This window comes from Trematomus bernacchii, unplaced genomic scaffold, assembly GCF_902827165.1.
Source record: "Trematomus bernacchii unplaced genomic scaffold, fTreBer1.1, whole genome shotgun sequence".
NCBI lineage: Eukaryota > Metazoa > Chordata > Actinopteri > Perciformes > Nototheniidae > Trematomus > Trematomus bernacchii.
This window is the reverse complement of record NW_022987689.1, coordinates 9,211,539-9,355,717: the sequence shown is the minus strand read 5'-3', so window position 1 is coordinate 9,355,717 and position 144,179 is coordinate 9,211,539. Positions and strand designations below refer to the sequence as shown.

Sequence of the window (144,179 nt, the reverse complement as noted above, 5' to 3'; positions counted from 1 at the left end):
GGCAACTAAACTCACTCTAACTCCCTTATTACTTATCCTAGATGCACAACCAACCACTCTTTTTTGGTGTCCTGGAGACACTGAATCTACCGGTGCCCTCCTCAACACTCAGTGATAAACATTCGCGACGCTCTAAACGAAAGCGTACATCATCACATGTGGAGCTAAGAAGCTAAACACGTAAATATGGCTTACCTTGGTCAAAAGTGGTCTTCAATGGCATTAAAACGATAAAAAAACGATGCTGCAGTTAATCCATAGGTTCATCCTATGTGTCTGTGCCTTCTTTGAAATTATTTCTGATAATCCATAAGCAATACAACTGCGTTTTAGTTTCCAAACTCCAGAAGGAGACATTCCTCCAGTTTGGTTTCGTTTTCCACACGCGAAGCAACCACATTTTTTCTTTACAACGTGTCTGGGTGGGAGCCTCCCCCTTCGATTCTATTGGCTCTAACGGTCACAAGGGTATGTCAACCAACCAAATCGAGCAAGGGGGGCCAGAGATAGGTCAAATCCACCCAAATGACCCCAGATGGCCCAGTTTTTGGCTAAATCTCTCTAAAAAGGTCAAATTTCACTTGTTTTGCATCAATCTTGATACAGGGTACTTATTATATGTTGTACTTTGGATTCCTAAAGCGTTTAGTCGACTAACCCATCATCCAAGGGTAGTTTTCACTATCTGTAAAAAATAATTTTTGGACGGACACTATAATTTACAGTTTTTTACTATGTAAAATCTGAATTTTCTTTAAAATAAAAAACATTTATATTGATTCTGACACTTCTACATCCAACTCACAGGTTTATCATTACTTTGAGAACAAAGATTATTAATTTAACCCTTTTAGAAGGGAAGATACTGTATGGTCATTTGTTCTGGGAATGTCATTTTCGAGCCTGAGACCTGAAAAACAGGCTCAGAGTGGAACAGGTTAAAGGTGCTGTGCAGATTGATTGTTGATAGAAGGTTGTAACCCCCTCTAGCCACCAGGTGGTGCTGTATGTCAATGCGGTGAATAGTTTCTGGTTTTTAAAGAAGCAGCATGAACCAGCTGTTTGGTGTGTGCTGCCTCAGAAGTTCAGAACTAATGGGATACTCAAACACACTTTTTCCATTAAATTGAAAACTTTTACACTCAACCTGTTCTTATACAGAACATAAATAGCTTACCATCTCCTCTTTTGGATGTTAACCTTTTGAAGTAAATTGATAGTGTTTGAAGCAGTAGCTTGCTTGTAACCAATTGTTCTTAGGATAAATAGCTTATATGTCCTAATACAGTACATCAAATATATTTCCTACAACTCAAATATCAGGACATATTTTCTCAATCTCTGTATGACAAATACATACAAACAGGGAAAACCATTGTCCCCAGAAATTGTATAAATGGCGCCAAAACCAGTTGTGAAATCACTCTGGTTTTCTTTCTGCGGTAATCATATAATGTAAAACAAAATAGGATGCTGCTTTACTGCTGCTTTTTCCTGCTTTAGAAAAGCCCAAGACAACATAATACAGGCTCAATGCTTTTGTTACAGAGGGAGACATATTATTATTCTCATTGTACACTTATTCTTTCCTCATTTTGTATCATTGGCTTTGTTCAGATGACATGTAAAACACTAGCAAGCTGCCTTAAAGTTGCTAAATGTACACACAATTAGTTAATAACATTGAAACTGTGACTACAACATTGTTTTAAAATGCTCTGTACAATTAACAATCAAAATAAGCAACATTAAATAGCACAAAGGTTAACTTTGAGTGACTCTCATCCAACATAAAGGTTATTAGCTGCACATGGAATATCCCCCCCTCTCTTTTTTCATTTTTATTGACAAAAATAAGCAATAACATGAAATGAAAATAATAATACAAATAAAGGCCAGGATAAAAATGGGGGTGAAAAGTACACCACTGGTTATAAAGCCTTCTTTTCTTCATGGCGAAGAGTTGTAAAGAGCATCCAGAGCAGTTCTCTCACAGGATAGGCGACCACATCACCAGTTAGTCATTTTGTGCTTTTGCTGTGCTGCAGTGCAGAGTTGTGGGTCAGACACAGTTCAACTGGGCTGAAGCCTTATATTTTATGTAAAAGGGCTGACAACATTATTGCTTTTTCTCAACCCTCCATCACCTTAGCATCCTTCCCACTGCCTGCCTCACCCTTCCTCACCCATGCATTGCTCTCTTCATTTACCCCAACCCCCTTCCCCTCTAACCCAGACACCCCCTGTGCAGCCTCGGCCCAAATCCCCATCCAGCTTTAAAACTCTCTCTTCCAAATCTCCCTTCTCCCAGCGGTCTCCCTCCCTGCCACAAAAAGACTCCACATCCACCATTAATTTGAGATGTTCTAATGGCTTAATCATTTGTAACATTGTCTTTGTCAACAGTATTTCTAATTTCAAAAAATGACAAGCGATTGATATAGATTTTTAATTGTGTGTTGGTTGCTCTTGGCGGAATATTCCCATTGTGAGTGATGTGCGTTTGAATGTGTGTGTGTGTGTGTGGGTTGTGTACCAGTTTTAACATATCCAGTGTATCAGTGTGTCAATCCCTCAGCTAAGCCTCAGCTCTGCAGGGGTTCACTCCTTATTTAGGTCATCAGATGGTAAAAAGTGTTAAACTCCTCTTGATTGGTCCAGAATAAAAAAATAGTGATTTTAACTCCAACAACCAGATTGGCCTAAATCATGCAGGACACTCACTCACGTAAAGAGTTGGTGCCCATTATAACCACAATGTTTAAGTTAAGGGGTGAATACAGTTCTTGGCAGAACCATATTAATTAATATTTAACATATTACAATCAAAGAGAGCTTTCCCCACTTAACTTCTGTAATGGTGTCATTTAAATAACAGCTTGATGCCAAATGTCACCACAATTGGGCAAATATGTGAGCAATGTTGTAAAAATCAATATATGTGTCAAGAACCCTTACATTTAACTTTTGACACAACCATTAAATTGGTAACCAGTGGCCAAAACGGACTGTATATTAAGTCAAATAAAAAAGTAAACCTAGAAATGAAAGTAAAATGATGTAATTCCAAAATTATTCAAGTTTATGATTTCATAAGCTTTCAGCCTGAGTGGCACTGTTGCATCACATTTCTGATTTGTGATCCCTTCGTAATATGTGCCAACTCACCCCTTCACGGTGTAGTTGGTTTTCTATTGTTGACTCTCAAAAGTATTTGCTCCCAATCAGTGGTGAAAAGTAACTAAGGAGATTTACTCAAGTACTGTACTTAAGTACAATTTTGAGATACAGCACTTGTACTTTACTTGAATATTTCCATTTTATGATACTTTGTACTTCTACTCCACTACAATTCAGAGGTAAATTGTGTACTTTTACTCCACTACATTTATTTTGTACCTTTAGTTACTTTTCAGATTTGGAATAATGATGTGAAATATGATCAACACTTAAATAAGACTTAGTTACACCTAGAGTAAATTCACTATCTACCCTGCAGTATACAGAGTCATTAAAACTATAGCTGCACCTTTACCAGCTTTCATAAAAGCAACAATAATTACGATCAAAACATATAATATATATTATTCTGAAAAGGACCAATTTGCACAATAAGTACTTTTACTCGATTAAGTATATATTTTTGCTAATACTTGTTTACTTTAACTTGAGTAACATTTGGAATAGAGGTATTTTTCTTGTAACAGAGTACTCCTACACTCCGGTACTCGGAGTACAGGTTGTAAACACTATCCCCTCTGGATTGAACCTAATATAAATGTGCATTTTATTGCATTGCACAATGAATAATAACAATAGTGTTTTCAATAATTTTGACCATTTATTCTTTAGATGTTAATGTAAACAGAATAACATATGACATAACATTGATTTTAAAGTGTTGACACAGTTTCGTGATGACATTTTGATATTATGGGTCCAATGTTTGATGAGAGTTTCCATTAGTATCCATGAATCACATATATAAATCCAATATTAGATGTGTTTCCATTAACAGGGTGAAGAGGCCATCAAGCTGTATGAGAGATTGTTTTATGCATGTGCTATATGGAGCAGAGAGGATGACTCAAGGACAAACATACTGTATAAAGAAGGCCACCAAACAATGTTACCATCTGCAGTCTTATTACCACTGTTCAACCCGATCCAATTACTTTAAAAAGGAAAACAATTACATATGGAAACAATAATAGACAACCACCATTATAGACTACGTTACTAGTCGTGTGGTTGTGTGATTGGCAGACTGTTGGTCCACCACTTTGATCCAAACTGATATACCTCTAACAACTATATGTTGAATGATCATGAAATGATGCATATATAATATTCATGATCTCCAGAAGATGTATCCTACAGACTTCTCTGACCTTTCCTTCAGATATTTTTGTTTTGGAATGAAGTGTATCAACAACTTTTGGATAGATTGTACCAACATGTATATCTTGATTTCCCTCTTAGAAAATTACTAATATCCTATTTAAAGGAAGTGTCAAAATTGTTGCAGAACGTGAGCTTTAATTTATTAGTGACATGTTCTTTTTCTTTGGCAAATCCTGACACCTACATTAACCACAATGCAACTCAATGCTAACACTTTGGCCAGACACTCTGTTCAGGACTGGCTGATGTAGCCTAGATAGAGCGAGCCTCCAGCATACTTTTCTTCTGCCCACAACAGAGGCTGATTTAAGTGACATCACTTGAGGACATTTATCAGATTTGTTTATTTGTTATACCAGTGTGGAAGTGAATATAGCCATTACTGTCTGTAAAGAGTCAGTATAGGAAGACTAATTGATTGAATTCTCTACTTTTTCTTTCATTTAAAGAAGAAATCCAAGGGAGAATCTCTGGAAAGCCTTGGAGTGATAAGAGGAATGGAAAAGAGTAAGAAGCAGGGATGATACAGCATGAGAGGAGTGATGAAGAGGAGAGAGGATGCTGTGACAGATTGAGTTTGTGCCCGACAGGTAACAAGGATGCTGATGATAGAAAGAAATAGAGAGAGGGAGGGGGAGATGATGCAGGCAGGCAGAATATTAAATAACACTCTGTCAGACCAGGAGAGAAGGAAGGGTGGATCGGATGATAAAATGGGGAGAGGACAGGCAGTGACGCAGGATGTGAATGAAGGGAAAGCACTATGACTCCTCCTCTGCATGAACCTGATGAAGATGGCAGACTCGCTGCCACGCCCTCCAGTTTGAGTCATCCAGAGCTGCTGCATCTGCAGGCGTGTAGTAAAAAAACACCTCCACTTCAAGGAAAAACTGATGTGCATAAAAGTGCAGTTTTCAACAGGCCTAGGTTTTCTGACAAATCACAGTCCAGAGGTTTGACCTGAGTTAATGATGAGTCTTTATTTTTATCTGATCTGATAATCTGATATTTATAATTCCATCAAGGGGGTTTAAGAATGTTTACTCCTTCAGTAAGTTAAAATAACAATCAATTCTTTAATACAATATATTTTTGAGAAAACAAACTCAAACAATGTCTGATCAACGCTCCATCCAAAAAGATAAACAAAATGTGCTGCATTAGTATTTTAAAACCGAACAAGTCAATATTTGTTGATGGACAACGTTATTGATTATCACTGCGATGGATATTCATACAGTTACAGCTATTTCACTGCATGTGATGTTGTGCCTTCTGTACTGTTGACTGTATGCAATATTTGAGAGATTATAAACAAAACCACCAAATCAAATGGGAGCCATAATCCGAGATAATCCTATAGAAACTGCTGCCATACAAACAGCCAGTCAGTCATCTGGCTAGCTAGCTTCATCAGCCTGCAACTGATGGTCATTGAGTTTGCTCCATTAATACGCTAAGCATCAAACTGAACGTGGAAAGAGATACAACTGTTTGCAAATATGAGTTGTTATCACAAATGCATCCACAGAACATTTTAAGCTTGTTAGTCGCTTGTGCTGTTCTGTCGGTTTTTTGTAGTTACATTTATGTATTTTAAAGGCCTATTTAGGGATTGGCATTGCACATTTTCTACAGCTGTAGTATGTTACATTGGTTCATGCTATAAGCCCTATAAGTAGGTAATACAAAAATATATTTATTTAAAGGCAGTTGACCCGTCAATTGTATAATACATCTAAAGAGGAGTTTAGATTAAGTGTGTCCTTCAAATCTAAACTAGCGTTTGATTCATTTTGAAGAGTTATGATGTGGTTTTTGCCTTGCTCTTTGATCCAAATATATATTTTTCTATCAATAGTAGTCCACTGCGAACACTTTAGTTTAGTGTTTTAATTTAAGTGTCATTTTTGTTTTATGGTAATGAAACACTTGAACCAATTGTGATGATCATTTCCTGAATTAGTCTCCAGAACATTGCTCACAGATAACCATGTTCCATACTCCCCATGGCCTAAGTAATGTCAAGTTGCCCAAAATGAACTGCTTATCTATGAAGAAAATTATTAACGATTAGAGGTTTGCTACTTTCGTTTTTTTGCATATTTTTGTGTTAAATTAAAAAAATATTGTTTAACATTTTATATGTATTTGTCTGTCTTAATCTTTGAAGACCTTGAGCCAATGTTTGAAATTAGATGTTATTTCTGTGAATTACTGTAATGTGTTTTGCAAATCCATGAGCATATCCAACTAAAGTTTCACATTTACGGCAGCACATGAAGGCAGCAGCATCAGATTCAGATGAGAAGACCCTTTTGCTGTTCCCGGATATTGATTGGCTGAGCCGCTTGGCAGGGGCGGGACTTAATATCTGAGACCTGGCACCAGTCTGCTCTGCAAGCAGCGAAAGGTGGGGAGATTTTCACCTTCACACACTCTGACTGTCCCACACACACACACACACGCTCTGACAGTAACGGAACACATCAAAACGGTGAGTAGCAGATTTTTACAATTAGTTTATCTGATTTACGATGTGTCATTGCGTGATAAACGTTGTTTGCTTTGTACTGTATCCCTGTGCTGCGCCATCCTCTCGTGCATATCTGCATGAATGTTAAAATTCATAATTATACCGATATTTAGGTCTCGCCCTGCAGTGGCATGGATATGGGCCTATACTTAGCTTTTTATATGGCGGACATACAATTCGACATTGTGGTGCACGGTGTTTCCCATCACAATGGCTGAGGATAGTGGGCGTGTGAGGGGGATCTCTGCCTCTCATGCAGACTCCGCGGATTCATGTCTCTTTGTTATGGTGGTGCCGCAGTCGGGATGGTGCACCACCCCTCATGCTGAAAAATCACCAGACTATAGCACTTATATATATTCGTGTATTGTCGCGACACGAGCCCATAGTACTCCTCAGTAATCATTCATGAGTGTATAGTAGCCTCAATTCATCCAATGCTATTGTAGACTTTTAAAGACTGCCTATTAAATAGTCCCAAGTGGGACTCGTGTATCCTATAAACCATGCTTTTGGTGATATTTGTCTCTATAACATTTACTACAGGAGTATAGTTTTCTCAAAGGCAGCAGGTGCAGCTCCAGATCAGCCAAGGCCTTGTTATATAATGCCTATTTTCCGATGTTACAGAGTCTTCATGAAAAATCTGATGTTCTATAATGCCTAAGCCTATCGTACAATATTAGGCCTACCCATCCTCCCCACTCCCCACTCTACATACACATACATGGATAGAGACTCACACACTGCATCCTCTGTCTCTGAGTGGATTAGTACACATTGTTCCATCCATGCTAAGGTCTTTCTCTCTCTGGCTGTTTCTGTTTTTGGTAGCCTATTCAGTCTAACATGTCACATTTGAAATGTAATGTGTTGTGTTTGAAGAAAATAAATAAATGCATCGTACAGTCATGCATATTTGAGCTACCACAGTACAGACAAGGTGTAGCAATACGAGTTGAGTCGGAACATCCTCATTCCTTCTTTAAAATTCCCTTAAAGCAACATGATGTAGTGGTCGGAAATAGTGATTTAGCACCCCTACAGTTTGCAATTACATTATGTACTGCTATCTTCAAATGGACAGTTGTAGTGTTAAACATGCATTTGTTAGGATAACTCTAGGCTAAGTAGTGATCTGAATTAGCAAGTGGATAACTTTTGCAGATCCGCCAAACATAAAGCAAGGGCAACAACTAAGACATAGCAAGCTACTAATATGACTAAGATGCTATCCCTTCTTGCTAGCATTCCTCCTGAAAACCTCCTCATCCCAGCGGTCCAAAGCTTCTGTACTAGCATTAAAAACAACAACACTCCCCCTTTCTTCAAAATTCCCAGTCATGGCAGCATGGCTGACTGAGCTAACAGCATATTCGTTGACAGTGACAAATAGTAGCAGCAGTTAGAGGTTAGATTTTCTAAATCAACTAGTTAAGCTTTCTGACCCTAAATTAAACTTCATAAACCACCGTGACAAGGCAGGGTGTTTATTCCCTGAAGTCAACATGTCAAAGAGTACGGTATAAGGCAAAACAAGTAACCTAGTGTTGCTTTAAATAGAAGTGGCTCTAAAGTTTATGTAAACATCAGAGTGTCTTTTTTGTAACTGCTTATTACTAAATTGTACTCAAGCTACATGGCTGCACCATTGCAAAAAATGGACATTATGTGACCATCACATAAGCCTGACATGTTTGGTATCTGTAGCAACTTTGGGGTCTGGTCAAGAATTTGGCAACAATGGCAATAGGCCAAGTTACAATGTTTTGTGCTGATGGATCTATTTGGGGTTGACACGTTTTGCCTCTTGAGCTTTGCCTAACCATCGCCTTTTAAATGCGTGTCTGCTTCTGTCATTCTGTATGAGTGAAGGTGTGTTCAGACTGAACGTGAAGCAAATGTTAAGTCAAGGTGTAGATGTAAATGAATGTCAATGTACAGTCTAACTGCTGTCAGCTAAGAAATGTGTTAACTTTAGTATTATGTGCCCTCCTTCTGTGGCCACATTACTCCACTTGACAGACTAAACAAAAAATATAACTGCTTTGTGAAAAATAAGAGAGATCAAGGTAAGTTTTGAGATCAACTCAGAACGTAAAACTTATCAACTCTGGTTTTGTAGAGTTGATCATGGTAAACTGAGTCTCATATGATGTTAAGTGGCCAATGTGCTGTGGGAGAGGCTTTACTTGAACACCCATAACCCCTGGCATTTTCCATTCTAGGGGCTAATCATGACTGATCAACTAATGGGTTTGGGATATTGGATGAAGTCCTGTTTACAGTCAAATAAAGATTTGGAGGAACTCAGACCCATGGATCCTGCATCTGGTATACTTGAGTTTAGTAGAAAAAGACAGGCTCAATGGGCCAAAGTCTACAAGCAGGAAGCTAGATGGATTACCAGAGATGATCTAATGCATCGCCGTTGTGATTTCTGCATCAGAGATTGATGGGATTACATGCAATCCCTCTCAGATTACCAGCCAAGCAGGCAGAAAGTCAGGCTAGTGGTCATGCTACCAGGTATACACATTTTCAGTCAATTTGCCAGTAAGTCAGGGATTCAGAGTCATTTGGGTTTCTAATTAAACAAACCGTCAACCCAACTAGTCAAACATTCACTGTGATTTTACTATATAGCGTTGTCAGTTATAATAATCTAATTTAACTAGAAATGTGTATACTCTCCAGTAGGGTTGGGAACCGAAACTCGGTTCCAGATGAGAACCGATAAGAAAATGCCGGGTACCGGGTACCCATACAAAATACACAATTTTGGTTCTGCTTAACGGTTCCTAAACGCAGTAGACCCTGTATTCCACCGGGTCCGTCTGCGCCGCGGTGCCGCTGTGACCCGGTGGAATACAGGGTAAGGGCGGACTGGCCATCTGTGTGTTCTGGAGAATCACAGAATGGCCGGCCGTCAACGGGCCGTTGACGGCCGGCTCGGTTCGCTGACGGCCGGCACCGCCCTTCATTTTTTTAAACAGCATCATGTAAGTTGCGCTGACAGGCGACAGAGGTCCACAGTTTCCCCGCAGCGAGGCTCCCCCCGCCCTCCCGTAGACAGTTCATGAGCTCAGTCACTTCATAACACCAAAGATGGATCGCAGTAAACGCTCTAAAGTGAGGCTCCACTACACTAAAAAAGAAAAAGACAAGGCACAGTGTAATGCCTGTGGCAAGTTAATAGCTTGCCACAGGCATAGCTCAGTTAAAATAAAGCACAGCTATTGTGCAATACATTTGTATTGCATGTATATTTTTTATTTGTAAAAATGTCAGTTAAAGCTTAAAAGAATAAAGATATTTTTGTTATCTAAACGTTTGACCTCTTTCTTTTACAATTTTGGAATCGAAACGGGGAATCGATAAGAACCGGAATCGATAAGCAGAACCGGAATCGGAATCGGAATCGATACATTTCAAACGATACCCATCCCTACTCTCCAGTGATACAGTTAGTCAACAAGTCAGCCAAGCAGAGTCACTGCAGTAGTTATGTGATCTAATGGTGGTGTAGTCCCCGAGGCAATTTGTAAGCCATAATAGTGGCCTGTTAAGTGAAAGGTTACGTAACACCTTGGGGTAAAAAATGAAGATATCTCCCAGTTTTTCTGCCCAATACCAAGCCAGGCTATATGAAAGAGCCCAGTGACACGGATAGCACCCTCCATCCATAAAAATATATTCCCGCTAGTATCAAGCTGCAGCAGACATTACAAACCACAAACACCGGTAGCAACCTATCTGGTGACCATTAAGCTGCTAGTGGCTAAAGAAATCAATGCAACTTTGAATCTTCAATTTGAAAAGAATGGATGTTTATGTTCATGCATTTTTTACATCTTACTCTACAGATGTCTATTAAGTGCCTTTCAGCTTAAACTCTTTATTGTTCTTAACTACAGGATCCAATAGCAATGTAAACAGGAATTCCAAAACCTAGATGAATCGACATTTTAAATATGGGATGACACATACTGTATTGGGATGCTCATATGGTGACAATTTTCTCATGTTAGTAAGTGTCACAATATTGAATGAGAGGCAAACTGCAAATAGTGTCAATTAGGGATGTCCCGATCCGATCACGTGATCGGGGATCGGAGCCGATCACGTGATTTTCACGTGATCGGGGATCGGGAGAAAAAAATCGGGGATCGGATTTTTTTTTTTTTTTTTTTTTTTTTTTTATAAAATATTTTTATACATTTTATTTAATGTTACAAAACAAAAATGACCATGTTCACGTCTTAAAGTCATCCTGAGGCCTTAGTTTTGGGTTAAAATTACACAACATCATGTATGTGTTGCTTCTTTTGGGCTTGTTTTCATAGACCTGGTTGCTTATTTCTCTCAAATCTGGCAACAGAGTGGGCGCAGTGTCTAATAGTAGCAGTAAGCTAACAAGAGGCTATGTTCAGCTGGTGCCTCGGGAGTCGGGACAGAGAAAATGTCAGGAGTTTGGAAGTATTATAAAATTGAAAGCGAAGGCAGTGTAACAGCCAGATGCAATGTTTGCAAGGCGGAGGTTCCGCGTGGTGGAAAGAACAGAGCTACGTTCAACATGACCAATCTAATACAAACACCACCAACAACAACACGACGAGTACACAGCGGCCACTCAGGTAACGGCACTGAAACAACCGACACTTTCAGAGACTTTTAAAAGGAAAGAGAAACTACCCCAGAACAGTGAAAAGGCCAAAAAAATAACAGCCAAGATAGCTGAATTCATCGCGTTGGATGACCAGCCGTTATCTGTTACCTTTTTTTTCCTCTTAATGCATTGCATAAAGATCGGATCGGGAAAAATCGGTATCGGCAGATTGTCAAAATCAAATGATCGGAATCGGATCGGGAGCAAAAAAAGGTGATCGGGACATCCCTAGTGTCAATGCCAAAGTAATAGTCCCATCCCTGCCTTCTAATGAGAACTCATCAGGGCAGTCGGACATCTTTGAGTCTGTGAACATTGTTAAGTTAGACTCGCACTGTGCTGACAACACATATGGGTGAAATCTGTTACCAGATTGAATGTGCACTAGAAATGTGTATTAATTATTGATGACCATAGAGAATTATGTAAGCCATGAACTATCTATTAGTAGCCATTTGTATTGCTACAGTGGGATCTACAGGCCTGAAATATTTATTAAAATCATAATTCAAGAAAATTAAAGTAACATTTGGATACTCTGTTTGGGCATCATTCTGCAAACAGACCGTGATACTATCAACTAACTCAGAGGAGATTCTGTGTAGTGTATTCTCTTCCATAGATATATTTGAAGACCCTGCTATGTTTTTTACATGTTACTTGTTAGACGCTTTTATCCAAAGCGTCTTACATACTCAATACTGTGGACAATCCCCACAGGAGCAATTTGGGGTGAAGTGTCTTGCCCAGGGACACAACGACATGCTGACTGCAGTGGGGTTTGAACCTGTGACCCCCTGATCTGAACACCTACGCACTACCCACTGCACCACACGCCTCCTGTAGTATGTCCTACAGCAACAACTTGAACACACCCCTGCTTCAGTTGTGGTTACCATGGTGATCTTGCCTGGTTCAAAGTGAATGACCTTTGTGGAATTGAAAGGCCTGCCCAACAGTTCACTAATCTTGTTTGGTGAGACAAACCTTAGCGTTACCAGGAACCTCTTCACTCATTCAATCAAAGCTGCTTTTGAGACAGAGTTTTGCCATTCAACAGAAATGTGGGCTGTGGAATGTTCCCATTAAATCCAAAAAGATATGGTGAAGTCTTTTTTTATCGTATTGCACTGGTTGTCACCTACCATCTGACCCATCAAAGACAAAAAAGTCCTTCAGTTGGTATTCTTATTGATATTTAATAGTAATTTTCTGGAAAATACCAACAAACTATGAATGAATCATCCTGCACTCAGGGATCTAAAGAAGTCCAATGAAATGCTTCAAATACAAACACAAACAAAAACCAAGCATGCATGCATCTTCCCTACACCAGGGCTTCAACCTACACTTTGGTGGCTGTTTCATGGAGTCGTATGTATGCACATTCCCAGGAGTACAGACTTGAGTCATTAAGGTTGGATTAGCCAGATACTCATCCCAAGTAAAAGGAATTAATTTGTGCCACAATGACTTGCTAAAAATATGCATGAAAGTAGTTCAGAATACACTTATGCTATTAGCTTTTCTCAGCTTTTACATTTTTCTTTGCATTATGAATAAGATAAAATATATTTGTACAAGCAAGTAAAGACATGCCTACATTGCCAAATGTTTGAGATCATAACCAGGCTATCAGAAGCTCTTCCACAAAATACTCAATGCAATGACTATGATTAGGGTTGTCCGTCTTAGGGAATTGGACTTATAAGAACAGTAGGGTGCAATCTGTTTGACTGGTGACATATTAAAAAAATGAGAAGTTGCTAGAGAGTGGTTGTATAAATCCACAAGTATCCCTAGTATACATTATCAGAACTGATTCTTCATTATCAATCAACTTTTTGTTCTTGATCATTTGTATAGTTACAAAAGTAAGTAGGTTGTTGGTTTTTTTCTGGCACAAAAAGTTCTGGTTTCGCATTGGTTTCTATACCCCTTGCATGAAACTTATTAAAACAATAGCTACCAAACAAATACTGTGCTATACCATAATGTCTTTTAAAGAGCCCTTTGAATGACATGACCTGTACGTGACGCAGTAAACAGAGCAAAGAGTTCAGAGGAAACAACAAAGGTCATTCTCTCCTGCTGAGGAAAGCGAGATTCAGATCTGTTCTGACATCATATGGTACATCAGAGCTAGGGAGGATGGGACGGCTGTGTCTTTTGTTATTATCCTCTTCCAGCAAGCTTCCATCAGTGTGTGTTTGTGATTTGAAACTAGAAAAGGTCTTTTCTGTCCTGCTGATGGCAGAGATTCAGATCAGACCTGACATTAGACAGTACAGTACAGCGAGGATATGTACAAAATGTCCCCTTTAACCGACTGTCTGTAATGCATTACAACATGTCGGTTTGTATATTTCCAGGCACAGTTTACTGACACCTAGCAAAAGGATTCTGAGAACTGAAACGATTTAAAATGTTCCATCTACTGGAAAGAATAGATTTGGGCATTTTCTTGAGTTATATACTGTCATGCCAGCCTTTTAAGTACTTATTTTCCTGAAAAGTTGGGCAAAAGTTGCCCATTTATACAAATAATTGACTTAAATGTTGAGAAAACATGCTAGAACTACCACGTCTGACCAAATATGCTGTGTTACCTTTCAAATTGTAGGTCTTGCCCTCAGAAACTCTGAGCAAAGGACGTTGACTTGTTACATTTGATTTCCGAAGGACACATACAGCCCTTAGCCGCGTCCATCTGCTCCTTTTTGCTTTCTTTCCTGCTTCCTATGTTCATGCTGTCTCTCCTCCCACACTCTCCTTAACACAAATAAACTACACAAGTCATTTTTCTTTAAGACTGGTGCAGTCTAGGGTACTGGGAGAGTCTCTTTTTTGGTTATAAATATGTAAACGAACATATGGATGCACCTTTAAGTACAGTGTACACATTCGGTACTGTACTTATCTTTCAGCTTTAGAACAAATAAGAATCAAAGCTGTCAAAATAAACTCCGCCATGCCTTTTATCCATCCTTTACTTGGCTAAAAAGACAAGAAGTCAAGTGTTTTTAAGAAATTGATAAGGGTGCAACTACTTCCTGTATGTTCACAATACATTATTGCATTGGTACTGTAGAGCCTTTACTGTGAAATTGGAAGTGGTAATCATTGACATAAATAAGAATACATTTATTGATACTTTTTCTAGAAGTATATTTCTTGTTCTTGTTGGGATTTGTTTTGAAACATTGCACAATTAATTTTGTTAAAAGTTGATAAAGGGGAACTGTGCATGGCAGATGTGTGTTTTGAAAACTAGAAAAACCATTGAGTGTTTTTACAAAGAAACAAGTGTAAAAACAGTCAGAGGAAGAGTGAAGATGCAGTATTATTTATTACAGATCCTGTACTGTTCTCATTTGACTTCCATTCTTTGGTCTCCATTAGAGTTTTTTTCCTTTTCTTGATCACCTCTCACTTTAAAAACAGAGCACAGAGCCACATTTGACAGATTTGCACAGTAAGTCATCAGTCTTTTGAATAAGCTGACTATCTGCTCTCATGTTCTGACGCCATGTGTGAGTGTGTGTGCGTGTATGTTTGTTGTGTTGTGTGTGTGTGGATAGGTCGACACAGTGTGTTGTCAGCAGTAATCTAAACTGCTGCTCATCAGAGACACGCTGTTTTTGTGTGTGTGTGTGTGTGTGTCGGAGTTTGTGCTCATCAAGAAGCAGACAGCGAGGAGCTGCTGAGTCACCATGGCGACTGGCTGGGAAGCCATGACAGAATGTTGTTAACACATAAGATGCCGTGAGCCTTGGTTGTGCATTTCCTTATAATTCCCTTTTGTCCTAAATGTTTCGTCACAGTAGATGAGTATTTTCTCATGACATCATCCATAAAATATATTTATCTATACTTACTTCCTCCTACTATCATTATCATTTACTAGTTAAAGGAGAAAAGCAGGAGGCAATTTCTCCAGCATGTCTCTAGCTAGGATTTAAACAAATTCGACTGACATGATGGTCTCTTTAAGAGTTGACCGCTCTGCATGCTAATGGACTCTCAGACACATTTCAGCTGTCTAGATTCTAAGCTCCTAACTAAATTAGGCTACTCAATTATCCTTTTCGTCTGCCTGCCTTGTCATAGTAAACATTGACACTTAAAGGAAAAGATCCTCCCAACGGATGATGGCAAGTTCCCAAATTCTTAAACAATTCTATTAAAGCTACATTAGACAACTTTGCACAAGGACTAATACATATATAATATAAATATTAGAACTCGTATATAGCCAAGACATTAGACATTAGATTAAAATGTACATTGTTTCATTTAGTGAGGTTATGTTTGAATGGTGGTAAGATGTTCACATATTACCATTCATTTGAGGTCATGGTTCTGTCCATCGGACAAATGTAAGGGTCGGGTTATGCTTTTTTTAAACTACTTTGAGACGGGTTTTCCAACAACAATCGGATATCGTAGTGTTTGTAGATTTTCTGAATGGTTCTGAAAAGGCAGAATGAAAAGCTTGCTTTCATGAAGGGAGGGGGTAGTGATTTATTGCAGTTGTTTTTGTTGTTGATTAAATGAAAAACAGAGCAAAGAAAAAGAAGATTAAACCCTTGCACTTTTCTCTACTCCCCAACGCTGGTCAATCATGGCGTGACATGGATCGGAAAGGTTTATAAATAGACAAGACAAGCGGTGAGAATATACCAAAACAATTAGTTGAAAGGTGCTAAAATGTTCTGAAGTGCAGACTCAGAGGATAATTTATAGCTGCACTAAGAATGTTAACAACATCAGGTTGTGCATATAACCTGACCTCTTTAAGTGATACTGCTGTACGTGTCTACCTTCAAGCGATAACATATAAGAACAGGGGTTTTTATAGAAAAATATAGTTTGAGGTAGGGCTGCTCGATTATGGCAAAAATCATAATCTCGATTATTTGAGTCAATAATTGATATCACGATTATTAAAAACGATTATCCATTTATTTTGAAAACATCCATTTATTGAAAAAATTTGAACAGTATGTTTTTAACAGTTGATTACCCTGAACTTTAAGTATAATTCAACTGAAAAACCAATGAAGAAAATAATAAAAAAAAAAAAAAAAAAATAATCGTTTTATTTCGATTATGTTGTTTTCATAATCGTTGCAAGCCAAAATCGTAATTGCGATTAAAATACGATTAATTGAGCAGCCCTAGTATGAGGGCGCCAATGCCACTTCCGGCCCAAATTACGGCCCCGCCCACTATCCGACAAAAATAATGCATTAGAGCAAAGCAAAGAATAATAGTCTCTTCATGTCTTAAAGCTGCTGACTCATATATTGCACCTCCAACAACAAATAAATCCTGAGTTACGTGTTCTTTACTTCCTCTACAGAAAAAAGGACAGTAAAAGAAACAATCTAATTGAGAAATCACAGTTTAAGTAAGCCTGCTGCCTGCCTCTCTTCCACCGGCAGACCGACCGGACAGCGATGCCTATTTCTTCGGAGCTCCGTAAAAAAAAGAAGCTGTCTCTGCCGTCTGAAGGTCTACTTGACACAATTTTCATATTTTTTGAGTAATTATACCGTGTTTAACGAACAGAAATATTGTTTTCTGGCATCACTTTAACATTTGAAAGGGGAAGATCAGTATTTTGGTATGAGGCCGCACGCCGAAAGTAAGAGGCCGCAGCGCCCCTGTTACACGGTTTAGACAAAACCCTGTAAAAGGATATACAAATACTTTAAAATGCAGAGGTTATTCTATATTTTTTGTCAAGTTTTAGTGACATTCACATAAGTGTCAGGCAAAATTAGCTTATGTAAACTAACTTTAAAAACATGGACAATCTTTTAGCTTCTTAGGCACAGATCCGTCTATCCGATGTACAGTTAATTATCTGAAGAGGCAGGCTTTATGATACAGAGAATAAAGTGACTTTTGGTAAAGATACAGTTGGTTTAGAGCAGGGCTATTCAATTAGTTTGGAATGGGGGCCGGTTGATGAAAATGATCCAAAGCAAGGGGCCGGGAAAAAGATGGCTTGAAATATGAGCAATCATATTTAAGAGCTTCAGATACAGTAAATACTACAACAGCATAGTGGAGTGCATATATTGTGTTTAATTCAATCAAACAACATAGCCCCAAGGCCTTTATAGATCTAAATGGCAAGTTCAGAACTCAGTAGGCCTACATGTTTCATTTGATTTCATTTAGGTGAAATGATCTAATCATTCACGCAGAGATGCAATCAATGACAGGAGTTGTCACTACAGTATAGTAGGTGGGTTCGAAACCCGAGCCCGTCGAAGTTTTCAGGCATTGTCTACCCTTCTATCTCTCAATGTAACACCCTCTCTGGAATAAAGGCACTATGGCACAAAAAAAAAAAAAAAAAAAAAAAAAAAAATGGATGACTTTTTAACATTATACTCAAAGGGCCAGTAAATATCACCCCGGGGCCGGATTTGGCCCGCGGGCCGCCAATTGAATAGCCCTGGTTTAGAGCCTTATGAACATTCCTAGTTACAATTTGACTACCCTTTATTTTTGACTGTCACTGGTGATCCAAACCAAATTCCCGAACCAAATGTGGAGCGATCCTCTTCCTATTGATGACATATCTTTGGATGACATGACCACAAACCCACCCTGTTATTCTGTGCCTGCCACCCACTCTCTCTCTGGCTGTTCTCCTGTTTCGATGCCTCTCTATCTCTTTGACTGTTTGTGAATCCTCCAGTAGACTGAACAACAACACTGAAAGCTGCAGTGTTGACCACTTGCTGCTTCAGTGAATTCAGAGCTGCTGAGACTCAAAGTGCTGCAAAAGCAGTGATGAGCTTCACTGTTACTCAGGCCAAAGGGCTCTCTTGCACATACATTAATTATGATTATATTTAGCTGGGGAAAAGTATGCTACTTTACATTATAATATCCTTATAAAAATTAGCAAATGACAAAGATTCTATGTTGACTAATGCTAAAAAGAAATGATACATGATTTGGCCAACTAGCTAGAAATCAAATTGTATGTTGCGTCAAACATGTTCTCAAACTCACCAGAGATTGGATTTTTGGGTTTGATTCTGCCCCCACTGACCTCTCCAATCACTGTTACATCATTGGCACAGACTTACATATTGTACTGTGACTCATCACTGAGCTCAACTGACCCATGGATCAGCTTAAAAGCCAACTTGTATAATGCTGAGAGCAGCACAGCCTGAACCCTGACTTTGTACATACTTATACATACTTTCTTTGCTAATTCATGAATGATTATCTCTAGAAACATCCATCAGTGACAATGGAGGTCTATTAACTTGCTTAATGGCACCTTGAAAAAAGTTGGTAGTGTTGTTGTCTGGCGATGTATGATTATAGGGAAAATATAGTAAAGAAGAAAAAGAAAGCACTGCTTTAACTTCCAAGTTGTGCTGCATTCGTTCTGCTGTACAAGGTATGTCACAAGAACCGACACTTTGGTACCAATTCAAAGCCAAAATCCTGATGGTACTTGTTTTTTTCTACAGTACCGGTATCATGTACCAGGGAGCTAAAGACTACTTCCTCTCAATGCGTTTTAATCAGAAAGTATGCAGAAAACTCACTTTTTTCTCCCTGATATTTCGTACGTTGTTTACAACACAGGAGTAAGGAGTAAATATAGTAAACGTTAACTGTTAGCAGCTGGTAACGTTCAAACTGTATTAAGTTAAAATAGGTATGAGCTGCTTTCTCATGATATGTGGTAAAACGGATCTGCGCTGGTGTTGCCATTGTGTTTCTATTGATAGAACTCCAAAATTGTCGCAGAGGGTTGCACTCAATCATTTGAACTTTGACGTAGTTACCGCTGACCTTTCGATGCGCAACCAATCAGATAACCGCTGTATGTAGCGCCGCAAGCTAGCAGAGGATGTAACCATAGAAACAAAACATAACTGGCTGTTTTCACCGCAAGGCTCTGCGTTCAACCTCACGATGAGCTAAAAGCAAATCGTGTATCATTTGAATGCATTTTATGGGGGAAGGTAAAATATAAAGTTATCACAATGTGTTCACATTTAATCTTGTAATTGTTTAGTTTTTTGGATGAAAGTTAAATAAATACAGGTTTCGAAAGGGGATTATTCCTCCAAAATATAAACTAGAATTTACTGTGGAATCAAATTGGCCATCAAAATATCCAATATCACTAGTATTGGTTCGACCACATAATTTCAGGTATTGTGAAATCCCTATAATTTACTCTCCCATCATTTTGCTATGGCCAAGTATGTTTTGGTCTCTCTATTGCCACCGCTAGCTATTAAGAGGCGAGGGAGTACTTCCATGAGGATGAAGCAGAGCAAGTAGTTTGTGTTTTTGTAAAAACAGCTTTTTATAAATTCTGCCAGTTTTGGACAAAGTAATCACATAACGTTCCCTCTAGTGCTTCTCTCTGTAGCACAGTGACGGGGGGGATGATGGCGTTTAATTTAGGTCATGGTTCACACAAACCCACCCACACACACACACACACACAAATATCATCCGCCAAATCTCTCTTGTGTTGTCATGGTACAGTTATGTGTTTGATTTCATGCCAAACTGTGGCTGTTGCGTGAGAGCTGTCAGTGTTTGGGAGGATGAGATGATTATGTAGCAGAAGGCTGGGTTCAGAGAGGGATAGGTGGTGGATGCTGGAGCAGGGGATTGTGGGTGCAGAGATTGTATTAATCCCTCAGAGTGCAACAGCTGTCTCACCCAATATCCCATCATCATCGTCATCTCTCTCTTTTTCTCTCTTACACATACACATACACACACGCCACCATCACCTTCGCTTTACAACATAATGAATCTGTAAAAAGTTGACTAAAATTGCGTTTCATGTAAGAATATTGCAACAATCGAACAATCCAAAGCTTGAAGCGATTTCTTTAAAATTATACATTTTGGTCTAAAATATTTCTTTAAATGTTTATAGCCTATATGCGTATAGCCTTACTCACCTATACGATTTGAAGCTGCATTAATGGATCCCTATTGGACACGTGGGGCAGCAAAAAACCTGAAAAAAAAACATTGCCATATCATCCTATACAATTGATATGGCTGATGTGTCATTGCCACTCCAGCAGACGCAGCGAAACATTAGCATTTATTTGGAGTTACGTTTCTGGTGACATGGCAAAAGTCAGTTGGATAGGCCATCTCCTTTTAGCTCTGGTTTTGGTCTCCACCAACTCCTGAGGAAAATATCTAGCTTTTAAGCTGCTAAGTGCTCCATTTTAATCATAAGCTATTCTCTAACAGTCTATATCAAATTTTTAAGCATCAATTTTCTACAGAATTTCACTACGCAGAAAGGCATTGTAAAGTTGGTTAAGAAGTACTTTGTCATTGCAAATACCTGTCTGCGTGTTGAACGTGTTTCCAAAACCACAAATTGGATTCCAAAGTAGAGCAAAATGTTCTGTTGAATACTGACGAGTGCAGCTACAAACAGACATGCAAAACAAGATACAAAAAGATTGATTCCTTTCAAATACTTGCATTGCTCTTTGTTCTTTTCATGTAGGAATGGGGGTAATTAAGCCGACTGTAAGCACTGGAAGAAACATACAAATAAATCCCACATCTAAATTCAAGGTCAAACACAGGTTCCACATCAGTTCAAACGTAATTGTGTCAAAAAATACATTCATAATAATTCAAACTTTAAAAAAAATCCTATTGAAGTAATGAGAGCTACAATGGGTGAAAGAAAACAAAGAGCCCCAGCTTCAGGCCACTGAATATTCTGGCTTATGAAACCTCTCCAATGGAGCGATAAATATTGCAGAATAATACTCTAAGAGGGTAGTAGAGGTTGGGAAGCCTCTTTTTGGGATTGGTTCACTTCTGCACTGGAGTGAGTGTTGGAATTAATTATTGCATCGTGAGTCAGTGTGTGAGAGAAATTGTTGTGTGATTATAAGTCAAATGTGGAGAAGCATTTCATTTACCATAATGTGAAGGGAAATGTATTTGAGAGGCGACTCTGAGGCAGTAACATGAATTTTAGACAGTCATTCATAACTCCAAATGAGTAATAGAGAGAACTGACTAGGTAGTGGTAGGAACGCAAAGTGAAAGTCTGTGTGTAAGGAGGTGTCCGCTGTACGCTGTCCTTCCCCCCAAACAATGGCCTACAGTTCCATTCAAGGCCTGCTATAACTCTACTGTGTGTGTGTGTGTTTTGTGTGTGTGTTTTGTGTGTGTGTATGTGGTACAGTTGCATGATAAGACAATGATAGCTTGTTTGCTGGGAGCGTGGTTAGAGGGACAAACGGAAACAGGGACAGAGAGAAAGAGGAGTTTGTCCAGGGGTCATGCTGTCTAAGTGTTGGGACAGTTTTATGCATGTCACATTAAGCAGGTGAAATTAGTCCAAGCAATCCTCTTTGAGGTTTATTCTTAGGTTAAGTCATTGTTAAGTTATTTTCGATGTCTCTGTTTTTGAGTTCTCTAGATAAAGTTATGTTCTTTCCTCTTTTTATTTTACCCTTGGAAGCACTAAACACTACTAGAATGTAATGCAACGTGTGCAGGTTGACTCATTAGTTTTGCAGCAGTCAGTTACAGAGAGGAAAATAATTGAAATTTGAAGCATTTCATACTCAAAGAGGCCCTATTATTATAATCATTTTTCATCATTTCAAGTATTTTGTGCCTCTACTGTGAATGTTTACATGCTTTCATTTTCAAAAAGCTCTTTATCTTTCTCATACTGCCTGTGATGCAGCACCTCTTTTCACCCTCTGTCTTAAACCAGAGCCCAGTGTGCTCTGATTGGTTAGATGGCCAGTTCTGTTGTGATTGGTCAGCCTCTTAGGCGCTGTTTACACGAGAACGAAACGGGTTGTATCCGCTACTTTTAGAGTGGGAGAGGAACTCCCTCCGGAGGGAACTTTTGGATTTGAGCCTTTGCAGACCATTTACATGCACACAAACCGAAAGAACACACTACAGGAAAGGGACAACTCCAAAAAGCATATCAGGTACTCTTCAAACTAACTGCAGTCCATTTACTGACAAAAAGGTTTCAAATTAGCTGGATTCCTTTGGGCTTGTATCAATAAGCTGATTCAAGTTGAACTGGGGTCAGTCACCATGGTAACCTGCACAGCTAGCCTGCTCTGAAGAAGGGTCAGTTAACCAATACGTTGTTCAAACCCTGACGTGAATGTCCAGTATCTTACTTACTGAAATTATTATAAGAACTTCTATGCATTGCACTGAATGTCATTACAGACAAGATACTTGACAGTGGTTACCACAATATTAATAACGTCCACACTCTTATTCTAGGTTTTCTGCAAATGTATTGCAATTCCCGCTGGGCCTAAGCATCAGGGAATACAAAAAGGAAAACATGTTTAAGTTGTTTTCTATCCAAAATGTGTTACAAGTAGCAAACGTCTTCGAGAGTTAACTTTAACATGTTATCAAGTGTGCAGTAGGAAAGCAAGCTGGTGTGACATCAAATAGGAAATTAGTACTAAGGTTATTGCTGTGAACGTGGCAGTGGCAGTGCAGTGTGTTTAAGGTTTATTTGTACATGAAAAATGCTAAGCTAAGTCCATGTGTCTTGCTTGCCACCTTATGATAAAATGGAATCCCGGAAGCTACTGACCACTTTACCTCAAGCGTATGTAAGGAAGGCGGACCTTTTTAAGGTGGACCAGCTCATTTAAGTGACAAGCTGTTCTGAATTATAAAAGATTGTTTATATTTCCCCTCTAGTTTAGTAGCAGAATCAGCCGTACTGGCAACCGCTGGCAACACACGCTTGCAGAGTATGACGCTCATCAAAACACTGGCACCCATTGTTTCCTGTGTCGCTCCACACAATGGTGGCATCTTGATGCCTGACAGCGGCAAGTCAATGCGCGAGGACACATTACCATCTTGTTGCCAGGCGCTAACACTCCAGAATCCAGGCTGAAAAACAAGGTTAATGGGGAAAAAAAAATGCAGAGACTCGAGATAGACAAAGGATTTATGGTTTGCTTTTGCATTACTTATTTAGGGGCCATTTTTTATTTATCTTTGTATTGTGTTAAACAGCTGCTATAATATCAAGATGAGCGCCAAGACAGTAGAAAAGAACATCTACACTCAGTAGAATTTTGTTTTGCAGGTATATAAAGAGACTTTATGAGTCATCCTATCATAACAACCTAATGAGGCTGTCCAACAACATCATCTCTGACCCAAACCATGTTCTGAACAGCAAATCTGAACTGCAACCATCTTATCAAAGATACAGGGTCCCACGATTCAATAAAGTCAGGCTGAAGCACTCCTTTGTGCATCAGTCAATCTTAACAGTAAATACAGAGCTAAATGCACGCTAAAGGGTCTTTGAGCATGTTTCTATCAGTGATTTTTCATGTATTGTGTCTTGATATTTCTCCATGTTGATGTTGCAAATGGAGCTGCTGTGATGCAAGTCAACTTTCAGACTTGATCTGACCATTGAAGTTAGGGCTGTGCAATTAATCGTATTTTAATCGCAATTATGATTTTGGCCTGCCACAATTACGAAAAAAACATAATCAAAAAAAACAATTATTTTGCTTTGCTAGGTTGTGACAGTGCACTAGAACATATTTGATCTAATTAATTTTGGTCTCATTTATTTGTATTTATCATATTTATATATGTTTAGTAGCTTGTGGAAGTGCGCTCCAAAATATTTGTTGATCTTGTTTATTGGTATTTATTATTTTGATATTATTTATTTAAATGTATCATTTATTTATTTTTGTATTGGTTTTTCAGTTGAATTATACGTTCAGGGTAATCAACAGTTAAAAAGATACTGTTCAAATTATTATTTGTATTTGTTTTAAAGTTCAATAAATGGATTTTTTCAAAGTCAATGAATAATCGTATTTAATAATTGTGATATCAATTATTGACCCAAATAATCGTGATTATGATTTTTGCCATAATCGCACAGCCCTAATTGAAGTATTATCGTATCATATATCTTAGTAGCTTTAGTAAAGAGAGGTAGTTGGTTCAGCTTTTCTATTTTCATTGAAATAATGAATTAATTGAAATCCACAAAAGTTTCAATAGTTATTATCCCTTCGACTCTCCCTTAGATCGGTATTCCACAATCAAGCATGTACCTCTATTGAGAGAGAGGACATACTGTATGTAGAACAGCTAAAGCACAGTGTAAAGAAACGTATCACACACTTCAGTTTCTGTTATCATCCTGCATCTGCAATCTGTCTAGAAATAGTTTGCACTCTCACCTGAATCGACAAACTTGCAAAAGATGTAAGAGGTCAGTCGCATACTGTATGAATGATGATCATTGAAAGGAAGAGGGTTCAGTTTTATTTATGACAAACAGGAAATACGACTATAAAGACAGCAAAAAAGAGGCAGTCATAAACAAATAATAAATGTAATCACACCTCTCCTTTTTCTCTCCATAGTAACAGGACTATGGACCTGAGCCTGCGAGATGCTCTGGGTGGGGGTGGAGGTGGGGTCCCAGGTGGGGCCCCTGCTGAGGCCCTAATGAAGAGGGACTTTGTGGCTTCACTGGAGAAAGAGAGCTATGATGACAAGGTGGGAGAGACGGTCTCCAAGAGCGACTACCGACCCTTACTGGATGGAAAGGACACCAAGAGTGGTGAGTCGCTGTGAGCGTTTGAGCAAAGATGTGAAGAGGAAGTGATGCTTTTCATGGATGTGATGTTGATCCCTCTAGGGATGTCCTCTTTTCAGGAGGGAGTGAGAGTTGAGTTGGCTTGTGGGCATTTACAAGAGTCACTGGTTTTGAATTTAAGTCGTCTGGGTAAAATAAAACTGCATTGCACCGTTTGTGTCCTAAGCTCTCTTAAAGGATAAAACCATGTCTTATGAATTCAAAAATATAACTAATGTAATACACCTTAGTTATATTTTTTTATGATTCAAATTGAAGCAGCAGAGATCAATACATCCTGATCCTTTCGTCTATAGAAAGGTTCAACTGTCAAAACCCCATTACAGCACAATAACAAAATCTTTTCATTAAAAAGCTTGCTGTATAAAAGATATTGTGGTCTCCAAGGCTCAGCTGGGATAACCCTGATAACATCACTACAAACTCATATTGGTTATTTCTCAGACTCAAGAAAGTTTATCTAGAGCCATTCAAAGATTATCTCTTTCTTACATGTTGTATGCGAGTGTCCAGGAGTATTACACTTTTGGGGGAAGGTTATTAGTACCCTTACAGATTTAATAGGGTTAAGATTACCAATGGAACCTGCTGTACATCTTCTAAATGATGAATCTCACCTTTCCCTTACGGGGAAAACTCGCAAAATCTGGCTAACAGGCTTGACTGCAGCTAAAAAGATTATAGTCCAACGTTGGAAACCTCCTCACGATATTTCAAGTTCTCACTGGCTTCAGAGTTTTTTGAACATTTCTTACCTTGAACTGTCCTCTGCGAGAATCAACGATGCAAAACCTGATACAATTTGAATATGGACAGATCTGATATCTAACTTAAAGGAGCTCCTGAACAAATAAGAATGCTATCCCTGAGGGGATGTTGTTGCCCTGGTGGATGGTGGTTGGTGGAGGCGGGGTGTGCGATGGAGTGGGTGGGTGGGTGGGTGGGATGTACGATAGAGGGATGGGATTGAATTAATCCAAAATGTTGTGCAACCTGAATTGTCTTTTGTACTGTGTTGTAAATTGAAGATGTTGCAATAAAAAATGTATGATAAAATAAAATTAAAAAAAATAAAAATAAAATAAAAAATAAAATCACCAGTGGGGTCACTGCTGATGTATTTAATGTCGTAGAACAAAACGTGATCTGTCTCTTAAATTTGTGTCAACCACAGACCTTATTTCGAGCTATTTTCCAAAATCCTATGGAGAAATCCCGTTGACTCTGAGACGAGGGAACCGGACGTGGTAAAATGCTAACTCACTTCCGGGTTTTACTGTAGGACTCGTCACTGCACCACTCTATTGCTCGAGATGAGTCAACAGACTTCTCTTGAGGCTCTTTTTTTAAGGAATAAAGTAGTAATTTCATAGGTGTTTTACATTCTGTCTTATTTTCTGTCAGCAGCATTAGGGAAATATGTGTTTGTCAGAAGTGTAAAATGTGAAGGGTCATCTTACCAGTTTGACAGGAAGGTTATCATTGGCTCAGGGAGAATTTGGCAACATCTGATTGGTTTAGCTTGAAAGAGTAAACACCCATCAACTGATTAGATCAAAACAAGAGACAGATAATGAGTCGTTATTACTGAACTTTTACTAAGCTTCATTAGTTGCTTGTAAAAGTGCCTGACATGTTGTAGCTTTATAAAATAAGCTCTGTATAAACATTCTGACTTTTACAGATGAAGTGAACAAAAGATGGATGACTGGTAGAAATAAAGTGTAGAGCTGGGAGATTAGGAAAGAAGCAATAAGGATAAGAGACTACTGGAGGATTTGAGGAAAGGAGAGCAGTCCAGAGCTGGGGAGTTAAATAGAGCAGACACAAAAGCCCTGTAGAGACACAGAGACATGGATTAATATATAGAGGGGGGTTTGTTCAAACCTCAAGGGAGGGGGGTCATTTGTGCCAACAAGGAACAACACTAGTTTTTATTTTCTATTGAGAGAATGATGAAATGTAGTTGCTTTCTTTCCTCTGTGGGCTGGTACCCTTGAGTAAAGTCCCCTTTGAATTGCTTTATTCATTCAATGGCCAACTTTGTAAAATATTAAAACACGAAAGCAAGCTGGAGATGATAATAAATTAGTGTTTTTTGTCACATCTGAAAACGTATCTCCCTCTTAATAGTTGTAATAAGTGACTAGCAAACCTTTTAGCTTTGTGAGCTAACGTTAGCTCAGAAAAGCTATCAAACAGATGGTCAGCATTGGGATACTTCACTTTAGTAACCCCCTTCAATCATAGAGCCGTTGGTTGTAAGGAAATGAGCAAAATATGAGCATAACCTAGCAAAACTAATCGAATAATCTTGATTATCTTGTTTTCATCCTTTTTGGATGCCAAAATTGTACATGAAATTAAAATTCCATTTATTTCCCAGCCCTGCTTTGACCAAAGGACAGTTGTTATTGTTAACAATTGTACTAATGCAGTGATCATTTATTGATTCTGAGTTTAACACGCACTGCAATTCAATGGCTTTCTCCTCAGATGTTATACCATAGAAACAAGATTTGTTAATAATTAATGTTGTTTTCAACAACGTAGGGTACTGCATATTAAAACATGTAACATTTGTAGATCAAGTGATTTTAATACTAGTTATCAATAGCAGTCCGATGATAATAATGGACTTTTTTCTTCTGTTAGTATCACTGCACAAAATACAGACACTACAAGCTCCTTAGACTACTCTATGTATCAGGTGTGTGTGTGTGTGTGTGTGTGTGTGTGTGTGTGTGTGTGTGTGTGTGTGTGTGTGTGTGTGTGTGTGTGTGTGTGTGTGTGTGTGTGTGTGTGTGTGTGTGTGTGTGTGTGTGTGTGTGTGTGTGTGTGTGTGTGTGTGTGTGTGTGTGTGTGTGTGTGTGTGTGTGTGTGTGGTGTGTGTGTGTGTGTGTGTGTGTGTGGTGTGTGTGTGTGTGTGTGTGTGTGTGTGTGTGTGTGTGTGTGTGTGTGTGTGTGTGTGTGTGTGTGTGTGTGTGTGTGTGTGTGTGTGTGTGTGTGTGTGTGTGTGTGTGTGTGTGTGTGTGTGTGTGTGTGTGTGTGTGTGTGTGTGTGTGTGTGTGTGTGTGTGTGATATATATAAAGTGTAATTGCCTTGTCACTTGGGCCAACCCTGTCTAGACTTAAATTAACTGAGTGTCTCACTACGTCGCTATTTCTCAAGCTCTCTTTATTTCTCCTGCGTTTTTCTTGTGTTTTTCAGGCCTTATCTTGACTCATTATATCTTCATTGTTTTCACTTATTGCTTTTTATTTTGGTGCTTAATTTTTCCTCTGGTCTCACTTCTATTCGCTGATGTGGTCTTTCTATCTCTCTGTCATTGTTGCGCTGTGTCAGCCTGGAGACAGTGCTGTATAAGCATCATTACCATCAACACACACAAACACACACAATCAGCTCCCAGCCAGTGGCACAGTGTGGTACAATGAGTTTAATGTGAGACTGTATATAGCTGTTAGTTTTTAAATAACAACAGAGCTTAAGAGAACAACAGTTTGATAGCACTTCATCCAAAGACGTTACATGACATTTGATAAAGGGTGAGTAATACTCCTAAAGATGAAGAAACTTAACTTATGATTACAACTCTGAAGAAGCAGTTGTAAATTCAATTATTATAACTTTCCAGTATTTTGAAACATTAATGTGACATTAAAAGATGTCAAGTTGCTTATCAGAATTTCATGTATACATTACCAATTCCAGATTCATCATGGTAATAAATTGGCAGGGCTGGTTGCTGATTAGTTTGATATATTGCTGCTAAATGGAGGTGGCACATCGGCCAGAAGTGCGTGCATTATTTCTGAATCCTTTATGATAAACCACCAGCCTGTCGTATCCTCTCTCACATGCAATGTGTGACATACCCATGCCCAGCTGGTATGATGATGATCACCGTAAGCAGGCACACATCCTCTGGCTGTTTGTGCGTTTGTGTGACTATATAAAATACTGGTAACTATATTGGTCTTTAGGCTACATTTTGAAAGTGCCATATGGGTGTTAGAGACACTGTGTGTGGACAACAGATGTTTTACCACAGGGCGTCACAAATGTTTTCATATCATAGGCCGTCAATCAGATTCCTAATGCACCACAGACCCTCATGTCATAGGATATTAACCTTGATGTGGGACCCCTCAAGGATAAATTCTAGGCCCATTGGGTTTCTCATTATATATTGTCTCTGATGTCCTTGATCTTTTCAACTTTCTACTGATTGATAACCTTTGACTCTTTCTATTGGATGCTACACAAAGTTCAAAAGAGTCCCTCTGTGGTGCTCTTGATGGTCCTTGTTAATTTAGCCATGTCTGTCCTTGTCATAATGTCTTAAAGTAATGTCACTTGAGTCAGCGTTGGTTAGTGCTGAAGACTACAGCTTTGAGAGATGAAAAAAGACTGGAGGGTGTGTAGCTCGGTCCTCATCCCTGTCTCAGGCTAGAGGCTTAAGGCAACCATATTCATGAATAGCTTAATTCACCTGAATATCCAACCAGAGTGTCTGGAGTCATCGTGATATCATTGTGATAACCAATTCAAACCTGGAATAACCCTGATACCCAGATAATGGATTGCACAGCCGCGATATGTAACTCTGTCAGTAATCATCTGATACATGCTCAGATATTAAGTTGGTTAACTCAAGGATGCCTACTGTCCACTTTTAATGACTAATACATTGCACAAGCAACGAGGGATGGAACCCAATGCAGACAAACATGGCAACAGGGACATTTCAATGATTTATTGCCAAAGGAAAGGTATATAATTTATTTGAGAAATAAAGGCTTACAGGAGGCAGGTACTACCTCCGGGACTGGGTCAGAATAGGGTCCTGGAGGCTTGAACGAACAACAGTGCTACTTTGACGAAGGGAATGAGTGGAAATGCGCAGGTTATATACTGGAGGACTGGTCTCCTAAAAGTTACTTTCCCATAAAAAGACATGTCAAATACGTTTTGGAGGAACATATTCTCTCTGTAGAGGTGTGACAGAGGCAGGATTTGGCGGTGTGTAGGGACGGACAGGGTGACAATAATGTCTTATGAGTTCCATGAGAAATGTTATCTGTTAATATCAAATATTTTTGACATAATAACTTGCTAGATTGACATATTGACATATTCAGTCTGATGGTCAGGGTACATGTCAGAACCACTACCAATCAATGAGATCTATTGTTTGAGACAAGGGAGGATCACCCATCTCTATCACCCTTAGTTAAAAAGCTAAACCTCTGCTTTATTTTTTCATAAATCCCAGACACTCTTTTTATTTCTTTTTATTTTCACATCATCTGTCTTTCTATTTTGTGTTGTTTTTCTTATTCATGGTAATCTCCAACTGTCTTTCTTATTTTTTTCTACATATCTTGTCTTGTTACTTATTCATCTTTATCTTATTTATTCTGTAGTGTGAAGTGTTTTGCTTTTCCTTTCATTTTATTTTTTGACTTCATAAAGCTGACTTCTGCTATTTGAAATGAATGGAAAACCAACATCTCATCCATCCTCAATGTCAGTATTGGGCAAACCTTTAGTCCTGCCCATTTTGTATCCCTACGTACTTTATTGACCTTTGAAAAAAATCAAGCAGTTTCCTTTTCTAAGATTGAACCGGTCACATATATTTTTAAAAGGGTCATAAAGATCTGTTAATCCCCAGTTGTGTGACTATTCTCTATCATATGATATTCATTTTATTTGTTTAAGATGATTTTATAGGACAGTTTAGCCTCTTTTGGAGAACTAGATTTAAAAGGAGGAGATAGAAGAGATGATTTGATCTGTAAGCTCTACCAAGTGAGCTAAGCGGTGACCCCACAATTCTGTTCAACTAATACATTTTTACAAAACAGTTTTCAATAACATTGACTTTTTTGAATTTCTTAATCATTTTAAAGCAATATTTCATTATGTTTTACTTTTATCAGAGAGTGCAAATGAACTGTAATTACTTTCAGATATTTTACATCCACACAGTTTTCATGATAGGATTTATTATAACTTTAGACTGACCTTGGATGTAGGATCACCCAGGTTTAAGTCTAGTCAGAGTGAAAACAGCAGAATAAAGTTATACCGCAGTCTGCTAGTGTTTCACTCAAGCCGGGAAGGAACTGTGTTTGCTGAGGCATGAGAACACATCTCTGCAGTGTGTGTACTTTCACTGTACGTGTGTTTGAGCGAGGTACAGGGGAGAGAGAGGGGAGAGAGGGAAGAGGAGAGAGGGACCACTGCATTAATAAGTACTCTCTGTGTATATGTGTGTGTGTGCGTGTGTCTGGGGAATTGTTTTTTGCATTCTTGAGTGCATGGGTCTGCATTTGTATATCTCTGTGTGTGTGTGTGTGTGTGTGTGTGTGTGGGGGGGGGGGGGGGTGTGTGTGTGTGTGTGTGTGTGTGGGTGTGTGGGTGTGTGTGTGTGTGTTACGGTAAAAGACACTGCAGTCACATGTGACTGCAGCACAGTGGAACATCAATACCAGCAGCCTCACACACACACATGCTGTTCTGGTGAGGTCATCACACGCACACACCTTGGCTGTCACTGCCAATCATTTGGATGTGTGTGCTGAGTTCAGCAGATATGTTGAAGTGAATATGATGTAACTGAAGCTTTTACAGCACTTCTGGAACACTGACAGACACAGCATCTGTGTTGTGTGGAGCCTAAATGGTTTTAGCTTTAATTTATGAGTTGTAGTCTCGTTGTAATGCAACAGTTTGGGATGAAGAAGTGAAAGGACTGCTTATTAAAACTTGATTCATTCTTGCAATGTTGGCCCTGATTTCTTTCAGTTATAACATCGAAATCAGCTAATTGCAGCTGGATTATCAAATCATTTGATGTGACAGTAAAATAAAACAACCAAAGAGACTTGTGTCCTTTTGTGAAACCAAAATCACCGTTGAGTTATTTTTACATAAAGTTACTTGCATACTCCAAATGAAATGTTACTTTAATTTCTTTATGTTGCTTTCTTTATGTTGCTTTCTTACGTAACGTTCCATGCTTATAACTTGCTTACAACAAGTTACATTCTAACTTGATATGGAATATTACATTGTCAGTACAACTGCTAGGAACAACGGCAAAAACTACAAAACTAAGACCAAAGTCATAAAAAATGTTACTTCCTGTGGATCGTTTTAGCTATGTTGAGAGAGATGGTTCTGAATTTCTTTTTAAATGTGGGTATTTTAGTAAGCTAAAGCAGCATACACAGTTTTTTTTAAAGTAAAACACAGTGGAAAAAAACTGTACCCCAAAAATATCTACTTTTAAAGTGGACCTATCATGCTATTTTTAGGCAATAGCATAGGTCTCAGATATATAAAAATATATAAAAAACATGTCTATGAAGTGTTTTCCTCAAAATACCAAACAGATCACCCATTCTAGCCATGCCTCATATCCCTCTATTTCACTTCCTGTTTCAAAAGTGCTGATTTGGGGTATAAAGCTTTAAAAAAAAAAAGAGAGATTCTACCGGCAGATACTGCGGTGATGAAACGCCATATCATGGATTATCAAGGATTATTTCAGAAACAGTATGGAGCTCAAAGGCTTTCTCTCTTGCCGGTTATACCACAAGGTGAGTTCCTTTTTATTTCCTGCTTCTTCACACACATGCTCTCTCCAGTACAGGTTAGCTCTGAGTGTTAGCGATGCTAATGTAAACACCGACCATAGGGCCGTGGGTGTAAAGCCAGCCTACATTTCCGATATTACATCATATCGGACGCAAATCTGGATCAGTTCCGTTGTAGCCCCGTTTTTAGAGATTTGGGTACGGAGGAAAAAAGAGAGGGTTTTATTTTCTGACACTGCGTGAGTTCCCTGACACACCGGGGACACATATTTATGTATAAAAGACATCAAAAAGTGCATTTTGCATGATAGGTCCCCTTTAAACAAATTCTAGTGGAGATTTTTTGAAAATGAGGTTAACATTTGCATTACAATTAGATGAAAACCTGGCTGGTTTGGTAGAGTTAAGGAGAGTACCCGAGAGGTACCAGCAGTTCCACGGTCTGTTTGTCACAGTAACCGGATTTGCATCATGTTTTCATTGGCCATGGGATTGCACCATTATTGCACCACATCTGGAGTGTGTTGTTTTGCTGTTAATGGCTGTCATCACAACAGCAAAATCATCACCCAGAGGAGACAATAATCTTCCTGTTCCTCTGCCTCCCTCTGTTTCGGTTTCCGTGTATTTTATTTCCCCATCATTAAGTCATACTCTGATGTCATGCATCTCTCTTTTTTTCTCTTTTAGATCAGTAATCAGTTCTCCGTCAATCCATTCTGTTAAAGGTTGCTCCATTTTGTGTATCCCACCAACCATTTAAACAAAAATACAAGCAATTTATCTCCCATCCTCCTCCCCTCTGCCTCTTTCTTATACCTGTATGATTTCTTCTCTAAGTTGTATTCACCCTCCAAACAGTGTTCCAATGTTATGTGTTCAAACATTTGGTACAGTGGCCTAGGGAAACATCCACACTCGTTGATGAAGGCCCGGTCCCACCAGAAAGGGACACCACTTATGGCGCATTTCCACTGCAGGGCCATTACAGTTTAGTAGCTGGGGCAGTAACTATAGTAACGCAGTGTAGGCGGAGCCGCGACGTCATCTTCAATGCGAACCACAAAACCAACATCAGCCGTTAGCTGTTAGCACTCAGAGCTCACAGCTCCTCATATCTGTTCAGAAACTAGACAAAAGTTAAACAAGTACAAACCACAGACTGCCTGTGTCATGGTGAATACAGTCGCTGGTTTATTTATGTCTGTATAGGCCGTTGTTGTGAGTGTGGACGGTCGGAGCATACACTGCGTTAGCTTAGCCGATCTCCATTCAGAAAACACGCATTTTAAAAGGTTTTTCGCCTGCCATCTTGTCTGCAGACTTGTCAAAGCATTAATTCATGGTTTTTACTAACCGGTATCAGTATGTTGTTACTTCGGCATCATTTTGAAACGTGTATTACAATTAAATCACGGTTAAATATGTTCATTTTGTTGTAGTTGTAGCCCCCTTGCCAGCGATTCTCTCTCTAGTTTAGCATATTCAGCCCTGTTGTTGGCCCGGAAAGAACCTGGATTTTGGAGTGCCAGAAAACTGTGAAACAGTACCCGTTAGCCGGAACTACCCCTAGTGGAAACGCAACAAAAAACGGGCCGGGTTTGGCACGGCATGCTTAAACCGTGCTACGTGCTGCAGTGGAAATGCGCCATTAGTGCCCGCTGCCTTCCTCCTCCCTCCCTTCCCCCTCTCTCCCTCCCTCTAAGTGCTTGTCTTTTCCAGAGGTAGTGACAGCTGTGAGTGAGTATGTGATGCTGCAGTTTGACTTTCACCTACCCCTGTCCTTGGCTTGGAGAGATAGACTTAAGCATTAGCAACATACACATGCCAATATTAGCTGCATTAAACAGGGCAGGGAGCAGGGACAGGCCTGCGCATAGGGACAGGATTTCAGAGCGGTTTTACGTGTTGGGGATATATGTATAAACAAAGAGAAACAATATTAACAACTCAAAGGTTTTGTGTTTCCTAGGTCTCCTCTGGCCTGTAAAAACTCCTTTTGAGTTTTGATTTCTTCATAACAGACGTCATTTATCAGATTATGGAAAAACTGTGACCTGCGTTGCATTTTCAGCAGGCCTATTACACAAATTAGCTAAAGGATTTCTCTGCATTTACCTCAAAGCTCAAAACGGATGCGTCATTCATGGAGGCTAATGGGTTTACCGTTGCCTGGTGTACTGGAATAACCACCTCGTGGGTGTATGCATCAGCAAACGGTTCATTTGCAATTTACATCCATGACTTTCCAAAATGTCACTTTGTCCTATTATACATTTGACCTTTGACCCCAAGAAGGTAATCGATCAGCCTTGAGTTTTACCAAAATTAAAGATATTTCTTACAAGCTTTACGGACCCTTCAATAGGGATGGGTATCGTTTGGAATGTATCGATTCCGATTCCGATTCTGCTTATCGATTCCGGTTCTTATCGATTCCCCGTTTCAATTCCAAAATTGTAAAAGAAAGAGGTCAAACGTTTAGATAACAAAAATATCTTTATTCTTTCAAGCTTTAACTGACATTTTTATAAATACAAACAAATACACAATAGCTGTGCTTTATTTCAACTGAGGTAGCAGCAGGAAACCTACTGACATAAGTCATATAAGTCCTCCTGTTCGAGAAAAGAAAAAGTCAGTCCGAGCAACAATAAGGGCCAAATGGTTGAACTAAAGTGCATTCAGGACACAACACCTGGCTAACTCAACAGTTCTTGTTGAGAAAAATCAGCATATCAGCCTTTTCTGGTAGTATGCGTGATCTTTCTGGGCAAATTGTATCTCCAGCAGTGGAGAAAACCCTCTCACTAGGGGTTGAGGAAGCCTGCACACACAAATATGAAAAGGCCACCTCTGAGAGCAAAGGATAAGTGGTTATTTTGTTTGGCAGCAGGGTCATCAGATGTCATTGTAGGTGGCATGTCTTGGTACATCTTCAGCTCTCTGTCAGTCTGGTACTGCTGGGTGGACCCTCTTGCTGCTGCAGGGAGGTGGCTGCTCCTGCTCTTCCTCACTCTCCTCTCCATCTTCTTCCTCCTCATTCTCTCTTTGAGTGAGAGACTGCTGCTGTGTTACACCATCTTTTTCACCACGGTCCTGTTCTGTTGGCTGTTCAGACTCAGTCAGCTTTCTTACCATCACCTTCTTCTTGATCCGGTCCCAGAGAGTGCTGTCCTCCACATGGTGTTTGAAACGAGGGTCTAATGCAGTGGCCTCTTCAAGAGAGTTTCTGATGCCATCAGTTTGGTACCGCTTGGAAAGGTTTCCCCAGACAGCCTGCTTCAGGCTGGACACCAACACTGTGTCTCCCTCTTCATCAACAGTGAAATGCTTCTCAAGCTTTCGGAGAATTGGAAGGATGGCTCTTTTCAGAGGAAACACAGAGTGTGGATGTGTATAAGACTTTCATCAGATGGATGAATTCCTCTGCCCTTCTAAAATCGTCCTCTGTCAGTCGAGCAAGTCGGTCCCTCTCCATTGGCTTTCTCAGACGCTGATCGAGGCTGGCTGCTTGAATGGCAGGATCTTGCTCAAGGAATCGTTCCAACATCATGTAGAGGGAATTCCAACGAGTTCTCACATCAAGAATTAGAGAGTGTTTTGGCAGATCTATAACACAAACAAGAAAATCTGATTGAGAAATGTGATTATTTTTTGAACAGTTTTATTTCTATTCTACGTGTATGTGTATGTGCTTAAATGCATTTTAAATATGCATTGTTTGTGTTCGCTTTGTGACAGACAATAAAGTTATCTTGTCTCATGATGATGAATCATGATCATCTATATAAGAAGATTCCGTTTTTATAAGATCTATATAATAGGGCTGTGCAATTAATCGTATTTTAATCGCAATTACGATTTTGGCCTGCCACAATTACGAAAACAACATAATCGGAAAAAACAATTATTTTGCTTTGCTAGGTGGTGACAGTGCACTGCAACATATTTGATCAAATTTATTTTGGTCTAATTTATTTGTATTTATCATATTTACATATGTTTAGTAGCTTGTGGAAGTGCGCTCCAAAATATTTGTTGATCTTGTTTATTGGTATTTATTATTTTGATATTATTTATTTAAATGTAAATATAAATGTATAATTTATTTAATTTATTTTTGTATTGGTTTTTCAGTTGAATTATACGTTCAGGGTAATCAACAGTTAAAAAGATACTGTTCAAATTATTATTTGTATTTGTTTTAAAGTTCAATAAATGGATTTTTTCAAAGTCAATGAATAATCGTATTTAATAATCGTGATATCAATTATTGACCCAAATAATCGTGATTATGATTTTTGCCATAATCGCACAGCCCTACTATATAATGTTTCTTGCATTGTGTTAACAAATTAAGACCTTCAAAATGTACATAATGCACTAATGAGCTGTCGTATAGAATGGTTAAATGAATTAATCTGAGGGTTGCTTACTTAGGAGTTGTTGCTTTTCCCGGAGCACAGTCTTTCCCATGGATGAACGCTTCATCCAGACGACAACATCCCTGATCTTTGCTGTCCATTTTGTCACCGATGCCAGAGAACAGACACTTTGTGCCCCAAGATTGAGTGTGTGTGCAAAACAGCCTAGCTTTATGAAATGTAGCCTTTTTATGGCCACATCCATGTTCGCTGCATTATCAACCATGACAGCCGCTATTTTATTGATAATGCCAAATTCTTGCAGAATTTCTCCAATTTCTTCAGCCACCACTTGTCCTGTTTTGGCTGCAGATGGCTTTTGTTCTGAGAACTTTTTGTCTCATCTTTCCCTCAATGATATAGTGAGCTGTCACTGTAAGGTAATGGTCTTGTGAAATGCTTGTCCAGCCGTCGCTGGTTATGGCAACTTTGCTTACACCACTTAGCTTAAATACAATGTTTGATTTTTCCACCTTATACCAGGCAGGAATCAATTCATTGCTTAAGCTATCTCTGGAGGGAGGCGTGTACTTTGGATTTAGGGCCTTGGTCATTTCCCTGCAAAAAAATATTCAACATAAGTTTTATAACAGTACCTGGCTTTTACTACCCTACTATCGTCACACTTTTTTTTAACCTTGCCTACCTAAATGACGGAGCTTCGACAACCGAGAAGGGATGTAGCCCTTTGACAACAAATGCTGTTACCGCTCTGTGAAACTCCTCCGTTTTTTCTTTGGTCAGCTTTCCTTTTAATGCCAAAGAGAACGGTGTGTCGCGGCGAGCTGTACCTGGCACTTCTGGACATGCAAGTGGCGGGTCCGGGGTGCTAGTGCTGGCTATTGATGCCATACTCGGGCTCGGAGACCGCAAGCCACTAAAGACTACATTATTTTATCACGATGCCGTGCTGTCTTAAATGTTTGCTTAAATTTGAAGTGCAACCTGATGAACAAGCTATTAGCTTGCCACAGGCATTGCATTGTGCCTTGCCTTTCTCTTTTTGTGTTTAGTGGAGCCACACTTTTGAGCGTTTACCGCAATCCATCTTTGGTGTTATGAAGTGACTGAGCCGTGCATGCTGGGTATGTAAACAAATCAAATCACACGCTGCTGTTCCGTTGATGCGTGACGTCGTCATGTTACGACATGTCCTTACAGATAGCTACGTAGCCTTAGCCTACGTCCGTGCAGATATGTAGGCTTTCTAAAGGGTTAGTCTACCACGTTTAGGAACCGTTAAGCAGAACCGAAATTGTGTATTTTGTATGGGTACCTGGTACCGGGCATTTTCTTATCGGTTCTCATTTGGAACCGAGTTTCGATTCCCAAGCCTACCCTTCATTGTTTAAACTTTTGACCAAGAACTTCAAATCCTTGATTCCAAGTGTATGTTTGGGCCTTGACTTTTGACACCCAAAATGTAATCATCTCTGATACCCAGATATCCTGCAAATATCGTCGATCTGCAAGAGTCCAAGATAATCCTCTCCCACTCATGTTAACCTGCTGTTCACCTCAGTCCATCTCAATGAATGCCCATGCCGGCAGCCCATAATCCCTGCGCTTTATTTTTTCGGATTTTCTTCTCACTGTGATTAAACTACACCATGGTTCACTTGGAATCAAGCGGTCCTGAACCTGTTTATTTGGTTTGGACAGAGTGTTAACCTGTTATGCCCGATTGCCCCCGCCGGCGTTTTTAGCTAAACGAAACACAAGCACCAAGCCTCTGAATTAGCACTAAGCGAAAGAGTGCTAACGCACTTAGGTAAGGTAAGGTAAGTTTATTTATATAGCACATTTCAGATGCAGAGGCAATTCAAAGTGCTTTACATGATCATTAACACATAATAGTAAGACAACAGAGGAACACAATAAATAAACATAATGGAATAACAGATTCATAAAAATAATGCATTAATGAGATACAAAATAGTTTAAAAACAACATTGTAAATATGGTAGGTGCTAAAACAAGTTAAAAGTCTTCTGGGTAAGCAGCTCGACTTAACAGAACTCAGCGTTGGTGAAGACCTCAGGTTTTCTGGAAGTTTATTCCATTTGTGGGGAGCATAAAAACTAAAAGCAGCTTCGGCGTGTTTGGTTCTGAGCCGGGGAACAATGAGTAAGCCCGCCCCCGATGATCTCAGAGCTCTGGGAGGCTCGTAACAGGGCAGCATGTCGGACATATATTGGGGTCCCAAACCATTTAATGCTTTATAAGTTAGCAATATCATTTTAAAATCGATTCTGTAAGCTAGTAGCCAGTGCAGAGATCTGAGTACAGGGGTGATGTGTTCTACTCTTTTTATTTTGGTCAGGACTCTGGCAGGGGCGTTCTGGATTAGTTGTAGTTTTTTAACCAATTTTTTACAGAGACCTGTAAATACACTATTACAGTAATCAAGCCTGCTAAAAACAAATGCGTGAACTAGTTTTTCAAGGTCTTGTTGAGACATGAATGTTCTAATTCTGGCTATGTTTTTCAGGTGATAGTATGCTGATTTAGTAATTGTGTTGATGTGGGATTTGAAATTGAGGTCGGGGTCCAGAACTACGCCTTGATGTCTCTCCTTTTCCGATGTATTTAGCAGTAAGGCTTCTAGTTTAGCGCTTACTTCAGCCCGTTCCTCCCTTTTGGCACCAAAGATAATTGTCTCTGTTTTGTTGTTTTTTGTTTAATTGTAGGAAATTGTTGCTCATCCAGCTACTGATTTGTTCCATGCAGTTGGTGAGGGATTGTAGTGGTCCATAGTCACCAGGCTTTATTGTAATGTATAACTGAGTGTCATCCGCATAATTGTGGTACGACATTTAGTTTACTTTTAGGATCTGGGCTGGTGGAAGCATGTATATGTTGAATAGAATTGGACCAAGAATCGACCCTTGGGGAACTCCACAAGTCATTGCTGTTTTTTTTTTAACCAAGGAAGTGCTTTGCCAGATAAACCAACACAGTTTTCTAGTCTGTCCAGTAATATTTTGTGGTCCACTGTATCAAAGGCGGCACTGAGGTCCAGCAGTACCAAAATAGTGATTTGACCCTTGTCTGTGCTTAAATATATGTCGTTTAAGACCCTCATAAGTGCGGTCTCAGTGCTGTGATGGACTCTGAATCCAGACTGGAGAGCATCAAAGCAGTTATTTTGTGCCAAAAAAGAGTTGAGATGATGGAAAACAGCTTTTTCTATAATTTTACCCAAGAAGGGTAGGTTTGAAATTGGCCTATAATTCTGCATGATTGAGTTGTCTAGGTTTTTTTTATTTAAAAGAGGCTTGATTACTGCTGTTTTTAGTGCTTTTGGGAACTGTCCTGAGCTGAGGGAGGTATTGACTATCTATAGTAGCTCTGATGCCATGCAGTTAAAAACATGTTTCAGGAAGCTTGTGGGAATACTATCTAAGCAGCAGGAGGAAGCACTTAAATGCATCACAATGTTTTCAAGGGCATTATGGCTGATGGGATCAAATTGTGTCTTGTGGATTAAGTGTATTTTAAGAGGATAAATGGTTGCCATAGACCCCTTTCCCGAAATGGAGGCACTCACCGTTAATCTTATATTTTCATGCGGGGGTTTGATAGCCGGTCAACAGTTGAAAATAACGCACGTGTGTTATTGCTGTTTTTGCAGATTATATCAGAGAAAAAGGAACGTCTTGCGTTCCGTAGTTCGGGATTATAACTATGAAGACTGTCCTTAAATATCTCAAAATGAATGAGAAGATGTGACTTGCGCCACCTGCGTTCCGCTTTTCTACAATGTCTTTTTCGCAGCCTCACTAGCGTGGCATTTCTCCATGGTGCTTTATTACCAGAGGTGGGTTTTGCTTTAGCAGGGGCAAGAGCATCAATCAGACATGTAGTTTTTGATCTGAAATGATCCACCATATCATCAACACTGTTGGATGGAAGTCTGATAGTGGAAGAGAAAGCCTCAATAAACAACTTGTTTGTGTCTTCAGTTATGTGTCGTTTTGTGAGAATCTGTGTTTTCCCGTAGCAATGCTGATATTCATTTTGAAAAAGATGCAGGAGTGATCCGAGAGGCCAACATCAGTGACCATGAGGTTAGAAATATTGAGACCTTTGGTTATAACTAGGTCAAGAGTGTGGCCCAATTTGTGCACATAACTCACGGTAGCGATATTTTATACTTCATGCTATCTGCACAAACTAGATATCGTATGAAAGCTGAGATTCCACAGATTCCATTGGTATAAGTATCATCACTGTGCGACCAGAACACACAACTTTACTTTACTTAGCGAAAGCCAGGAAAGACAACACACAACTTCACTTTACAGGGCCAAAGCGGCAAATACGTCTTACCTTTGCTGTTTTCTGATCAAAAGTTATGGCCAAGGGCATTAAAACGCATAAAAACGCTGCTGAAGGTTAATCCAATGTCTCTGTGTCACTTTGAAATGTGTACTGATAATCCATCATAACATTTCTAGCAATAAACCTATTTTTCATTAGAGTGTAACAGAGCTTTCGGTTTTGGGCAAACTGCGTGCGCATCACTCTAACTCCTCAATGGTAATGTTTAGGTAGATTCAGGAACCCCCCTCGATTATATTGGCTCTAACGGTTCAAAAGAGGTATCAATCACCAAAATCGACCAATGGGTTCCAGAGATACGGCAAATACACCCAAATGTACCCAGAGGTGTTTTTTTTTCTTCTAAATCTCTCTAAAAAGGTCAAATCTCACTTGTTTTGCATCAATCTTGATACAGGGTACTTATTATATGTTATAATTTGGATTCCTAAAGGTTTTTGGCTACTATCCCATCATTCAAGGGTGGTTTTCACTATAAGTAATGGGTTTTCTTTGGATGGAAACTATAATTTTTTTTTTTTTTACTATGTTCAATCTGAATTTACTTTAAAATAAAAATAATCTATATTGATTCTGACTTTTCTACATCCAACTCACAGGTTTATCATTGCTTTGAGAAAAAAGATTATTAATTTACCCCTTTTTTAGAAGTGAAGATAATCTAGGAATGTCATTTTCGAGCCTGAGGCCTGAAAAAAAACAGGCTCCGGGCTTAACAGGTTAACTAACTGCACTCATAATGTGCCAACATAAAAACGCACCAGGGCTTAAACCAAAGCAGGGTTTCATTAAAACCCACCAAATGTTAGCTTGTAAACGCAGCCCTGGAATAAGATATGAGGACAACATTCAAAGTAGGCTCAATGGAAATATTTAAAAATGACCTTGTTGACCATCTGTAACTGACCCATATAATCGGTATCCAAATGTACTGAAATAGGTTTGCCTGAAGGCTGAATGCCTCCATCTAGAAAGCTGTTGCTGGGAGCTGGGGAGCAGCTGGGTTCAGCCTTGGGTCCCCGACAGTTTGGTGCGTCATCGCAAAGTGCACTTCAGCAAGCCCAAAACCACTTTGGAGGCACAGCACAGCACACAGCCCTGCATTCTGACCTCTGAGAAGAAAAGTTAGAGGCTATGTCAGCCCCCTTAAAGGGTCAATCCAACAATGCAGTTTTGCACTTCCATAAATGTCACTCAAACATTTGGGATAATTCAAGTGGTTTTAATTTGCTATCATAGATGAATATTCATCAGTCCAAGCATGTGTGGACCATTCTTAGATATCTCCTTAACCTGTTAAGCCCGAGAGACCCCGGTACCGGGGCACTGCCGCAACATCTTGCAGGAAACAGTGTCTGAGGGCATGTTCATTTAATAAACTATGAATGTTTTATATCCATGTAACGGGAAGAAACTCATCTAACTGATAATTTTTTTTTTTTTCAAAAGAAAACCCACAATGCTAACACTGAGCCTCTGAAGAGATTACTGCACCGAAAATCACTCACAAAACCTTATTATTTATCTTTTCTCCACATCCATGACATCGATTCACATTGTGTGGTGACACAGAATCGAAGGGTACCCTCATTATCACTGAATTATACGAAATTTCGACGTTATAAACAAAAACAGACATCAAAACAGGTGGCGCTAGGTAGCTAAAAATGCTAACATGCTTACCTTGGCTCTGTAGTCTCTCCAAAGTGGTCTTCAATGGCATTAAAACAATAAAAACGCTGCTGAAGTTAATCCATAGGCTAATCCAATGTGTCTGTGTCCCTTTGAAATTATTTCTGATATTCCATGAGCATTAAAACTGCTTTTCCGTTTCTAGATGTCAGAGCTAGAGATAGTTTCACTCTAATGCAAAATTACATGCGCAAAGCCCCCACCTTTTTGTTTCATAATGAGTGTGTGTGGGGGACTCCCCTTCGATTCTATTGGCTCTAACGGTCAGAAAGAGGTGTCAACCATCAAAATCGACAAAGGGGGGCCAGAGATATGAAGAAAAAAAACATTTCCACCCAAATCACCTCAGAGGTGGAGTGTTTTTGGCTAAACCTCTCTAAAAAGGTCAAATGTCACTTGTTTTGCATCAATCTTGATACAGGGTACTTATTATATGTTGTACTTTGGATTCCTAAAGCTTTTAGTCTACTAACCCATCATCCAAGGGTGGTTTTCACTATAAGTAAAAAAGAATTTTTGGACGGACACTATCATTTACAGTTTTTTACTATGTAAAATCTGAATTTTCTTTAAAATAAAAAACATCTATATTGATTCTGACTATTCTACATCCAACTCACAGGTTTATCATTTACTTTGAGAAAAAAGATTATTAATTTAACCCTTTTAGAAGGGAAGATATGGTCATTTGTTCTGGGAATGTCATTTTCGAGCCTGAGACCTGAAAAACAGGCTCAGGGCTTAACAGGTTAACAGTATTCAGATTAAATGTGCAGTCTCGTCAGGTTTTCCCTCCTGCGGAGTGTGTGTGAGAAAGCTCCCACAGGCAGTTTTAAGTGGAATGAATGAAGTGAGAAATGTGAATGGGCTGAAGCTGAATTAAAGCACAAGGGAATAGTTACAGTACAACAGACCTTGTAAGAAATGACATAATCACTGGCAAGTGAGGAGGTTAGACACATTACTATAAGAACACGTGTCATTGTTAAATATGGTGTTATTAGCTGAGTAGTAAAAAAATAATCCATTATAAAATATTTTGCTTAACTGACAATTCACTGACATGCCTTGCCAGTGAACACAATGTACTTATAGGTCTCCTATTATACTATTTTTCATCAATATATTATAGGTCTCGCATATACAAAGCATGCATTGTAGCATCCCATAAACCTCTCTGTTTCAGCCCTGTTTCAAAAGTGCTGATTCTCTGTCTGTTACTTTAGATGAAAATAGGGAGCCACTCCCCACCAGGTACGCGGGAAGTCAGTCAGAGCTGGGGGGGCGGGGGGCGGGGGGATTTCACACACGAAATGCAGCAGGTTTTTTTCTAATCAGAAGACGATTTATTGTTGATTGACGCAGCCGGGTAGCAATAACAATGCACTTGAACTTTATAGCGCGCACTGCGCACCGGATTGTATAACAATAACAGATGCAGAGTTAACAGAGATTAAACAGATTAAAACGGAATAGGCCTACATGAATAATCATAGGTTTCTAACAGTGACAATTTACCCATTTTACACAATTGCACACAGCGCTAAATAAACGTATTTATTTATTTTATTTAAGTGAACACAGAGCAACCATCCGAAAATATTAATAACGAGTAACTCTGAACTTCTCTCTCACTCTCTCTGACTCTCTCTGACTCTCTCTTTGCGCGCACACAGCATAGGCTACAGAACACCGAAGGTGGTCTTGCGCTCAGGGGTGGTGGAAATAAGTCACAGTCTGTGCAGTCATTTGTTCCTTAGCAACAGCTTGTGAGAGTAGCGCATTAATTGGTGTTCGTTCTAATGTTTGTTGTCTGCAGGGACTCCGAGTCGATAGGGTTTTTTGGTTGTTTGGCTTTGGGGCCATTCAAGAAATCTAATATTCGTTTTTGAGACATCAGGCACGTTCACACCGGAGTACTTTTACCCGTACTTTTCCCGTTTAGTTCCGTTAGTGCCTGGAATTTTGCGTTCACACCAAAAAGAGTACTTAGTTCAGAGAACTTTTACCCCCATTTTTAGTGCCTGCTAGAGAGGTGGTACTATCCTGGGGAGAAAAAAGTACCAATTTCGATTGGCTGGGCGATTGCAAACCACGCCCCGTAAAACTCTGAAAGGTTTTGTGAAGCTGCTGGGACTCCCAGCAGCTTCTACTGAAGCCAGTCCTCAACCCCGGGGACTTCCGGCCGGGAACTTCGGGTGGCAGTATACGCCGTGAAGTGGTTTGCGGCCTGCCAGTAAACCCAAAGCAGAAGAAGAAGAAGTGACGCCAGCGGCTTCATTTGCGTAATCTTCCCTCAGGGAACTTATTCCGGTGTGAACGCGATCTGTACTTAGTTCCATGGGGGTACTAAGTGCTGGCACTAAGTGCTGGGCACTAAGTACGGCAAAGTACTTGGTGTGAAAGCGGCTATAGTAGTAGCAATACTAGTAGCAGACTATTACTTGTCAATTCAACCTCCTCAACCGTGATTTTTCGCGCCCAACGTTATTTGTTATGATATTTACTACTCACGGTTGAGGAGGTTGAATTGACCAGCAGTAATAGTAGTCTGCTACTTATTAATGATATTTTCTATATATCAACCATTTAAAAAACAACCATGTTTTATAGACTTACACTAAAATGCTAACTCAAAATAAAACTTTTTTATTGATTTGTTTAGTGAACTTTTTGGCGTTGCAGTTACAACTCTCCGCCAACAGATGGGGGTGCTGCAGCCCCCTCAGCACCCCCCCTTCCCGCGTCCCTGCTCCCCACGCCCGTCTGCGAGATATTTGATTAAAAAGAACACAATGGTGCTCTAGGAGGAGATTCAGGTGATAAAGTGGGGGGTGTTACCTTGGTTGGTTATTGGCTAATGGTTACACAAGCCAAAAAATCGTTATGACATCATAAAGTGGCCAAAATCAGCTCATTTTCAGACAGGTTTTTATATAAATGGATCAGGACAAAAAGTGAGCGAATCTTTTTCCTGAAACTTTCAGAATCTCTTTACACAGAGTAAATTACATGTTTATGTATACAAGACATGAAAAAGTGGATTTTGCATAATAGGTGACCTTTAAGTCTTCTATCTTTACCCTTTGTAAAGCACATACTGTACCACGTCTAAAGGCCCTTAATATATTATATTTAATTTCCTTCGCAACCAATTGAACAGGACTTTTACAAGATGAAGGTCCATGTTGCACATTACCAAATCACGGTACAGTACTGTGGTATGTGTAGCTCTTGCGGTCTGAGTGGTGTAACATATGCACTGAGCAATGAGGTAAAAGTAAAACCAGTCGGTGTCATGTACAGCACTGAGCTCGTCAAACTGTATTTTTGACAAACCATGCAATACAAGCTACTCTGTGGTTGTTCCCCATCTGTATATATGGACTTTTTCCTACTGGTAGTGTGTTTAAAAGAGCGACCAGTCCAGTGATGAGGAAGTAAAACAAATATAATGTTCGGAAAAAAGTGGACCTTTAGGCTTGATGTTGCCTGCTGTCCTCAAAGGCCTGTCTGGATTTGAAATGTGCGTGTGTGTATGCGTGTTTTGTTAACAGTGCTAGTGTATCTGAAATGTAAAAAAAACTAGTCAGATTACACAACAAGTTACATTTTACGGACATTTAATGTGATTGTAAGTCAATTTTTCTTGATCCAGTGAGCCTAAAGTAAAAGTTAATGCAGATTGGTTAATTATTCATGAAATCCACCATTACACTGATACTGGCGCAGCGCCCAAAATATGTGACCTCATTCCCCCTGAAAACATTTGGTGGAAAACTGATTTTTAGCTTGAGCATTAACCCCTGCAGTGACAAACTAAACACTCATTGTCTCAGCAGGAAGTAGTAAAACCTGATAAGTCTCCAATTCGATTTTGTTTTAGGGCTAATTATCTATCTTTACCACTGATATTTCAGGACCATGGACAGATGCATATCAAAATGTAACAAAACTTGATTCTTAAATACATGACCCTCCATATCCTTAAGTTTAGTCCATGCTTCTTCCACCACTGTTGTTACTGAGCGCCCAGAACTAAAATAGCATTTAAATTAAAAAGCACATTTGTAAAGCTTGTATGGATTATTTGTTGTTGAAAAGTCCTTTTTTTTACACAGATAATTGAACAACAATTCGGTCGGGTTTTGCCCCTGATGAAGCAGACTAAAATGTGTATTATTGAGTTGTTATTTGATAGATTTTGATAATAGCTATTTTATGTCTGTGTTGCTTAATGGGAGTCTACTGTGCAAATCTTTACTTATGTCAAAGGATAACATCATCCATCCTATATCATACAGAAGCACTTAACTCCCCCCCTACTGCTCCCCTGACTGAACCATTATTATTAAACATTCAACGATAGTGCGTGTGTGTGTGTAAGAGTGTGTGTGTGTGTGTGTGTGTGTGTCTCAGTGGGTGGCGCATATGCATCGATCCTTTAAGAAACGTCCACTGACAGCGGGGCGTTGCCTAGGGAGACCCAGATGCTGTCGTCCTCTCCTTGTGTAACCATGGTGATGGTGCCTTCAGTGACGGATTGTGTCTGTTTGTCTCACTGTCAAAATATGTGTGCACAACACACACACACAGACACACACTAGAGTGTTTTTGTGAAGCAGGACCTGTGTGACGGTTCAACAGGAGCAGAGTGACAGATTCAGGTGCAGCTTTCAGAGTATGTTAAAAAGAAAGCTGCAGGAGGCAGTGTGTGTTTGCCACAAACATGTAGGTCATATATTTCCAGGTCTGGGTGTCATTTTCAATTTTTCCAGACATGTCCTACCTGGGAATTTAAGTAGTACTTGTTTTGGCTCTGAAAAAATGTGACAGAATAATGAGCTTGTCCGAGGTTATGCTGATGTTGGTTTTTATCTCCTTGTAGGTCCAGGGATGATGTCATCAATGATGTCATCAGGGGGACGCCAAGACCCACAAGGACAGCCCGCCTTCAGCTCTGACTACCTGTCTGGTGAGGGGGAAGGGAGGGAGTGCTATTTATGTATCACACAGTTGTTCTAATTTAGTGTAGACAACATGTGCGAAATCTGTGCAGAGTCACATGGGATCTTTTAGTTCCCCCTCTGGATCAGTTTGAAAAATAAAAACCTTGCCAGTTGCAACACTTCTGGGCATAGCTTCAATGATTTGAATATTTAAAAACAGAAAATGTCATTCCCCTTCCGACCATTTCTCTCTTTTTTACATCCTCCCCCATCATTGTGTCTCCCTGGCTCTCTGACCCCAATGTACTTGGCTAAAATCTTTCTCCTTGATCCCCCTTTCACTCTTTTTCTCTCCGTCTTTCTTTCTCTCCTCCTCTCTATCTCTGTCTTTGCAGGTCCTATGATGGGTGCGCGGACGGATCAGTGGAGCATGAACAAGACAAAGGACAACAGCATGCCTGACTCATTTCTAGGTCCACTTTACTTTTTTGAACCTCTGTGTCATTTTAACCTCTGAATACAAACTTAAGGGTATCATATTATCCCTTCTATCTGTTTGTTTACAAACAATACAGAATATAAAACCCTTTAAACTAATTCGGCTGAAATTTGGTGGTTGTAATGTGTTCATTTATTATTTAGACTGGATTTATAGAATGTTTTAAATTATTCTGATGGCATTCATGGCGTATGGTGAAAAACTGGACATGGCTGGAAGACATTTTCAAATTCTACTTAGTAGCTGTTAATAATGCTGTTAGTAATACGCTATAAATTAGCAGGCCAGTTCATTCTTAATAAGGGTTCATTGTTTAGTAAAGATAGCTATAACGTGCACTCACCACTACTAATACAGCTTCCTTACAGCAGATATTCTTAACTATGGTGTTAATGGCACTCCAGTGGAAAGTTTAAATGTTTTATTTAAAAAAGAAGCTCCATAGATCGACAACAAATATTTTAGTTTTATAGTAGTAGTATAATAGTTTTTTAAATCCATATTGGTTCATATATAATCCGTTCCAATCCAACAAATCCATTACTATAAGATTATTCACATGTCTTTAATATGTTTTCTATAAAAGAATCCTAATTTTATTTCAAGGGAACTAAATGAGGGGTCCCCAGTTTATATTGTGAGAGGTCCTTGTCTGAAAGAATATTGAGAATCATTGCATTACAGTATATTCTTTAAAAAGAAGCAGCAACCAGTTTATATAGTGTATGTAGCTGCAGTACATACACGTATTATCTGTTGGTGACCGGTCTCTGTGCTCTGTCTGTCCATCAGGTTTCTCTCAGTCTGGGATGGGAGGGCCCATGGGGTCCAGCCAGCCCCCCTTCCAGTCCGGGATGGGCTTGGCTCTCGGCCAGACCGGGATGGGTTCTGCTATGGACAGCCAGAAGAGTTCGGGCCTGTTTGGTGTGGAAAACAAAAGCACCAGTGGAAGCAGTCCCTTTAAACCCAGTGATCCATTTTCCCTCGGTGGCCTGGGAATCCCCTCCATGGATCACTCTGCAGGTATCACAAAGAGGGTTGGTTGCATGTGTTCCTATTTGCAGAAGGGGCGGGTGGAGACAGGAGAAGGAGGAGAGAGGAGGAACAGGTAGTGGTAATCTCTGCTGAAGAAGGTTTACCTGACACTCCCAGTAACACAATACTGAGCAGGTGTTTTTGTGTAGTTGTTAGGGAGGGCTGGTTGTATTTTTCACACAGAAAACTGGAGCCCCTGCTGGAGTAAAACAAGTAAATCCTTGTCAAATCTTAAATGAGCTTGACTTGATTCTCATACGTCATGCACATTATTATAGGAAGCCCTGTAGCATGGCAGCAGTGGCGGATGGTGATAGGAGAGTAAGAGCCTGATCACACAGGGCACATTTGAGCAGCAGAGGGCAGCCTCTTCTAGTTGTTTCCACTGCAGTTCAGCTTTGTCATCACCACTGCATTCATCGCTTTATCCTCTCTGCCCCTTACTATTCTTTATCTTTAAATTTGATCAAATGAGACCTATGCAGTGGCCATAAAAAAAAAACACATCATTTTATGTCGATGAGAAAACCCAACCTATATGCAACCATGACAATTCTAGTTGCCTTTTATCATTCATTTTTCATGTTTACTACGCTTGAGGGAATAACAGCTGTGTCTTAACTGAATGTATGGTTGCCTAGCAACAAAAACACAAATCCCAGGAGAGGATTTAAAGACAAAGCAGCACATCATGCCTTTCAGGGTCTTTCTCTGTAATTATGCACACATTCAAGCTGCTTTAATAAAGACATGCTTGCAGTGCTGCACATAGTTATGTTCTCCCATTAACCTAATGTTACTCTCTATGTCTGTTCAGCATTAAAGCTTTTGAGAAATAAAGATTTAACTAAACAAAAAATTACTCAGCATCTGAGTGTCATTCGAGTGTATTAATCATTCAGCACGCTCTTATTTAGGGTTTTATTTTGTATCTCTTCTCCCTTCTGTTTTGTTGGTGATCTAAAGATAGACCAGCTAACGGTACACGCTGGTTATGTAACAGTTACTATCCTAGTTCATTACAGGACATTTAAAAAAGACATCTCCTAGAAACCAGGGATGAATTGAGAGGAGATTGTCTGTTACCCAACATCAGTTGCTGTATTGACTGACACACACTTAGTTTTTAGAATGAAAACCCATTCCATTTTCAGGGAAGAGACTAGTGATGTAACCAGATGCTGCTGTTATAAAATAAATGTCCTTAGCGAACCGCTCTATTAAACAAAATACCTGCTGACACTCTGGAAACATGCCAATCCTGTTACATAATTTAGATGACAGCGATGAAGAATACAAAATAAGCTTTGGATTAACTAACCTAATGTTTGATCTTACTGTTGCAGATTGTTTTAGAAATCAAATATGCAACCTTTAAGCACAGAAATCAAATTCAGAGCATATGAGCTGATGAAGATGGAAATCTGTTTTTGTGTCTTAAACTGCGCTAATCACAAAAGTAATGAGGGATAAACCAAGCTCAATATCTCAAGAAGGATACGCTCTGTTAGCTCAGAGTGCAGTGTTACTGGAGCCATTAGATTCATGTATCCGTCAGAGACCTCGATTATGTATAGTACAAATGACTGCAGTGAAGATGTTATTAGTACATATTGATATAATATTCAAAATGAAGGAAACATTAACAATGACTCACTGTGTATTTAACTGCGACAGTAAGCAGTGGCAATGAGCAAACATAAAAAAAAAGCCCCACAGTATTGTAATGTCGATTGAAGTAATTTGTCCTACATGAAAGATGAGGACTTGTCAAATGCAATGGTGTGTTTGAAAGATATATAGATCTAAAGCTTACGTTTTTGAGTATTAGTATTTGTTCTAGTTGCCAGGCAGAAAAAACATTTGGACTTGTGTCATGTCTTCTGCTTCTTCCTGTCTTACATCAATGGATATCGGATAAAGCAAAAACCATTCAACCTTTTATTTAAATAACTTGTTTTACAGAGGGAGCTTGTCAATATGTGCTTCTGTTTGGTCACATCATTCCACAAGAACCACATCATGTTGGCTGTATTTGGAGGTTTTTTTCTTCGACGGCAGGAATATGAACAGCGCATGTACAATAAGAGATGTGCTGGATCAATCTTAGTACAAATAACTCAATTGCGGTTCCCTTTCTAATTCACACGTTTTTGCGACCCTGGTGCATTTAATGTCTAAGTCTTAGACTCTAAGACTTACAGTGTAAAGAAAAGGTATTTTTGGAGCTACAAAGCTTGATGCTATATTTACCAACCAGCATCCGGCTCTTCTCGGAGTGTGTATCTGTCCTCTACACACCTGCTTCTCTGTGTGTGCAGGGGCTAGTGGGACTCGCTGACATGAAAGCCCTCACACGCAGCACTTTTGCATAGGCTAATAGTTAGAGGCAGGTAGTGCTCCAACATGACTGTTTCACTTGGCAGTGTGCCAGTCTCCATATTAAGATGTAATCCCTTTTTAATAACTTATCGCATTAAATATACATGATAATGCTCCAGTTTCATCTCAACCTTGATCTGATTATACAGTAGCTATACAAGCATTCGAGGCCAAAGGGAGAAGTAAATCAATTCAGAAATATATGAAAATGTTACAGATTAAAGGGGTATGCACCTTTTTCTGCGTTCACATTCATATCCAGTGATGTAAAACAGAGGAGGGGTCGATGAACACTGTGATAGAGCAGTTTTACTTGAAACCGGGTGAAGACATGATGAAGAGAAATGAGAGCGGGATATAGGTTAGAGGTTTGTTTATACAGTCCTTCTCTCAATCTGTCTGTTTTTATCTGTCTGTTCATCTTTTCCTCCCTCATTCTCTCTGAGGTAATGGAGTGCTTGTCAGACATTATTGAAAAATATTGCTTTGAGGAAAAAGCATAAACAACGTGATGAATTCCTCCGCAAACAGGAGATAAGATAGTGGGAACAGAGAGATAAAGGGATCAATTCCATGCAAGCTTTATTCTTTTGTGATAAGTAAAAGCTTGCATGTGCACATTTTGTCGTTGTGATTCTGTGACTCATTCCACATGTGCATTGTGCCATTTTTGGATCGTTTTTTGTGTTTCTGTATGTGGGACAATGATCCTTTTTCTAACAGGATTCTTTAAAAAATACATGTATTTTTTTTTTTAAACATGCATGCTGGATCCTATTTGAAATGAGCTTGATGCATTTACCTTGTAAAGTTGCTTCAGAGCTGTATTGCTCCCAGTGTGTGTGTTTTGCTTTGCTGTGTGTGCCTGCTCCCTACAAGATCAGCTTTACCCTCTGGGTCGTGATCATGTTAAAAAGAGGTGAATCAAATATGTTTTCCACAGGGAGACAATCGCACAATAAATCTATTGTTTGACTGAAAAGGGCCAATTTCAAACTCAGTCCATTCCAGACTCCATACAGAATTTTCAGATTTTAAAATGTACACATTAAGATTAAATCGCCCCAATGGATCTTCCGACTTTTAATGTATCTTATCATACTGTATTCATTGGGATTAATATAGATATATGTATAGCCTCCAGTCCTACAATTTTACTATACAAATCTGGCACATTTGAAGAATTGAGACACAACCAAGTAGATAAATCAAAACAAATTATTCTGAACCGATCCTCAGCGCTGAACCTCCATATGTCCAAATAGGAAATGGATAATGCACATATAATTACATTTAGTGAAATATAGAATGTTACAGGTAAGTAAATTACAGGTTGATTGTATTTATAAAAGCAGGCACCATCACGTACTTCATATGTTATGAAAGCGTTTGAAGGGTTATGCCAAAAGGAGCTTTAAAGCAGTCAGATTATGGTTACAATGGCTTGAAACAGCCAGGTGAGACACTGAGAAATAAACTGCAGCAATCCATTATGGCTCTAGGTGGTTAACACATTTTTATGTTGTGTATGTATTTAGCACAGAGTTTCTTGTACCTTGGCGTTATTGTACTCATGACGTGACGGAATAACCAGTTTCCCAGGGTCCGACAAACTCATGGAAGCCTTTCTATCTGTAATCAACACAAAGAAACATTGATTAGGATGTTTGGATTGACAGAACTTTTGCTACAAAACCTTAAAACTACCTCAGTTTATATGTGGGACGGCCTTAATCCTCTCCGTAAACACTCTGATTCTATTAATACTGACACATTCACAGGGTGTGGCATAGTCTAACCTGATCTTGATCCCATTGGTTATGGGTCTTACAAGCTTTTTGAGCCAATATTTCATGTGTTCTAGTGCAACCACTGGATACCAATAATTCAATTCCGCGAGCTCTTATTGTTTAAAGTCCGATTAGCAAGTTCAGTGTCCAGAAAGGAGACAAACTATATGACCAGATTGTCTCACAAGTAGTCAGTTTACAACGTAATATAAATCTGAATTGATGATAACCAATTGGTTGCGTAATTGCATTGCTGCCAATGCGTTTCGCCCGCTCTGTTCTCCACATGCACTGCTTACGTTCAATCAAAGCCTACTCAAACATGATTGGTCAATACTACTCTTCCCACAAATGGTACACAAATATTGCCCCAATGCCTAGAGATCATGCATTTACATGCAGATATCTGTTGGACAAGTTTGTAAACAATGTATAAATAAAGTAGTTTAAACCAGCTATGGTAACCACAATCTGAAGGCTTTTTGGCTCTGACACAGTATGTGATTGGTTCCTCCTCTTATAAAACCCTCCCCCCCTCAGCAGCTCCCGTACTCTCTCCAAGCGGCTCAATGGACGACAGCAGTCCCTCTTCCTCCGTCTCCGAACCCCTCAGCCCTGAGAGAGTGGGGCCAGGGGGCGAGGCTGACAAGCAGAGGCGCCGGAAGAAGAAGAGGAAGGGCAGTGACCAGGTCTACGACTTCTTGGATAGCCAAGAGAATAGCATCGGCCAATCTCAAAAGCCTGGGATGCAGGATAAGGGAGGAATGGAGGCAGAGGAGGATGAGGATGACGAGGAGAACTGGGAGTGGGAGATAAGAGAGAGTGGAGGAGGAGGTAGAGTGAAAGGCAAGAAGACTAAGAGTCGGGCGAAACTTCCCGAACAGTGGGGGGCGCCCCAGCAGCCCATCTCTCCGACACCGGCTACAGTCGCTCCTACCTGGGCTACTGCCGACTCTGGTCATTCTGACTCCAACCCCAGCCCTGTTTTTCCCTCTTCCCCTTCACAATTTCCCACAAGTTTCACTAATCGTTCCAATGCTAGCCTTGTACCAGATTCATCTCCTCGCTCTTATGAGCCGATGTGTGCAGACGACTTCCCTATGTCTGCTAAAGATGGTCAAAAGGCAAATGAAGTGAAAGTATCGACCAGCAAACCTGAACCTACCATTAGCGCAGCGACTAATGTTCCTGGCAAGAATAGTTCAGCTGTGGATGTTAGTGATAGTCTAGCACTGATGACAGGGGAGAATCTTAGCCCAGTCTCCCAGACCTTCTCTTTCCTGGATTCAGTTCTCCAGACCCCTCCAGGCTCCACTCCTGACTCACAGACCACCACCCCTATCACTAACACTCCCTCCCTTGCTACAGCCCCCATGGCAAAGTCAGAAATGGGCATCCCTGCTTCACAAGCCACTTCTGTTCTTAACCCTTCAAAGGTTACTACAGACCTTCCTCCTACTTCCGTTCTGTCAACCAACCCATCACCGTTAGCTTCCGCTGACACATACCCTTCAACAACCACAGTCAAATCAGCCCTCAACGTCGATGCCAAGCCTTTCGTCCCCTCAGCCACGCTCATGTCTTCTAGCATGACTGCAGCATCTCCAGCTTTTAGTACAACAGCAGCAGCAGCTTTCACAGGAAGCCCATCTACTGCACCCACTACCACCCCTGCCATGACCCTTAGTTCCTCACCTTCTCCCTTTAAGAATGAAGCCACTCCTGCACCACCATCATCAGCCACAACCCCCAAAAGTGTAGCCACACCCTTTAGCTCAGCAGTAGCCACTCCCCCTCCACCCATCACCCCTGCAGCCCGTCCTTCTCTCCCTGCACACTCAGAGCACCAGGAGTCCTCGTCGCCACAGCTCCCCCCAATGGAAGGTTGGTGAACTACAGGGAAGATTATGAATAACATGGAGAAACAAAATCATTGTAGACTAGGAAAGCAGGAAGTAGTTACTGTTTGTCTTCCTGTATGCATGGCTCTCTGTCTGTGGATTAAGTACCAGGCCTCCTTGGTGCTTGATCCTTTCCTCTATGTATTTGTAATAAACAGGGCTTGACACATTAATAGAGAGCAGCTCCACTTCAATCTCTTTTTTAGATATTCATACACAGAAATCGGCTCTTTGCGACCATTCATAACACCTAAGAAATATGATTGTATCTCAAAAATGTACCAGAGAAACATTTGTGTCCACTATATCATCTGATGGCATGAGAATGGGACACAAATGTACTGTGCTGGTCGGGCCCTATATTGACAAAACTGCGAGGGTAAACTGATAAGTTGTCTGATTTCCCTCTGCCTGCCTCTGTGTATCTGTTACCATGATCATAACAGTTGAATCACCTGACCTGCTGCTTCTGATAGCTATGCCAGCATTGCTTGCTCCGCTGTCTCCTGTTTCATCTGATTGTCAGCTGCCTGTGTAACCTCCCACATTATCTCCTCTCTGTCTGTACCAAGACACACATAGCCTGGGTCCTTGCATGGCAAACTATTTTGCTAATGCCTTTTTAGATGTATTAAGTCAATGTTATAGTTTATCAACTGCATTGAGCAAAAATGTTTGTAGTTGTTCAATCTAAGTTAATGGTAGACATGACTGCGACAAAAAAATTGGTTTAATGTATAACGGTTGTGGTTGTTAAATGCCCATCCTGAAATTATCCAATTATCTTGATGCCTCTTGGGTTTATTGTGTCTATATTTTGTGTTTATATTACAACTGTTTGTCATTTATGTGACCACATTAAGAGTCTCACATTTATAGATGTTTTGTGGAGAAGCAGAATGCTTATTGTAGGACGTTCTGATTTAGGCAGCAAATCTGACTCATGCTACCCGCTATAGAGCAGATAAGAGTAAGACAATACTTAGAGTTTGACTTTAAGTGACCAAAGCAACCCCCCCCAAAAAAATAAACCATTCACAAAATTGAAAGCCAGAATATGTGTCGCAAAGCTCTGGAAGACCTTTAATAAGGTTGCCTTGAGTAAATATATTTTTGTCATTTTATGATGTACACCTGTAATGTTTGCAATTCACTACAACCGCTCAGTTGTTGGTGACCTTGACAGTAATGTTTAAATTCAACTAAATGAGTATTACTGAGGTTATCTTCACACCATTTTCTTATTGCCCCCGCCTCTGTTTTTACATGTGCACATGAGGGGGGCAGAATAAATACTCTTGAATATAATGCATTCCATCACAACATCATCATTGTGTGGCCACTCTTTGATAAGCCAAAATACTAAAATTATATTCATTCATTTTCTTATGACCTTTATTATCCACTGCAAAGATCCAGAATAGTTTTTAGGTTTAAAAACAAAACAAAAAGCAGTGTTCTTGACCTTATTTAAAAATTCAATTTGTGCTTGTCTAATACGTAATCCCTAATGTAAACCTAACCACCTTCAAATGACAGGGTTTCCCCCAGTTGGTATAACTGCAGACATGACAAGTCTGAGAAATGTCACGTGAATGACATAACTTCAACATCTAAAGCTGATGAGTGTAGCAGCCAGCAGTGTAATGTCGGCCCTTATGGCCTGCTTGACCTCTTATACACTGGGATAAACCCTGAGATGAGCTCCGTCTAATACTTCCTCCTCCTGATAATGCCAGGTTTCAGTCATGATGATTGTCTCTGGCAACATCCCTAAGTGCTGAATGAAGCTTTAATGTCCAGTGTGATTCTCTCTATGCTTCCCCCAGCACTAAAACATTACCAATTACACGCATAAAAAGGCCTTTATCCTGATAAAGCAAAACTGCCCTTTAGTCTCTAAAGCATCCTTAAACCTGAAGAAATTCTAACTGGAGTTTTGAAGCATCTTCACAATTTTATTTGTACTATAAGTTCTAACCCTGAGGCCTTTGTATTGTCAAGGCTGCTGATTTAATCACATTGAAGCTGATTCTGAACTGGCTGAACATTGTCTTTTTCTCTCCCCCTTCCTTTTCTCTGTTTCATAATGCCACCAACCATGTCACCTTGAACAACAGGTAAGACAAGTTCCTCTTTTTGCTTTTGGCATATTTTATGCTCAATCTTTATTCAATTTGGAGCTCTGTTGGAGACTTTGGACAACCTTGACCCACAGTAGCTCCTGCTGTGATTGTTGGGTTAAGGCTATTTCATGAACATCCTGTGTGGTTTTAACAAAGGTGGCAGTGAAGGTTTAACATGTAAAAATTGAGTAAAATGAACTAAAAAACTGTTATTTCAAAAGTTAGAAATCATTGTTTGCGCCCTATTATGAGGCTTCAATATTGACATGCACCCAGTGTCTTCATTTAGGTTGATCTCAGCATAGCATTACAGAAATCTTCAAAATCCTTTTCTGGTACAAACAATATTCTAACTGATTACATATAACTGTTGATGTTCACTAAATGTGGCATAGAAGAGGGTTAGTGAAATAGACCCTCTTTAGTTTCCATTTTGACTAGCTGAAAAGGCACAGGTTCTTCTTAGATAAAATAATTATTCTTTATTTTACCAAAGCAAGTTTTGCATTCATAATGCTGTAAAACTGTTAAAGCATTTTATAAACAGAAACGGGCATAGCCTATACATTAAGATTCAGCTGTTTAATGAATATGTTGATATTTTATCACAGTCTATTTTTATGATTGATATGAGTCAGCATTCCAAACTGTATCAGTCTGTTACTTTTAAGGGATTGTCACTTTATACCCAGTGAATGCTGCAAATTAATTACATTATGAACATCCTTGCCATTCTGTTGCTAAGCTGTTTTCAACACCTCATGCCACTCAGTGTCTACCAGATGGTCTTAATTGGAAAATAATGATGTTATACTTCACACCATATGAGTTGGTCTTAGACTAGTGTGCGTCATTGTATACTCGAGAAATTAGCTCTATTTTCAAAGACAAATGCACCTTAAACAAGAGGGTTCTGTCCCATCTGACTTAATATGCAGAAATCATTTATGTGAAACTTGATTTCTTTTCACCCTTTAGCTTCTAACCCTAACCCTAATATTCATTAGCTCATAAAGTCGGAATAACTAAGTTTGTGGATCTTTATGAGACCTCTTAAAAATCTTTATGAGACCTCTTAAACTGGCCACTCAGTGCTGTAGCGTTAGAGTACTGGCCAAAATAACATTGACAATCATTATGTAAATGTTAACAAGATGCATTATGTTCTTTCCAACACTCAATTTGCTTTAAAAGTTCACATCTTTAGCAGATGTGTTGCACCACTTTAAAAAACTGTTTTACATCCCTTAACATAAACAATTAATGATATTATTTAATTGGCTAAGGTTTTTATACAGTATATGCAGCCACATATAGATCTACAACTAGATACATTACAGAGTCTGATCTAATCGTTCAATAGCAACATTCTAATTATACATACCAATTATGATGAGATAATACATCATAATATTTTGTCACTTTATTGAGGTCACTTGTGAAATGTGCTTCTGTTTCCCAATGAGACTGGGAATCAGTGGACAGACTTTAATATAGTTACTGACAGCTGACTGCTTTTGTGGTTCAATGTTATGAAGACATCTGCTCGGCCCCTCTGTTTTTCTACCTGTGTCTATTTTTCTCCCGACTGTGTGTGTCTATTTATAAACCTGCGTACTGCCTTCACATCTCTCTATCCTCTCTCTTTCATACAATATTGATGTCTGAGGCTATTTTACCCTTATGTAAGGCAAGGACACCCTCACTTTTTACCATGCAGGAATGTATGCTGGCTTTCATCCCTGTGTATATAAGAGTTTCTGGGTATGTGTGTGTGATCTGCTGCGTGGTCATCATTCAGCAAGATAAACTGTATACATGTGTGTTAGAGAGACGGAGATAGCGTTTCTGTAAGCAAAGCAAAGAAGTAACCATATTTTCCTCTGCTGGGAGTGCTGTCACACACACACACACACACACACGCACACGCACACGCACACGCACACGCACACGCACACGCACACGCACACGCACACGCACACGCACACGCACACGCACACACACACACACAAAAACAATGAGAGGCGGCGACCTGGTTTTGTCCTTGAGAGCAGACAGAGTGAATCAAAGTGGATACTTTCATCACTGGGGACAAATGTGTGTTGTGGTTGGCTGTCTAACAGTGCGGATGAGATGGTGTTGCAGTGTGTGTTGGTTGTAAAACATTTGTGGGTGGGTGAGTCTCAGCACTGCTCGCTGGCTCCATCTGGTGTCTGCTCGGAGAAGTGCAGCTCTGACAACGATCTAAGGCAGGGGTTTTCAAAGTCTGGGAAGGTGAGCCTCCCCTCAGAGAACATGAGAACAGCCGCGCCCCCCCTCCCAATTATTATTGCTATTATTATTATTATTATTGTTGTTGTTGCTATAATGCAGGGTTATTCAATTGCATTTCAAAGAGGTCCAGTAAGAGCAAATGTCATGTTTTAAATATTTGTTTTAAACATTTTTTACATTTTCAACATCGTGGATGAATCCTTATGGTCCCGGCAACACACTGAACATCAACTTTGCCTCCTTATTACACTCACCCCTACTTTAGTGCTGGGAACAATGAGTCTGCGTCTTTGATGCACACAGGCGGATGATGCGGGGATCAGAGTCCTGCATTGGGTCGGTACCCGACGGGTGACCTGCAAAAAAAGTGATTCGCGGGTGGTAAGATTCCTCAGACCTCTCCCCGCGGGACCGCGCATAATCATAACCTCTGCACCGCATCAATCTGCTGCTGAGCGCGCCACATTCGAAATGGCTGAGGTGAAGCTCTAGCGGAGAATACAGCATTGTAAATAACTCTTCCTCAAGAGCGAAATCCAACGTCTGGGAGGCTTTTGGTGTCATGGAGAAAATAACCAACATCCCACGCTTTTTGAGCCAAATACGCAACTGCGTGTGTTAATAATTGCATGTTTTCAGTGCTCCTAGGATATGCGGGTTCGGGTCGGTTTGCGGATCTTGTGCCGACGGGTCGGGTCGGTTTGCGGAACTAATTGGCAATATGTGCGGGTGGCGGGGCGGGTTCGGTATTGCACGTTGCAGGTGCGGGGCGTGAGCGGGTCTTGAAAATCAGACCCGTGCAGGACTCTGGCGGGGATGCAATGTAGACAGGAATAAACGCAGATCATCCTCTGGCTGCAGCCTTGACCGGTACTTGCTTTTGATCAAAGTCAATGCGGAAAACCCGCACTCACACCGGTAGGTGGAGGTGAAGGGAATGAGCACTTTTACAACCTTTTTGGCGAGGTGGGGGAACTCGGTCTCCACAGACAGCCAAAAGTGTGCAAGTGACACTTTACTCATCTTGTTCTCGTTACTTTTTTTTCTCATGCTGCGCCTCCCCTGAAGCTCTCTGACGCCCCCCCAGGGAGGCGCGCCTCACACTTTGAAAACCGCTGATCTAAGGCAAAGAACGTGTAGTGAGGAACATGAGACGTTAGAAATTACCCCAAATCTGAATCAAGTATTTGAAATTAATTCCATGCAAATAGTTATATTTCTGTTGCTGCGAGGAAAATGGTGGGCCAATAGAAATCACAATTCTCTGGTGATTCTTCTTTTCACTATTTGTCAGGAAAAAACTAAAACATGAAGGTCAGACCTTGACTCTGAGCATGTTTCATACTTTTTATAGACCATACTCATTAGTTATCAAGAGTTATCATAAAAAAAAAACGATATATTGGTTGCACCACTACTGCTGAACTGCCAAAAGTATACAGTCCTTAGAGCTAGACTGATAAATGCAGATATGCCTCACTATGATGTTTAAGGTAGAATTAAAACAAACAAAGACAACAATATACACACAAATAAGAAACCTGAGGGATAGATGTTGAGATCCAAGTAATATTTCATTATTGAGTATTGTCAAGCAAAATGTCAAAATAAATTAAAACCCAGAAAGACACACAATCAGCAAAAATAGATGTCACAAAAAGATCCAGTGAAATTGAGGTTTAAAGACAACTGTAGAGGAAGTGTCAACATGTTTTTTGTGATGTTCTGGTGATGGATTTTTAAAAGAAAGGGTTAAATAATGTAGCATTTTAGGTTATTTGTACTTTGAAGGTGCATGATGTCTGGGACTTGGAAAATGTCTGCCAGACTTATGGGTATATTCATCCTAACAATAGCAGGGTAATGGAAAAGCCCACGTGAGGGCTCATTTAATTTTCCTGCATGTGATGGATCTTCAGGGTACCATCTGCCTGCGTGAGGCCAGTGCATGCTGGGTAAATGCAATCATCCTGTTTTATGTTCTTAAAGTGGAATTTCCCTCATGAGGGAGCGCTGCAAACTGCAGGATCTCATAAAGGACGTCTTAACGACCTGGTTGAAGGTTGACACCTGTATCCGTCTCTATTTGATATTCTCCATGCCTACTTTAGCACTATTCCTTTCACTTCTGTCCATCCTTTTGACCATGTATTTATGGTGAATTTGATGCCTTTCACTTTCTTTTTATAATCTGCTGTTGCCAGAAAGCAGGAAAGTTAGTTTCCTTCCTCCTGCTTTTCAGTCATATCTGACTCATTAACAACTAACATAAATTACAATGTAGATGCCAGAAGATGCTGCCGATCTTCTTTTTTGGTTTCAAGTAATTATGCAGGTCTTGATTTGAGCAACATTAGGTTAGCACGCTAACCTCTTACTATAACTCCTCTAATTGGATACTATATGTGTGACTCATTTAAGACCACAACCAATCAAATGTAAATGATTAAAGTGAGAAATATGCGAGGGGAAACTTATATACAGTATACAAAAAAAATGATCCTCCTTTTCTTCTCCCTTTCACCCCAATCTCTATCTTGTCTTAACTCCCATTCCTCCATAGACTCTTTCCTCTCTTGGTTCATTTCATTATAACCTCCCTTTAACACTTCCTCCATTCCTCCCTTAATGCTAACATCATCTGTTGCTCCTTATCATATTTCATCTATATCTATTCCCGGATTCCTCTTTCTCCCTCCCCCTGTCCACCCTCCTCCATCTTCCTGCTTCTACGCCTTGTCTCTTTTCTCTTTCCTTTTCCCCCTCCACCTCTTTCCTCCATCCTCCATCCTCCATCTCTTTGCCCTTTGCGTCTCCTTTATCCACGTCACGTCTTCCCCTCTCCTGCCCAGACTCCCTGTGTCGCTGCGGCACCGTAATAATCACTGCATTGGAGACTGGGGGGTGGGGGTGGGGGGGTTCGCGTTGTCAGGGAGACATGGGAGGCGGTTACCGTGGAAACAAAGAGACTCCGCGAGTGAGGGATGGAGAGATAGAGAAGGGGTGGACTGGGTGTGACAGTCAGCGAGGTCGAAGTGTAAAAATAGAACCGGTCTGACAAGATCCTCCACCCTCCTTCTCTTCCTCCCCCTCCCCCCCTCCCTTCTCTCTCTCTCTCTCTCTCTCTCTCTCTCTCTCTTTCTGCCCAGCGCCATGGGCAACCAGCTGTAGTCTCCTATCTCTCTGTTTCCTCCATCTACAGCTGGTGTTCAACAATCTGTGACCTTCAAAAGTAGGACGAACAGTGACCTCTGCGATTAAATCCTGAGCCGAAAGCCACAAGAGTATCAGATTTAATTCGACCTATCGACTGCCTTTTCTAAATATATGACTTGTTATTTTGCTCTCCTGCTTTTGAACTTTAGTTGTCCTTCTCCGTTTGTATCCCACAGTGTCTCTGGGGGAGAGCTTGTTAGTAGCAGGGTTGCAAAAGGTTTTAGAGATTTATACAGTTTAACTTGGGAAACCACATTTAACTATTTCACATTTATAGTCATTCAAGTTTCCAGATATGATTTGCACCAGGCTTTGAGAAGCTACAGCAGGCCTTGCATTGGAATAATACAGCCATCTAGCATTAGCATACTAATGAAAAGAAGCCTGAAAATGGATAGAAAAAGCTGGAGCAAGAGAATCAACTATGGGCTGCCATTGCCACCTGGGTTCTTTAGGCCAGTTTTGGAAACATCTTGTAATCTAAAATCAATCTAACATGATATGACATACATAGTAATATGAGGCAGAAAAAGTGATCAAAACATTTTGATAGAACATTACTTAAAGTAAGTGACAAAATTGATGTCAGAGCAATATTCTATAAAAAGGGGAATTGTATTTGAGAGTGGAGCAACAAACAAATACGCTCTATGGCACAAAGGAAAAATATATTGTATAACAGGCTGCTAAACTCACATAACTCATTATATGGTCTTGCATATAGGATTTGTTGACAGAAAAAAAGAAAGAAAAAATATAAACAGCCTTAGCCTAAAAAAGAATGGTAAGTTATGCGATAAAATCAATAAATGGTTAAAGAAGACCACAGGAGAGGGAGAAATACCATTTGTTTCACATTGAAACAGTGTGTTAGCCGTACAGTGTATAGAAGACGAGTGCTAAGGATACTCACAAGCAGTACAGTGCATTTTTAAGAATAGTTTTGTGTTTTCAGAATTGAGATCCCAATTGAGTGTTTTTTAATTAAATGTTTTGCCTTTTGTAACTCATTGATTTTCAAACAGTGAGGCGACTCGGACAAAACGTTAACAAATATAGCCTCGATTACAGTCCTCAAGTTGTAACCAACAGTTAACTCAGAGGATGATTATCCACCGAATAGAAGTAAGACGATACAGATACAGAGTAAGTAAGCGGACCCACACGTATCTGCATCATGTTGAGAGAAAATGACTGATAAATCAATTATTGCTAATTGGTAAGAGCAACATAACCTTTCTCTATCAGCAGGAAACAGCTCAAATTAACAAGACTAAATGTTGAAAAGGATCAAAATGACAGCTGACTAGGGATTAGGAAGGCTCAATGCTACAACACTCAGTGGCCTAAACAGTAACACTTTATCTTCAACAGGATGAGACCAATCAACGGTTGGGGCGATTTAACGCACAAACCCTGAACCAAACCAATCTATGGTTGTACAGTACATTGTAACGATTTTCTGAAACATCATGAGGACAGTGAGCAATCAGTATCAGCCAAAGCTCATTTCCCGGCTTTCAGATATTCATAACAAAGACACTGAGAACACATTCCTATCACCACCAGCTAGATTCCTTCTATCTGATTTGTTCATTATAACATGAAAGTATTCACATTTTCTGAAGGAGCAAATTGAATACGGGGGAAGGAGGTCAGGTTCAGGATCGCTCTTGTCTGAAATGCCTGAACCTCAGCTGTCATATCTACACATTTCTCTGCTTTAACCTGTAACCCACCTGAATGTTAGCAATAACCCCTAACCCTGAGCCTGACCCAAACGTTAACAGAAGCCTCCACATCTTGCATAACGCCCCTCACTTCCAAGTTTATTGAAACTGAATAACACTCTAATGTCTTCCTCTTCCTCTCTCTGGCTGTTCCCCCCTCTGTGGTTACAGTAGACAAATTGTTTATGGAGGATTATGTAATAATACTCATTCATTTGCACTCATGCTTGACAAGCTGCTCTTGTTAGGTTGGCACAGGCCCTGGGGTGTGTTGGGGGGGAAGTGGGGTTGGTGAGAGACGGTTGGCTGTTATGTGCAGGGAAGAACTCTGGATAGATGTGAGGATGTTATATCAGGAATTTGTTTAAAACAGGTTTTCAAAGGCAGGCTCAAGCCTCTGGAGACATTTAACACCGTCTTCATGTGAACTGGCTGTCTTGGCTTCTTCTGTCTTCTGAGAGCAATGATCACTTTCTGATGGATCCTCACTTTTAACAATGTGAAGGCTACGAGATCTGTGTTCAAAAGAAGCAGTCTTTAGCTTGCAATGCTCTAGGATTTATAGAACAGATTAATACCACACAGACACCATTACTATACATGTATCTGTTAGTATACTTTTTTTTTGTATTGCAGTAGACAAGCTGTGTGGAAGTTTTCTCTTTCCTGTATTTCGTTTTTTTCGTTTTTTGTGCATGTAAATGGTCTGCTAAAGCTGAAATCCCAAAGTTCCCTCCACACTCCCCCCCTGCATTTTTTCATAAGAATGAAAATGAGCATAATAGGCCCCCTTTAGATGGCCAAGGCAAATTGTTCTCAGTTAATACAAGGACTAACACTGTTCAAAAAACTATTTTCTTTATTTGTAATGTAAAACTATCAGATCAGTAGAGAAAATCTAAATGTTGAATGTTCCTCTGTAAGTAGAACTGTTGGATGTGATTTGGCTTTAAGTTTAAAAACAATTATTCAAAATAATTAAATTAATTAATAATCTAAAATACAGAACATATAGTTTGAAAATATAATAAAACCATTTATTTGACTACATGAAAAATGCTAATGGTAGATATTGTATAAGTTCCCTATTTTAATGTGGATCCTCAATGCTTTAAGCATCCTGAATAATTTTCAGTTCAAGAAGAAATGATTTGACTAGAGACTGCTGTATTCCAGATGGTTGCACTCCTTGAAGCCAATTTATGCTCTCTGCCGAGCGTGGAGATGATGATATGAGTGCAGAACGTCATAAGGTCACCCTGACAACAGCATCAGCTAAATGCCTAGAATGTAGATATACATTATGAATTGTATTACTTAAGCCTGCAATTTCATGTAGATACAGTAGAGCAATACTGAAAGTTAGCTGCTACACATTCAGTTTTTCAGCTGAGTCCAGAAAGTCAGTGCTAGGCAAAAACATGGAGATAGGAAAGGCTGAGACTCTTTGCGTCAGAAAAGGTTTAATCCTCCTTGCAAAGCTGTAGTGCAAATCCTGAGAGGAGAGGAGTGGGATATTGCAGCATTCTTGAAGGATCCACTTTTATGGATAGAGTAGAAATCTACACTCGTCCTCACCCTAGCTTTATATAGTCCTGTTCTATATATTGAATCAGGTGGCCTAAAGAAGAGTTTGGACACTTTATAAGCGGTGTGTTATTGGGGCAACATTAACATAGGGGCACCGTAGGAATTGCCTAATGCCAACTATTTATATATTTGACAGCTAAAGGGTCCAGCTTAAATGTATTCCTTTTGTCCAACATATGAATTGTGTGCTCTTTTTCCACGCTGTTCTTCTGTGCTATGACACAACCAGTTTTTGACTGCAGACATTTTGACCTGTTCCACACAGGTGTTCTTTTTTTTAATTAAATTTGTGATGACCCAGTTCAATTTTTTTCATTCAAGTAGCCATGCCAATAACTCAACTCTTGCAACAGGGATGCATCCATAACTAATGTTATTAGCTTTTTCAGCTATGACATGTCAAAATGTCCTTGCTTCTGAGCTTCACTTTCTTTGTGTTTTTTTTGTGGTATATTCTTACATGATACAAAGCAGATATAATTGAAAAACCTCCAATTTCAATAAGAATAACAATGTCAAATGACCATGGAGGCCCTAAAAAAAGTGAGACGCTAATGACTATTGGACTTATTGTACATTCATCAGGTAGCAAAACTCAATCCGATTTTGCGTTGAAAATGTATTAAATATTTTTGACCTAATTATCTCTTACTAACAGGCAGCAGGAAGTCTCTTACACAAATTAAAAGTTTCATATTTATAATTAGAAATAATCTCATTGAGCTGTTATGGATGCCTAGCCTGTATCAAACTGATCATCTCTTTGCAATCCTCTTTGTCCCATGAGAATGTACTGGGAATCTGGGGTTTTATACCTGGTTTGCTCATTTAATCCTGAGAGAAAAAAGGGAGCTGGTTGATGCAAATCTTGAGCTACATGTTTACAGTAAGCTAATTATGCTAGTTTGGTTGTGATTTGATTTAATGTAAAGCTAATCAATGTGATTAGTTGTTCAGCAATAGATGAATACATTACCAATGCAAGATGCTCACCTTACAAATGAACAGTCTGTGTTCATTCTTCCATTCTCAACTTAATGTCATAAGGAACAACAATGAAAGCAACTGAACATGTTGCAATGACGTCAGGCAAGCCACAATCACTGCCAAGAAAAGTTTAGTCCAATGCAATATACCTTTTATTTAATCAAATTAATTATTGTCAACTATTGTTATTAAGCAGTGAGCGGGTGAAAAAATGGCACGCACATAATAATTTCAGTGAAGGCACAAATTAATCAAGACGAGAGCACACTATTCAGGGAATGAAGTACCATTTCATGACGTCAAGGGCGAAAAATTATAGGCTTTAAAAATAATATTATCTTTTATTATTTTTTTTACTTCCGTGGCCAATCATGGGCTGAATCAGGGAGTCCAATCAGAGTCTAGTCAGGATGATTACAGTCTTCAGTGATGTCTCACTCATCTCTCTTGTGAATCTCACTCCGTATCAACATGTGAACAGTGGCAGTCATATTGCAGCTGAAAAACTGTGGCAACCATTGATCAGTGTGTGTGCATGTTTGCCACTATGCGTGTGAATGTATGTGATCATGTGTTTTCATGTGGGTATGCTTGGGCAAGTTTGTTGCTAGGGGCTAGATGCTGAAATTGTGCTCCGGCGAATGAGGGAATATTCCGCGCTGTCATGTGACCGTGTGATGTCAGAGAGAGAGAGAAAGAAAACAGAGATAGAGGGAGAGAGAGAGAGAGAGAGCAAGGTACAATTTAGCCCCACAGCTGATCCGTGCAGTGCTCAGAGAGAAGCAGAGACAACCAGACACACACATTCTCACTCTCGCACGCACTCTTTTGCCTTGCCTGTAAACACATGCACATCACACACATCAGCACAGTTGAACCCACAGAGAACTCCGAGGCATCATCTTAAAGAAAAAAAGAGAGGATGCATTGCTTACTGTACTTTCCAAGCTCATAACACTTTGGATACTGAGGACATTTCTGCATCCTGGAAGAGTAAAAGGACACTTACTGGAGATAGAAACGAGCAGGAAACCTGGAGACAGTGATAAAGAAGAAGCAACAATTACAAAGACAACGACGAAAGAACTGGAAAGAGACTGACCTAGCAAGAAAAAGGGCAAGACAACAGAGGGAGAATGTCCTTTCTGTCTGGCTCGCCTTGGCAGCAGCCTGGCATTATTAGTGGAAGCAGCGGGTGCGGACAACCTTCCAGTGGGCATCCGCAGCAGCACAAACCTCCAACTACCCTCTCTGGTGCCAGCATCCCTGTGGTCCCGGCCTCCACTCCGCTGCCCACCTCCAGCCTGGCCTCTGACCGGAGCAGTGACTGGCACTACCAAGGCCAGATGGCACCGGGGGGGCAGGCTGCTGCTGCATCACAGGGGGGATCAAAAATAACTTTATCAGAAGATGAGGCTAAATTAGGGCGGGGCAAGGCCGAGGGGACTTTGTATGGGATGGTGGCAGAAGCACCAGGAACGCAGAGCTTAAAGATGCCAGCACTGAAGATAGAGGATGATGGGACCATAGGCGGCAGGCCAAGGGAGGATGGACATAGGCTGGGAGGGGCAGGGGGGTCATTAGGGAGTAGAGGACAAAGCCCCAGCAGCCCCTTATCTTCTCACTCTTCCCCTTCTTCTTCAATACATTCCCCTTCTATCTCACCTGGAAGAACCTTCCCGGATTCTGCGCTAGATCGTAAACCCACATCAGACTCTAACTTTGGACAGAATTATTCAGGCAACAAGGATGGATTTTACATCCAGGGATCTCAAGTGTCTACACAGTGCTTGCCTCCCCCTTTGAATCTTGGTTTCACTGGAAGTACAAGATCAAGCCCTGGGAATAAAGATGAGAAGAAATCTGATACGTCCTCTACATCCGAAGGGCTACTCGGAAGTTTGAAAGAAAGTTCAGTTGGAGCTCCAACTAATCAAACGCTCAAGCCATGTTTAGGAAAGCAAAGTAAAGTTGATATACAGCCTACTGGCACTGCTCCTTCTGCTGTCAACCTAACCGAAAGTAAGGACCGTATCACAGCAGGCCTACCTCCACCCTCAGCCAACCTTGGTGTGGTTGGGTGTGTAGAAGGGAAGAGGATGGAAAAAGAAAATTCAAGCCATACAGATAAAGGAGTCGCAACAGGCATGTCACCACAGGACGTAAGTTGTGTTGAAGAAAAGAGAATGGGATCATGTGCTGTCTTGAGCAGAGAGACAAAAACTAGCCAAAGCAGTGAACTGCCACAGCGGACTGCAGTGAGACGGGCTATGTCTGACTGTTCACACCTGTCTGTCCCCATGATGATGGCCGGAGCGTACCCCACAGGTATGGGAGGCTTGCCAGGAATGATACCAAACATGCCGAATTTTGACCCAATGGGAACAGCGTGCCCACCCAGGTCGCCCTACCAACACGTGGCTGTCCGACGCTCGCTCACGGTCACCGATGGCACAGAAGCTGCAGCCGAAATGGCAACAATGTTGTCAGCCCCGTTAATGAGGTCAGGTGTATTGCCATCATCCCCACCTCCTAAGAGGCATCAAGGGAGCTGTGAGACCAATCTATTACTTCCTGTACCACTCCCTACAGCAACGCCCATTAACAGCACCCAAGATAGTAAACTAAACACAAAGGGTAAGAGTTTCTTCAAGCGTTTGTTTGTATCTGTTGGAATGGGTATGAGAAAACAAACAGAGTAGAAATATAGGTACATTTACAGGGTAGATTGACCAGGTAAACCTAATTTGGTGGAATTAGAGGGTTTGTAGCCAATATGGCCACTAGGAGGTAGAGGTTTGCTACTGAAACGAGAGGATATTTTTTTTATTGTTAATTTTTTTATTTTCTTAAGCTTGCTTGATGTTGTCTTCAGCATCAGAAACTCGTAGGAGTAGCCAAAGCGAACTAGTCACAGTTCTTTTAGATATTTCAAGCGCTATTTCTACAGCACACCTAGCCCAAATGTGATTTGTTTTTTTAGGAGTTGTTCATCTCTTTATATCCCTGCTATGACTTGTATTTTTCAGAATGAAAGAATAATGATTTTACAGCTCCAACAGAGTAGACCATGAGCAGTGTTCCATCTTTCATGTTCCTCTGTCTTCATTTTTGAAAGGGGGTGTGTATCATGTGCATTTCATGATTATACAGCTATGCTTAAGAGTGCTTGAAATCCTTTTTTTGTCCTTACTGCCGCTGCACCTGAGCACAACCATGGCATTACAGCTTATCGCATTTGGCTAAGTATATGTTTTTCTCTGTGCATTATTTTCCAACTTCAGCTATGTCTGAAAAGAGGTGTATTTTTAAATATCATTAGGAGGCTGCCACACTGCTGGTTGCCACTTTGCTTGAAAGCACACGCACTATACATGCAACATGCTGTTGCAGTCAGTGGCTCTGAACATTCTTTATGTTCATCCTTTCAGTCTTGATTTTGCCAATTCTACTGATGGACTATACTGTACCATTATCCACCTGTGGATTTCCATTATGCCTCTGTGTGTTCCTCTTTGTCAGAGTTGCATTGATTATCACTGCTTTCAGTTTTACAAGCTTTACATTCCACTGACAGGGAAAGCCTTGCTGCCAAAATATCTATTTATAGTTATATATCCATTTCATGTTTTCTACCCAGTTTGTAGTCTTTCAGCCAAGTGGAGGAGCAACTAACTGGTTGGTTAATTAATTTAAGACCGCGTTGTACATGTCAACAAGTGGGGTATTGTTTAAAGAAGGTATATGAGGTTTATCTTTGAGGTCACACATGCCATCTGGAGCACTTTGAATTTGCAAGGAGATTTTCACAAATGTAGGTTAATAGTGATGAAAAACTAAAGGGAAAGTGTGTGGAGGGAGCTGGCAGAGGATTATGAAACGACCAGCCCAGGGATTAGAACATAACATAATCGCTGGTTGGGATTATTACCGTTGTATTGTAGTGATGATATGGCTTCATATAAGAAAGGTAATGAGAATACACTGTATATTTCTCTGCCAATGTGATTTACTCTTTCATCCAGCTACTGTATGTTCTGTTTTTCCGACTGCAGTAGGCAGAGAAAAGCTAGGACATTGATTAGACATTGACTGTGACTGTAGTCATTCAAATATAGAGCAGCTATTTCTAGCAACTCGCGTGCGTGTGTGAGCATACGCGCATGGGTACATGTGTGTAGGTGAATAGCTTCCACTGACGTGAATCTTACAGATTTGAAAGTCACACGCCCCCACAGACATGCTGACAGTAGACAGCATGTTGATTTGGCACAAAAAGATAGAAATAGATCAACACTGAATAATACACAGTACACAGCTGTAAGGGGAGGGGTGTAGGAAACTTGTGAAAAAGTGTGAAGTGTGAAACAAGGAACTCAAACAGTGATAAAACAACCAATTCCTTAAACAGACGGGCTCAGGTACCTGCAGTCATGTTGGAATCTTTTGACCCTCGCTTACCGTTTGTTGGGGACAGCACATCCAGAGGGAAAAATTACCAATAAATGAAAAACGCTTGAATTTATCTTTCACATTGTACTGTAGCTTTGAATGAGAGGAAAGGCAAACAGGTGCACCACCTGCATGTGGTTAGTCAGTGCCCCAGTTTCAAACCTTACACTTCTTCTTCTGGACAAAAATCATGGTGTGTCACATTAAAGGAAACATTTACATTTGAAAAAAGCTAAGCATGCCATTTCTGATGCAAATTTTGATCTGATGACGAAGTGAAGAATGTCGCCAGTCCTGTTATTTTCAACTAAAACTTCAATCAACATTTATCATAGAGCCAATGCATTTGCACTATTGTCAAAAACCTAGCAGCAAATAGTAAATGAGGGACAATTTGATATGCAACTAACATAGCACTTAGGGCACATGCTGTACCTCTAGGTCAATGGTGCATTCACTTGCTACTCACATAGTTGCATATAAATGTTTATTAGCTTTAAGAATTGATATCTGTTTCCGAGTTGTTCAAGCTGCAAAAAATCCTAAACTCACAATGTCAAAGTAACACAATTAATGTATCTCCCCTGTTTTGGATCTGCTCCAAAGTGTAATGTGTTTGTCATTGACAGATGTTACACCCTTTCACATGATTTCATGAAAATTGGGACAGTAGTTTTTCCATAATCCTACAGTCAGATAAACAGACAGACAAACGGAGCAGAAACATACCCTTGTTGGAAGTAATAATACACAAATTCATTTTTTGCAAGGGCTTTCCAGAAACTAAACAGGGTTTGTTTCTCATACACTGTAGTGACACCCAGCATAACTCAGTTTTGTGTACTGTATGTCAATGCAATGTCATGTGGATAATTACTATCAGAATGTTTATTGATTGCCCTGTTTGTCACTGTGCTAGCTTGATAGCTATCATGCTAGCAAGCAGGAGCTAAAGCTGTCAATATGCGAACTGGGATTGTGTGTAAGTGTGAGACAGAATGGTGTGTGTGTGTGTGTGTGTGTGTGTGTGTGTGTGGTGTGTTGTGTGTGTGTGTGTGTGTGTGTGTGTGTGTGTGTGTGTGTGTGTGTGTGTGTGTGTGTGTGTGTGTGTGTGTGTGTGTGTGTGTGTGTGTGTGTGTGTGTGTGTGTGTGTGTGTGTGTGTGTGTGTGTGTGTGTGTGTGTGTGTGTGTGTGTGTGTGCCGCCTGCAGTCAAATATCCTTGCACCAGCTCCATGTCTGTGTAGGTTAGTCATGCTCTGATTTATGTGGCAGTCAACTCTCTCTCTCTATTTCTCTTTTTTCACAAACACAGGCACACTCACACACACAGCTGGTGGCCGGCAGCTATGTTTTGTGGCGTGATATTAGATAGATCCTCTGTGTTCACAGCCAGCCGTTTCATGTTGGATGAGTCATATAGCCTGTGTCGCAGGGTGCAGTGATACAGTGATGTAAACTACTGTAACATGAGCCTAAAGATAGATAAAGTCTATTAGAATAATAAAGCCCCTCCTGTATATATAGATTTATTGTGAGTGCTTTCAGCCCTTCACTCTTAATTTTCCGTTGTGAGATTGATGTTGTTGTTGAAACCTATTATTCTGTCCGTTTCCAAAGGTTTCATTCAGTTAGATTTTCCCAAACGGAAAGAAATATAACAATTTACCATCTTTCCTTACTCCATATGCAGTTAAAATATCTGCCAAGTTAAAGGGTGATTTTGTGATGATCACTGTTTCTATTGATGATGCTAAAAAAATGTTGGGCGCAGAACTGCAAATATGACAACACCGCTTCAACAAAGTATGGCGGGGCAGGAACAATACAAAATTGCACAATAGACATTTCCAACAACTGTGCAATGATACAAATAATACCGCAAATTTGAAGCAGGAAGTTGTTACGTACTGTAAACTGTAGGACAGTTTGGGTATTAATAACGAGTCTTTTCTGATTGTCTGACTACTTGTTTTTCTTGCCCCAGCAGACTTTTCTTTACTGCAATCCTAAAATCTAGAATCCATTTTCAAAATCTCTGAGCTTCATCAGCACATCTGGTGATAAAGACAATGACTTTGGGTTAAAAGCAAAAAGAAAACGTATTTGTGGCCTTTTCTCTTGCTCTATCTCTGTTCGACAATACTTTGGATCTGCTGCATCTATTTGTATCTGTTTTTTTTTATTTAAAGGATCAATAATGAGTCCAACAATGTTATAGCAGATCAATCTTTAATCAGTGGAGCTCGTTAAAGTCTGGATTTTTATGTTGTGGCTGGAAAAACAAAATAGAATTTGCCACAGCACCCAGAGTAGGTTAAGGAATGAATTTCCCTTTTTAGTTTCCAAAGAAACGGCAGTGAACTACAGTTGTCATGAGCTAAATATTGTAAGGTATACACATCTTTTCAGTTGCTTTACTGGAAATAGAAAAATGATAATAATGATGCATCCAAAATCAGACTGGACCAAAACACTGCAAGGAATCTTTGAATCAACCTCATTAACATTCATGAAACAATTTGGTGTCACTGAGAGGCTTTGTGAAGCAGCTGCAGCAAGTGATGAGTTTGCATTAAATCAGCGAGGAATTGCAAGCAAAAAACTGACTTGATCCCAGCTTGATGAAGCACAACAAAAAAATAATGTTGGACGAATAACGAGATCAGAGATGCAGGAGGAAAACCAAACTCCAAATGAGACAGACTCTGAACATACTTGAGCTTTTACAGTTGGCAACACATAGGCCGCTCTTTTGAGAATACTCCATGCTCATAATTACAGTATCATTCTGATTAAGGCTCCGGGCTGAGCTAATTTGCAATCACAGTTTAAAGTAACATAACAAAATATATCTTGTTTGATGGTAGTCATCGTTCTAGAGGGACACACTCTACAGTATGTAGCCGGCTTGATTGCTAGAGAAAACACACTGGCAGCAAATTGGCATAGTTTCAGAGGAGATAGAGCAGTTCTAGCACTGCAAACCTCAGCACAGGGGGTAATGAGGGAACATTAGGGCACAGCATAGGCCGGTCCAGTGTCACTGTTATGTAAGCGATGTCTTGGTGGCAACAAAGAGCCCCTGTCTCTTTCTGTCCCCCATCCCTCCGGCCCGCCGGCTGTCTGTCCTTAACCCCGTCAACCTCCCCGAACTCCTTATGTCTCTGTCTCCCTCTGTGCACGTTTCCCTGTCACACTTCCCCCTTGCTTACAATTATAATCACTCTTTTTTTCTTATTCTGTGCTCACGCTATGAATCAGCTGTTGGCAACATTGGTTCTGCAACCCAGTTGACCTTGTGCTTCCTCTAAGGAGGAAAGATGTCCCTGCATGGTGTTTACATAATCCTGGAAAACACATGAAGAACACTGAACCAAGGACATACACTTTTCAACCTTTGAGTTCATTAATAAACGACACACATACAATAACTTTTCTATAAAAATACACTTCACTATTTGGTCTATACGGTCGTTTATGGCCCAGTCAAACTGCTCTGGTTGGTTACTGGCCATCACCTGCATGAACATGTTGCTCCATACATCACTATAATGGAAAGTTACTGTACAAATCTTAGGAATACAGAAAATACATACAATTGGAACGCCACACATTTTTCTCATGAAGTTGGGTAACTGATCATAAGGAGAACGACTGAGCCTTTGGAAACAGTTGTATAATGTGCTCTGTGACTCAGGAAGAGCTTTATGTCATTAAGGTTATCCTGGATTAATATTGAAGTGAACAGATTTGTGTGCAAACTGACGATATGATGATGTTAAGACTGGGACATGCAAAAAGGGTCTTAAGTAAAGATGCCACAGATATGCATTAAGGTTCAAATCAGCATCTTGATCCATGCTAAGGACTAAAAGTCCAGAAATCTCAGCCTCTGCTGCAAATCCCAGTTTGACCGTTTCTTTTAAATCTCTCTCCAGCTAAATGTTGGTGATTCAATCATTTGAGTACCCCTTTTAAGAATTAGAAATAGGTGTGTCAGAATGACAACTGATAAACTCCCACAAAAAGAGTACAATGGCAATGCTGTGCAATTTTCCTACTTTTGTATAATTATATTTGATAATGTAAAAACATGACTGAACATGACCAAAGCCATCCCAAACCACAAAGTGTTTGTGCCTTAAACCAAAAGATCCTTCAACATTACTGTAATTTTCTTCATAGCACTTTCTCAAGTGAAAAACCTAAAATCACCAAAACATTTGTGCATCCATCTTCCTTTTTCTCAGCTCCTATCCATCCAAAGATCGTGCTGTTAACAAGTTGTACTTGTAAACGTCATGTACTGTAGAATTGTCTTTATTTATACAGTGAAACATGTTGTTGCATAGTGACACATCTTGAGACATTTGTTGAAAGCAAGTTTTATTTTGTTAAAATAAATGTGATGCTGACAATGACATTCTCTCTCTCATAGTGAAATCTGACAACAAGGACAAACAGGAGAAGACAGACTTAATGTCAAGCAAGACAGCCAAGTTGGACACCTTTGACAAGAAAGAAGAGCAGCAGAAGAAGGATGCTGGTCCAGAAAAGAACCAAAAGTCTGAGAAGATCCTCAAGGAGGAGGATAAGATCGAGAAGATGAACGCGGAGAAAAACAAGGAAAAGGCAGAGAAGGGGGACAAGCCGGAGAAGACCAACAAGGATGAGAAGAAGGAAGATGAGAAAAAGCTGGCTGAGAAGAAAGATGATAAGGGAGCGAAAGGGACAGCCAAGTCTCCAACAGGCCCCGGCAGCAAGACCCTGCCAAGCCCTGACAGCAAGAACAAGGTGGGTGACACACGCACGCACACACACACACACAGATGCACACACACACATCTGTTATCCACACACATTTCCTGCATCCAATTTCACACACTCAAAGGGGGAGAGTGTCCAGTGGTTCCAGAAACAGCCTATCACCCAAAGGTCACAGCTTTGACCTCTGCCACAGCCGGTGTGTCTAACAACAGCATGTTAAAGTGTCCTTGAGCAGGACACACTATTTCCTGCCTGTCCGCACACAAACGCAAACACACACACACACACACACACACACACACACACACACACACACACACACACACGCACACACACACACATCAATGCTCGGGCTGATGGCAGAAATTACCCAGGCATCTTCCACTTCAATCAGAGCACTGTTAGCACCTGAGGCCACTGTCATAGCTGAGTAGATGTGTTGCACCATCCATCTTTTTATGGCTGCAACTATTCATTATTTTCCCCATGGAACCATCTGCAGATCATTTTACAGAAACAAATTATTACAAAATAACAAAAGATTGTTTCTTTATGCCGAATGTGATGTCAAAAATGCCTGTTTTGTTTAACCCACTAACAAAAGCAGCAAATAACCAGCTGGAATGTTGAATCATAAGATTATTACTTTTTTGTTTTAATCTGGTTAGTTTTATATTGATTTAGTTATTCATTAATTGATAGTCGCTGCAGCTCTACTTGGACAGAGAATAAACTACTTAAGACACATGATAGACAGATATGAGACTGGAGAAGAGTGGCACAAATATGTATCCAAATGACCAAATGCTTCCATTAGCAACTAAGCTAAAAGTTGCTAACTGACAGGAAGGAAGCTTTAGAGAGCCTTATCAATATCTCTACATTGATTAGCATGATGTAGAATCCTTAGAACACAATTCTAGAGGGAGTAAACAGCCCAGTGCAGAGAAATAGACAAAACTCAGAGAGCTGTTGTGACTCACTCGAGCTAGCATGTTCCCAGCTGGCTAGCATGTAGGAAATTAGCATGCCAGCTACAGTAGTTCACCAGCTAGCCCTATGAGTTGTCATTACTCACCAAGCTTCAAAACAGCACCTGTTTCGTGAAGGTACATTTAGTGTAGAACTATCTGTGCCTTTAGTATGTGTAAGAAGTGCTAAATGTACATCATTTAGATTATGTGGGTGCATAATGAGTGTCTGCAGAGAATCCTATATCTAAAACCTCAGTTTGGTATCATATGCTGCTCTTTAACTGCTTCTCATTTCATCAGATTTGAGGCTTATAATTTTATAATTTACCACTCATTAACCCTCAAAATAGGCTATAAATTGCTTATTTTAGATGTTTTGTATGGTTGCTGGCTGTCTGCCATACCATGCTGTCATTGCAATCGGAGATTACATCTCTGAATTTTTTTCTCTACCTCTATCTGTCCTCCTGTTTCTTTCTTTTCCACCCTCCTATGTTTTTTTACTGTATTGTGGCTTCTTGTAATTCCATTATCATCAGCCTGATGTGGGTTCAACTAAGCCAAACTCAGCCAAATCCCGCCCATCCACCCTCACCACCAATGGCGAGGCCGCCGGGGCCAAACGCCCCTCCCCAACCACAGCCTCAGCCAATAAAAAAAGCCCTGTACCCAAGGCAACCACACCTACCGCTGCGAAGCGGCCGCCAACTGGCTCCGCCAAGGCTGCAAAGGTGAGTATAATCCACATGGGTAGATTTTTTCTTTGAATGAAGATTGGCCTATTTCAGCTCTCTGTACTTATGTTCTTTTGGACATTGGATACATAAATAATATTCAAAGTCAGATTTAGCTCAGTCTAAATGCCCTTAAGTGAGCTCACTTGAATGGACTTCCCACACAAGTAGTTCCCAGCATGCATTATTCTGGTTTGAAGTCAAACAGAGGCAATACTAAAGGGTATGAGCTAAGGTTACCTGTTTTTATTTACATCTTGTTAACTAACATTTGGTCACCAACAATTATTTTGATATTATACTTTCAACTATGTAGTTGTTTTTTTAAATAAGTCACATTCAAGCTGGAGAGTTTACAGCAGCCTTGGAGAGGTACAGGAAGTCAAAGAAAAAATGACTTCCTTTTACATTATCCCAGATTGAATCAAATGTTATGAGACCAATCTGTTCAGCGTTTACTCATTAATAATTGTTGTCTCAATGATGTTCTTCTGTTTGACATGGTAGCCTATTAAACTGTTATCTTTGCTCATCATACCCTCCATATTTCTCAATGATTTAATTTGTTAATTAAGATGGACTAGAATTCTAGACAGCTATCATATAAGTTTACCGCAGTACATCTATTAGCTTGATCGCTGTTCCTCTAAATCAAAAACAATCGTGGCCTGTCATGTCACATGATACTTTAAGAATTAAAACATTTAATATTATTACTGTAGACCTAAACAGATTGTGGGCAGCTGTGAGGAATTTCAGTAATATAAGCTGAATGTATTAAGACTCTGATAAGTCACTATCAACGACACATCATATGTAAACAAAACAAAATCCTCATATTGCAAAATCAGACAACAAAATAAAGATTACCCTCAATTCAATAAAAAGTGTTAATGTTGATAGAACATGTCCACCAATCAGCTTATATAAAGAAAGAGCAAATAATGTCCTGTTTTGCATTAGGTGGAGACAACTGCAGCACCTGGCTGCAGTTGTCTAACTGGCTGCATTGTGCGGCTAATGCCCATGATTAACTCAAGTGTAATCACCATGGCTGTTTTAAAGCCTGGAGTTTGCTATTTTGACCACACCATCTTGGTTTTTGGCTGCCACCATCTTGATTTTTTGGCTATTGCCGTCTTGGCATTTTTGAATCAGCAGTGATCATGATGATGCTACTAAGTACCTGTATAAGCAAACACTGAACAACAGATTTTTAGGCAACTGAAATGTAACAATTACATTTCATGATTTGAATAAACACTGTGAAAGGGTTAAAGTTCTAAAACGAACAAATCACGAACAACACCCAAACCAGACAACACTGTTATAGCGACCTGTCAATCACAGCTGGCCCTGCCAAAATCATAGCCTGCTATTATACTTCAAATAGAACATCATGCTTTATTGAAACAGAACTAAAACTAGAGGTTTAGTCAATAAACAGATTTTCACAATGCTTACTGAGGTAGCAAATCAAGTTAGAGAAAGGGTCATTTTCTCATAGACTTTTATACAATCTGACTTCACTTGGCAAAGACAAGTTTTAGGTACTACTTCATAGGCTTCACTAGTGTAAAACCCGTACTTACAAACTCCCAAAAACGCTCACAGCTCATCTGTCTCGTGTTATGTGATTTGTATTGTAATTTCCAGACTCCAGAAAATGAAAAACGGACACCTGTGCCAAAGGCCACGCCCACACCCCGTGCGGCTGCCAGTAAGAACGGCTCCCCTGCTGGTAAGTGCACTCACAGCAGTAACATGATGTATTGTACATCTCCAGTGTTTGCCTGCCCTCTGTATCTGATTGTGTGATACAACAGAGTTATCACAGGCAGTTTTTCCGCTCTGCTTTGGCTAGTTCATAGTGTTGAAAGTGCAAACATGACCTCTACAACAGGACCTGATCTTTCTACACTAGCTAGAAAATGACTCACAATGTAAACTGGCTGCACTCCAGGCAACAGGCAAACTGAATTGCTACCATATGTTAAACTGTATCACATTCGAGAGCTGGCTTTTAAAGACACCCTGCTGGTATTTTTAACCATGCATCACAAACAGCATCTCACCTCTCTGAGAAAGCTATGACTCAGTGAGAGCTATGTGAGTCCAACAGGCTTTCTGCCTTTTGTGCGCTTCAGCTCAGCACACTCAGAGAATATCATTTATTCAGCCCATTCACAGTGATGGGTGTTACTGTATGTACTGCGAGGTGCATATTTCATTTTAGTTGCATGAGTGAGCTCCATTAATTTGGTTGCTGTTGCCCTGATGACAGCAGTTTAGTGTCATTTCTTTATGCCTCTTCCACGTTGGCAGCATTACAAATACAGCACAACTTTATCAACATGATGGACATACTGTCACACCTTTTAGAAACTGTGAAATGACTCAGTTTTGCTCACTTTGCAAGCAACACAATCTTCAAGTCAGCTTTACATCCTATAGAGTTGATCAATCAAGAACATTTGGCAACTTATTTATGAGCAGCCAACCACAGAAATGTGTTGGAAATGAAATCTTGACTATGGCAATCACACGCTTCTTCCCCTATTGATGGGATTTTGGCAATAGAAAAATACACGACAACTTCCAGCTTGTCATACCTCTCAAGTATTCTATAGCGTATTTTTGAAAAATCTAATAATAGTGTTTGGTGACTTGTTGCAAGCAGTAGCAATATTTATTTCCTTTTAAAATTGTTATGGCTAATGTGTTAAATATGTGTCTCTTTCGCTGTTTAGTCTGTTCCTTCACCAGTTAGTCTGTCGCTTTGTCTATCTACAGATAAGTGCTTGGCAGGCCAGGTACACTCAGCGTGTTTTTTTAAGCAGCTTAGAGCTTCAATCTTTATGTGAGCGCTGAGAATAAACCGTAAATGTGGGTTAAACCAAATTAAGGGCTAAAAAAAACATCATTCTTTGGTAAAATAAAAATAGTGATCATCGGAGGTTTAATGTGTTAGTTAAATTGGTAACACATTTTACAAAAGCTATGCCAGAGATGCTTGTGCTGTGGATTTTATTGAAAAAAACTGACGTATATTTGTCAGAAAAGATTGACCCATAGACTACTTTGTGTACAGTCTACACATATGGCACACAAGTTTCTTCCCACTGTATTTCAGACCTAATGGTCAACCCGGCTATTTGTCCAGACACCACCAGTGTAGCTACGTCACTTCTTTGCATCCTGATTTATAAGCAAACAAGCTACAGGGAGTTTTGAGTTATTGAGGCTAACAGTGTTATGTTTCCTGCTCACAGCGAACAAGACTGACAAGACTGACAAGACTGACAAGACCGAGAACAAGACCGGAGAGGCCAAGAAACCCAAGCCTACAGGTAACAAGCTAAGAGAAAAAACTAAAAGAAAAGTTAATTTAATGCAATACAGTTTTAATGGAATTTTAAATGTCACTAGAATAAAATAAAGGTTGTTGAAATAAATGTGTCAACATTACACTGTAAAGCTAATTGATTGGCTGCGATGTTAAGAAGGTTAGGAAGAGAAAAATGCAGTGTTACCCTACCTTGTGCAACACACTACAGTTTATACCAGATCTTCTGACAGAAGACAATTTGGGACATCTGATCATTGAACTGCAGACAGCAGTGACAGCCAGATTCTGAATTGCTCAAGCGATTAATTAGCCGTTGTGACCCCCCTCAATCTGCACATCAAATGAGAAACGGTCTGGCAGAAATTTGGCTTGATTCTTAAATGACCCAGATGCAACCAATTTGGGGTTTAATGGCGCCTAATCTCTAAACGTCCGCCCAGCTTCACTGAACAATGTGTCATTGTACTGTCCTATGATAGGAAATTACCATATCATTGGTGTTACACGTGTGATTTCACATATAAGATTATATATATATATATAAGATGTTTTGATCAATATCAGTGCCTCAGTTACAAAAACCACACGCTACTCTTTTTCGTCTTTCCTAGACTTAGTTCATTTCCTTATTTATGGGTGGTGAAAATCATGGTTAATCATATAAACTCTGTCAAGCAATATGTACACATTTCATTGATGTTAATACTGACTTCACATAGATGGTCTTTTGACTCTTCAGCCTTGATTTAAATAAACAATACTTTTATCTTTGTTTTTTCCAAAAGCCCGTCCTCGCCCCGCCTCCATCACTACTCCCGCTGCTTCCACCAACGGTGAAGCCAGTCATCGCCGTCGTGTCCTCACCAAACCCCCGGTGCCCAAGCAGAGCCCAATGGAGAAGAAGCCGCCGGTGCCCCGTGCTCCTCGAACCCCACGCCCCCTCAACGCTCCGACACCTGACCTGAAGAACATCCGCTCCAAGATCGGATCCATCGACAACATCAAGTACCAGCCCGGAGGAGGAAAGGTAGGACAGTACGAGAAATGTCAATGAATAATTCAGGACAGTGATATACCTGTCAAGATTCTTGAAATACTTTGCAAGTAGTCTCTTATATAATCAACACTTGGCAGTGATTGGTTTGTAAAATTATCTGCCGAAAAAAAATCACGTATAAATGAATGATCAAATGAAGGGGAAGAGCTGTGTCACAAACACATCTGAGCAGGATTACCTGCTGAAACTTGAATGAATGATTAGAATGATTTGTTTATATTGTTTTCCGTTCCTTATTCAAATCAAATCATAACAGAGAAAACAAGGTGAAGAGGTTATTGTATTGCTGTGTTGTGCAAAGCATGTCACCAGTTAAATCATTTTTCTTGTATCATGTGTTCTTCCATCTATTTTTGACACAGTAAATGCAAAGATAAAAATGTGCACTGGATGTAACTGTATTTACATTTTAAATCCTCCACATTTTCACCATCATTTTCCAGAAGCCTTATTTCTACCGTTTACACTAGAGAATCTTCTTGTTGGTGCTTTATTGAAATGTAGAACAGACTCTGCAGAATATATAACACTATTTTTTCTTCAGACAAATCTCTGAGAATAAAATTACATTAATTTATGGAGAAATTAATTGTTAGTGTTGATGCAGGGTTAATGTATTTGTTGGATGTACTGCATATCCACATACAGATGTTACAACGACTAAAACCAACAGAGATTACTGCATGCTCTACACAGTCTACTGAATTCAGTCAGATTTGCAACTCTCTCATTATCACCTCTGTGCTGGTTGATCTTCGTGAAACATGTTGCCACTTACATTTTTGTCATGTTTTTGTTAGTCCTTTCTTGCCATACATTTCCAGGTGTTTGTATGTCTCCATCGAGTTAATATGTGTTCTTTTGAATTATTTACATTTATCTTTACATCCAAAATTGATTTAATTTAATCTATTCTTCTTTAATGTGTGCATGAAAACGTTTCTTAAGAGACTGATGTCAAATATAGCTTTTTGTGCTTTTTGAGCTGTTTCATATTCATTTATATTCCGTATTCCACCTCCTGCTGGCATATTGCGGTACATATAGCAGTAGAAAGGCTTTGCAAACCATCTATGCAAAGATGCCACCCCCCACTCCCTATTTATCTAGGAAACAGCAGGCATGCTCCTTTTTTAGCAACACCCTGTTTTACATTCACAGTGATGCCTCAACCTGTATCATTTAGCCATGATCACATGGTCCAATTAAAGTTAGATCAGTGAGGAGAAGGAGATGCTGCCTCTCCAAATGGTTCTGTGAAATTGGCCTCACCTCGTATTTTCCCACACGCAACAGGAGCAGTCGACAGGGAAATGTTGTCTGTTTTGTCACCATTCAACTGTTATCTTCTGGCAAGATTCACTCTTTCATGCTGATGTTTTTCTCGAATCTGTCAGTCCGTCAGAGTGAAACCACTTGACACACACAGACACATCGCGTCCCTGCATCACAATAAGGGGCACTGTATCTCCACTGATAATGAAAATTGGTCTGTCTAATATGTATTCTAAAATGTCCCATTCAACAGTTTTATCAGCCCTTCCATCATCAGTAGTTATTGAATGACTTGTTTGTACCAATAATGTTACATTTAATGTTTGTATTGCGAATTGTGTAATTATTGTTTTCTGTGCTGACATTTGATCGACCCTTCTCACAAACTGACATTTTATTTCTATGAACCTGCAGTAACTCAATGTCATGTTTTGAAAAGTTTCAGCGATCCATCTGATACAGCACATCTGATTGGCTGACATATGTATACATATTTTTTTATTATCCTCTCTTTTGGGCAGCCCGTTATTAATTCTAACACTTAATTGGTGCTGCAACTGTCAAATGTTTAAACAGATTCACACGCATTTCCCAGGAGAATTGGATTGAAGAGTTTAACAGTGAGCTTCCCTAAGTGAATATCCCATTCATTTTTTGAAATAAAGAATAGTAAAAATAAACACAACACACAATAGTGGGATGTAACAGAAAGGTCTCTGATTCGCAGAGCTTGTTGTTACCATAGAAATGTGTACCACACCCATGAACAGCTAGTGAGCGCACCATGGTGTCAACATTGACTGCTCTCATGGTAGCTTGTTTGGAATGTTCTTGTATTATGAAAATGGGATGGTTAATTCCTTCAGTCTTAAACTAATTATGAATACAGCTTTGTATTTTTGCCTTTCTTTCTGTTTGTCTTTTTCTTTCCCTGAATCAAATAATTAGTTGATAGCGATTCATCTCATATTTGATTGGCTTGGTTTCAAACTCTTCATGTACCGATTTTCCGAAACGTCTACTGAATAAATTAATGGGAAATTCACACTTTGAACTGGAGCCAATTAAAAAAAGAGGCAGTCACTATTGAGCTGTATAGCTTTGGTACAGTCTGCCATTTTTTAATCCAAGCTGCAATTTTTAAAACAATCTCATGCTTCCCTCTTGATTGGTCGTAATGACCCATAGGCTACACTCATATGATTGGTCCAGCTGCTAACCCACCATGACCCCTCCACCTTTCCTGTTGTGTTGTTGCATTTGGTGTATTGGATGTTTTACTGACCTATGGGGTGGTTGTCTCCCCAGGGCTCTTCTTCCCCGAACATCAAGGCATCAGACCCCTCCAACCCCGCTCCCAAGGCTAAAGTGAGTCCCTACCATCGACACCTTCACACACCTCACACAGAAGTACATCGTCCCATCTTCTCTTTGCATTCACCACATACACCACCCATTCTACATCCACCCCCTACAACACCTCATGAACTTAGTTAATATCAGTCCACCCTCATAAAGAATATCATTATTAAACAACAGTATTATTAACAAGCAGAATGCATCACTGCTCATATTATGTGACCAACTAAACCTAAAACCCTTTTTTGAACAAGATTTCTCAAGATTCCCTAGAGTTAGTCACTTTACTTGCATCATAGACAGGTATTTAAAACAGAAAAACTGTTGAGGGGACATTTCAAACTCAAAAAGTGAAATGATTGATCTTTTTCCTTTTATGCATTTCTCAAATCATAGTTTAACATTTTAAAAGTCAAGAAAAGTCTTGTTAAAGTTGATGTGCCGATAGAAGCATACCAGAAAGACAGAAACACTCTTTTGCTGAGTGACATATTTTCATAGTAATGAATGGAGGCCATCTTAGAGTCTGGTATTTAGATCTTATAACATATTAATAGAAAGAAGCAATAAATCACAAACATGTCCTGTTTATAAATATTTTAAATCTGTTACATGTTGGGTAAGAGTGGCAGTAAATATTAAAAGTTGCTGAAATGGGTCAGTAATGTTAGCTAAAGAGCTAACTAGCTAAATGTAGCTACAGTTAGCTAAAGAGCTAACTAGCTAAATGTAGCTACGCTCAGTTAACATGAACCATGTGTTGGCATCTTTGATTCATTTTTTTAAAGTATGAAACTATTGCAAGGTGCTTCTTTACAACTCAGAATACTCTTATTATACTATTGCTAAAACAATTAATGTGAAAACAATGCTGCTAAGAATTTTAAGCAGCTGTGTCATGGGGCGTCGCTAAGTGTTTCTGGGAGCTTATAGCTTGCTGCTTACACTGCAACGATTAACAATGTGGTAACCAGAGAAAAAACACACTCACAGGACTATCGCTTTAATTAGGACACCAATGGACAAATATATTGCCGTCCAACAAATATTTTGCTACTATCATCTCAAAATGTTGTGTGTTTTCTTCTATCTTAGCCCTACAATTCCTCTTGTACTAGCAACGTGCCTCACAAAAACTGTCTTCCAATACCATCAATATTCTACACCCAAATATATATCAGGAGTTTATAAAGGACACCCTGGTGTGTAATATTTTTACAAGATACTACTACGACACACCAACACAGTCTCACGGCATTTCGTGTTATAGTCACGAAATTAATCTATTGATTCGTGTTCACCAACACGATTTCGCCATTTTTTTCGTGTCGCACAGAACGATTTTAAAAGCAATGTAAATAATAACAAATTAGAGGGAAAAACAGATTAAAAAAAATACAGATTTCAGTATTCTGACACAGAACGATTTTAGAAGTAATGTATTTCTATTGGTAACTACATGTTTCGTGCCTGCACCAAATAATGACTAATTAGAAGGAAAAAAAGATGACAAAAAATACAGATTTCAGTATTCTGAGGCTCTGAGCCCCATTTCTTTTCCTCGCGGACGGCAAAAAAACTCAGACATTATACAATTTAAAATAAAAGGGATAGGGTTAGGCTTAGGGTAAGATATTGAGTAAGAATATGTTTTTATGAACCACACAGCTTCTGGTATTCCAAGACCCGACCGGACAAAAAGACGTGGTGCAGGCACGAAACATACTATTAATAGAAATACATTGCTTTTAAAATCGTTCTGTGGTGAACACGAATCAATAGATTAAATTAATTTCGTGACTATAACACGAAATGCCGTGAGACTGGGTTGGACACACACATACGAACAAACGCTGAAAATAATTGTAACTTCCATGTCTTTAGTCTTGTAGCACTTGAAATATGGTCGCCTTTTCCTGCTTACGCTTCACTTTTATTAAAACGAGGATACATTTTCAGCATCATGCAGTGTCCCTTCTTTTGCAATAGCAACATTTCTGCCCTTAATTGAGGAGACACGATTAAGCACAACCTAGCAGCTACTCCAGGTGTATGGAAATAGAAGGAGGAAAACTTCTGCTCTGTGTTCGTACGTGCATGTGTGTGCGTGCTAACTGCTCGCTCAGTGAGTCATCCTTTGCTGGTGCCACCTGCGTCATCATGCCGCTCTCATCCTGGCGAATAAGACTTAAGGCAGAGACAGAGAGAATGGAGCAAGGCGTCTGAAGTCTGCTGCAGCGCAATGAAACTGAAATGACAAAACAATGGGAAGGAGTTATTTTGTGTAGGAGAGTGTGTGTGTCTCGGTTCCCTTGGATACCTCACTAGAAAAACAAACAACTGCAGGAGCTTTGGATTGAAGCGATACACTGAATTTCTAAGAAAATGTGCAGGAATACAGCAATTAGGGGATTAGAGGAACATTTTGAAAGCATCCACATCACTGGTTTCAATCCTGTATGCTGACTTTTCTTTGTGCATTATTTTGAAAAGCAACTAGCATCATCTCCAAAGGGCGATTAATGAATATTCATAAATGGAGCTATTTCTTTTTCGATGTTCCTGAAAATGGTTAAAATGTCTCTATTGGGGATGGAAGCCTAAACATTCTTACTTTTCAAAATCTTGTGGATTATCTTTCAGTATTTAGTTTTAACCAATAGGTTTTATGTGTAGTGTTTCACTAACCATCTTCCACTTTCCTGTATAAGTCGCTTGCATTTGCTTCTCTGCTTAGACCAAGCATGCGTTAACACAATACCACTGACTGTCCTGTGTAATACTCTGTTGCATGTGCTCTGTCCACCCTTCCAGTGTTGTTCTGTGCTTGATCAGTTTTGGTTAATGCCGTTTATGGAAGCGCTCTATTGTTATTCAGTCAGTATCCATATCGTTTGATACAAATCTAGCATAGATTTTTATAATAATTAAAACATTTCAGTTTAGAATATGTCCAGTTAGCTGCACCATTTTTTAACCTCAATGAATTAGTGGCATAATGTCCCAAAACACATTTTTAATACTGATAATCCCTGCACTCATATGCAGGAGGAATTATTGGATTTGAATGACAGAACCTCTTCCATACGTACAGAGCAAGGCTACTCTGTTTCCTGTTAACTTAAGCTGCCAGCTGATCTGCTCTTCTCTGCTGCTCTTGTCTGTCTGCCTCTGTCATGCTCTTCTTACTTTCTTTCTTTCCTTCTTTCTTTCTTTCTTTCTTTCTTTCTTTCCTTCTTTTCCCTTCTATCTCCTCACTTTCCTGCTTGTCTGTGTGTCTGCCTGCTTGTCTTTAGGTTCAGATAGTGCACAAAAAGCTGGACTTCAGCCATATCACGTCTCGCTGTGGCTCCAAGGACAATATCAAACATGTCCCTGGAGGTGGCAAAGTAAGTACTGCTGGAGCTGACGGGAGACTCTGCATAGGGTGGATGCATATCACATTTTTTGCTATTTTAGCTTCCTGGTCAAATGTATGATCAATCACTTTTTTATCCTGGCAACAAAAAGATCTGATCAGGATTTTTTTGTTATTTTATATGTAAATTAGAATCACCCTGGCTGAATGCATATTATATATTTTAAACCTAATTGCCTGTGTTTGCATCTTGGATTGATTTCACTCAAAGTGAATTGGCCATGAGTCCTTCTGCCCACCCTTCCAGATGTTGCTCCCATCTGCTCCAAACACCTGCTGCACTATCATAATCCATCTCTGGGCTGCCCTCACTATCACCACTTTGCTGTCTCTGATCAATAAACACAATGCAAAAGGTATACCGTAAAAGGATCATGTCCAAGAAGTGACAAATCAGATAAAGCTATAGGGCTTGTTCTCAATATCAGCAACTGTTCTGCTTTAATACTCAAGAAACATCTCATATAACAAATCCATAAAACATATCAAAGTCAACTTTAGTAGTAATAGTATATTCAAGAAACCTGCTACAATGGATGAAACTACACACATTACATTATATTTGCTCAATACTGTGTGTGGGAAAAACATATTTTGTAAGGCATGTTTCATGTAAAATAGGCAAATACAAACTGATTGGTGAAAATACCACAATACAAAAGTCTTATAGAAATCGCGTTTCTTTTTTTTGCAGAAGGTTGATACTGTATGCACCAATATTCAAATTTTTCTGTAATTATTGAAATCTCAGGTGTGTTTCCTCAGTCTAAAATTACATCATGGATATTTAAATTATTATTTGTGTTTGTATTATTAAACCAGGTCATTAATATTTTAACCTGTCATGTAAGCCTCTCATAACGGGGCGCTCTAATGTCAATCAGAACCCATCATGGTTGGTTTGCTAATAAAATGTTAACATCATTGAGGGTCACAGCCGGCTGACTGTTTTTCCTCCTCTCTGTCATCAAATATGTAAAAATGATTGTTCCTGTTGCACACTGTTCGGCAGGTCACTGGCTCTTTCATCAGTGCCAGCTGCCGTCAGATTACTGCTTGTAATACTGAACACACACTCTCATGATGTGACGCAGTCTAATAACTGCCTGATCGTGTCCTCCTATAAAAGCCTGTGCTAATTTATATGCATAAATGGATCATCAGTTACCAGCCAAACAAAACAGAAGGCACCTCATAACAATGAAAAAGGTCAAAGAAGGGGATAAAGCATGGGTAGGTAGTGCTTTCTTGTATCCAGTCTCCTTTAATACAACATGTGTTGTGCAGAACCTGATCCTCTCTATAAACGCAACAGGTGCATGATAATGGATGACAGTGATTTTGGATACTGAATAGAGTGGATTTCTGATTACGGCTGCATTGTGCTGGATGTGGCGTCCCTGTGAGTTATTGTAAAAAGGCTGCATTGTGATCTCTCCTCATCAACAGGTGCAGATCCTGTATAAGAAGGTTGATTTGAGCAAGGTGACTTCCAAATGTGGCTCAAAGGACAACATGAAATATAAGCCAGGTCAGACTTACTGTACAGTTTTGTATTTATTTGTATTCATTATTGATCTATATTCTATGTTTTGCTGGTCTCATACCTACCTTTTGTTTTACCTCAGGTGGAGGGGATGTGAAGATTGAGTCCCATAAGCAAAACATTAAAGCTAAGTCTAAGATTGGATCCATGGACAACATGGGGCCAGGCAATGATCAGACCAACGGGCACAAGGTCAAACTTTAAAACCGACTCTTATTTTCTCAGTTAAAAAACGTTGAACTTCTCTTGTTCTGCTGACTCATTGTGCTTTTACTGGCTGACACCACACGATGGTGTGGTACCATGAGATAGAACACTATGACAAAAAACAGGTGTTCATTGTGTGAATTTGTGTGTGTGTGTCCCTGCCCTTGTGTGTTTATTTCTGGCTACAGGAGGAGAAGACATTCCCCCCCCCAAATGGCGCTGCGACAACAGGACCAGCAGGTGTTGCTAAGGAGAATGGGGTGAAGGAGCCCACACCGACTCCTTTTGGTGGAGACGGCCTGAGGGAGCAGAGCATAGACAAACGCATCACTGAGACAAGTGGGTGTAAACACACACAAAATAAAAGCATGAAGTGCTCGTCAATAATTGAAGCCTTAGGACTCATTCCAAACTGCGCCTCACTTACTCGCTGTTCTATACTTCAATGGGTTAGACCAGCGGTTTTCAAAGTATGAGGCGCGCCTCCCTGGGGGGGCGCCAGAGAGCTTCAGGGGAGGCACAGCGTGAGAAAAAAATAACGAGAAAAAGACAAGTAAAGTGTCACTTGCACACTTTTGGCTGTCTGTGGAGGCCGAGTTCCCCCACCTTGCCAAAAAGGCTGTAAAAGTGCTCATTCCCTTCACCTCCACCCACGGACGGACTGGCCATCTGTGTGTTCTGGAGAATCACAGAACGGCCGGCTGTCAGCGGGCCGTTGACGGCCGGCTCGGTTCGCTGACGGCCGGCACCGCCCTTTATTTTTTAAACGGCATCATTTAAATTGCGCTGACAGGCGACAGAGGTCCGTTCAGCAGGCCGTTTCCACGCAGCGAGGCTCCCCCCCCCCCGTTGACAGTTCACTAGCGTGCTCCACCAATTTGTGTGGGCTGGGCTGGGTGAGATTCCAGAGCTGATTTTTAGTCCCAGTCCGCCCTGCTCCACCTACCTGTGTGAGTGCGGGTTTCCGCATTGACTGATCAAAAGCAAGTACCGGTCAAGGCTGCAGCCAGAGGATGATCTGCGGTTATTCCTGTCTACATTGCAACCCCGCATCATCCGCCTGTGCGCATCAAAGACGCAGACTCATTGTTCCCACTAAAGTAGGGGGTGAGTGTAATGAGGAGGCAGAGTTGACGTTCAGTGAGTTGCCGGGAGCATATAAGGATTTATCCACGATGTTGAAAATGTTAAAAAAATAAAAAACATAAAGATAAAAAGGTTTAAAAAAGTTATTGTTTAATGTTTTAAGGAGGTGACGCTACTCAGCCAATCAAATCGGTGCAGTCAGTGAGTCAGCACGATAGATTCAAACACAGACACAGAGACGAGACAAGAAGAGAGAAACAGCAGTGAGTAATTTCAAATGGCGTGCTCAAAAAAGAGAAAGGTAGACAGCGAAAACAGCATTTTCTCTTACTGGACCTCTTTGAAATGCAATTGAATACCCCTGCATTATAGCAACAACAACAATAATAATAATAATAATAATAATAATAATAATAATAATAATAATAATAATAGCAATAATAATTGGGAGGGGGGGCGCGGCTGTTCTTGTGTTCTCTGAGGGGAGACTCACCTTCCCACACTTGTCCCCTGGTCTAGATGTACTGTTAGCCATTCAAAATTCTCAGTAGTTCTAAACAATAGGTCTTTGGTTTTTGAAAGAAATAAACAAGAGCAGGCTTCTTATTTGTTGCAGACAATGGTAGATTCTTTTTGGCTGAAATAACAAGTGCCTGTGGCCAATCCAGTGTTTGTCGCTAGTGTAAGCTTATGCTGTTTCCGAAATATGTTTTTTTAGATGACTGGCCAAAAGTCCGCCTCCTCAACCGCTAATGCTCCATTTGGAATAGAGATGGAGATAAAGAAGCAGCATTTAGTATTAAAGCACAGCATTATAAATAACAAAAAACGAAAATTCTAACATAATCTTTTGATAGTTTGATATCGAGGTTAGATGTATACTTTAATAATTTAAACAATTAAAAGAAGAGAAAGAGACATTGATTTATTTTATTTAATGTAAAACAATCAAATTTGGGCTTTGCTTGACTGTAAACTAACTATAGAAAATGAAAAAGATGCAAAACTTGTGATTTTCTGTAATGATACAGTATGGTTTGCTAATTTGGCTATAACACATACTGTATGTATCTGGACATGCATTGCAGAAAACACACAGTTTAATCAATTTGAATATGCTTTAGTTATTTTCTTTTGGTCAATTGATAACCTAATATCAGGTTTGTTCTTGTTGAAATCCATAATGTATTTTTTTTACTTTTCTTTAATTACTAGATGTCTAGTTACGGTTGCTTTGTTATGTTAAGAAAACCCCTTATCAGGGGTTTAGCAAACGGTCAGTTACACAACAATTGACAGTAAAAAGCTATGCGTGCATGTATGTTGGAGTATACCTGTGCTACGTGTGCGATGGAGCGGTGTGGTAGAAACAGCAGACACTTTGCTGCTGAATGAAATTATGAAGAGACCTACAGACTAAGAATTAGCCAGTCTGAGTGGATACATTCATCCCTGGCACAGCAGCTAGCCTCCAGACTCCCTGAGTTCAGAGGCACAACAGACTTCTGCCACCTGATGTGGTTGCCAAACTCTGTCTACTTGATGGATGGCTGTAGTGCTAATACAATATAAAAAGGGAATGGTTTATAATTTGGCACATAATTCATATAAACCTGCCCCACAGTGACAGCCTGTAAGCTGGAAAAGAAACAGACCATCTGGCTGGAAGTGTTTCCTCTGTCTCAGTATCACTTTTGTCACCCTCTTTTTCTCTCTTTGGTTACTGCCTAGTTTCTTATTCTAGTTTCTTCTAATCAACAGATTGAGTCCCAGTGAGCTTTAGATTTTGGTGGGACACGCATGGCGCTCGCCAACCTGCCAATCAACCGACCGACCAACCTACCACGGCGCAGTCACTTCCCTTTGGCCCCGCCCTTCATCTCGCCCACCGCTGCACCAAACTGACGGATCGCCTCAGTGTTTCTCCGGGTGTCCGCCTGCCAGCTTCTTGCTACCAACCCTGACCTTTGACCTCTCAACGGTTGACCTTTGACCCTGCCTACCACAGAGAAGAGCACTTGCTTTTTGTCTGTGTTTCTGTGTGTTGGGTTCCACCAGCTTCTTGCCTGATAAGATCCTCTTGTAGGCACTGATTTAGAGGACTTCAACCGCAAACCCTAAATTGAATTACACCAACGCAACAAACCCACTATTGTAGTCAATGCTGTATGAAAGCATACAGAGCATAGGCAGTTTTAGAATATGTCCACCTATTAGTTTGATACAGTTTAAACACAAATACTTATAGCGCAAACACCCTGCCTCAGAACTTAGTTTCTAAGTCCCTCCTATAAGCCTTCACAAAACAAATCCTCATTAATCTTTAGAACATGTAAGCAAATCTATGCTAACGCTACTATTTGCCCCACTTTCATTCCCAGTCCATGTACACTTGGCTCCAAAGCATACTTACCAGCTGAGGGCCTGCTACCAGTCAGCAGCAGGGCAAACACTGGCAAGTCTGCTTCAAATCCAAACATCCCAACCTTCCAGACGGACAGAAATTATTTCCAAATCTACAGTATTAACAAAACTGCACTCTGTCCCATTATAGCTAACTCCTCAAACATGATCTCCCATTACATGTATTGGTATCATTGCACATGTTTATTTTTACCTAATTTATTACAATTCTATTTCTCTGGACTATTAATATCATGATGCTAACCATTAGCAGTGGCTCAGTGGACAGGGGCTTATGTAGACAACAGATTATACAATTTGAGATGTTTCAACATCAGTTCAGAAACAAAGTGCAGAGGCCTTCGGGGTGTTCCTGTGTCATAATTCAAGAAAGGATGTATTCATTGACAGTACACAACAGAAATGAAGAGGCTATAACAAAGCAGACGAGACTTACTTCAGTTAGAAACATCATTTACTGATGTGATCAGTGCATGATAATCATCGAGAGAGATAGGCGTCAAGTGATGGGGGAGCTCGGTGTCTTCTCTGGGTAGCCATGGCTAAAAAAAGGATTTGGCACTGAACACAGGTATTTGATCTCTATGCCAAATAAGTTGCGATCACAGTATTTAACCTCAAAGTGATTATAAATTCAAACTGAATGAGCGACCTTGAGCAGGATTATTTAACCCTTCAAGAAAAGTGTTAAACCTTGGAGTTACTCTGCAATATTTAGTCAACAAACATAAAAGGGGTCAATGCACAGTATACAGCATGTAGCACTTCTCTTAACGCGGTAACAATGTCAACCACCATGTCACAGGCTGCTGGGTAAAGACCCGGTCACGCGGAGATATCACACTCAAATCTGTGTTATACAATGCAATCCACATCACCAGAGATTTGCCTACACGGTACAAGAGAAAATGTGAAAAATGTTCACATCAAGTCAAGTTTGTGATTTGCTGGAGGGTAGAGCTGCTAAAACCACATGATTTGGGAAAACATGCGGTTTCCACCATGCCACTTTCTGGTGTGGCTGGGTCTTAATTCTATCTAACGTAATATTTATTTATTCTAATCCCTGTTAGCTTCCACAAAGTGGTCGCTACTCTATGTAAAACCATATGTATTAACAAAACAGGGTACTTACTGACCTCTGGAGGATATTACCCACCTCTGGGGATATATTGACAGCACCACTTAATGTTACTAAACTGTTCACGTCCTGGTCCCGTGCTTGTAGGACAAGTCTACAAACTACGGGTGATGTTTAAGGACTACAGCCCGGTTTGGTTTTGTTTGATGATTTAAAAAATGGCACAAAAAAAATCTGAAGCAACCTTAACCTTATCTTAAAATGTAGCTCACATCCGACCCTTCGCATGGCATCAAGTCTGGGGGCAATAAAGTCTTATTCTTCTCCGTAAGTGTGTTCCTGTCAAAGCACATGCAACCCTGTTCTCCTGCACTATAACTCTTAGGTTTCCACTGTAATCGCAAAGCTCCCTTGTATCCTCAGTCCCCGTCATACAGCTATAGACCGCAGCAGTCACGCTGATCTGTGTTTAGCTTTACAACTTCACATATGGCTATTACAGACAGACAGACAGACACCTTCATTCTCTCGCGCATGTGGTACTTCCTGGTCACGTTGTTCAACCCGGTTTCCGTTTTCCAACTGGCCGATGCGTCTTAGAATCCTCTCTGTGAGACCCGCTTACTTTCCTCCCACAAAAACAAACCTACACATAAGCACAGATATCTATAAACAGGAAGCACACACACACCCAAATAAATCATCACACATACACAAACAATATAAAACACACAGATGAACACCCTGAAATAAAAACGGTATTCTGTTCATCGAAGCATTTTTCTGTTTATGATACCAACTCTGTTATATTATAGTATTTTGGTTGTCTATGCTGATATTGTTAAAACAATGATGAGCTGTTTCGGTTTGTTGTTCCTAGCGTAGTCATTGTCTGACATTTTCATCATAGGCTCACCTCACCCTGTCCCCTTTTTGTGTATTTCCTGTCTTTCACTCCAGCTCTCGGACAGCAGTACAGTGATATTAGTTGGGAACGTCCCCTGTTACGTGCACATGGACAGAGATCGACCACAGAAGTTGACAGGCAGTTAAAGGAGTTATCGTTGAGGAAGATGTGTTAACTAAAGGGAATAATGTTACATCCATGGCAAGTCTAAAGTTGTGAGTGTTTTTTGCAACTCTTGATTGCTTATTTAGTAGATTGAGCCTACTAAGAGATGCTCACGATCATGTTTTTAGTTACCACTTTAGCATGTGTTTTACTCAACATCTGTAGTGTAAATAGATGGAAGTAAATAGCTTATTAAATGCATTTGTTTCTGTTTTATTAAGCTTTGAGTTGTTCTTTGTTATGTATAGGATACCACTGGATATACAAATCTTTAAAGGTTAAAAAATGTGATAATATTATTAGAAATGTTCTTACTTTGCTCTTAAATGCCATGAATGCACCAGTATTTCAGAACCAAGAACATCCTGCAAATACTATAGCTGGGGCCATCCAGTGGGGACACATTGAAATAGATCCACATATTTAGCAGTGTTTTCATAAAACAATGTGGTAATGCACTAAAGATAATCCTAATTATGTATTATGTTGGGAAATCACCTCAATTCAGTGCAATGCATTTTTGATTCTATGAAAACAGCACTGTGATGTGACTTTGATTTACAGACCAAAAGCGTTGTTGTGTGTCACAGAAAAAAGTATAGTAGAAGCAGCTAAATGTTGAAAGCCCTATCTACTCCCTGTATTTCTATGCAGTGTGCATTAAAGCCTGCGATGGTCTCCGCTAAAACTAGGAAGGATTAGTGACGTGTTTGTGGGGTGTTGCCGTAGTTGTCAGATGTGTGAAGTGTTACTACTGCATCCATCCTGTAGAGAGCGCTGCTTGGCCTCTAGAACACTGATAGTCTGGCGCTGAGACTTAACAAAGGCCGACTGAGAAACCTTACATCACCGCTAGTGAAGCTCCAGTCAAGCTACATACTGTTCCCATTAAATATTTTGATGGTCACACTATATGTTATTGTATCTGGAACAATGAAAACCATCGGAATTATATTACCTATGTACAGCTCCTCTTAAAACTCAAAAGTCTCTTGTACACTTTGAACACAGTCTTGTTCATTTCATGATGCACTGAAGTGAAGTTGCTTTACTGTATATTGGTAAAACATTGTCAGCTGTGTACTGTACATGTGTGCTTTTGGCAGCAAAACAGTCTCGCTAGTTAGATGAAGTTACGATAATCAGAGAACAAGTGATCAAATAGTCGTCAATAACACTAAAAAGCACCGTTGATGCATATTTAATATTGTACTGCTCCCTACAAAAATCATTCCCATGAGTTGCCTAAAAGTAAAACATGACATATGTGTGGATCATATGTGAACACGATAATGTGAATCTTTCTTCGGGAATAGAGAGAACAAAGGAATGAAAGCACTTTGATAGTTGTAGATATTGGTTTGTGCATATAACAGAGGAACAAGTTTTAGTCTTAATGTGTGTTGGATGCTCAGTGTAAGAGCATGTTATTGGGATGATCTGATGTGGTGTATCTTGAATGACACATCGGGACCCCTTTCTCTTGGTCAGCTTAGTGGATTTTAGTGGAACTTTGGTCATCGGTGTTGTTCTATTGGCTATGATAGTTTTACACTCTACTCTCCAGTCTGCCCTTATGTTGTTTCTGTCAACATTCACTGGTTATTACTTTTTGACCAAGCTACAAAAGCACATCTCCCAAGTGGGAAGGTTTCAGTTTAAAGACCATACTGAGCTTCGAGGAGCCTAATTTGATATATTTTTGAGAGGACTGGCATCAGAGCTACCTCTGGCAAAACATGTTATGATAAGGGAGTTTAGAGTAATTGTACTGAAGTTGTATCCTAAACAATGAAAATGAGAACTTGCAGCAGTGAGTTTCAAAGTACTATCCCATGACCTGTGAAATACAAGGTTTGTTCAATGGCAAACATTCTGAAAGAAAATGCATTGCTTGTTTTGTTTGCAAACGAGTGACATTAGCCAGTAAGCTACTAATGCTAGCAGATAATGATAAAGATTGTAATTCTGTTTTGTAATTTATGAATCTATGGGCGAAAAAGTCAAATACAAATCCAATTAAGTTAAGGGACACATTTTGTAATTTTATCTAACTTTGTGGGAGTAAAGAAATGTCATAATGTAGTTACATTAAAAAGAATTAGGTTACAATTCTTTTTTTTGACATTTCTATACATGAAATCCTCAAAAAGGGGAATTCTGATGTTATACTTTTTCCATGGAAGGGCATTTGTGCCTTTATAGATACACAAAAGAGAGCTGGCAGAAAATGAAATTAGTGATGACATGTAACCAAGGTCCCTGGGCATCATCTTAAAGTGCTAACCAGGACGACACATAGAGAACAGTAAATCTTCAGTTGTTGTGTAAGAAGTTTTATTGTGACTTTACATGAGAATCAGGTCGGTTTTGAACAGTATTAGCTTAAAGCAAGTCTGTCGTTTGGTATCAGTGTATTTGTTGGCTGATAAGTAGCGACGGATAGCTGTATGTGAATGACAGAGATGTGTTGAAGGTCACTTAGAAGTAGTGATGGCATTGCATAGTTTTTTTGCCAGAAATTGAATGTTTTAAACTAAAAGGTACTGCTCGGTGCAAATCTGGCTCACAAAATTGAAAATAAGTATGGCTCCAGTCTACCTTCATTTGTTAAGCTTGTCAATTCAAATGAAGGTTTAATAGAATCATAGAAGATATATGATTAGTTTTTCTGAATCAGTAAAGTAACCAGTATGGTTATTTTTGGACTACAGTTAAACAAATTTAAGTTTGGACAAAATGTAATAACCAGGTTCACTCTGATGTCCGTTCACAACTGTTTGACTCCCCAGTATAGCGCCTGAACACCACCCTTCCACTAGTATCTCACACTGTCCCTTGTATATAGTTACCACCATGTTTTTATCACTCCAGAAGTAACTCAAAAAAATTTAAAAAGAAAAAAGAAAAGAAAAATAATCGTACTGCTTCTTAACAGGGTGTTGTGGATGTTGACAGATGAGCTCTCGCGTTCATAAACCTGTTACTCTTAAGGTTAATAATGTTATTATTATAAGATCGAAAGCATAAGAAAGGAAAAGGGTACTTTTTCTTTTTTCAGTGTCTGCCTTTTTTTCCGCCAAGAAAAGGGCTGCTGAAGTTTCAAGAATGTTTTTAAAATGTATTAAAGATGCAAGATGATGAATACATGTATAAGGTTTGTCTCTGTTCTGTTTTGGAAGATAGATCACATTGGAAACACTATTTACCAGATTCAAATTGTCGGGAAGGAAGGGAGGCAGTGTGTGTCGTGTTTGGGTAGGATCTGAGATATGACTTAATAGGTATACAGACAGAAAAACCTCAAATTACAGATAACAAAATCACAGAATTGGTGGAAATGTATTAAAACAGAAATAGAAATTGCCATTTTAATATTGGATTGAAATGCACTACTGTAATACTTGACACACACTGGTCAGCCCTTCCGCTCGCCTACCACCACCCCCCTCCCGTTAGACTAACCAGACTTAGTCTTTTGGCATGTGGTAGAATGTAATGTTCTGTATTAGACAGCTCCTATATAGACACCTCGACATACCTACCAACACGGGACTGAGTTAAGGGATGTCTTGGACCAAATTTAGGAAACATTTTGGACAAATTTGCACAATGAGTAAGGGAGATGTCTAATTGCCTGAGATGTAACTGGGAAAAAGTGATCAAGAACAAAAGGGAGTGTTGGTAGATATGAACCTGGGGGCCATAGCTGTGTCTTCCACCTGCAGAGGGTTAGCGTCACAGCACTGAAAGGTATTTGTTCTACTTGGGTCCTTTACCACATATACGGCATGGTAATAGTTTGTTTTATCAAGGAGAGCTCACCACTAGAATTGTACTAGCAATACATATTTAATAATTTAATTTACTAGACATACTTTAAATATAAATTGTTTTGTGTCTTACATACTGTAGTTCTAAGCTCAATTGTTGAACATACCATTACAAATTGAAAGGAAAACAATTACTTTTCAGTGCTGAGGCGTGGATCCACTGTAGCGTGTGCTGTTTTATTCTGTAGGCCACACCACCATAGCAAGAGCATGCAGAAGACAACAAACATACTGCTGGTTGTTAGAGGCATCTGTCCGATTAGATAGAGCTCATCTCCCCTTTCAATTCTGAATATTTGGTATGAAAGAGATGTTCATTGTGATTCATTGTTAACCAGTGATGTGAATATTAATCATGAAATAAAAAGATGAGCAAAGATCACTAAAGTGTCAAGAGTTTTTTTATTTCTTCTACAATTATTTACATAAGGTAGTGTTTTTACACTGTCGTTAGACCACTGCACAACGTCTCAAACGTATAGAAGTCAACCAAATATGGGGGTGCAAATCAGAGAAATGGCATCCAGGTTGCCTATCCCAAAAAGCACTTTCCAAATTGGGAAGAGCCCAGGGCTGCTATTTGTTGCTCTCACCGTGTGATCATCAAACTAATACACTGGACATGACAAAGAGAGAGGCAGGAGGTGGGGGAGCACTGACATACTGCATTACATCAAGTCATTCTCTTGTGTTCAATTAAGTGAGATGAAGTTGTGTTGAAATAATTAACATCAGAGTAAGTTACAATACAAGCTTACGATCTCATATAAATACAAATAAAATCAGGGTAATGCCAGACTTTTAATTATTTTTAAGTTACTGTGTTTTCCATGTTGGTTAACATAAATTCAATTCTGACAAACGTTTATGGGCACGATTGGTGTAAGGGTCTAGAACAGGGGTCGGCAACCTTTCTGATATGAAGTGCCATTCGCTGCGAGGAAGCTGTGGACCTCTGTCGCCTGTCAGCGCAACTTACATGATGCAGTTTAAACACAGTTAAATAAATAAAGGGCGGTGCCGGCCTTCAGCGAACCGCTTGCGACTGGCTCGGTTCGCTGACGGCCGGACGTACTGTGATTCTCCAGAACACACAGTTGGCCAGTCCGCCCCTGTGTAGCATATTATTTTCGATGACAGATGAGCAGATCGCCACTGGGCTTTCAACTAAAGACACAGCCTCGCAAAAACTGCGGCATGTACAGCTCCTTATGGGTACTGCAATGTGTGAAGTGCGCTACACCCCAGGGGCCTCATTTATAAAGGGATATACGCTCAAAAAATGGCGTACGCCAGTTTCTACGCAATGTTTGCGATTTATAAAATACTAACTTGACGGGAAAATGTGCGGTCCTCCACGCAAACTGTAACCCATGCGTACGCACTAAGCACAACAACGGGAGAGACGAGAAACTGCGACACCGTTGGCAGAAGGAATAATGGAGAGAAATATGTGGAAATAAATAAAATGTTACCTCTCATTTATCATATGAAGAATTCATTTTCAAACATTGATTAAAGCCAATCTTAAAATGATTAAACAAACGCCTGTTTGAGACTCCTCAGTGCACACAAAAACATAACTTGGGGAAATAAATAAATACGGATATGTTATTTAAAACCACCTCGAATATGTTGCGTTAATGTTATGAAATGTTTTCTCATAAATGATGCGGTAAGCAGGAGGACAGAATAACGTCTAAACTGACGCCGTTTTGCATTTCTATAGGTTGTAGATACGAGCATGGTTTTATATACTATCACGTTTAATCGTGTTTTATGCCGTTTGCCAAGACTTGATAAGTCGCTCGTAAAACACAGGAGGTATGGAAACTAAGAACACCATATGCGGTAAATTGTACAGCTAATATAACACAACACATTAGTTGTATTTCCTTTAACTGGTGGATTATGGATATATAGTTGCTGATCGACAGCTGGAACACAAACCACCAAATACAACAAAATAATTCAGATCCAGTCGTCATGACTCCACTCCGGAGGGATTCCCCGATCATTTCTTACAGTTTCTCATCAAGGGGGTGTCTCCTGTCCCCGGGACAAACACACTGCCTGAGGAAGGTTATGTGTATTTTTTTTGTCATTAACTTTTTTCGGACCACTTATTTATTTATTTTGGTGACGATCCGACCTCCATGCTGCTACTCTGGTTCAAACTGCATCCACCAAACAATATGATTTATCTCGACCTCTCCAAAATAACCAAAATCTGACACGGTGTGAGATGTCTTTTTTAGCTGTTCGGTCGTCATTTCCTGCGATCTTCTTCATGCAGTCAGTCAAAAATGAATGAATGAATGGGCGTTTCTTTGACTATTTATAGGCAAATATGGGCGTTACGTGAAGCCTGCAAAAGCTGCGCCGCATTTTGAGTCGATTGTGATTTATAAAGGGAAACAGGCGTAGGAAGTGCCGGTACGCACTTCCCTCACCGGTACGCAATGTTTTGTGAATCGGAAAATGTCGGAAAATTTCTGTACCTATTTTTTTGCTTTGTACTACGTAAGCAACCTTCTCACGTCAATCCTACGCAAGGCGTTATAAATGAGGCCCCTGGTCGTTTCACCATGGAGGAAAGCAGCAGAAAGTCGACTGGAGTTAAAGAGAGCGGGGCCTAGAAGTTATCCTTCTGCGCTGCGTTGCGTGCATGGCTTCCTTCTGCAGGTAACGGGGAGACGCGCTCTGCCGGCGGTCTCGTTCAGGATCCGAAAATACAATCAAAATATTTTTGCACACTTATTCCTAGTGTGCCACTGGTTACGGTCCCAATGGTGGCACGCGTGCCAAGGGTTGCCGACCCCTGGTGTAGAAAATCCCTTTCTATCAATAACACTTGGTGATAATCATTAATTTATCTTGATTCAATTGATTATTCATCTCAATCAATACTTTATATTACTATTAGCTAACAGCCTTAATGATTGTCATTTGCTTAAAAAATAGATCCATTGTGCTTTACAATGTTTGTCAATGTCATTCATGGCAGACATTTTTTTATCATAGACTGTTCTTCGAAACAAAAAAAGAAGGGTCACAGCCGAGTATGATTCATGTGACATCAAACATCTAGGGATATAAAGTTCAACAATAGTCTGTCAAGTGATAGGGTGTGAAATACATTTCTGGTGGGGGTAACAAAGAGCTACAGCTGTTGTCTGCTGGTAGGAAAGACGAGGCCAGGGTCACAGCTGTGATATCCTTTTCTTTTATCACTGTTCACACGCCTGTTAACTGTTTGGATGCCAATACAGGAGCCACAGTCTCCTCATTGCATGCATACATCTAAGCAACTATCTTAGATTAGAGTACCATTACTCTACCATTATTACTAATCTTTTGTATGAAGTATTCAACATTTTGGTTTAGGTCTTTGCATTACATGAAATAAGCAAACAGTGGCCAAAGATAAAAATATTTGTAGAGTATAGCCTGACATGCCATTTGTATTACAGTTCACCCGGTTTATTTACTCTATAAAGATAAAGTTGTACCATCACTGGCATAGGAATGATTGCCTGTTTCTGGCAATTATTAGAACAAATTAAGGAAACGTTCCAACTTTTTTTTCCGTAACTATGAGAACGATTGGTTGCTACATTGCAGCAGGGATTTGTATTAGCTGCCATGTTTTCAATTACGTATTTAAAGATTTATATACTTTAGAAAAATGTAAAAAAAATAACAAGACAAGAATACTTGATCTTCTGTTTGCTAGAAATTGTGTTTTTAAAATCAGATTTATACTTCATACATTATTTAGACCTGTACTCAACGCTTCTATCCAAGGCTACCTGTTGCACTTGCCCTTTCCTTGCCTCTGATGATATGGCATTGTTTTCTTAACCTTTCTTTATCCATGAGCACAAAGATAACTTGTGAAATTCCTCCTGGCTGCCTTCTGGGGTTAGTTGGTTCAAGGGCAGCATAGCGAAAGCTTGTGACTCTGCAAGTCAGGAAAGGTTTTTATTTTTTGATCAGCAGCAACAGGGGATAAGCCAATGTGCCAACATTTATGTACTCTATGTAGTGTATGTAATGCAGTATTGAAACTATATTGTTTATATACAAGATGGAATATGGTAAATTAGTCTTTATTCAGACCAAATTCTAGCAGTAAAACGTAAAAAATACCCATACTAAAATGAGACTTATCAACATGTAACTAATTGAAGCCAGGAGCTTTCTGATACATCCAATATACTTTTTTTCGGTCTGGAAACAAAAGGCTTGATCGTGAAACTGTCTGGTACAAATTAAATCGTGTAAACCATGCTGGCCAGTAATGCAACCAAAACCTCCGATGTCTTCCTTTCCCTCACATCACATCTTGCCAGGTTTCTCCCTGCTTGCCTTCGAACTACAACTCTCATCTCCTTTACCTATCCCTCAGTCTATTACAGGCTGTACAGCAGGGTTATTCAATTGGCGGCCCGTGGGCCAAATCCGGCCCCGGGGTGATATTTACTGGCCCTTTGAGTATAATGTTAAAAAGTAATCGTTTTTTTTTTTTTAAGATTTTTTTTTTTTTTCTTTTTTGTGCCAGAGTGCCTTTATTCCAGAGAGGGTGCTACATTGAGAGATACAGTAGAGGGGTAGACAATGCCTGAAAACTTCGACGGGCTCGGGTTTCGAACCCACCTACTATACTGTAGTGACAACTCCTGTCATTGATTGCATCTCTGTGTGAATGATTAGATCATTTCACCTAAATAAAATCAAATGAAATGATGTTGATGGTTAAATTAGCTTCACATGTAGGCCTACTGAGTTCTGAACTTGCCATTTAGATCTATAAAGGCCTTGGGGCTATGTTGTTTGATTTAATTAAACACATATATTATGCACTCCACTATGCTGTTGTAGTATTTACTGTATCTGAAGTTCTTAATATGATTGCTCATATTTCAAGCCATCTTTTTCCCGGCCCCTTGCTTTGGATCATTTTCATCAACCGGCCCCCATTCCAAACTAATTGAATAGCCCTGCTGTACAGTATAGCATAGAGTTGTATATTAAGGGTCCCATTCCTAGCTATCCACATTCCTTGTATCTTTGACTTTACTATTACATAAGAGGATGTGTGCTGCGCCTGCCTTCACTTTAGTTTGAAATTGGAGCTAGCAGAGCTATTGATAGTATATGTTCAATGTTGTTGTGAAAGGTCACCTCTAAGGGGGTGTTGAGCTTGGTGGAGGGAAGGAGTTAGTGAATCTCTTGCCTTGTCTTCTTTGCACTTATTCAGACTGCGGACCTCTGTGTGAACTGAACTCCTGATTACAGGATGGGGCAATGACCAGGATAGAGCCAAAGACTGAAAAGGTACAGTTGGCGGTTTTATTCTATTGTCCATTTTTTTTAAATGCAAAACTTCTATATGTTGGAATCTGCTTATTTCGAAAACTGATAAGTTAATCTTGCCACGGTACTACCATTTTAATTTTCTGATAGATAAAGGGGTGTAGCTTGAATTTACTAGGTCACTGGAGGACTCTACTCTTGAATAGTTAGTATTCAGTCTCTGACCTAAAATATTAAATTGCATTATTTGAGGACCAAACATGAAGTGTTTAGAAATAAATAAGAATCATAAGGAATACATGTATAAATTAAAAGTGTAAAAGGAGACAGTCTTATTCGTCATATTTGCAGAACACCTTTTTTAACATTGACTATTAAATGTTTTTAATGCAAAGTGAAACGCCCGTAGCTAAAAGTCACCAGTCCTCCTTTAATAAAGGATGTTTATCAATCGGATTTGACAAAAAGGCCACATATTTATTTTGCAGTTTATTTTGTATCTGGACAAGAAGATCCTGGTTGTATCCTCTTGTGTAACCTACCTGCTGAACCTTTTTGACAACCAGATCTTAAAACATGGCATGATTTAAAGCAATCCCTGTATAAGTTTATATTTGAAGACACAAACAGTTAATTAAAGGGTCAACCTTCTTTTTGAATTATTCTTCCTGGATCATTCTTCCTTTCCTCCAGGCATAAGGCAATTTACTGTCTCGTTTCTATTTCCCAAACAGAGGTGTGAATAAAAAGCAAGATGAATGGCTTAATACTCTGGAGCTGGTGTGTTAGAATTCCTGATAAGAAAGATGAAGTTGCTCTGCTCTGCAAAGACAAGTGCCGCAGCTGTTGTAGAGTGAGCGCTACGTTCAGGCACTTACAATGATCATCATCACAGGTCTCCAGCTAGGTACACACCCTTTCTCTCTCTATGTTTCATCATGGCATTGTTCTCTTTCCTTTGGCCTTGAGGACAAAGATAACCCTGTGAAATTCTTGTCTGGATTATTTCACACTGATTGAGAAGGGCAGAGTCTGATGTTGTGATGGACAACTTGTAACAGGTGGCTCAATATGACAATATACCTGAGTTTGTTGTAGACCAAAGGATTCATGTTTCATTTCTATTATGGCAATTATTAGATGTTGGTTGTTCAAATCCGTGGTGAACATACAATTGATTTACTTTCTTACAATAGGCCTTTTCTCAGTCTGTGTTAATGGATCTTCAATTGAAAACACTAAAATCACTTTGAGGAAGGAAAGGAAATATTGAGTTATTTCTCCTGCTCTCATATCTGGAAGTTTAGCTAATTCTGTAAAATGAGGATGATGAGTACAAAGCAATTGTTGGACTCGTTCTCCATCTCAGATGTTAAAATCCCTGAAAAGTTCTTCAACTGTTCTTTGTCCCATTTCGGACTTGTATCCGCTACTTGTTTCAGCACAGTTTAATAAGCAGAATCCTCTGAGGTTGTACCAATTATTGGCGGCTTATATCTATGATTGAAAGAAAACATGTTGTAACTTTGATATGCTATTGTCGCTGTTGTCTGCTAAGTATTTCTAAACACCATAGATGACATGTTAATCATTTGAGACAGAGGAGTCTATTGTACAATTCAAGTCAGTATCCAACACTGAGCCATTGCTTATTTAATTTGTCTGCTGTTAGCATGTGGGTGACAAAGAATAACACTATGCAATTTATGTGTTAACCTTGTAATCTCTCTGCAAATATAGAAAACATTGGAAGGACAGGGCCATGTGAGATCAAGGTCAGCATTGAAGACACGTGTCGAGCTGATATTTACTCTTCACTGGAATACCTGTGGCAGAGAAAGCTGAGCATCAGTTCCTCCTCTGTGCTGCTGCAGGATGAAGTACGGTAGGTAAGTCATAGATCCAGTTTAAAAAAGGATTTGTTTATATTGATTGCACGCTAGTTTCATCAAAAGTCATCACAGGTTACATAATGCATGTTATTGTAACATTACAAAATGTATTTTTGACTGTTTATTAGGGCTGTGCATCTTCACTGGTCTCACGATTCGATTCGATTACGATTATCCTGTCAACGATTCGATTCAATTCGATATCCCGATGCATCACGATTCATACCAATGCGTTGCATCCTCAATTTTCTATATTACTGCACATGGCTTATTTTTCATCAATGCATACATGCAGTAAATACATATGAACTCTTTTTATTATTTAGAAAGTGCTTCAGAAATCAATAACATAAATGTCTTGACATTAATTTATAAACCAAAATAAATTAATTGTATATGTCTAGCCTCCCTATATCTGTGTGAAGTTGTTCCATCCTCAAAAACAAAAAACTAATGCAACGGTCTTCTGTTAAAGAAAGGACACTGAATGTCCTGAATGTGGCATCACAAACATGACTTGAGTCTGAACACAGCAGACAACAGGAGTATTTACAACAGCATATACAAACAAAAATACTGCATGTGGGTGCACACTTACATTCTCTGTCTTACTGTTACATAAATCCCATGAATGTATGAGATTAAGTTAGCTTCATTATATCTCAATCAGTGATTAAGTGAATAATAAAGTTTCTATCGGGTCACTATCAGCCTGTCACTCATTATTTTCAGGGAGGGGGCGGGGTTTGGAGGAACGGAGAGGAGACGGTGATCGCGGAAGCTTTTTTCCTCCTGCCTTCACAAACTTTACACACGTATATAATAATATCGTCTGAAAATTGCTAGAGGACATTCATACTCTGCAATCCAAGACTTAATTAAATCCACCAAAAACCTGACATGATTGTAACGCGATTATTTTTGAAAAACATAAATCCCTGTGTCTCTGAGCCGCAGCGACACGGAGTGATTCAGAGCGGGTCCTTCTGCTGTTGGTTCTGGACTGGTGTTCTTGTGTTGGTGGATAAAGCAGACTGCTCCGTGTTTGGTGCCGCTGTGCCGCTGTCAGTCTGTTCCCTGATCTCTGCGTCACCGACCGATTTGATATTAAAGTGACAGAAAAAAAAACATTATAGTAAAGCCACGGCCGGAAAATCAGGAAGCGACGTTACTACGCTATAATCGGTTATCTTCCGTCACTGCATCGAGACCGAATCGTCCACGTCCGCATCGCAATGCATCGTAGAAACGATTATTTTCAACACCCCTACTGTTTATGGTTATCAATGAATGTGACAAATGTTAATTGAATGTGCAAATCGATTAACTATGTTTCACAGTTATGCATAACATAAAACCAAACTCATATGTGTAAATCAAAACCTCAGTCATGTAAAGCTTGCTCTGCATCATTCATTGTTTAAACAAAAGTGTAAAGTACAATAACTTGAGAAGATCATATAGGTATGATGTAAAAATTCCTGCAATTTTAAGAAAAAAAATGACTTTTCCTGCCACTATTTCAATAGGCACGCAGCACCAGTCTCAAATAGTCGGCCAAGTTATCAATTTAAGATAAACAAAAGTTTTGCAATTAATTGTTTTTTAATAGACTTGGTTGAATCTGGCTTAATCCTAATAACATTCTGGTTTCCTTAAAACAGTGTTTAAACTGCCAAAGAAATACATTACAATACATGTTTACCTTAGGTTTATTATGGAGAAGGTAAAAAGACTTCTGAAATAACTTTTAAACCATCAGTAGATTATTTCTAGGTGTAGCAGCAATTTCCTTATTTTGGAATCTGTTTAAAGATTTGTTTACAGTTCAATTGATGTGGTAAGGAAAGGTATTTTATATATTAAGGCACAGTATTAAACATGCTGATATTGCTCTCATATATTGTGAACCTGATGTATCAATCTGAGCCAATACTATTTTAAGCCCAACACTGGAAAAAAGCAACAAAACACTTTAAAATGACGATAATCTCACAAACAAGTAACAGAGCTATTAGGATGTATTGGTGTCAGTAAAAACAATAAATCAAATGTAGTTATAAAGATTGATAGAAACATCTTGGCATCAATATGACAGTCAGAAAACAGTTCAGAGTGTCAGCACAAGGTGGCAGGAGCGAGCTGCTTATCATAAGTAACCCCTCGTCACTTGTAACCCTCCACAGGAAGTGAACACATGAGTGTGTAAGATATTGATTGGTTTTCTAATAATCTTCATCTACTGAAATCCATTTACCAGTAATGTGATAGTATCCATTGTGATGTGGTGATAGCCGGTCAGTTTAACATATTCAACTGCATGTTAGGTCTCCTTACTGCTCCTGACCTTTAGGTTCATGTACAAAGTTCACCTAATTGAAATAAAAGAGGACTCTGTTCGTTCATTTGATTGCACTCTTTTTTATTCTACAGTTACTTTAAAGACAAAGGAGACTACATCAGAGGAGAACCCAAAGATCTTACGTGGCCGTCTGCGAGTTTCACTCCTCCTCCAGCCCTTTCTGTGATGAAGAATGATAAGAGAGTAGACAAAGAGAGGCGGATTAGTGACAGAGGGCAAACAAGACTCAACAGCAAGTCTTACTGAAGGTAACTTGGCTAAAGATAGTGGTGACAAGTAAGTGGAACTGACAGTGATGTATTTCAACACTATTTAGAATTTTAAATAAACGTAAAATTAGCAGAAAATATATATATCTTTTAAAAGAATAACCGTTTCGATCCTTTTGTAGTTGTAGTTAGCATTAATGTCATGGTGCCTTTTGTGTAACAACATTGACATGAACACTAACCCAATACATTGCACTAATTTAAACTAATAAAAGAAAATATACTAAAAACATAAAAAGAAAATTTATATTTAAAAGTCTGGTCTGATTTGTTCACTACCATTGGAAATGATTTACATATATATATAAATACTGATTTTGTTTAAAATAAAACAAGGCTTGAATGGATTACATAGAAATGGTTACCAGGGTGAAAAATACTGTGTATATTTTAATGAAGTGAAGAGAAGCTTCTTACCTTGGAGCCTACATCGCGGCTCTTGGCACGCAGCTTGTTGACCTGAGACTCAGCAATGTCAGCTCTCTCCTCAGCCTCATCCATCTCGTGCTGCAGTTTACGGAACTTGCCCAGATGAGTATTGGCCACCTCTTCCTACAAGATTCAACGAAACACAGCGCCCAATATTACTACCAGAGGCATTAAACCTGGGGAAATGTAACTTAAGGCCATAACCAGTCTCTGTGTAGTTAATTCAACATTGGTTTGTAGTTTCCATATTGATCCAAGTCAAGTCACAATTAAGACTGATATATTTCATGACTTTAACATAAACATGTTCTATGAACTGTCTCTATCTTCTATGATGCCTTAAAAAGTTTGTTTAAATCCCCAATTTACATTTTGCCAAGGTAAGTCAATTTGAATCATTAATGACACGGAGTGTAGATCGTGATCACATAGCACAGATTAGAGAAAGCTTTTCCCACACTTACAGCCTCCTCTGAAGCTCTCTTGTAGGCTTTGACTTTCAGTTGCAGTTTGTCAACCAGATCCTGCAGACGCGCCATATTCTTGCGGTCTTCCTCAGTCTATGTGAAACAATGGAATAAGAAAGAAAAGTTGATTACTATTCTCTTTCTAAAGCATCTTATTTTTTACAACAACATTATGAAAAAGAAGGTGATTATTAGTGGAGCATGGAGAATGTTCAGAATATTTTATATACATTTTGAAGCAATGAAAGTACACACACACTTGCTTTTTGTATAGGTCATGGTAATATGCACATAAAAAAAAATCACCTGGTATGTGAGCTCTTTGACGCGTCTCTCATATTTACGGACCCCCTTCACTGCTTCAGTGCTCTTCTTCTGCTCTGACTCCACCTCACCCTCCAGCTCCCTCACCTGAAAACATCAGGAACTTATTTATTTGGAATTCCATTAGCTGCACAAGCAGCAAAGCCACACTAATCAATTTTTTGAACATTGAATCTCAGTTTTAATTCCATGGCATCGTAAAATCATAACCCCACTGTAAACAGTCTTCCCAAAATCAAACAGAAGATTAGCATTAGAAGTTAGCAAGTACCTGATGGAGGAATTTGATAATTGTTGTTTAAAACATTATACTGTAGGTTTACAAATATGCATTTAATGTTTGTCCTAGAAAGGTATTTGTGAAAGTATTTGTATACTGGCAAATTTCTCTTACCCTGGCCTCGAGCTTCTGCAGCTGCTTCTTGCCTCCCTTCATGGCGATCTGTTCAGCTTCATCCAGACGGTGCTGCAGGTCTTTGATGGTTTGCTCCATGTTCTTCTTCATGCGCTCCAGGTGAGAGCTGGTGTCCTGCTCTTTCTTCAGCTCCTCTGCCATCATGGCAGCATCAGTGATGGCTTTCTTAGCCTTTTCCTCAGCATTTCTGCACTCCTGCACTGCTTCCTCCACTTCAGTCTGAAGCTGGGATGCGTCAACCTCAAGTTTTTTCTTCTGGTTTATCAGGCCAGTGTTCTATAGTTTTTTGAGGATGTGAGATGTTACAACATATTTGTAACTGTACTTAATAAAAGTAAAGCTTTTATGTTTTTTTCTACAACAAAAAAGTCAACTAACCGAGGATGTTGCAATAAATAATTAGGACTCACCTGTGAGTGCAGGAGCTGCACACGTTCACTAACATCCAGCAGCTCTTGCTCAGCAAGTTTGCGGCCTCTTTCAGTTTGCTCCAGAGCAGACCTGAGTTCCTCAAGTTCAGCCTGAAGCAGGTTGTTGCGTCTCTCAATAATGGCATTGTTCTCCTTAAGATCTTCATTGGATCGAAGAGAGTCATCAAGCTGGATTTGGGCGTCCTTAACGGGATGATATCAACCAGATCAATGTTCAGTAAATAGTGCAATTGAATGGAAAACATCTGAAGAAAGTGACCCTTTCCTAGTTTACCTTCAGATGTGCATGGACAGATTTAAGCTGTTTCTGAGCCTCAGCCGCCTGCCTGTTTGCCTGGCTCAGCTGGATCTCCATCTCATTAAGGTCTCCCTCCATCTTCTTCTTCAAACGGAGAGCCTCATTCCTGCTGCGACACTCAGCTTCAAGAGAGCTCTGCAGAGTGTCAATGGTCCTCTGCAGGTTCCTCTTGCACTGCTCCATCTCCTCGTCTTTCTCAGCTAGTTTGCGTTCAATTTCAGCTTTAATTTGATTGAACTCGAGCTGGGCTCTTAGAATCTTCCCCTCTTCATGCTCCAGGGAGGCCTTACAGACAGAAGATTACAGAGTTATAGATACATTACAGCAGAGGGTTTTACTTTCAAATGTTTCATTATGAGGGCCTGTACCTCAGCTTCCTCGAGAGCAGACTGGATCTCCATTTTCTCCTGTTCCAGTTGTTTCCTTAATTTCTCCAGTTCATGCATGTTCTTTCCGCTCTCGCCAAGTTGCTCAGTGAGGTCAGACATTTCCTCTGTGGAATGTCAAGCAGTGCGATTAAAATGGCTTTCCAAAAAAAGTTCATGTAATGTTTACGTCCACGTTAACTTTGTCAAAAGTCTTGGCAGTCGATCTTACCCTGTAAGTTCTTATTCTCTCTCTTCATGGTCTCCAGATGATCCACAGACTCCTCATAGGAGTTCTTCAGTTTGAAGAGTTCAGTGCTCAAAGACCTGGCCTCTTTCTGAGAGCTCTCCAGCTCACACTGAGACTCTTCATACTTTTGCTTCCATTCAGACAGGACCTACAGTGGATAAAAATGCCAGAAGTACATGTATATGTGCCAGATGATTGGAGAAAGGAAATGTTTTGGGAGTTTGTATTGAATCAAACAAATTCTCTTAATATTGAAAATGGCAATCCAAGGCGGACAATATATATATCTCACATTACCCTTAACAAAATGTGCTTAAGGGCTGTTGAATAGACATATTTTGACTGAAGAGACATTTTGCACCCTTAATGACAAAATGACACACTTTACAGATGGCTAAAGTGGATATGGAAATGGAGGAATTTAAACTGCTAGTTAAAATGTCAAGAGACTTTTTCTAATCGTATCTTCAACTGTTAGGGCTCCTTTGAGTAATAGTCTAACCCCCAGCTGATTTGTTAAGTTTGCTCTGTAGTGTGATCTATTTTTATTAAGATGTAACTGTTGTAAGCATGAAGCTGAACAATACTTTAAAAAGCAGGTTTAAAGATCAATTTAAATATAATTCATGATATTTTTGAGGGTATAAAGGCTACACCGCCAATTGATACTTTGGGTGCTCACAAATACTTGGTAGTTTATACCTTGTCAAAGTTTCTTTGCTTCTTGTCCAGAGCAGCAGCAGCAGCATTAGACCTCTCAACATCCACCATGAGATCTTCAATCTCATTCTGCAGCCTGTGTTTGGTCTTCTCCAGAGACGAGCACTTAGCATTCGTTGCTTCAACAGCCTCCTCAGCATCCTGCAGACGCTGAGCCAGCTTTTTCCTTTAGAAATTGATCATTCAAATAATTTTAACAATCCTGGAAGTGTTTCTTTTGGATATATTATAAGTAGTGCAACTAATGACTGGCTGCTCGGTCATCTAAAAGACAAACTTTTTGTTCGTCTTACATTTTAGTAGGAACATAACACAAACAAAAAGCTGATCTGCTAGACGAAATAAATGGTCTCTTTAGTTACCACATATCAAATAATGAATTAGGATCTCAAAATGTCTTACTTTGCTTCCTCCAGTTCCTCGGTTCTCTGGATGGCATCAGTTTCGTACTTAGTTCTCCACTGAGCTACCTCAGAGTTGGCCTTGGACATGCCGCGTTGTAATTCACACTTGGCCTCCTGCTCCTCCTCATACTGCTCCCTGAGCAGATCACAGTCATGTCGAGAAGACTGCACTGCATGGGCTAAAGCATTCTTTGCCTGTGGAAAAAAACCAAGATGAATGAGCAACACTGTCATGAGCTTTTGTTGAAACTTACTGTAACCAAGGCCTGAAACTTATTTTCACCTTGGTCTCCTCTTCTAGTTGTCGCTTGAGGTCATCAACCTGCTGGGTGTAGGACATTTTGCCTCTTGTCAGCTGTGATACCAGAGAGTCCTTCTCTTCTAGCTGCCTTGTGATCTCACCTTGAATTGGCAAATGTATGTTTGTTATTGTCCAAACAAACCATGTATAGTATAGATGTTGATATTTCAACACATCTTATCTGGTTTTCTTAGTAGACACGATTTTTTTTTTTTAACGGGAAAATGGTCTTATTATTGATCAAATACAGCAGGTAGATATCAGTTAGTTATGAAGCAAAAAAATATACCATTTTCTGTTTGAAGTTTAGCTTTCTGCATGTTGAAATCATTAATGCAGCGATGAGCCTCTTCATATTTGGTCTTGTATTCATTCATCTGATCTTCCACTGTCCTGCATGTCTTCTCCAGATTTGTCTACATTTAAAATAAACATTTGAAATGAACCATTATACCCCAAATGTCCTCATATCTGCATGTCAACAGTATTTAGAAGTTGTGTATTAGTTTAGCCAACCTTTGTCTTCACAATATGTTCCATATTGGAGACCACATCATCCAGCTCCAGTCTGAGCTCACTCTTCTCCTTCTCCAGTTTCTGCTTGACTCTCTGCAGGTTGTCTATCTGCTCTCCCAGATCAGCCACACTGTCAGCTTGTTTCTTCCTGAGTGTGGCAGCAGTGGATTCGTGCTGCAGAGTAGCCTCTTCAAGGTCTCTGCGGAGTTTCTGGAACTCGGCCTCTCTCTTCTTGTTCATCTCAATCTGGGCAGATGTTGCTCCACCAGCTTCCTCCAGCCTCTCACTGATCTCCTCCAGCTCTCTGGCCAAGTCGGATCTCTGCTTTTCCACCTTAGCTCGAGCAGCTCGCTCTGCTTCAAGCTCTTCTTCAAGTTCTTCAATGCGAGCCTGTAAAGGCAGAACTATTAAGTTGCTGGTTCATTTCTACCAAAATAAATAAAAAAAGGTAGTGATCCATTACCTGGAGCTCCTTCAGTTTCTTTTGAAGCTGAATTGTCACAGCCTGCTCATCTTCTATTTTACTGCTGAGCTGACTGATCTCAAAATCTTTCCTGTGGTGAAATGCAGAAGTATGAATTAGAAAAGCTGGCCATCCTTTCTGCAGACAAACTGTAATACTTTAGAATACTGTGTTTACTTTTTCATATGCTCTTCAAGTTGCTGCTTGTCATTTTCCAGATCCATGAGGCTCTCCTGGGTTAATTTCAAATCTCCCTCTAGTTTCCTCTTAGCTCTTTCAAGATCCATCCGAATCTTCTTCTCTTGTTCCAGAGAACCTTCAAGCTGGACAATATCATTATAGAAAGTCAAATAATGTCAAAGTTATTCCCAATATGCAAGATGCAATGATCTCATGAAAACGTTGAACGTAAAAGTTTGCATTAACACAAAGCAGAATTCTTACATCATCCACTTGCTGCTCCAGCTTAGACTTGGCCTTGGTCAGAGTGTTGACTTTATCTTCTTCACTCTGAAGATCATCCAGTGTTTGCTGATGGGCTTCCTGTAGGGCTTTCTTTTCTTTGGTCAACTTAGCAATGATGTCATCCTGACCAGCCATCTCTTCCACCAGGTTCTTTACCTGAAAAATGAATGATAAGTATTGATAAAAGGGTACAGGTGCTTCTTGTTTGTGCATTTAGTTTTAAGAAATAGCTGGGCCAGTGTCATACCTTGTTCTCTGTGGCATGCTTTTCTTTCTCCACCTTAGCCAGAGTTAACTCTAAGTCATCAATGTCTTTCTTCAGCTCAGAGCACTCATCCTCCAGCTTCCTCTTCTTAGCAGTCATTTCAGCATTCATCTCCTCTTCATCCTCCAGCCTTTCCGTGAGCTCTTTGGCTTTTGCCTCCATCTGAATTTTGTTTTTGATCAGCCCCTCGCATCTTTCTTCTGCATCCGCAAGATTATCTTGCTCCTAAATTGTAGAAATGTATGTCAAAATATCATAGGTTTCCATATACATGATTTTTAGGATATAAATGATTATATTAGACTTTTTGCATTAAAATATTAAGAAAGCTCTTGTTAAACTTACAGATTGGACATGGAGCTGCAGGTCATTCTTCTCTTGAAGAAGAGAAACCATTTTCTCCTCCAGTTCCTTTCTACGAGCTTCAGATTTTGCATATGCCTCCTTCAGCTTCAGGAATTCGTCCTTCATGTTGGCCATTTCCTTTTCTGATTCAGCCGATCTCAACAGAGGTTTAATTTTGAAGAACAGCTTCATCCAGGGCCAATTCTTGACCCCCATGAAGGCACGGATGTTCCACTGGATCACCAAAAGTGCATCTCTGTCAAAGATAGAACAACGTTATTTCATCCACTGATACGAATAACATCATGTTGTATGATTGTTATCATTTATTTGGTTTGTGTTTTATATTCTATATTCCTCTGACCTCCTTTCAACAATTCTCTGGAATTCCACTCTTGCCAGCATGCCTCTTGCTCTTGCCTGGATCCCAGTGATGATGAGGGACAAACGGTCATCCCTCATCTCTTCCAGTTGACCAAGAAGACCAGCCTTAAAGAACACCTTGAGGAACATGTATTGTATTACACATAAGAGCTCATGCCTTAGGAAATTGCAGCTTTAAAGCTGAATAACTGAATAACTTTGTTACTCTTAGAAATAAAAAGCTGAACTTAAAGTGGACCTATTATGCTATATTGGAAAAATACATTGTAGGGCCATACCTATACAAAACAAGTCTGTGAAGTTTTTTTGCTTAAAATACCAAACAGATCACCCATTGTAGCCATGCCTCATACCCCTCTGTTGCAGCCCTGTTACAAACAGGCTGATTCTGCTTTAAATTGAACGTCTGCTGCTAGCCACGCCCCTTTGTAGCGTCACTCAGCTTTCCCCTGCTAGAGAGAGATTTCTACCGGGAGATCTCAGCTAAACGCTGCGGTGATTAAATGCCATGTTATGCTCCTAACCACTTCAAGCTTCATTTCTGAAACAGTATGGAGCTCAAACCTTTCTCAGTAGTACTACGTGAGTTTTACCTTTACCCATGGATGCACAATAAGAACGGATTATATGATTATATGAATACTTTCGTGACGTTTCGCTCTCTCAAATGTTGGGCCATTTTGTCTTCATGCGCCAATGAGCAACTCTCATAGGAATGAACGAGGCCCCGCCTCCCACGCTGTATCCAGTTCTTATTATACATCCATGGCCAATATTCGTTGTGTCCAAACGGCGGTACTGCAATTTCCGTATCAGTCCGTGACGTCACCCGGCCCAAAACAACTTTTTCCCATTGACTAACATGAGACGTCTGTAAATCGGTGGATACTTTTTTTTTAACTAAATAAACTACACAGTATGAACTATTTTATAGCCCTTATTAGAATCATTCGGTCCTTAAAGTTGTAAAAGGCACTAAAAGCCGTATCTTTATATTTCTCTCTCCATTCATTCTAGTGAGCCGAGAGTGGGAACTCGGGGGCCGGGGCTTAAGGGGTGCATGCTCTGTGAGCGCACATATGGGTTCTTCTGCTCTGACAGCCAGGCATGATGGGTAATCTGACATTTCGCTCTCTCAAAGGTTGGGCCATTTTGTCTTCCTGCGCCAATGATCAGCTCTCATAGGAAAGAACGAGACCGCGCCTCCCACGCTGTATCCAGTTCTTATTATACATCCATGGTTAGCACCCCCTTTCTTTTCTTTTTTTTTATGCGATGTGGGCACGGAGGAAAAGAGAGAGGGTTTTGTTTTCTAACACTTTGTGAGTTCCCTGACACACCGGGGACACATATTTATGTATAAAAGACATCAAAAAGTGCATTTTGCATAATAGGTCCCCTTTAAATGAATTCTTGCTTAATGAAAAGTGCTCAGAAATGTAGCTGCTACAGGCCTATTTGATCTGTTGTAGTGAATAGCCTTTGGTAACATATAGATAAGATTGCTGAATTGGTGTCATTAAGTTTACTGACTTGATAATAATTTGTGTTACAATTTCTACCCTTCATGTTCTACTGACACTATTTGCATTTATAAACAGTTGTTACCAAATATGCTTTCTATTTAATTAGCTACCTTTGTGTGTCCAAACTTGTACTGACTGTGGTCAATATCCAGAGACCCAAGAAGTTTCTCTGCTCCCTTCTTGCTGTCAATGAACTGGCCGTCAGGGATGGCAGCAGGATTCAGGATGCGATATCTGGAAAATAAATAATATTTTAGAGATTTTCTTTCAAGGGTGTGACTAAACATTAACCATAAATGATTATACCTTTGTTTGAAATCTGCATAGGTGACCCTATTGGGAAAGCCCTTCCTGCAGATCCTGATGCCTTCCAGCACACCGTTACAGCGCAGCTGGTGCATCACCAGAGGGTTCTCCATGGCCCCAGGAGTCTTGGTCTCATTGGGGATGATGCAGCGTACAAAGTGAGGGTGAGTGGACTTCAAGTTGGTCATCAGCTTATGCAGGTTCTCCTGTGGAGAACAACCAGTTTGGTGATATTGTGACGCATAGTTTTCAGTTATTTATATAAAAGTAAGTCTCAGTCATCAGTATGCATTTGATGTAGCCATTCATACATAGATGTATTTTTACTAACCCTGTGCAAGGCAGACACAGTTTGGAAAGATGAACCCTTCTTCTTGCTGCCTTTGCCACCCTTTCCACCGTCAGCTAATAAACCAATGTACAACTCATTAGATTGAATTAAAAGACACTGGCATAAATTGTTCAATCTTGAAGTTCTCAATAGGACACATGTTAGAAAGCCTTTACATTCCCATTCGAGGTAGATCATTTAGTTTATTCCTACCTGACTCTGATCCAGCGTAATTTACAAAGAGCAAAGATAGCAGTTTAAGATTGGACTTCTGGTAGAGTCCAACAACAGTCTCATTCAGAGGATCTTTGTTTTTCAACAGCCAGCTGTTGATATTATAGTCAACAGTTCCAGCGTAGTGCATCAGGGCAAAGTGGGCCTCTGGTCTCCCTTTGACAATTCTGGGCTTCTGGAAGTTACCAGACTTCCCGAGATGGTTGTCATAGAGCTTGGATTTAAAGGTGGCATCAGAGGCTTTGGGGAACATGCACTCCTCTTCAAGGATGGACATGATACCCATGGGCTGAAAGGACAGAAATTAGAATTGCTTTAATAGACCATTACAAAACAAATAATTCACAAACGTGTAAAAGTGCAAAATCTTACCTTTTCAATCAGGTCAATACAGGCCTGCAAATCCATGCCAAAATCAATGAAAGTCCATTCAATGCCCTCTTTCTTGTACTCTTCTTGCTCCAGCACAAACATGTGGTGGTTGAAAAACTGTTGCAGTTTTTCATTGGTGAAGTTGATGCACAGCTGCTCAAAGGTGTTGAACTGTAATAACATTAATAGTAAGCAGGAATGAACTCATGAACATTTTAAGCACACATGGTAATAACGTGCTTTGGATTTTGTTACAAACTTACATCAAAGATCTCAAATCCAGCAATGTCCAGTACTCCAATGAAGTACTGGCGGGGCTGCTTTGTGTCCAGGGATTGGTTTATCCTCACCACCATCCACAAAAACATCTTCTCATACACTGATTTAGCCAGTGCACCAATAGAAGAGTTCACCTAAAGGAAGCCCAACATTTAAAAATGACAGTAAATAACCCAAAATTGGACTTATTGTCCACACATTGATAGTTTCCCTAGTACATTGAACTCTGAACTGTCATTCTTACCTGCAGGTCACTTTGTCCCTTGGTGACCCACTCATTTCCGACTTTGACTCTCGGGTGACAGAGACCTTTGATGAGGTCGGAGGTGTTCAGGCCCATCAGATATGCAATTTTGTCAGCATCTGAAAAAATTCAATGTAGGACTCTTCAATGAGCATCACCTAATCTCTTATAAACACATAAAATGCTGACATGTGACATATCCTGTTTCCTGGCTTCAGCGAGATTCTCTCACCTTCGGTGCCATCAGCCTCTGCCTGTTCTTCACGCTGCTTGTTCTTAAATTTCATATTTCCATGATGCATGATGGCACCAGTCAGCTTGTAAATGCCGTTCTTCTCTTCTTGATTAAATCCCAGCACATCAAAGGCTTCCTGAATGGGGAGATGGGTATTATATTTGTTGTGTCATTTACCTTTACAATTCTATCGGGATGTCTAGTTATGTGAAGAGATAACACAAATATTTGAGTAGCTTTAAAAGAAAATAGTTTGACATCTGACCTCAGACATTTAGTCCAGTCTATACAAATAGTGTTTTACTCTAATCTAGGGAAACATTAACACTGGGTTACATAACATTTCACAATCTCATTACTAACATCTAGATTTTCTGCCTTTTTTAAACCCCCTTAAAATGATGCCAATACCAATAATGTAAGTTTATATTTCAGTAAACTCTTTGAAGTCTTGAATAGCAAAATGAATTCAATGGAACTGAACTTTTTCATGCTAGTGGCTTTTCCATAAATACATTTAGATCAATCTCTTCTTACATCAGTTGCCATCAGTTCGTCAGCATCATTGATGGATGCTACTGTCGTCTCTCCTTGGGAGATGAAGCCGTAGTCATAGGGGTTGTTGGTGATAAGCAGCATTTCTAAAAAGCAAAAGAGAGATGTTCGTTGTTGTATGTTAGGGATACAACAACCTTGGAACTTCTTGTTGTTAGTGGCCCAAAGATCCTTTTTTTAATTTACCAAGCAGCTCAGGCTTTTTCTGAGACAGAATCTGATAGAAGATGTGGTAATCCCTCTCGGCCTTAAGCTGATAGGTGACCCGGGACTTTTCCAGCAGATCTGTGAAGACATAAGAAGTGGGGAGGTGATCATTGGGAACATTGAAACGGACAAGATGAAAGTCTGGAGAAAACACTGCTTACATGTCTCAATGTCAGCTGAGGCCAGCTTTCCACTGGCTGCAAAGTGAATTCTGATGAATTTACCCTAAAGTGTATGACAAAATGAAAATGTTACAATGTTATAGACTAAACGTAGTATTTCTTTACAGACAGATACTTACAAATCTGGAGGAGTTGTCATTCCTGATGGTCTTTGCGTTACCAAAGGCCTCTAAAGCAGGGTTAGCCTGAATGATTTGATCCTCCAGAGAACCCTAGAGGAATACAGGTATGCAAATTGTATTAGCAACACAAAGAGAAAAGTATGCAATATGCAGTTAAAAGATCTCAGCATTTTCACCTTTTTGTCACTGCCTGCATCCTTCTTCCCGCCTGCAGCTGCAATGCTGGCAAAGTACTGGATGACTCTCTTGGTATTGACAGTTTTCCCAGCACCGGATTCTCCGCTGAAGTTACACATTATATTGTTTTATAAATTGACAAATGTGAAACACACAGTAGCCCATATGCAACTACACAGGTTTTTAAATTTATGAACAAACATTAGTTACAATCAGTAAATAAGTAAATCCTTTTCAACATGTATCATTGTTTTCTTTCAGTACTCTATAGCTAACAAAACAGTGGCAATAGAGTAGTGGCTAGCATTCATGTTTGCTTCTAACTGAATCACATATTTACACTGTAAAAAACAATCAATAATTGCCATTACATTTATTATTCAGTGTTTATTCATTGTATATTCATGTATTCTTATACACTACATTAACATGCACAATTGTCTTTACCACTTAAAATATATAGTACTGGGTCTACATGGAGCATAAATGCTGAAACTCACAAAACCAACAAATAACATGCCTTGGAGGGCCGATTAATGCCACCTGCTCTAATTCTAACAGCATTATATAATTCTCAATTGCAGCATAACAAAGTAATGAAAAGATAACTCACGTGATGAGAATTGACTGATTTTCCCTGTCTGGAAAAGAGAAGAAAGGATCACTTAAAGAATACTAGGATTCCTAAGCGTTTTTATGATTCGCTTGTTATTAACATATGATAACTGAAAGTGAATTACCAGTGAGCATGTACTGGTAAGCATTGTCAGAGATGGAGAAGATATGAGGAGGAGCTTCAGCCCTCTTCTTTCCTCTGTAGGCAACAACCACCTCTTGGTTGTAGACTGGCAGCCCCTTGTAGGGGTTGACAGTCACACAGAAGAGACCAGAGTAGGTCTGTCGTATAAGGGGAATGACAAAATATAGTTATTTCAGATGCTGAGATGTCTTAATAACGAAGGAAAGTTACAGTTTAGGCATTTGTCTTACGTAAATCATCCATGCTGCATAACGCTCTTTGAGGTTAAACAGCACAGCGGGCTCATGGAGGAAGGTGAACATCGCCATGTCTTCAATTTTATCAAACTTTGGCGGGTTCTGAGGGTGTACATCGCACTCCTTCACTGTGACAGTCTGAAATGGAGATAGTCAGTATTAATACATTGTTATAAATCAAACAAGAGCATGTGTATAGGAAGGAAACCAACAAGCCACTGCGCATCATAGTCTCTGATTTCCACTGTTTCTCTGCCATGTATGACTAAAGGAAAATTAGACCTGATTTAATATTTGTCTTAGTTAGGAAACCACTTGCAGCAATGGCAGCTGTAACTGCCAGCTTACTGACCTTCCCTTTTGCAGTCTCAGCAGTGACTTTGTCTCCATCACGGCTGATGATGGAAGCCTTCACATATTCCTCATCAGGATCTGTAACAAAGCACTCCTTCTTCATGTCAAAGGCACGGGTCTGGGCCTCCAGGCGCTCCCGGTCTGACTTCCTCAGGTACGGGGCTGCTGCCCCAAAGTCTCTCATGACAGAGTCACCCATTGTTCACCTTGTCTATAGAAAAAAAGAAAGCATATGCTTATAAACAGTCCAATTTGAATTAGTTAATTAATCCTACATTGGTGTTATACTTTCCTTCATTAAATCCTTTTTTCAAATCAAACACATTTGAAACGTTCAGATGCTCTTACCTTACCAATCCCTATTGATGACACGGAGGTGTAATGGTCCTGAGGAAATGAACAATGGAAGCTGATGAGAAAAGTCTGCAGTCCACACTAACAAAGCTAATGCTTTAGAGTCAAAGTGTAGTCAGTGATTTCAGAACGCTTGTCTCTGCACCTTACCTTGAGATAGAATGGTGACCTATTGGGCGTTTCACCATGGGCTCTTTATAAACAAAGCCTCTCTGCCATATATGGAGGAGCGTTCAGGGTGCAGGAATGTTATTGTGTCTGCATAGGGTTGGGGGTTCATAGAGGGAGGGGGTTAATGAGTTCCCGAGTGCAATATAGAAATCAGTAGGTCCTAGTCTTATCAGTGATGGGGTCTGCTGACGTAGCCATATTAGGAGCTCCATGCACTCCAGTGATTAATATAGGTACCTTCAAGCAGCCAGGGACGGCAACTCAATCTTTAAATAGACACAGCGAGGAATTATTTTCTCGTCATCTCTTAAGTTTGCTTCTGTTACAGGAACAATACATGTTGTACTGAGCAGAAGCATCCTCACCTCAGACCGGCAGGACTGAACATTTGAAATGTGTGTAAAAGTTTATGATTAAATAGATGTGTTCATATCGATGGTGAGGTGTTCAACTTAAGGATGTCAAATAATGTACATTCACATTTGACTTTCAGTATTTATTGCCACTGTCTTTTTCTGTATCAAAAATGTACAATGTGGACAAACAACTATCAGACAACACTATTACAGTAACACAAATTCTACCAAGCACATAAAAAAAGGATTAAATGAAAAACATGCAGGTTAAGGACACAATTAAATAAATCATTAAAAACTGTAAAAATGAGTGAGTTCAAAAAGCTTATGGTATATATTATATGTCTATTTTGTTTTCCATATTTGTGATAAGAATATAGAAATCATTACATGTTGATTCTATAAAGGCTTGCATTAGAAAAAATAAAGTGTTAAATGATTAATGATTTATAAATTGGGAAATAATTAAGTAGACTTTATGCATACTGCATCTGGGAACAACAATAAGAAAACTAAAAGGTTGTTTATATTCTTTATATACAATAATCCAGAGTATTCCTTCAATGTAGACTCCTGGTCTTGTTGTGTAAACACAAAGGAAGACGCAGAAAATCTCTGGGGAGATATTCGAGAGAAGTATGTTATGTATGGGTCTCAATTACCCAGAAGGCTTAAGTGGAGTCGCAGTGAGGCATTGGGAGCATATTGTGTTTATTTATCATAGAATGGACTTCGCTGTAAGATAAATCAGATACCAAATGGTTGGGTCTAAATAAAGAACATGGGTCTGTGGGATTATTCAGGCGGCAAGTGCTGGGCGACACAGACAAGGGACTGCCACAGGTGACATTCTTGAGAATTACTGAAAGGCAGAAATGATGACACCCAATTGAGAGCTATGTCAGCATGACATGCTCCGATGAGACACCAAGGTCACTGTGGAAGCCTTCTCCCATTATCAGACAGCAGCTAACGAAAGCTGGCACCCTCAGTTACAGACCTGTTGACATGGCATTGTGTCTTTGAGGACAAAGATAGCTGCGTGAAATTCCTCTGTAGCACAGAGCCCTAATCGAGGAAGACAGCCTTCAGTTGGAGCAGATGATAGCCCCACGCTGGGTATTGTCTCACAAATATAATGGGAGTGACAGGTATATTCCACAGCCCATAACTTTTAATGTTCCTTTTAAATGCCCCTCCTATATGGGGTATGAGCCTAAGCTTCAGTTTTACATCAGCAGACTAACTTTAAGGTAGTATTCTAATATCTACTCCGTTAACAATATGCTTCTCTAAAAGTAGATATAAACCTTCCTACTGCCCACCCTTAGCTGCTGTTCAACAAGCCTCGTGACTGCGAAACACATTTTAATTTACATGTTATTCCCCTTATCCAAAAAGACTTTTAAAACAAACCACAACATTCATTGTAATTAAATATAACAACCACATTGCACAGCCCATCACTAGCACCAGTAATCACAGCCGCTTCAGAGGTTAAGAGATAAAAGGAGGGTCAACAGCTGGTGACAAGTGCTGAGATTATTTCCATTCTGATAGCTGTTTCGACAGCTGGCGTCAGGGGGCCAAATGGAAGTGAGAGATTCCATGCCCCTGCTAAAGACCAAGTGAAGATAACACTGACCTCACAGGTCAAACTTTTATTAATGAACGGGAACATGTTTCAAATGCTTTGTTTATCACAACAAATTAACATTGTCACCACATGTTTCCATTAAATACAAACAAGGGAAGGACATAAAAAGAGCCTCAAGCCACATGTCTCTTTGTTCTGTGCTCCCGAAGGACAGTATTTTAAAAGCCTGATTTAACTACAAAGCTTTCTTCTTATTTTACCCGTGACTTCATTGCTATTTTATAGTTATTTAGGTATTTTATCTCTTTTTAACCGTAAGGCAACTGTAAAAGTATTTTATAAATAAAGTGTGTAACTATCATTATTGTTTTAGTCACTATCTTGTTTTGATTTTGTTTTTGGATCCCCATTAAAATAGCACTTAGTTATTATTTATATTTGCTTATTTGATCACATAATACTCCTTCCATTTTCTGTTGTTTGAGCTTTCTGTAAATGACCAATGTTGCTTTTATAAACAGCTGCTGATGCTTTTGCTTCTGCTGGAAAAGCATTTCCCCTGGAGGGACCTGAGTCAGACCGGTGTGTAAAATATTTTATAAACTGGCTTTAAACTAAATCACTTTTGGGTTAGGAGGGTCAGTGGTAGTTGCAAACACATGCTTTCCACATCTCAGATAGGACCATTAACATCATTAAGCATGTTGGAGATGGTCTAATTATAGAGGCAGTACACTTTTTCCATCTTTGGCCAGTCCCCTCACTCATATGAGCATGGTCTCAGATGTCCTGTTAATCATGCCGATAATCCTCCACACACTGTGCTGCATGTGGTGAGCCTCTTAAACATAGGTGTGAATAAGCTTCCATTAGCTGATGGATACCTGCTTGTTCACTCAGGGAGTTGAGGACCTGACATGTAATAAGAGAAGAGACAGGACTCCCTGAATTTCACACAACGGGTGTCTGGGGCCTGCCCTCTCCTCCCTCCTTCTGCCCAAATGATTATTTAGCTTCCAGCACCAGCAGCAATGACTGAGACCTGCAGCAGCACCGAGGCAAAGCTCTAAACAGACAGGTAACCATAGCACTCTTAGTACAGGGAAACAATCATTATAGTTTGTTGTAATTTGCTGTTGTCTGTTTCATTATATGATCTACATATGTTATTGTTGGTTCTTTGAAATCCTCTTTAGCCCTTTGGAGGTATTTGCCGAGCAGCTGCCAGTAATTATTCATGGTATTATGGAAAGTCTGAGTATGAGCATTGGTTCATTGTTGACCTTGAGGCCCAGACTCCTGGGATTTCTTTTACTCTATTTTAAGAAAAGGATTTGATTTATCTCTCTCTCTCTCTTCTAGCAATCACTACAACTCAACGTCCCTCTTTTTAGGACATCTGCCACTACACTTCATTTGGTCCCAAGAGTTTTCCTGCTTTGGCCTAATTCTGTTCTTCCTGCTTCATGATTCCTTTACTGACGCCTATCAGTTTCTTTGTAAATGTAGTAGACTAATGTATTTCATCCCAAATTGTAAAATGTATTATTCAAATAGGCACTGTTACTTTTTTTGTGCGAGTGACCAGTCAATATGATCGATTTAAGTTTCATTAAACACAGTACTCCTCATACATTGTGTCATGAACAAACACTTTCTTAATAATGGAAGAACACAACGGCGTTAACATTTTTGATGAGATTTTATTAAGCATTACAGGTTGTGAATAGTGATAGGGAATCAATACAATGGAGTATTAAGGCCTCTATTGGGAACAAATCCCAATCTGAGATTTCCAATATTAAGTCATAATATTTAGAAAATAAAGTCTCAATATGATAGGTTGCTTTGAATGATATTATGCGTATAGTTCCTATTCAATTTCATGTGCATACTTTAATCTTTTATAACAGTCCAAAGGCCACTGAAGCCCTCAGTTATTCTGACTGGTTACCTTCCCTATGCTAGTATCTTCCTACTCATTGAAATCCTAAGGGAAGTGTGTGTATAGCTGCACTTTATCAGGTGGTGAAGATTTATGTGTCAATGTGTTTTCCAACTGTTTTGGTTTTAACCTCCTTGGCAACACAGCCGTCAGACATTTCCCTAAACTTTTGACTTCTCTTATCTGTTTACTATGACAGGGTCAAAATATCCAGATTCCTTCCACATGAAATTACAACTACATTTGTGTCATAATACAACTTGAAATATAATGACTTTATTCTAATTAGAAAACATGTTTTTAGTTGCAATACAATGCCCTTTTTTCTCTAAATATTACAACTTTATTCTTGAAATCTTACAATTTTCTCCCATGTTGGCCTTATACTCTGTTCTACAGCACACAGCGGGCTAAGGGATTTCTGCAGGCTCCAAAGCTTCACTCTTCCTCAAACACTTTCTGTTGCAGCCCAGGAATTTGGAAAAAAAGAAAAAGAGAAAGCTGTTAAGACTGCAGATAAGCAATGCTTTAATGCCATAAAGCAATGTATTCATTAACAGACAAATGTACACTAAAGCACACTTGTACTAATACTCAAAAAGCAGAGCAGCATGTTAAATTAGCCAGCAGAGGGCAGCAGGTGTCAGGGTCAGATGCTGAGCATCTGCTGCAGCGTGCATGGTTCAAACCTTGGGGCCCACATCACGGGTCTTGGCACGCATCTTGTTGACCTGAGTCTCAGCAATGTCAGCTCTCTCTTCAGCCTCATCCAGCTCGTGCTGCTGCTTCCGGAACTTACCAAGGTGAGCATTAGCCTGTTCCTCCTGTTGAGGATTGATACAAATAAAAATAGTTACCTATTGACAGGGTGAAAAGCCAAATGAAAACCACACTTCACACTTTGGCAAACTTACAGCCTCCTCAGTAGTTCTCTTGTAAGATTTAACCTTCAACTGCAGCTTATCTACCAGGTCTTGGAGTCGGGCAATATTCTTGCGATCTTCCTCACTCTGTGGAAATACAAGTACATTTCCTTCCAATACATTTCAACCACACAGAAAGATTATTAAAGCTAGTTGTGTCACAAACCTGATAGGTAAGTTCCTTCATACGGCGTTCGTATTTACGGATGCCTTTCACAGCTTCGGTGCTTTTCTTTTGCTCCAGTTCCACCTCATTTTCCAGCTCCTTCACCTGCTCAAGGACAGTGTTTTTTCAATAAATGTTCTCATAACCTCTTCAACATCACTATATAACACTAATGACTAATCAAAAGAAATACTAACCCTGGTCTCGAGCTTCTGGATCTGCTTCTTGCCTCCCTTCATGGCGATCTGTTCAGCTTCATCCAGACGGTGCTGCAGGTCTTTGATGGTTTGCTCCATGTTCTTCTTCATGCGCTCCAGGTGAGAGCTGGTGTCCTGCTCTTTCTTCAGCTCCTCTGCCATCATGGCAGCATCAGTGATGGCTTTCTTAGCCTTTTCCTCAGCATTTCTGCACTCCTGCACTGCTTCCTCCACTTCAGTCTGAAGCTGGGATGTATCAGCCTCCAGCTTCTTCTTGTGATTGATCAGGCTAGTGTTCTATTTGGATACAACCAAAGCTATTTCATTAAACAATGCACCATAGAGCAACATTTTTTATAATGAAACAAATTCATTGTCAGATTTCTGCCATACCTGTGAGTGCAGGAGCTGCACCCGTTCACTAACATCCAGCAGCTCTTGCTCAGCAAGTTTGCGGCCTCTTTCAGTTTGCTCCAGAGCAGACCTGAGCTCTTCCACTTCGGCCTGAAGCAGGTTGTTGCGTCTCTCAACAATGGCATTGTTCTCCTTAAGCTCTTCATTGGATCGAAGAGAGTCATCAAGCTGGAGCTGGGCGTCCTGTAGAATGATCAGATTCTCCGGTTACAAAGATACCAAAGTAATGATGCAAATTACAATAAAGGTATTTCCCCCTTTTTACCTTCAGATGTGCATGGACAGATTTAAGCTGTTTCTGAGCCTCAGCCGCCTGCCTGTTTGCCTGGCTCAGCTGGATCTCCATCTCATTAAGGTCTCCCTCCATCTTCTTCTTCAAACGGAGAGCCTCGTTCCTGCTGCGAGTCTCCGCGTCAAGAGAGCTCTGCAGGGTGTCAATGGTCCTCTGCAGGTTCCTCTTGGACTGCTCCATCTCCTCGTCTTTCTCAGCTACTTTACGCTCCATGTCTGCCTTAATCTGGTTGAACTCAAGTTGGGCTCTTAGAATCTTTCCCTCCTCATGCTCAAGAGACCCCTAAGATGGAAATCAGGAATTAATTTAAAAAAATGTCTACTACAACTTTGAAACTAAAATGATAAATGTATCAGAAAAAGCTTTGACATTTAAGTGTTACCTCTGCTTCCTCGAGTGCAGACTGAATCTCACTCTTTTCTTGCTCCAGCTGCTTGCGGGCTTTCTCCAACTCATGAATGCTTTTTGCTCCCTCTCCAATTTGCTCAGTGAGGTCAGACATCTCCTCTGTGTATGAGAGTAATGGTGTGTAATTCACTTTTTTGCCACCTGAAATATGTATGATATGCCATTTTAGACACCTTAATATACATTACCCTGAAGATTCTTGTTCTCCCTCTTCATGGTATCCAGATGATCCAGTGACTCCTCATATGAATTCTTCAGTTTGAAGAGCTCTGTGCTCAAAGACCTGGCTTCCTTCTGAGAGCCCTCCAGCTCACACTGAGACTCTTCATACTTCTGTTTCCACTCAGACAGGACCTAGACATTGAGATACAAGTTGTATCATTTCACGTTTAAATCACCACTTCAAACTTTTAACAGCAAAAGGTGCATTGGTTGAGTAGACCATTTTCACTTTGAAAACCAGGTTTTTAATGATAAACAATGCTGATGTACCTTGTCAAAGTTTCTTTGCTTCTTGTCCAGAGCAGCAGCAGCAGCATTAGACCTCTCAACATCCACCATGAGATCTTCAATCTCATTCTGCAGCCTGTGTTTGGTCTTCTCCAGAGACGAGCACTTAGCATTCACTGCTTCAACGGCCTCCTCGGCATCCTGCAGACGCTGAGCCAGCTTTTTCCTGAAAAAGATAACAAGTCTTATCCAATGTTTGCTTAAGTGTCTCTTTATTTTAGAGACATGTTATGGCTTTGTTAAAGCACATTAAATAAAGGCAGTAGTGATGTGAAACCACATGCCACACAGGCGCCCGGCTTTATTCAAACTGGAGACTTTGCAATTCAAATATATAAAACAACATACACAATATTAGGGCAAGCTGACTCTGCCTCCTGCTTCCAAACGAACAAGATGTTTGAATGAATGAATTACATTTCTCATCAAACTGTAATTACGAGCTGCAATTGTAATCAACTTGTGGCAATTTGTTGACATTACTTTTAGTGACACAGGTGTTTGTTGTTACTCACTTGGCCTCCTCCAGTTCCTCAGTCTTTTGGATGGCATCAGTTTCGTACTTAGCTCTCCACTGAGCCACCTCGGAGTTGGCCTTGGACATGCCACGCTGCAATTCAGACTTGGCCTCCTGCTCCTCCTCATACTGCTCCCTGAGCAGATCACAGTCATGACGAGCAGACTGCACTGCATGGGCTAAAGCAGTCTTTGCCTGAATAAATAATGATAATGTTGGTATTCCTCTTCCACATGGACAAATATTTGAAATATTAATTAATACATTTTGCCGTTTTCATACTTTTACTTCCTCCTCTAGTTGTCTTTTTATGTCTTCAAGTTGTTGAGTGTAGCAATTTTTTCCTCTGGTCAGCTGAGAAACAAGAGATTCTTTCTCCTCCAGCTGTCTTGAAAACTCACCTAAAGAGGCCAAAGTTAGGTTTTTGAATTAGATTGTTTTACATCAAACAATGTATTCTTTTTTAATTGAAACGTGTTAAACTGACCATTCTCAGCTAGAAGCTTGGCTCTCTGAGTGGTGAAGTCATTCATAGATCTCTGATATTCATCACACTTGCTCCTGTATTCATTCATTTGATCTTCCAAAGTTCTGCAGGTCTTTTCCAAGGTAATCTTCAAAAGAAATAGTTCACAAGCAATGTTGATTACTTTTCAGAATTAAACATCGCTAGACATTTATTCACTATATTGCATCCCCAACTTAGAGGGAATAATAATAAGAAGAACAACTCAATATCATTTGAGATACTACTGTATGTGCACTGTTAACTGATGTTGCATCTCCCTAGGGCCTAGGCTATTGAATTGTCATCATTCCTTACCAGTTATCAGTCAGTTCCATCAGTGTGGAAATGTACCTTGAACATCTTCATGCGCACATACCTTTGACTTGGCTATGTGTTCCATATTGGAGACCACATCATCCAGCTCCAGTCTGAGCTCACTCTTCTCCTTCTCCAGTTTCTGCTTGACTCTCTGCAGGTTGTCTATCTGCTCTCCTAGATCAGCCACACTGTCAGCTTGTTTCTTCCTGAGTGTGGCAGCAGTGGCTTCGTGCTGCAGAGTAGCCTCTTCAAGGTCTCTGCGGAGTTTCTGTAGCTCGGCCTCTCTCTTCTTGTTCATCTCAATCTGGGCAGATGTTGCTCCACCAGCTTCCTCCAGCCTCTCACTGATCTCCTCCAGCTCTCTGGACAAGTCGGCTCTCTGCTTTTCCACCTTAGCTCGAGCAGATCGCTCTGCTTCAAGCTCTTCTTCAAGCTCCTCTACACGAGCCTAGTGTCAGAACAACATATTTTAATGTGAGTTATAATGGGAATTTCCTAACTTTTAATGAAGTTCCTTTAGTTGTACCTGCAGCTCCTTCAGCTTTTTCTGGAGTTGAATGATGATTGTTTGATCATCTTCAATTTTCCCGTTCAGCTGGCTGATCTCAAAGTCTTTCCTGCAACATTTTGTTTATTTGTTACAAGATTATTGGAACATTTACAACTGGTGTCACAGTATTAAATGACCGTAGTGAATGAACAATGTCATGCTGAATGTGTACTTTTTCAGGTGCTCCTCCAGTTGTATCTTGTCATTTTCTAAATCCATTAAAGTCTCCAGGGTCAACTTTAAGTCTCCCTCCAGCTTTCTCTTAGCTCTCTCAAGGTCCATTCGAACCTTCTTCTCTTGCTCAAGAGATCCCTCAAGCTTAATACAAATAGGTTTGTTTACAACAGTCGTGAATTCATCATTTTGTAATACTTACATCATATACACTTTTGATAATAATGCTTACATCATCCACTTGCTGCTCCAGCTTAGTCTTGGCCTTGGTCAGAGTGTTGACTTTGTCTTCTTCACTCTGAAGATCATCCAGTGTTTGCTGATGAGATTCCTGTAGGGCTTTCTTTTCTTTGGTCAACTTAGCAATGATTTCATCCTGACCAGCCATCTCTTCCACCAGGTTCTTTACCTATTCATTCATGAAAGTATAAGTTACTAGAGGCCTGATCAAGTTACTGATCCAAAAAAAGATGTTAAGATAAGTTTCATACCTTGTTCTCTGTGGCATGCTTTTCTTTCTCCACCTTAGCCAGAGTTAACTCTAAGTCATCAATGTCTTTCTTCAGCTCAGAGCACTCATCCTCCAGCTTCCTCTTCTTAGCAGTCATTTCAGCATTCATCTCCTCTTCATCCTCCAGCCTTTCCGTGAGCTCTTTGCCTTTTGCCTCAAGCTGGATCTTGCTCTTGATCAGCCCCTCACATCTTTCTTCTGCATCACAGAGATTATCTTGCTCCTACGAAACATCTCACTTCATTAGCACATACATCAATGACAGGACATTTTCAAAAAATACATTTCATTTGAGATAGCATTCTCACTGTTTGAACTTGGAGCTGCAGATCGTTCTGCTCTTGAAGCAGAGAAACCATTTTCTCCTCCAGTTCCTTTCTACGAGCTTCAGATTTTGCAAAGGCCTCCTTCAGCTTCAGGAATTCTTCCTTCATGTTGGCCATTTCCTTTTCTGATTCAGCCGATCTCAATAGGGGTTTGATCTTGAAGAACAGCTTCATCCAGGGCCAATTCTTGACCCCCATGAATGAACGGACATTCCATTGGATCACCAATAATGCTTCTCTAAAATATGTGTTGAATAAAATGAAAGGCTATTAATCAACCAACAATAACCTTTGAATTGTTACCGATGTCATCAGCTGTAAACATAAGGTACCTGCGTTCCACAATCTTCTGATACTCAATACGAGACAAGAGGCCACGGGATCTGGCTTGAATAGCAGTGATGATTTTGGAGAGACGCTCGTCTCTCATCTCCTCAAGCAGACCCAGCAAACCAGCCTTGAAGAACACCTAATAACAACAATGGGTATTTTACTTTTGTGCTACCTTCTTCATCTCCTACCGATTGTTTATTCTCGTTCATATCAGAAAACGTCAGATGATACCTTTGTGTGTCCAAACTTGTACTGATTGTGGTCAATATCCAGAGACCCAAGAAGTTTCTCAGCTCCCTTCCTGCTGTCAATGAACTGGCCGTCAGGAATGGCAGCGGCATTCAGAATGCGATATCTGAAAAATTAAATATTTGTAAAAATCTGATAATAATATTCTGGACTTCTGCTTCTAATTTGAAAGGGCCGGGCTTGAGTCTGATAATACCTCTGTTTGAAATCTCCATACAGGATCCTGTTGGGAAAGCCCTTCCTGCAGATCCTGATGCCTTCCAGCACACCGTTACAGCGCAGCTGGTGCATCACCAGAGGGTTCTCCATGGCCCCAGGAGTCTTGGTCTCATTGGGGATGATGCAGCGTACAAAGTGAGGGTGAGTAGACCTCAAGTTGGTCATCAGCTTGTTCAGGTTTTCCTATTAATATGATGAATCACATATTTATAGCTGGCTGTTAAGATATTCAGAACCATACAAAATATAATATCCTAGGATAAAAGCAGTCATAGACAATACCCTGTGAAGTGCGGACACAGTCTGAAACGATGCACCCTTCTTCTTTCTCTTCTCTTTTTTGCCTTCTTGCTCCTCACCTGCAACTGTTAAGGAAAATAACTGTTAAAATGTAACCTTTTAGCTAGACAAGAAAGGGTGTAATTTCCAAACAAGATATTCATGCCAGGGTACCTGGATCAGCTCCAGCATAATTAATGAACAGGATGGATAACAGCTTGAGATTGGACTTCTGGTAGAATCCAATAACAGTCTCATTCAGAGGATCCTTGTTTTTCACCAGCCAGTTGACGATATTATAGTCAACAGTTCCAGCGTAGTGCATCAGGGCAAAGTGGGCCTCTGGTTTTCCTTTGATACCTCTGGGCTTCTGGAAGTTGGCAGACTTCCCGAGATGGTTGTCATAGAGCTTGGATTTAAAGGTAATATCAGAGGCTTTGGGGAACATGCACTCCTCTTCAAGGATGGACATGATACCCATGGGCTGAAAGGAAAAAAATGTAAATTGTTTCAAAAGACTTGCTCCTTGTTGATTTAAGAAAATGTAATATTCCACTCTCTTACCTTTTCAATCAGGTCAATACAGGCCTGCAAATCCATGCCAAAATCGATGAAAGTCCATTCAATGCCCTCTTTCTTGTACTCTTCTTGCTCCAGCACAAACATGTGGTGGTTGAAAAACTGTTGCAGCTTTTCATTGGTGAAGTTGATGCACAGCTGCTCAAAGGTGTTCAACTGTAAAGACAAAAAACAGGTCAGATTTTCTATCCATTTTATGTTGGGAGAGAGCTGGTCAAATCAGATAACTCACATCAAAGATCTCAAATCCAGCAATGTCCAGTACACCAATAAAGTACTGGCGGGGCTGTCTGGTCTCCAGTGACTGGTTGATTCTTATCACCATCCACAGGAACATCTTTTCATAAATAGCCTTTGATAGAGCTCCAACAGAGTAGGTCACCTTTGGAATAGGCAACATACATTTGAAATTTAGCATGCAACCTTTATCCCTTGCAGAAGTAGCCATATGGAAAACATAATGTGCTCTTTTAATAGTTTTTAGAACAGTTTGTTTTTTCTTACTTGAGCAACACTTTGTCCCTTTGTGACCCACTCATTTCCGACTTTGACTCTCGGGTGACAGAGACTTTTGATGAGGTCGGAAGTGTTCAGGCCCATCAGATATGCGATTTTGTCAGCATCTGAAGACAGAAAGTGAAGGTTATAAAACTGAGGTCTGATACAAAGGACAGTGTTAGTCTTGGTTGGTTAAGAGCAAACGTGATTAACAGAGCTTCTCTCACCTTCAGTGCCATCAGCCTCTGCCTGCTCCTCTCGCTGCTTGGTCTTGAACTTCATATTTCCATGATGCATGATGGCACCAGTCAGCTTGTACACAGAGTTCTTTTCCTCTTGAGTAAAGCCCAACACATCAAAGGCACTCTGTGGAGTAGTACATCATATCTTCTTTAGCTTTGATTAAAATTATACCTTCTAAAAGAACAATAAATGCTATTTTGATCACTTTCTAAAGTTGTAAAGTCCTGTCTGAGTATTTTAAATTATGCAGTGTTTTGGTGTCTGAGAAGTCTTTAAACACATTGATCTGTTAATCCAACTAGATTGCATCAACGGTATCATTATGGTTAGAGTTTGATGTCAAATTGTAAAACCGAGGAATGATTATCAGCCTCACATCTGTTGCCTCCAGTTCATCTGCATCAACAATAGAGGCCACTGTGGTTTCCCCCTGAGAGATGAACGGGTAGTCATAGGGATTATTTGTAATCAACAGCATCTCTGGAGGACAAAGAGAGAGGGTGAGACAAGGTCAGACAGATGCAATCATACAAAGTGCCTTCATTTGGTCTTGGTTTGGTAGTCAACCACCACCAAGACACAAAGGAACCCCAGCCTTGCACTAACCCAGGAGTTCAGGCTTCTTGTTGGACAGAATCTGGTAGAAGATGTGGTAATCTCTCTCAGCCTTGAGCTGGAAGACCACACGAGATTTCTCCAGAAGGTCTGACAAGGGACAAATACAGGAGAGAATATATGGCCATGTGTAAAATCAACTTTATTATTGTTATAAATGATTTATTAAATCATGTTTTCTGCATCACTGTTTAACATATAAGGGTGTTTGTCCTTACATGTTTCAATATCAGCAGAGGCTAACTTTCCCCTGGTATCAAAATGAATTCGAATGAATTTACCCTGAAAGAAAAACATTTGTCCTTTGTAACTACATGATTGCGTTTTCAAGTGAACTGAATACAAAATAATCACAATTTATTCACACGGGGATTAGATACTTACAAATCTGGAAGAATTGTCATTCCTGATGGTCTTGGCATTACCAAAGGCCTCCAGAGCAGGGTTAGCCTGGATGATTTGATCCTCCAGAGAACCCTGTCAAAGAGGAACATTGTGTGGACTCATTTTTGTTTAAAGCTACACAAAGAGACTTTAGCAACCTCTGGCTGCAGTTATTAAAAAGTTTGAAGACATTTTAAGTTTACAATTTATATAGCAGAGAAGCTGTCGAAAGTGGAAATCATGACAGGATTGTTTGTGAATTTGTAAGATACTATAAACCGGTAATTTAATCAAGCAAGGTAGCAAAATCTATTCAATGTCAGTTCAGACGGCTAAGTTATGGGAGTTAAACTTATCTTTTTGTATAATGATTTAATCTGTAGTTTCAATCAGAACCTCTCTGGCAACTCACACATTTGACAGAGTTATAATTATTATTATTTATTATTATTTACCTTGTCTTTGGCATTGGGGTCTTTCTTCATGCCTCCAGATGCAATACTTGCAAAATACTGGATGACTCTCTTTGTGTTGACAGTCTTTCCTGCACCAGATTCTCCACTGTAATTGCAAACTCAAAAATCAATACCCAATGGCATCATAGAATAAGATGTTATTGCACAGCATATAGTGTCATTTTTGATAATCAAGTAAAACACAATACATACGTGATCAAAATAGACTGGTTTTCCCGGTCTAAAAAAACAAGTGTGCAGAAAGTGCAATATTGTAAGTATCAAGATTCAGCATAATAACATCTAATAAAGATTACCGAAGCATTATTGGTCATTTTTACCTGACAGCATGTACTGGTATCCATTATCAGAGATGGAGAAGATATGAGGAGGAGCTTCAGCCCTCTTCTTTCCTCTGTAGGCAACAACCACCTCTTGGTTGTAGACTGGCAGCCCCTTGTAGGGGTTGACAGTCACGCAGAAGAGCCCAGAGTAGGTCTGTGAGATACAGAAACATTGTTATTGTTTTACCAAATACTACTTCTAAATCGAACTTTTTTATGTTTATGATATATTGAAGATTCCAAGTTTTGGACACACTGTAACCTTGGATTCATATACTACAAATATTTCGTATTGAAATCTTAAAAGAGAACTAATTCATACATTTCTATGTAAAGGTGTATTTGATAACCTGGATAACATGCAGCCACTAGATGGCACACTCCACCTCACCCTTACATTTTGTTCACTATCAAAGCATTTGGTTGCTATTTTGATTCAAAATCAGCATATGTAATGGACAGTGAAGATTACCATTCAGGTTTCAAAGAAAGCTTTATTTAGCTTACCAGATAAGAAGAAGAGTGACTGCCTCTGATATAATTGTCAGCCTTTAAAACTACTTCAGCTGAGTCCAAAGAGCAAAAGCAATATTCACCATGGTCTTCCTCCTTTTTTCACTGAGCATTTTGGATTGGAACAGGAGTAAAGCCTGGCCAATACTGTTGAATTATTCATTTGGTTTTTTTCCACACAAACAGGCCACTACCAAGATAACAGAGATCACATCTGCCTTCTTAGCAACAGCATTTAATGAAACAACAATTTAAATTGAGGTAAACAGAAAATTCCTTTGGAACCCCTCAAAATTAAAAAGGAATTCACTTCCATAAGTTGTCTATAAAGAAAATCCATACTTGTGTTCTGTAACTTTTCAAAAGCTCATTAGATATATTTTTTTATTTGTCTACATCAAAATGTTCTCAATACTACTTTTTAGAGTAGGTGCAAAATGATAGCTGAAAACGTTTTTTTTAGAGTGTAAACTTGGTGCACGGTACGGCTCATTGACAAACCGTATTCATTGTATTGTCGGCTACTCACGTAGATCATCCATGCTGCATAACGCTCTTTGAGATTAAACAACACAGCTGGTTCGTGGAGGAAGGTCAGCATGGCCATGTCCTCGATCTTGTCAAACTTTGGAGGATTCTGTTGCATGATGTCGACATCTTTGATAACGACAGTCTGAGAAAAAAAAAGTGTTTTGTGAGACAATTTATTTTTGTTTATGCTGCCTGCTCATTTTGTTAACCTCCATGTGCTGCCTTATCATTGTCAACATTGCATGTGAAACATTACAAAGCATGCCACGCATTGTTAGTGACAGATGGCAGCAATACACCGTCTCATCACACACATCACCCGAGACACAAATCATACATATTTTTTATCGCCACTGATATACAAGTGTTGTCCACATGCTGCCTTCTGGTCAATTCATAATAATGAAATATAACAAATACTGTGTTAGAGTCATTCCTCACACTATTGTTACACATTTTGACATAAAGGTTAGACTTATAGGTTAATCGTTATTTCATCATTGCAACTATGATAAGAAAACCATATGTGTTGGTAATAATTTTAAAACTAAATGTCTGAATTGTTATGTAAACACTGACCTTCCCATTCGCCGTCTCTACAGTGACCTTGCTTCCTTCTCTGCTGGTGATGGTTGCCTTCACAAACTCTTCCACTGCATCCGGGACGAAGCATTCCCTCTTTATGTCGAAGGGACGCGTGGAAGCCTCCATACGCTCCTTGTCCGATTTCCTTAGGTACGAGGCAGCCGGCCCAAACACAGCCATCATAGCATCCCCCATGGCTGCTCTGCTTTACAAACATGTAGAGAGGATACAAGGTTTTACACGTCTGTATCACATATTTCAGCCTTTAATACTCATTATCATGCATTGCCAAGTAAGCATTAGTAAAGGAAATTGTACCTGTGATGTCAACTCAGATGACAGATAAACTCAAGACTGGTATGGGTAAATCTGAAATAGACAGAGAAAAAAATAAATGAGATATTTTAAAGATATTGTAAAAGAAAAGGAATTACAGTAGTTTAGCATCAGTATTTGTAAAACTAACTGGTCTCTTTTTCTACTTACAAGTATTTTGCATCATTAGAATAACATAGTTAGTTCAAAAGATAAAAAAGTATAAAAGCATGTAAAAAGCAAAAAGTGGTTTCTCCTCACCTCTTTTTTGAGAAATGAGACCACTTCTAAAACATTTACATGTTGTTTAAACTCCAGAATAATACAGCATGAATACAGAATTGATCCTGTGATGCAGACTTACCGAAGCCAGATGCTGAGGAAGCCTCTTCTAGACCTGTGGGGAAGGCAGGGATGAAATATATAACCCCAGATAATCCTGCCTAACGAGGCCAAGGGCATCACCCTGACCTATTCACTACCAAAAAAAACACGTATCTCAACAGGTTAGCTTCCAAACACTCCCCTTTACCCACTCACACACACATTGTGGTAATCGCAATCACTTTCATCACTTACGACATTGCTCTCTAATGGCTCTCTTGATGTCTGGTTGCCCTTTCTACTCACATCCAAAAAATTTGATTTTTCGGGAGTAGTGCCAGGGACTTTATCCTGCATAACTGGTCTGGGGCTCATCCAAGCATTGCCTCACTATCTATAATTCTACCACACTTTCCTTCAGTCATCTCTTGTCCTACATTCTTTTTACAAGTAAGGACTGGTCATGAATAGATACCAGGTTCTATTTATTGCCTGTAAAAACAAAAACAAAAATCTCTGTCATTGATATCAAATTCAAATGTCATTTTCCATGTATAAGCTAATCTATTTCAGCACACTTAAAGCAACATGTGGTTAAAGTGCCTTGAACACTTCGGTAAGGGTTGGAGCAAATTATTTGTCTGACACATCAAATGATAAACATAAAAATGATCAAGGCCATCCAAAAAGAACAAGTTACCAAGAAGAAGGATATAGGGAGGCTGTGGCGCAGTGGGTTAGTGCGTTGGTGTTCAGATCAGGGGAGCACAGGTTCAAACCCCACTGCAGTCAGCATGTCGTTGTGTCCCTGGGCAAGACACTTCACCCCAAATTGCTCCTGTGGGGATTGCCCACAGTATTGAGTATGTAAGTCGCTTTGGATAAAAGCGTCTAACAAGTAACATGTAATATATTCAAAATCATTTTTAAATGTGTGGCTAAGTCATTAAAAAGCAACATTGCTTGGATTGCCTTGCTGTTTATTCAGATCTTTGCATCCACAATTGTATACAGAGCAACCTCTCTGTTTTATCTTTCTCAACTTCTGAAGTGACTTGTTAAAGTAAAACAAAAAGTGAGGGTCTGACTGAGGCCCTAACTGAACAGTCTTGACCTGTATATCACTAAACCCTGAGTTAAATCTTAAAACCTGCTAGTGGAAAACACCATCCAGTGGAGGAGTCAGGCATTTATGGCTTTAACCAGCCTGTGCTGTGGGAAGCACTAACCCAAAAAGATGGGATTGCAAAATGAAATTCACCCGTTAAGTCATGGTCTGTTTGAGAACTCTTGAGTATCTGTCGTTGGTAATTCTTACTGTTGTTTGCAATGTCAATAATGTAATACTTTGCAAGCTACACCACACCAAGTGTCCACTCTGTCACCAGGGGCTAATTGACTATCACTCCTCCATTAATATTAGCTGTGGTAATCATCACCTCGTATTATAAGATGCTTATCACTGCCAGGTTATAGGTCTATTGTTTAGAGTCAAGGCCGGTCAAGCTGTGGTCGGCATCCTGTCAGCAGCCACTACAGACACTCAAGCGACAGCTCTGCCATGATATCTTGAATGCTTTGAGCCAATGAAATAAAGCTTACACAGATGGACATACTTCAAAGAAAACAATACTCACTTTAGGGATGAAAACAAAAATGTGTCAAACAATGTGTTTTATAGTAAAACAATAATGGAGAATCCAAGTCCGTCTCTTTTCAACGTGGCCACATTCCCCTTTCCCAAAACGTTTTATTACCATTTTACATCCATCCACCAGATGTTTCTGACTTTCGCTTCTTTCTCCATCACCTTCCCCCTGTCTTTGTCCTAAGAATTTACAATACATGAATGTGAATCATGTGTGGTAACTTCTGTGCTTCCTGGAAAAAGCAGATTAAACTAAAGAAGAGTAGCCAGTATATGATATGTAGTTAACGCTACTATTTTTTAAGCAAACATTGCTGCATTTATTGTAAAGTTCAGTTCAAATAAAAGGTCCCATTCCACTTCTAGACAGTGAGTTATCTTTCCATATAACTCTTGTCTCTCCATTGTTCTCTTATGATTATGGTATTAGGCTGTGTGCGGTTTATTAATAACTGTGGGTGGGATGGATATAAGAAAATGCTTTTGTTTTATAGATGCCTGACCCCATTCTCTTCTCTGCATGACTGACCACACAAACAGAGTTGGAGCCAGTTTACCAGCCACACCATCAGGGGTATTTTCAGCCTGATAGCAGCAGGGGAGATAAGGCTTCACTTTTACTAGCGTTGAGTTTAACCATGCACAGAAGACACAGTCATGAGGAATAAATAACCACTCCGGCGAGACAAAGACCTTAAACCGAAGTGTTGTTCTAGTTTATTCTCTCAGTCATTATATGGCAGCTATATTTCAGACACAACCAATTTTGTTGTGATACTGAAAATGTGTAAACTATAGCTTTTATCTACAGATTTAAATCATCCTTGGAGTAAATGTCATTGATATTGCAATGTGTAAAGCTGTGATGGATGTGATTGTTCCCATACTGTACATACATCCATCACTGTACTCTGTGATTAATGAATTTGTCAATAAAAAAAACTTCCGACATTTGTCTTTTATGTAGGAATGAACACATAGCCTCCATCTATGGCCTTCCGTTTTGGCACCCCGTTTTGGAAAATGTTCAGCAGCAGGGCGGGGGAGAGCAGAACAACAGGCAGCTGTTTGTATTCTCAGTCAGTGGAGGATCAGAGGTGTGATCCTACAGCTTACAGACCCTGTGGAGTCCTGGACGCCACACAGACACCAGGCCCATTCATGGATCGGCACTGGGAGGAGTTACACGGGGAGTATGTGGTATAATATCATCCTTGACTTAACTAATACCAAACAAACAACTAAGAGTGCCAAAAAAGAAACAATAGTTGAAGGATCCATTTTAAACAGCTGTCTACAAGAGTTGCTTGCAGGGAAGGGGTACGTAACCCTACAGTGAACAGACTTTAACACGAATATATATATATATCTATATATATATAGATATATATAAGTAATGTTCCTTTAAAGGTGGGGTAGGTAAGTTTGAGAAACCGGCTCGAGATACACTTTTTGTTATATTCCATGGAATGCTCTTAACATCCCGATAGCAATGAATATCTTAAGTGCTTTGACAAAAAATCCATACAAATATTTCATCTGTGGAATCCGTAGTACTGTAAAAAGCACGACCAATCATTTTAGCCGGCCCGGCTAAAATAACTGGATGGCCTACCTGCCTGTCAGCCTTCCTTCCTGTGCACAAACTTATCTCGTGCCCTCATTGGTCATGTGCGCGTTCGTGTGTGTTGGAGGAGGGGCTCTGTAAGGAAGTGGCAGATTTTTTCCGGCTGTGTATTTTCAAATTCTAGCGCACTCGAGCTGGTTTCTCCAAAATTAACTACCCCACCTTTAATTATATAAAAATGTGTTTTTGTTTCATAGTAAAACATCTTAAATAAAATCTGCTCCCTGTTCCTTATTGCAAAATATATGGATGTGCAAATGTTGTTCATGTCAAAGTTTTGACTGCCAATATATTTTGCCTTTTTTACAACGAGAAACTGACTTTTTTTACATACTCTTCTATAGGTATTTTATGAAATATTGCTATGATGGTTTTAAAGGGCATACTTTACTAGTTTTTTGACTTTTTTAAGACATACTATGTTCTATAACTATTTAATTGATTTGACTAAACAATTTGGGATATTTCTGATTCATATCAGTACTGCTTTTTTATGACTTTTTTGAAAAAATACAATGGTGTGACAAATTATCCTCAGACTTTTTCGACATGCTATACCAGGGGTAGGCAAGTAAGTTTGGCCGTGGGCCAATTTTTGGCTGAGCCACAAGATGGCGGGCCAGAACATAATCAAAGCCTAATTCAAGGAATTTATTTTGGTAAGAGGGCGCAGCGCCCCTGTTCCCCGGTTCAGAAAAAACTCTGATATCGCTGATAACCCTCCCCATCAACACTCTAATGCCCAGTCAGATCCGCTGATTGGTTCACTGATGATATAGGCGCCCAATCCAGAGCCTCTGGATAGACCCGCCCAAAGGGAGGATCGTCGTCTCTAGCCCCATTTCAGTCCCATGTTAAAAGTCAGGGCTATTATCTGTATTTTAACAGACTTATCTTTTAA

General features: G+C 39.8%; 2 protein-coding genes across 2 annotated transcripts; one reads left to right on the top strand and one right to left on the bottom strand.

Moving 5' to 3' along the window:
* The first annotated feature begins 25,082 nt into the window (after positions 1–25,082).
* Positions 25,083–100,883, top strand: map4l (microtubule associated protein 4 like). The gene is made up of 15 exons (XM_034137877.1): positions 25,083–25,272; positions 48,271–48,357; positions 48,727–48,804; positions 49,623–49,853; positions 54,578–55,921; positions 76,753–77,108; positions 78,595–78,786; positions 80,446–80,530; positions 82,062–82,139; positions 82,924–83,165; positions 85,779–85,838; positions 90,697–90,778; positions 90,876–90,985; positions 91,189–91,339; positions 93,848–100,883. The coding sequence occupies exons 1-15, from the start codon at positions 25,083–25,085 to the stop codon at positions 93,850–93,852; spliced, it is 3,291 nt and encodes a 1,096-aa protein (XP_033993768.1). The 3' UTR covers positions 93,853–100,883.
* A 9,239-nt stretch (positions 100,884–110,122) lies between these two features.
* LOC117488605 lies at positions 110,123–139,732 on the bottom strand. Its single transcript, XM_034137604.1, has 75 exons — positions 139,683–139,732; positions 139,359–139,566; positions 138,778–138,921; positions 137,733–137,889; positions 137,605–137,632; positions 137,392–137,497; positions 136,937–137,029; positions 136,771–136,834; positions 136,544–136,642; positions 136,314–136,417; positions 135,922–136,060; positions 135,701–135,819; positions 135,429–135,578; positions 135,182–135,352; positions 134,792–135,101; positions 134,621–134,703; positions 134,316–134,521; positions 134,102–134,225; positions 133,870–134,006; positions 133,520–133,775; positions 133,192–133,434; positions 132,933–133,109; positions 132,699–132,844; positions 132,503–132,593; positions 132,035–132,424; positions 131,638–131,764; positions 131,433–131,551; positions 131,149–131,345; positions 130,616–130,799; positions 130,312–130,477; positions 130,098–130,222; positions 129,689–129,997; positions 129,403–129,606; positions 129,010–129,306; positions 128,813–128,917; positions 128,638–128,733; positions 128,413–128,547; positions 128,166–128,182; positions 123,299–123,500; positions 122,941–123,084; positions 122,691–122,847; positions 122,564–122,591; positions 121,902–122,055; positions 121,771–121,863; positions 121,631–121,694; positions 121,449–121,547; positions 121,245–121,348; positions 120,705–120,843; positions 120,473–120,591; positions 120,213–120,362; positions 119,950–120,120; positions 119,573–119,866; positions 119,344–119,436; positions 119,013–119,218; positions 118,817–118,940; positions 117,161–117,297; positions 116,797–117,052; positions 116,434–116,676; positions 116,166–116,342; positions 115,899–116,044; positions 115,722–115,812; positions 115,259–115,648; positions 115,032–115,158; positions 114,725–114,843; positions 114,440–114,636; positions 114,020–114,203; positions 113,300–113,465; positions 113,071–113,195; positions 112,679–112,987; positions 112,384–112,587; positions 111,953–112,249; positions 111,541–111,645; positions 111,232–111,327; positions 110,756–110,890; positions 110,123–110,229 (listed from the first exon to the last, which is right to left on the bottom strand). Exons 2-75 carry the CDS (start codon positions 139,557–139,559, stop codon positions 110,209–110,211), a joined length of 11,685 nt encoding a protein of 3,894 aa, XP_033993495.1. The 5' UTR covers positions 139,560–139,566; positions 139,683–139,732; the 3' UTR covers positions 110,123–110,208.
* Between the last annotated feature and the right edge of the window lie 4,447 nt (positions 139,733–144,179).

Coding starts and splice junctions, on each gene's coding strand:
- LOC117488605 (XM_034137604.1), bottom strand. CDS start 139,559: ATGGGGGATGCTATGATGGCTGTGTTTGGGCCGGCTGCCTCGTACCTA. Junction 131,765..132,034: donor AACACATAGCCAAGTCAAAG/GTATGTGCGCAT, acceptor TTTCTTTTGAAG/ATTACCTTGGAAAAGACCTG. Junction 130,478..130,615: donor AGCAAAGAAACTTTGACAAG/GTACATCAGCAT, acceptor CTCAATGTCTAG/GTCCTGTCTGAGTGGAAACA.
- map4l (XM_034137877.1), top strand. CDS start 25,083: ATGGACCTGAGCCTGCGAGATGCTCTGGGTGGGGGTGGAGGTGGGGTC. Junction 80,531..82,061: donor TAAGAACGGCTCCCCTGCTG/GTAAGTGCACTC, acceptor TCCTGCTCACAG/CGAACAAGACTGACAAGACT. Junction 90,986..91,188: donor ATCAGACCAACGGGCACAAG/GTCAAACTTTAA, acceptor TTCTGGCTACAG/GAGGAGAAGACATTCCCCCC.